Below are 131,344 nucleotides of genomic sequence, written 5' to 3' on the forward strand. Positions count from 1 at the left end.
GCTGCTCCGGACAGAGCCAAGAAGAGGTTTTGATCTTAAAAAGCATGTTAAGGTTTTCTGTATGGGCCAATATATGGTCTATCTTGGTGATTATTCTGTGTGCAGTTGAAAAGAATATGTATCTGCTGTTGATGAGTAGAGAATTCTATAAAAAAAATTACAGCAGGTCAAGCAGGCTAATGAGAGTGCTCGGATGTTCCAAGTTCATGCTACGCTGCCCCTCCTGGCAGTCTCCCTCTGTGACTGCAGAAGTGCTGCTTTCTCCCGTCACCTCTGCGGTCTCTGCACTGTCGTTAGGTATGTGCATATTCAGCATTGTTATGTCTTCCTGGAGGACTCATCCCGTTATCATTATGTAGCATCACCGTTTACCCCTGATAATATTTCTTATTCTAAAATCTACTTTTTCAGATATTAGCACGATATAGCTACTGCAGCTTTCTTAGTGTTTGCAGGGTATTTATTTTTATACTTTTACTCATGATGTATCTGTGTTTTTATATGAAGAGTGATACAATGGCACATGGTCTAATACATAGGCAATTGGAATACCAAAAGGAGAAAGGAGAGAGAATAGGTCAAAAAACATATATATTGGAAGAACTATTGGCTGAGAATTTTCCAAAATTCATGACAAGCACCAAACCACAAATCTAAGAAGCTCCGAAACATCAAGCTGAAAACAAATAAAACATCACACCTAAGTATACCATTTTCAAGCTGCTGAAAATAAAAGATGAAAGGGAAATCTTGAAGGGAAATCCTGAAGCCAGAGAAAAAAGGCATATTACATTCCCTGGGGAAGGCAGGAGACTCTCAAAGAATAGTCAGAAACGTTACTTTAGTGCCCCTTGAGAAGGTCATTTATCCAATTTAAAAAAAAACAACATAGAATTGACTTCACCAAACTTACAACCTTTTTTGCAGAAATCTTGAAACTTTCACTAACATGCCCTTCGGCCACCAGGGATCCCAGAGCACAGAGTGTTTCCTTATTCAGAGTAACCCGGGAGCCACACCCAAGTACTCCTCTGTCACTCTCCGCCTTCCTCATCCACCTGCCTGCCCTGCTCACGCCCCTGCTGGGGACTCCTGCGCTGTTTCTCCACAGGCCCTGCAGAAGGGGCTGTGGACGAGCAGTTCACCCATAGGCACATTCCGCTTGGGGAAGAAGAAGACTTATGTTGCCCACCCAAACATCCTGAAACAGGTTGAAGGTGATGGGAATGGGACTGTCCTGGAAACAGGTTGAAGGTGACGGGACCTTACCACACCCCACTCTCAGGAGAGCTAGAGAGACCACAGATGAGATGGGCAGGTATGGCACCAGGGCTGCTGGTGATGTCCTGTTGGCCAACTTTGGCACCTGCACCAGAGTTTCCCTACCCCTGAGAGAGGGAGAAAAAACAAACACACACACACACACAAAGCCACAGGGTGGGGACAGGGCAGGGAGGCGGTGCAAACCAAGTAGGGAAAACTATTGAGTTGGCCAAAAAGTCCGTTCAGTTTTTGTCATAAAATAAAAAACATATTTTTTGTCTTTAACAATAACCTTATTGATTTGGATATTTTGAGTATGTTGGCTATCTCCCACTTGATATAATGTTGATTGTTCTCAGTGTCTCGATTTGATCGCTCTCAACTTCAACTGGTCTATCCAAACGTGGAGCATCGTCCAGGGAGGAATCTCCAGCACCAAATCTCCACAAGCAACTTCTGACACATTTGATCCATCACAGCATCTCTTCCATACACTGCACAAATTTTTTTTGGTGTTTCAGTTGCATTTTTACCTCTCTTGATATAATAAAGTATACTATGCCAAAAAGTTGCATATTTTCCTCTATCTTCAATATTAAAATGTCTACACAAAAATTCACCAATTTTGATTAGCTTTTAAAAAATGCATGCTGAAATGACAGCTGTCATAATACAATCTAACAAAATTGTTTTGAATGAAGTTAAAGACAACTAAGTGTTACTAGAGCCAGCTTTTGGAAAAAAACAAACAAACTTTTTGGCCAACCCAGTATTAAGGACACAGTATCAGAATGAGATGAGTGTTTACTAAGCTAGATATACAATGGTAGAGAGAGGAAAATGAAAAAATAAAATGTAAATTGTGACGCAGAACAGTTAAGTGATGGAAAGCATGAATGTTTCTGCTGTAAAGAGGAGGAAGAAAACGAAGAGACTGACAGAAAGGAAGCTCAAGTTCCGAGGGTGAGTGGGTCTTCTGGAGCAGGGCTGACTCACAAAAGCATAAGACATTCCATATTTTGCCGCATGTAAAACACACCCACATTTTTGGCCCCAATTTTCAGGAAAAAATCTTTCATTCAAAATTTTAATCCAATTATTTATTTATTTATTTAATTATAGAAACAAAATCGATTCGCATATTTCAAGGTGTTATTTTGCATTCTGATATCATTATTGCTTTCTTTTAAAACATAAGCATAAATAAAAGAATTTAAAACATTTACATAGATATGGAATTAGTACTACCCATGTATAATGCACATCCTTATTTTCCCTCAAAATAATGTGCAAAAGAGTGTGCATTATACACATCAAAATACAGTATATACAGAAAGAGGGCCCCAAGGAGGCAAGGCACCCGTGTACACAAGTGATTAAAGAATTCTCTACTGCAATCTCTTTTTATCTTAAATATTGAGATAAAATTATTAATGTGCTCACAATGTATCAAGAAGCTGTTGATTAAAATGATGTGGGGGGGCTCTGCTCACAGAGCCCTCACCCACCCCCCACCTCTGTCCACCATGGATGAGAATAAGTCTACCAAGGCATGATCTGCTTGGGGAGGAAAGGTAGCCAGTCTCTCAGAGGAGAAAGGCCAGGAGCCTGATCCTCAGTGGGCTTTTATTGGGTTCAATTTGTACAGGAATACAGGTAAAGCTCATCAGTCATTGTCAGGCAGTAATGATCAAACAATAGGTAACATTCAAAGAACTGTGAGGGCTTATTCTGAGTCAGGGTCAGTTAGGTAAAGGGCCATACAACTTTGGGAAACAAACTTGTTTCATGCTTGGACCCTTATCAGAAAACTGAGGACATTCTTAGCAAAGCAGGTTTCACAGGATTTTATGTATTCTTTGGAAAAAAACAAACAAACTTTTTGGCCAACTCAATATTAAGGACACAGTATCAGAATGAAATGAGCGTTTACTAAGCTAGATATATGAAATGAGTGTTTACTAAGCTTAGGCCTGATCACCCCAGGGAACCTGCCCTTTCCCACACAGGGCTGCACTGTCATTGTTTCAGGGTTAAGTCAGGCAGGGGAAGTAAGGCAGCCAAGAGATTAGGAGACTTATCACAGACAGAATGAGGACTCAGGCTATGACAAAGCTGAGGAGTGAGGGTCCATCACCCCTTTTTCTATAGCCCCTGAAGTCCTTCCTTGTGTGCTCGTTCAAGACTATGCCCGTCTTAAGTTGTCCCTCCGTTGAGGAATCTTACCCATCATTGGCTAACCAGTCATCTGCCTGGGGTCAAGCAGGGTGAAGTAAAGGGGGTAGAGACAGCGCTCCTGCCAGGAAGATAAGCTTTGTCTCCTTTGTGGCTTATGGCCCCAAGGTTTCTCACTCAGCCTTAGCCATGGTGGAGGTGTGGGGGGTGTTACAGCTTCTGAAACCAAGCAGGACGGTTCCCAACAAATGTGCTCACAGTGTATCAAGAAGCTGTTGACTAAAATGATTTGCAGGTTCTAGTTAGCAGCCAGAAGCCTCAAGTGTCCTTAAAGGTGTGCAGAAGGGTGTCATGCCCCAGCTGCTCCTGCGGCTCTCTGCCAGATCAAGGCTTCCTCACCTACCAAATAGCTTTACTTTTTAAGAACCGAATCCAATTCCTTTTCCAAACTACTACCTCCAAAGCCCCCATTGCACTGGCAGTGACAGCAGGAGGACTCCCTCCCTGCAGTCAGTTCTCCATCCCATTCACTCACGTGCCAGATTTTGCACCCCTCCAACACACTACAAATTCCAGGGAGACTAAACAATCGTATCCCCAACATACTGATGAGATCCAAAAGGATCTTGCTTTGGTAAAAAGGACCATCTGAAATCAGGCTTGGGAGTCCAGAAAAAGTGTGCTAATGCTGCAGGACATGATGGCCCTGACCACCAAGTTGGCGTTGCTGCAGCCTCGGAATCTCCCAGGGGGACCAGCAGTGGCCACATGCTGTTAGCTTGTTTTCAAACTGGACTGGGCAGCTGCTGGAAAGGAGGTGGTTCTCTCGTAATTACAGAGTGACTGGCTGGATTCTTTTTTTTCCATGAACCACCAGAAGAACTGGGACTTTCTCACTTGCTTGCACGATTTCCTGTTACTAATTAGTTTATATCTTTTGAGGATGATAAGGTGACTAAAATCAGAGGTTGAAACTCCTCAGTGACTATGCTCCCTTAGAAAGAAATATGCAAGGTATTATTTTTGTCACCAAACAGCAAGTGGGGTCCTGCTGCCCGCCACCACCCTCCAGGCAAAATTCCGGAGGCAGAGGTTTGGTGATAAAGGAAAAGAGTCTTTATTCAAAAGCAACAAAACTTTGGAATAACAGCTCTCCTCACGAATTAGTCACTTTAGCCTATCAGTGAAGGCTAAACTCTTTAACTGTTCAGTTTACAGCTTTAATCACTTAAGCCTATCAGTTATGGCTAACCTCTTTAACACCCGAATTCTCCTATCATTCCCCGTTAATTATCTTTCTATGGGGTTAGTTTTCAAACTAAAACAACATAAAATAACAAAAGTTACACAATTTTGGAAGAATGGCAGGCTTCTGCCTTAGAGGACTTCCTTCTACTGCACTCAAAGAAGAAGAACCCTGCAACCCTCTGCCAGGCCAGCCCAATCCTAGGCTTCCCCTGGAGCTCCTTCCCATCCACAACACCATCTGTTGAGAAATATGGGCAGCTGCAGCACGACCATCCAGGCCTCCTCGAGGAAGAAGAGCGCCAGTGAGTGAGCCTTGGGAGCCATCAAGCCAGTGCCCCTCTGAGAGCCCAGGAGTGCTTCTTTTATTTAAATCTTCTCTCCCATAATTCCATGTGCTCTGGAGGCCTTCAGCTTCTCAGCCAATCCCATCCTTGGCCGTTTACTGTCACCTCTTCCTACAGCCCTTCCCTACTCCCTTCAGAGATCTGATCAGATCTCTGTATCATTTTGAATCCCCAGGTTTCAACTGTGTGTGACAGAATGTGGAGTTGCATTAGAGTGTTATCACCTGAGTAAAGGAAGACTGTGTGGAGGCACTTTTGTTTTGTTTTGTTTTGTTTTGTTTTATTTTGAGAGTGCATTTGTTAAAGCTGGGGACAGTGAAATAAGGAAGGGTTTAGGGTAGAATAAACAACAGGACAGAGCCTAGGTGGAGCTGTTTTGGCTCACTGAGGAGTCAGAGAGAAGGAGGCCTTGGACACAGGTTCAGGGGGTCAGCCTGGGACAAGCTGCCTCTGCCCACTGCTCCCCTAGTTGCAAGTCTCGTGGGGTCCCTTAGACTTTAGGAGATGCACGCCTGAGAGGGAAGAGGGGGAGGGGAAAGGCATTGGTGTGCTCCTGGGAGAGAGGGCACACGCTGGGTCCTTTGTATGGAGGGTTTTAACAGCTGGGGGTTTAGGGGAGGACCTCAGTAGAACATTCATTAGCTTTATGCTGATGCTCCAAAAATGAGATTTATTCCCTTAACTTATGAGTCCTTGGGTGCGGTGTACACAAATGGTACGAACTGAATTTCTGCTATCTCCAGGAGTAGGATGATTTAAGCTATTTACCTTCTGGGTGGGGAGGAGTAGTGTAAACTTTTTATTCTGAAGTGTCCTTGATTAGGGAAGATAGGATTTGGCAAGTTAGTAGATGGCCATTTTACTGTCTGTCTCAGTTTCCCTCTTACACCTGTTCTGGCTTACTAGCCTGTCTCATCTCCCCCTCAGAGACTGCCATCCCTGAAATCTTTTGGGGGTGATGCCGGAGAACGGTGTGTCTTCAGTGGCTGCTTCCTGCTGACAAGGGCTGTGGTCCCAAGGCAGGGTCTTATGAGATCCAAATTACTATGAACATTTATTACACACATGATTGATTTTTTTTTACCTCAAATCCTTCTAATGCCTGCCCTTGTTTTTCTTTCCTGGACTTGTTCTCAGCTCACCACTGAACTCGGTGCCACCCTCGTTGGCCAGAATGTGGAGGATGCTCTGCTCAAGGTCATGCTCCCACCTGTGGTGTGAGAAGACATGGCACCCTGCCTGGGGACAGGGAAGGACCCCTGCCTGAGGGGAGGCGAAAGGCTTGCTTTCCCGAGGAAAGGAAAGCGCCACTCCTGCCGGGGCCTCAGCTGGCCTGTCTGACCAGGTGCAGCTGTCCAGCAGGAACAGCGCATCCTCCCTCGCAGCCAGCACCTCCTGGCAGCCAGGGCCTGTGTGCTGAGGTGCTGGTGGGACCCCTCAAAGAGTCGTCTTTCAGGGACCAGTGAACTGCACCTTCACTATCAGGGTTTTCTTGGTGATATGCGTTAAACTGTACCCCCTCTCCTGCCATAGATATGTCAAACTCCTCACCCCCAGTACCTCAGAACAGGACTTTATTTGAGATAGGGTCTTTATAGAGGTAATCAGGGTAAAGTGAGGTCATTAGGGGAAGCTCCAATCCAACGTCACTGGTGTTCTTATAAAAAGGGGGAATTTGGACACAGAGGCAGGCATGCATAGAGGAAAGACGATGTAAAGAGACACAGGGAGAGGACAGCCATCTGCAAGCCAAGGAGAGATTCGTGGAACAGACCCTCCCTCACAGCCTTCAGGGGGACCAACCCTGCTGACACTTTGGTTTCAGGCATCTAGACGCCAGAACTGTGGGCCAGTACATATCTGTTGTTTAAACCACCCAGCTTGTGGTACTTTGTTACAGCAGCCCTAGGAAACCAATACACTTGGCTTTCTCCCCTCCAAGGCCAAGCAGGTCTGGACTAGGGGTAAGATGCAGATCTGAGCCAGCCTGATTCTGGATGAGATTCCACAGTGGAATGAGGGAAACAAACTCAGCAAGTGCTAACCAGTGTTATTAGGGTTATAAAGGACTTGTTCCCTTACAGAGAACCGAGTCAAAGTCTAAATGGAATGGACACGCAGTATGTATGCGTGTGTGTCCCATAGGATACATGCAGGGTGTGGAGTGGTTACCCAGAAGTGAGGTCCCCAGGAGGTACCTACAAGGCCTCGTTCAAGGTGGTGCACAGGCGGTGCCACAATTTCTGTATTTCTGCCCCACAGAACAGTCCCTACTTAGCCTGGACCCCAATCAGAAAATAAACCTCTCTGCCAAAGCATCAAAATGCTGATCTGCCCATAAAAATAAATTAATATAAAAATATTCCCCCCTTTACTTTCAGATGCATAAAAGAAGCTGTAAAACTGTTATTCTCAGGAACATTTGAGATGTTGCTCCGTGGCATATGTTGTAAGTTTGGCTCAAATAAACTCACAAAAATTCAAAAAAACCTCCACAAAAGGAAAGGTTCCACAGACATAAAGGACACTCGCTTTAGCTGAATGCCACGATTAAGATGACCCATTGCTTCTTTTTAAAATCTATTAAGAAAACTGATGGCTTGGTAGGGGAAGTCACAGACAAGGTTGTACTTGAGCTTAACTGAAACAAAACCAAGAGGTTAGAGTTTTTGTTAACTAGCTAGGTGTTTATAAGTGGAATTTGAAATACTACATAGATAGGAAGACATTCAAAAGGCCCAACAGAAATGACCCTCTTGTGGTGAGAGCTCTGGGATTCTTTCCTCTCCCCACAAACTTCCCCTCCTCCCTCCACATATAGTCATTTCTGTCTAGAGTTGCCAGAAAATACAGAACACTAAGTAAAATTTGAATTTCAGATAAGCAAGGAATATATATGTAATATAAGTGTTTCCCAAATATATAATATAAAATATATATTTAATATAAATATTGCATAGGTCACACCAGTACTAAAAAATAATGTTGTCTATCTGAAATTCAAATTTACCTGGGCATCCTTGTTTGTGTGTGCTAAATCTGGCAGCCCTGTTCCTGGCCCCAAAGCCAGTCCCTAGACAGCTCAGGTGGGATGTGTGATGGCCTGTCTTAATGAGGATCGAATTTACTGTGGGGGTAGTAGCCGTAGTCGCCCTGCTCTGGAGAGAAATGGAGAGCTCACTCCGTAACCCCTCTGCAGCGGTGGACTGGCTCCTGCCCCGGGGTGAGGCAGGGGGTGAAGAGGCTGGTGCCTGGGACAGTCGGGGAGCCTTCTCAGGGGGCAGGGCGCCAGCTCCATCCATCGGGGAAACCACAAATGGAAATGGCAACGCCTCCCTTTTGCGTCTAGGGGTCTAGGCAGAAGGAGCTCGGTCCTGGGAGTGGGGGCCTGGTGAGGACTCGGCACTGGTGAAGTGGCGGTGCTCGGACCGCCCTGACTCCGAGTGTCTGGGTCCCGGCGACCTTCAGGGCTCTGGCGGAGGCGGGCGACAGCCACCGAGCTCCGGCCACACCACTGCAGGTCTCAGAGGTCCCAGTTCCCCGCCGCCCGCCGGCGTGGGCCGGGCCCTCCTCGGCCACCTCCCGCCCCCTGGCGGCCACAACTGGAGACGCCGCTCACTCATTCTGTTCCGGCTTGAATCCGGACACCTGGGATTCAGCTCCAGGACCGGGGATGACAGTCCTGGGAGAGTTAGTGCTTCCTGGGGCAGAGAAGAGAGCGACTGTTTCCACCTAAGACACCTCATTCAGTGTCTTCACGGACAATGGAATCACAGCTGTGCGTCCCGCAAAGCACTTACCTGGTCACCCAGTTCTGGTGGCAGAACTGAGCCCCATGGACGACCCCCACTGCCTCTCCAGAGCATCTTTGCCGGTCTCTCCTGCAGGTACTAGGTAGCCAGCTAATGTTTTGCCCGCCCCCAGTTAGACCACCTTGAACACTGTGATAAGGGAGTCCCATCTTTTCAAATATGAGGCTTGACAAACTGTAAGAAAAAACGAGTGGACGTAGTCCTCACTCAGAATTAATAATAGTCTTAGGCTCTTGCTGCTAACTCAAAATGAAACGATCAAGGTCTTGGGTTTGTTCTACATTCTTCACACAATAATTCCGTCCCCTCTCCTCTCCCCACAGTGATGCGGGAACATTCTCTAGGCAGACAGAAGAATCTAAAGGCAGATGATCTAAGTGAAAACCAAGGGCAAGAGATATGCTAACTTTCAATTCGCTTTTTGCCCTCCTTCTCTGCCCCAGGCAAGTTATCAGACTGGCAAAGTCTTCAGTTCACGATGGTTAGTTTTATGTGTCGATTTGGCTGGGCCAAGACACTGATATTTGGTCAAACACTGGTTGGGATGTTGCTGTATTTTTCAGGTGAGATTAGCATTTAAATCAGTAAACTTTGAGTAAAGCAGATCACCCTCCATAACGGGGGTGGGTCTCATCAATCAGCTGAATGCCTCAGGAGGAGAAAGACTGACTTCCCCCAAGGAAGAGGAAGTTCTGCCTCATGACTCAAGAATGCCTCAACTTTTCCTCGAGTCTCCAAGCCTGCCCGTGCACCCTGGAGACTTTGAACCTGCCAGCCTCCACTATTATGTCAGCCAATTCCTTAGAATAAACCAGGATCTATCTATCTCCCTCGATAGGTAGACAGACAGAAGCTTAATAATAGGATGTGTAACTGTAGAACAACCTGTTGGTTCTGCTTCTCTGCAGAGCCCCAGTTTGGTGTCCGCAGGGCCGGGTACCCAGCCCAGCCCAGACGCAACCCCCGCCCCTACTCCAGGACTTGGCTCCAGCAACACAACTGCTTGTCAGCTTTTCTTCTCCAATAGATGATTTTCTTCCACATGAAACATAGTGTTGTTTCACCTCATCTGAAAAAAAATCTTGATTTCAGTTCTCATCCAGCTCCTGCTGCCTCCTGATCCTCTCTGCAGCAACATTCTTCCAAAGAGTTATCAGTGCTTCCTGTCTCCACGTTCTTCCCTCCCGTTCTTTATGTGCCTTTTTATGTGAAATATAACATATTTACCAAAAAGGGAGGGGGTAAAAACAGAAGCAGACAGCGCCATGATTTGCCCCAAACACCCTTGCTACCAGCAGCCAGGTCTGGAACCTGCACATCAGCAGGAGCACAGAAGCCCCCTCCGGGCTGGCCCGGACTTCGCTAGGCCTCTGCGAAGTACAGCGCCTTCCCCTGCCCAAGCCTGCTTCCCCGCCCCTTTGGTTTAGAACAAACATCTAGCACTACAAACTCCTTCTCAGGGTCTGCTTCTGAAGAACCCAGTCTGACACAGAGTCTTTTTAAGCCTACTGCTCCTTTTCCTATTGAGTTGTCTTATTTTTCTTTCTTGCCAGTTTGTAGGAGGCTTTGTTCAGTGTGGTTTAAGGTCCTTTGTTAATTATACGTGTGACATGCACCTTCTCCCATTCTGGGGCATGACTTTTCCATTCTTTGTTGTGTCTTCGAAAAACAGAAGTCTTTCATTTGAATGTAATTCAATTTCTCATGGTTTTTTCCCCCTTTTTAGATGTGCTCTTTGTACCCGCCTTCAGGCCATGAATAGATTCTCCTACGTTATAGTCTAACAGTTACTGTTGTTTTGCATTTCAGATTTAGACTCACGAGCCCCCCGGAATCAATGCTGTAGAAGGCATGAGGTGGGGGCTGTGCCCATCGCCCCAGCACCACATTTTGAAGATGCCATCCTTCCCCACTGTTCTGCATGCAGCACCTCCCTGCCACACGGACCAGGCGCATGAGTCTGTCCACATGGCCGGGTCTGCTTCTGCTCTTGTCCCAACACCACTCTGTCACAATCCCCAAGTCCTCTCCAGCCCCCATGGGCTGCAGTTTTCGCCTCCACTGAAAATTGCTCCCATGCAGGTTCGCAACAACACCGCCTGGGGGCGAACCCCCATGGTCAGTTCTGCTCTCGGCGCCCTTGCCTTCTCAGCAGCAGCTGACACCCGTGCCACCCCCTTCCCATGGACAGTGCCTTCCGGAGCACCACGGTCTGGGGTTTCCCCTGTGGGTGCAACTGTGAGCACAGTGTACTCCACATCGGAGCTGCAGAGGGGGCCTCCCGAGAGTTCTCCACACTCGCGTGCATGCTGTCCTCGGATCCCACGGTGAGCCTGCCCCTCGCCCCTGAGGGCAGCTCCCAGACCGAGGCTGGAACCGGTTTCTGTCCCCACACTCCAGCTCTGCTTACATTAGGCTGTGGAGGGGGTGGGAGCCAGGCACTTGCTTCAATCGGATTACAAGCACTTTACTACCAAATGCAAGAAAACCTTCACAAATCCTGCTGAGAGGGAAGAAAGCTTTCTTTTCTCAAGATTTTTTTTCCACTCTGAAAATGACTCCTTTTAACACACTGAAACATTCACAATTCTACTCAAAATTCAGTTGTAGTATTACCAAACCTAAACCCCCGTGTGAAACGCAGGGCCCCTGAGACGTCGCGCCTGGCACTGTGTGAGCCACCCTGTCATTAAGTCAGGCACGTGAAAGACGTGGGGGTCTCAGTGTACAAAGACACAGCGCTGCGAATCATAACACCACAGTTTCACTGCCAGTTCTCAAAAGCACTTTGCTGAAAATCACATCAATCCTTATAATTTCCATAATAGGCCCAGATCGGTGCGTGTGTGTGTTTCAGTTACGCTTTATTGATTATGCTATTCTGGTTGTCCTGGTTTTTCCCCCTTTGTCTCCCTCCACATACCCGCACTCCCTCAGGCAGTCCCCCCACCACTGTTCATGTCCACAGGGCACGCATGTAAGTTCTTCGGCTCCTCCACTTCCTACACTGTACTTTACACCCAGATCAGTGTGCTTTGAACAGGGCTGGGGTAGATGGGGTAGGGTCTCCTAGGGACCCTGAGAAGAAGAGTAAGTGCCGTGCTCTGAACCAGGAGTTGGTCGGGGGAGCGCTGTAACTCCAAGACACTCGGAAGGGTACCTGGCCTCCTTTTAGCCTGGGGCCCGTCCTGCTGCCCCCTCTTCTCCCTCTTTCCTCTGTTGTGTCAGGAAGAGGAACTGTAGGCTCTGGGAGAAACTGGGAAAGTGATGTTACAGCACAGCCAGTGACTGGAGTCCCAAGAATATGGCAGAAAATAAAAAACCAGGTTGGAGAAACTTAGGATGTGATTATAAAGGAACTAGACTAATTTTATAAAGATGCAAATAGAGGCTAAAGTAGAAATGAGGGAGGGTATAGTTATTCCAGAAATATTATTGGAATTGGATATTGCCTTAGAAATCAATAACATGGTTTAAAGATGACAATTTTTAAAAAAGTCTCATTGAATTTTAGTCACAGGCCTCATTGTTTAAATCAAAATATCAGCAAATTTTATTGCCCTCTCTATTCATCTGCATCATCTCTAAATAAATTTTCAGTCAAAAACAGCCCTGGCCAAGTATCTCAATGGATTGGAGTGTCCTCCTGTACACCAAAAGGTTGTGGGTTCGATTCCCAGTCAGGGCACACATCTAGGTTGCGGGTTCGATCCCTGGTCAGGGCGGGTTCCATTCGCAGTCAGGGGGCATGCGGGAGGCCACTGGTCAATGTCTGTCTCTCACAGGGATGTTTCTCTCTCTCCCCCCTCTTCCTCTCTCTCTAAAGTTCATTAAAATATCCTCAGGTGAAGAATAAAAAAAAATTCCCTCAAAGGATGATCAGGTGCCAGCACAGCTGTCCAGAAGAATATTTCATACTTTCCCCAATTATTTCAACCAACAGAGCCTCCCAACGCGCCCCCGGCTTGGGCGGCACCTCAGGGAGAGGGGCCTCACTGCGGGAACGGCGACTCTGCTCCAAGGACCCAGACTCATTTGGAGGCAAACAGTTTGTTGTGAAGAGTGTGGAGGGTTTTTGTTGTCATTATTCTTGGGGGGCAGGACAGGTTTTGGGTTGCAGTTTTGGGGTGGGATGCAGAGAGCAATAATCAAAATCTGTTACCGTCACAATGAACAATAGGTATACTGTTCATTTTTTAGACACCCCTTTTTCCTTGTCATGCTGGACCAGATTCAACTTGGAAAATTCTGGATATTTTTTAGTTGGGGGACCATCTTCATTTGTACGAGTAACATAAAACTGTACTTGACAATAAGATGAAACATTTGCAAGAGGTTTAAATGCACATTATTCTCTAGGAAGGTTACCTCGCTGGTCCTAATTTTTACTAAACAGAACTCATTCCCTTTGAAAATAGGTACTCTGCATCTCTTTGTACATAGAGGTACTATAATTTTGAATACCAGCTTTTGAGCATTTTTCCATGGGTACCTCACGTTTCTGCACACAGCCTTTTTTCCAGACTACCCTTTTATGGCTGCATGAGGAACAGCCTTGGAAGAGAGAGTATCTCCTTCTTGCACAGCTTTGCTTGAAGACCTTTTAAAAGACTCGGTTTCCTGAGCTCAAAATTTTTCCACTGTGACAAACACATTGCACGTGCAGCATCCGCCTGGCCTACTCCACATCATGGAACCTGGGGGACAAGAGGAGCAGGCGGGGAACAGGACGCTCACGCAACCTGAGGCACCTGTGACCTGGAGTCCCATCTTCTGCCCGTGCACACGACCCTGTGATGGGTTAACCTGTTAGCTTGCATATCGAGTACAAATCTCAGACTCTTCACAGCTCTTGATGACAAACATTCAAAAAAATTGAAAGGATTTCTCTGTCCTACCTGACTTCTCTCAAGCAAGCAGTCTAATAGTGTACGGTTCTGACTTAACGAATATGGATTGTCTTCTGTCGTTTGTTGCAAAGGGACTTAATGTTTCTAGCCAGAAAATCAAGAAGTAAATTGAATGTATAAAAACACACACACACACGTAGGAAAGAAAATGGTTAGATAGGAATAACAAAAATAAAGGGAAAGGAAGTAATCCTAGAATGTGGAAATATAAATTAATTACAAAGCATGTCTTTAGATCTTGGTTCTTAGTCCCCACAAGTCAAACCAGTCTATGCTTCGGAAAATGATAGCCTCACCGCCCTCTACTGGAACCGGACTGAAAACTACAGGGTAATACAGCCTCAAGTTGCTCTTCGTGCAATCTGCACTCCTATGTGGTACCCATTGCTGCCATGATCTAGATTTTGACCTCATCTATCCAGATTCCTGAACCTCAGATGTTCAGAAAGGTAAAAGGAATACAGCTCCCTTTGCATACTCAGCCTGACAGGTTCCTGCCGAATCACCTAGTGCTGTAAAGAGTGTGGAGAGTCCTTACCACATTCACCTGTGCTTTGGAGCAGCCGCTGATTGCAGGGACAAGAAACAGAGCCGTAGCCTTTGCTGGAAGAAAGCCCAGCCCTTCTGCCCCAACCTGCCCCACTTCCATTCCATGGACAGCAGCTGCTCAGACCTCTCCCCTCATCTATGACCCCCATCAGCAAACCCACTCAGCTTCATCTCCAAAAGTATCACTTTGCTTCTGGGGGCTGCTGTGGGGCAGGACTCAGTGAATGCCAACCCTCGACTCCAACAGAGTAACTTCCACTTGTGACCTCAAGTGGTGAGTGCCACAGGTCCAAACCTTAATTTTAGCTTATATGTCACCCTACCGGCACTTCAAAAACAGTGTATCCAAATGTTTTTATCATGCATTGAAATCAGAAGGAATATATAGTGCACCAATAAATGTATTTATTTATAAATTATAGAAGTGTACAATTGTACAATACGTTATGTACATTATAAAACACACAAAAATAGAAATTTAAAAGGATGAGGTTAAATACAAATAACCATTCTGACATTTTTCCAGTGGACGGATCGCCTGCACACTGCCGGAGGGAAACACCCCCGGGAGGGACACACCCCGCCTGATGCCACAGCCCTAAAGCAGGCCAGTGATGGCTGTATTTGGATTGTTAGCTCAGGTTACAAGAACATGTACAAGATCACAGCTTTTTTTTTTAAGTTTTGCAAAATAGCCCTAGCATCAAGTTTATATATGTGAAGCTGCTTGATGCTAACTTCTTAAGACATATTTGGACTAATCACTACACAACTGGTGAAATGTCACATCGTGGTTCACTGATAAGCAGTTTCACTCTAAGGCAGGCGATAATGGGATTTCATGGAGCTGAGTAAGAATATTTTGGGAGAAAAATGCTTTAAAGAAACACAAAAATAAAAGATGAGGGTTTGCCTACTTTTTAAAAAGGCCAACAAATAACTAGCACCTAAAAAATCCCTCTGCCTAGTGTAGACTTAAAAAAGGTGGGGGGAGGGGGAGATTCCAAATAATGGCAGCTAGCCAATGCAAAATGATTAAAATAGATTGCCCCGTACCTGCCTGCCCTAATACCGGTGAGTCCTTAAGAACATGAATTCTTTTTATAGCTTCAGTATCCAAGCGCAGACACAGGCATAGGCATAAAGAAACTCAGTAGATATGTAATGAATGATGAAAAACCCCTCAAAATATGTGAAGTGATGGATTACATTTGAAATAAGAACTGTTGCTCAAGAACACTCCTGTCTGGTTTTCACTGGCTGAAACAAGTAGCTGGACAAGGATCGTGGCTGAGAATAATATGCTCAGGGAACTTCACTGCAGTTGACACACGCCCTCCCCTCTCCACCCTCCGCCCTCTCTGCTTCCACCCAGGGCCTGAGCTTCCCCCTGCGCCATAGGGCAGTATAGACGGATGGGCTAGTCCTCCTCCAGGCCCAGTGCAAGCTGGGAGAAAGACAACAGAGTATTTGCCCTATACAACCTTATTCAATGTGCTCCTTACCTTCTAAAAACTGATGAACAATTTTAAAGGACATGAGTATCTGACTTTGAGATTGAAACACGCACAGAGGAGACGAGGTGGGGCTGCAATCAAGTGTCATATCACTAAAACTGACCACTGCTAGACGTCCGTCCACCTGTGGCTTCCTCTTGGGAGAGTTCTCTTTTAATAGGTACTTTGCCAATGCACAGATAAAAAATATTACACGACTTAAGTAACTTAATTTCATAATGTTTCACTTTGTATATACACACTGTGGTTCTCATCTGTTTACGTTCACCTATTCTGTTGAAAAAATGTCTGTTTCTTGATGGGAATAAAACAGCTACACTCAATAAGGGTTTCCATTAGATTTATGCAAACTAGGGTTAAGTTTAAGTTACTTCTTAAATCTCAATCAAAAGAAAAAAAATGGAATGTAGAGTCTCCAGACTTACTGGAGAGATGAGAACCATAAACTGAAGGCTCAGTTCGCTCACTGCTGCGGTGTGGAGAGTTTGCCTAAAGTGGTCGTGAGAGGAAAGTGTACTTTTATCTGGAAGTACAGACAGAGTGGGGCAAACGTAGGCTTGCAGTTGTGAGTACGTGAAACATGGAGTTTATTACTGTATTATTTTCCACACGAACAACTGTAAACCTACTTCTGTCCCACCCTGTATGCCACACAAAGGAGAAAGGAGAACAGACTTGGTGGGTAGAGATGACATTTTTTAAGTGCTATGGTGAGTTACTGGGTTGTGAAATCGTCCCTGCCCGAGTCAAACAGAAAGCCAGTTATTCTAATGAACTTTCAAAGCCTCTTTAAGATAAAATAGCCACCAGAGTAGAAATACCTTTCTGGAAAAGTGTTGGTCAAGAAAACCAGGTCACATGCGTGCTATGCAGTGCTTTGTTGGCTCCCTGCCTTGCCTGGCGCCACAGGTTTCTCTGACCTCCCCCCTCACCTGAGGTGACGGCTGGCTCGCTCCCTTCCACCCCTGAGTGAGCAGTGGCTGCCGTGTCTGACACTGGAGCTTCCCAGTAAAACCAGACTCAAAAAATAAACCTACTCCCTACTTGTAAAATGAAACATACCCTCGGTCCACACCTTTAAAAAGAAAAACAGGTGATGGAAATTCCAATGAAAAAACTACTTTAACCATATGCTAGGAAATACTACATCCTCAATTTAGAACAACAAAAAAAACCCATTCATGTTCCTGGTAATTTTCAAATTTTATTTCCAACTACTGTAGTAACAAAATACCAGTGGTAATTCTGCAGGGAAAGTGGCAACCTTTTAAATAAACAAGGTCACAAATTAGTATTCCAATAGTATTTTGGCCTATGAGGATTTTGATAGGAGAGGATTATTAGTCAGTCCTATATTACAGGCTACGTTTCCTCCACACCTAGTCACAAATACTCATCTTACCTCAATGATTCATCACGTATCGTTTCTACTCTTTCTAACACTCTCCTTCTGGGATGCACTTGATGAGGGGAAATTCCTCCCACTCATGGGATTTTCTTTAGTATACAGAAATAGCAGTCACTTCAGCAGTAATGTACAATATTAAATTTGTAGTTGAAAAATAAAAGAATTATATCTTTCCTCTGGGAGTAAAAAGACACACACCACTACAAACATAAAACGAGTCAAACTTCTATTTTATTGACAGGAGTCCAAAATGAATACAAAAAATGCCTCCTTCGCATGTATATATTTTTTTACCTTAAAAGGCTTTTGATAGAGTCAGGTAGGTTAAAAGCTAAGGATGTGTTTCAGCTTTTATAGTGAACCTTTTAAAAAAGGTTTAATAACAAGTCACCAACATCAGAGAACATATGGTCCCACAATCATTTAGATCTATAGCTTATAAAACGAATTAGATCCTGCATTGATCTGCTCAAATAGAGGCTTAAAAATGTTTTACACCATTAAAAGCCATTTTTATAATCTGTCCGATTAACTCTGGGAAATTAAGGAAAATCCCAAAATGTAGCCCTCTATATTATGTGGAATGTGAGAGAATGCCAACTTACGACCATGGTAGGTAAAAATAAAAGGTTTAAAGCAATAAATGGAGCTACTATAAATAATCTTGTATCACTGTAAAATGTCAATAAATGAATGATGGAGCTTATCAAGATTAAAACGAGCAGATGTTACTCAAAACAGACCTGTGATATTTATCATACTTCAACGGTTGCTAAAACTAAAGCTGAACAAATAAGTTGCTCATTTATAGATCATTTTTCATGTACTTTTTCTTTTACTGGGACCATAAATTGATCAGATAATACATAGCCCACACTTCTGGACAGTTATACAAGGGTTTATTATCATTTGCAGATGATAAATGCGCCGTTGATACTTGGAAGGCTTCAACAAGCCTTACACATTTTTCAGACTGTACCGCAGCACCAGCACTGCCTAAGTTATATTATGCACCCACTTCTAGGAAAGAACTAACACCTCCCTCAACATCAGTTCTGCACGGTTTCTGGTTTATTATACACTTCCAAAACAGAAACATTTTGCAAATATGTGCAAATATTATGGTCCATTTGCAGTCCTGCTTAGTCATCATCTTCCTCTTCCTCTTCCTCTTCCTCAAAGCTATCTTCGAAGCCCTCGCTGTCCTCCTGGTCTTCATCCCCCTCTATCGCTGTATCCCACTGTGGGTGATTTTCTGGCATGGGCTTAGCCTCATGAACTTCCAACTATAAAGAAGAATTAAATGTAGATATCAGAAATTTCGGGATATATATTGGAAGAAGTACCTGAGAAGGTTTTCTTTGACCAAAGCAATGATAAAGAAACAGATTTCGTAGTTGTAAATTTAAATTTGAAACATTCATTTAGAATAGACATTCACCCCAGGAATAAGAAATAAGAAGGGAAATCTACTAATATGTAAATATAGTTAAATTTCTAACTGATATTTTGATTTTATAGGACCTGTACTATTTATTCTGTACCATGAAAGATTAACAATTGTGATTCTTGAGCAAGAAAAATGTGGTGTTTTAATAAGTCTTCTGCTGAGGGAAGAAAACCTCAGCTGTGACTTTCTAAGAGGTATTTTGTGGCTTCCAACCTCATGAAGTACAGTTCTACAGCCAAGGGAGAGAAGTACGGTACCCTTGTGGGAAAAGAGGCATGCCTTTACTGGCTCCCTTTACTCTGGGACTCTACTACACAGCAAAATAATACTGCAGCACAATCCTCCTAAGCCGACAGAATACCTTTTTATAAAAACCTGAAGTGAAATAGTAAACACTAATGGAGTGTGGTTCAAATGACACTTACAAAAAGTATATACTCTAAAATTCTAAAGAATAAATTAGTTTTAAAAATTAATAAACTATTTTTATATACTAACAATAAAGTATCAGAAAGGGAAATGAAGAAAACAATTCTATTTCTAATTGTATCAGAAAAATATACATAGGAATACATTTCAGCAAGGATGTAAAAGACCTATACTAGGAAAATTATAAGATACTTAAAGAAACTGAAAATGTGCTCAAGGATAGGAAGACCTAACATTATTAAATGTCCATACTGCCCAAAGCAATCTACAGATTCGATGCAATTCCTATCAAGATACCAATAACGTGTTTCACAGAACTAGAGCAAATATTACAAAAATTTATATGGAACCACAAAAGACCCCAAATAGTCACAGCAATCTTGAGAAAGGAGAACAAAGTTGAAGGAATCATGCTACATGATATCAAACTGTATTAGAATGCCACAGTAATCAAAACAGCACAGTACTAGCATAAAAACAGGCACATAGATCAATTGATCAGAATAGGGAGCACAGATATAAACCCATGCCTTTATGGTTAATTAATATTCAACAGAGGAGGTAAGGACAGACAATGGGGTAGATTGTTTATTCAATAAAGGGTGCTGGGAAAATTGAACAGATACATGCCAAAAAAAATGAAACTAGACCACCAACTTATACCATACACAAGAATAAATTCACAATAGATTAAAGACTTAAATGTTAGCGGAAACCATAAAAATCCTAGAAGAAAATGTAGGCAATAAAATCTCAGACATTTCTCCTAGCAATATTTTTGCTAATATATCTCCTTGGGCAAGGGAAACAAAAGAAAAGATACACAAAAGGGACTACATTAAACTAAAAAGTTTTTGCACAGTAAAGGAAACCATCAATGAAAAGAAAAGACAACCCACTGGGTGGGAGAACATATTCACCAATGATACCACTGATAAGGGGTTAATATCCAAAATTTATTTAAAAAGAAAAAAACTTTAAAAATCCAACACCAGAAAAACCAAACAAGCCAGTTTAAAAATGGGCAAAGGAACTGAACAGATACTTCTCCAAAGAGGACAGATGGCCAACAGACATATGAGATGGTCAACACCGCTAATCATCAGAGAAATGCAAATTAAAACCACAAGAATTATCACTTCAGAATCAACACGTGCTGATGAGAAAAGGGAACCCTCAAGCACTGTTGGTGGGAATGCAGACTGGTTCAGCCACTGTGGAAAGCAGTCTGGAGTGACCTCAAAAAATTGAAGGAGGAGGAAGTGATTCTACTTCTGGGAACGTATCTAAAGAAACCCGAAACACTAACTGGAAAGAACATAAACACCCCTATGTTCACTGCAGCATTATGTACAATAGCCAAGATTTGGAAGCAGCCCAAGTGCTCATCAGCAGATGAGTGAGTAAAAAAGCTATGGTACATTTACACAATGGAATACTACTTAGCTGTTAAAAAAAAAAAAAGGAAATCTTACTCTTTTGCAACAGCATGGATGGACCTGGAAGGCATTATGCTACGTGTAACAAGCCAATCAGAGAAAGACAAGTACCATATGATTTCACTAATGTGCAATCTAATGAAAATAAACTAATAAAACAGAAGCAGACTCACAGATGGAGAACAGACTGACAGCTGTCAAAGGGGAGGGAGCTTGTGGGCTGGGTGGAAAAGGTGAAGTGACTAAGCAAAACAAAACAAAACAAAACACCTCATAGACACAGACAAGAGAATGGTAATTACCAGAGGGAAAGGAGGGTAGGAGGAGGTGGGGGGTAATAAATGGTGATAGAAGGAGACTTGACTTGAGGTGGTGAACACATAATACAATGTACAGATGATGTGTTATAGAACTGTACACGTGAAATCTATATAATTTTATTAACCAATGTCACCCCAACAGATAAAAAAAAAAATAAAAGAGGGAAAACAGACAATTATTATCCTAGTATGGCATTCGATTTACTGACACACAGGCTCTTGGCCATGAATTCATTTAATTGATGTATTTACGGCACCGCTGTGTGAGTCACACTGTGCAGTGTGCTGAATGGGGACAGGTCTGCAAGTTACCAGAAGCCTGGCAGGCAGCCTAAAGTGGGAAGCGACCAGGGACCTCAGGCACTGTTGGGAACAGGTATCGATAAGGAAACTCCCAGTGATGGGGTCCTTTAAAGTGTAGCTTTTACTCTTCTGTTTATTCTAAACAAAACTGTCACTTAGAAGTGCCTACTATGAGCTCTTATTCTCTGTGCTGATTGCTTTATATACTTCATTCTGACAATGGTGATTTCTGAGCAGCACCAGCTGAGAAATTTCCCCACACTTTCGTGTTCCGGGAAATGGCTGAGTGTAAAGGATGACCTGCCCTCTCCAATGCCAAGGCAGGACCTGTCTCCACCTTTCCTTGTGATTCCCAGAAAGCTTGAGGATAACACCTGTTTATTCGGACGCCCTTCCTTTCGATAAAATGAAACTTCTCCCGATAACAATCATCTAAATAAAATCGTCTCCTTAAAACAATTAATAAACACTTCAACAGAATCTGAGAGAAAACACATGTCCCTTTGTAAAGAAAACAGATCCCCTGAAAAGCTACAGTATATTACAGCACATTAAAAGGTATCACTCAAGTAATGTATAGCCAAGGTTCTAAATCATTATAGTAATTTATATTTAAGGTCCTAAATAGTTACACTCCTTTAACACAACAACTTGTTTATTATTGAAACACTAATAAATATAGTGTTTCAAATATATATCACATACAAACTTTTTCCCTCTATTACTCTACATTTTAAAACTAGAAATGCTTCCTTAATGTATCAAGCACTTATCAAATAGACAACCATATTTAATGAACAGTCACTATTCTTACCTTCAAAGGCTTTATCTGATCCAAACCCATATACGAGTCTGATCTCAAAAACACTGTATACTGATAATTTCCAGGCTTGCCTGGTGCAGGAAACTTCAGTTCTACCTAGAAGATAAAATCAGCACTGAAAATCTGTATCTTGAGTGGGAAAAAGAGCTCATTGATAAAATTCCTACATCAGAGTGTTTAATAGCTAGGTGTTTACTTAGATGACACAAGACATCCTAACAAATGTAACGAAAGTTCTAAGAACAACAAATATATACATATGGCATTTATGTTAAATATTACACACACACATGGAAAACAACTAGGCAGAACTGAGAGGGTTAATTTTATCTCCACAATTTAAGAAGCATATTTAAAGTGACTAAGTGCTATGCGGACCATCACCTGGACAACTTTAAGAAATAAAGTTAGGGTGTAAGAGTAAAATAATGTAATAGTGGAATTAATAAAATGTACTTTGCCAGAAAGGTAATGATTCTTGCCAAACTTCCCTATTTTTAAGATAAATGCTGTGAGATCACAGAAAATACTGTATCTATCAGTCTCTGCTCCTGGTTCCCGGCACAGAGCTCCTCAAACACCTCTAACTTCCTAAGTGGTGAGCACCCAGCTCTTTGACCCAGGTTCTTAAATGTCTCGGAACTTCCTAGGTGATAGGAGTGTTCTGTTCTAACGAGGTGACTCCCAGTGGACTCCTAGATAAGAACTGGTAACCGGCGAGACCAAGCCATGGTTAGAGAAGCTTGAAACTTTGGGTCCCACCCTCCATTCTCCAGGGAGGAGCTGGAAATTCAGTTAATCACTAATCACAACTACATGATGAAGCCTCCATAAAAAATTCCCAAAGCAAGGGGTTCTGGGGGGCTTCTGAGGTGGTCAATATAAGATAGTGCTGGGAGAGTGGTAAGCTCAGAAAGAGCATGAAAGCTCTGTGCCCCTTCTGGCATACCTTGCCCTATGGATGTTCATTTATATTCTTTATCATATTTTTTATAATAAACTGGTTCATGTGTTTCCCTGAGTTCTGTGAGCCATTCTGGCAAATTACTGAATCCAAGGACAGGGTCATGGGAACCCTGATTTTAAACTGTTTGGTCAGAAGTACAGGAGACAAGCTGGGACTTGCATTTGGCATCTGAAGTCAGGGAGTGGAGGACAAACAGCCTTGTGAGACTGAGCCCTTAACCTGTGAGATCTGACACTATCCAGGCAGACAGTGTCCACATTTAATTAATGCTAACTGTGGGACACTTAGCTGGTATAACAGAGAATTGCTTGGTGTGGGGAGAAAACCCACACATCGATGTCATAAATGTCATGAAGTTGCAAAAACACAGAAGTTGTTTTACCTTTACACATGCCCCATGCCTTAAAAGGTCAAGAAGGTATTTTATTCCCTATCAAATCATAAACTTCAAATACAGAATTATAAAATCTTAGAAGTTTTAATTCTACTTAAACAAAGTAAGGCTACATTTTTAAGATGACATTTGGAATTTCTGGTGACCTGTCTACAATCTCCAAAATCCAGATTTTGTAGGCAAGATTATAAGAGGTCTGTCCAGAAAGTATCCGGTCATGTAATATGAAAAAGATAAGACATGTACTGAAGAAGATACAAGATACAAAAAATATTGTACATAGGACAATGACGCCTCAGTCCCCTTCGAAGTAGGCACCTTGGGACCTCAGAGTTATCCCAGAGTCTCTTTCACCATTCAAAACACTCTTACAAAATCCTTGGCTGGAATAGCCATCAGCTGTCCCATTGTATTTTCCTGAATCTCATCAATGGTCTGAAATATCTTCCTTTTCAAAGGTGATTTTAGTTTTGGGAAAAGCTAAAAGTCATAAAGTACCAAATCTGGGCTGCAGGGGGACTGAGTCACTTGGGTGACTTGATGTTTCACAAAAAAACTCAGCACGAGCATGAGCCATGAATCGTGAGTGGGTGTGTTGTTCTGATGAAGCTGCCAATCACCAGCTGCCCACACCTACAGCCATTTTTGTCATATTACATCTCTCAACTGATGGAAACGCTGAAGTGCTACTCCTTATTAATTGTTTGGCCTGGAGGGGCATACCTGCGATGGACAACACCTTCCCAATCAAAAACCATAGTTAACATGATCTTGATATTGCTGCAACTTTGCCAAGCCTTCTTTGGGCTAAGAGGACTGGGAGACTTCCATTGGAACGACTAGGCCTTCGTTTCTGAATCACAGGCACAGACCCACAATTCATCTCCAGCTATGACCTTCTTGAGGAAATTGGGTTTATTGGTAATGATTTGAATCAAGTATTAGCAACTGCAGTACAATGTTCTTCCTTCTGCTCTGGTAGCAGAAGCTGCAGAATGAATTTTGCTATGACATGTTTCATGACAAGATCCTGTGTCAAAATCTCGGACACAGTAGATTTTGGAATCCCCAGATCAGCGTCTAGCTCCGTCAGTCACCAATTTTAGTTGATTGCAGCCCATACATGTTCAACATTCTCAGGTGTTCTGCTTGTTGCAGGTCTTCCAGAATGTGGATCACTTTCAACAGATTCTTGACCATCTTTGGAGCACCCGTGCCACACTTTTATTTGCACTGCACTCACTGCATCATCCCAGAAAGCCTTCTGAATCATCTGAATAGTTTCCGCAGAGGATGTCCAAGCTTAACGCAAAATTTGATGCAGATTAATTGTTCTACTTGCTCTTTTGAATGTGATGGCCACACAGTACACATGCTAGTACAGTGAAGTCGTGATTGTTCATGCATGCGCATGTGTATTTCAGTCCACTCTCCTTGGCTGCCAGGTTACATCCACATTGTGCAAAGTATTCTCACTATATTAACAATGGCTACACTTTTCCTGGACAGACCTCAGTATATTAAAGCATGCCATTAAAACAAACTAGAAAAAAATAATGGGAGAATCTTTTTTTTTAATTAATCTCACAGTTTGACCTTTCTAGCTATAACATAAAACCTAAAAATCAAAAAAGAAAAATTACTTAATCACTAAAAAACTCCAAATAAATAAATGGATAAACATATATTTATATATTTGTTTGGTAAAAACAACCTTAATAGTGAAACAAACTTTGGAGCAATATTTGAAATACATATAAGAAAGGGCTGATTTCATAATAATAAAAAATATTCTTAAAACCAAATCAAAGATCAATAACCCAACAAAAATAAACAATGTTCAAAAATAGATACAGAAAAAAATACAATTCAAACACACTGAAATTCAACCTTCTGTTTCACTCTTAAGAGAAATATAAATTAAAACTACACTGATACAACTAGCGTAGTAAAAGTTGATTTGGGCAAGAATCATCAATGTATGCTAAAGTGAGTGGGTAAAAGACTTGAAAGAACAGTCTATTCGCACAGGGCCCAAGTATCGTCCCACAGATTAGGAGAAGAAAAGGGTGTTTACAAGAGAGAAAAACCTTAACTGAGTGAGCAACCATAACATCACTAGTGTGGGGCAAACTAATATAACTAATATACTGTGCCCCAGATGTGATGCACTTAGAATGCTACAGTACCTGGGCAGGATTTTTGCCAAAAATATTCAAGATAAATATAATTGCAACCAATGAGACAGATTCAAATTAAGGGATATTCTACAAAATACCTTGCCCAGTCTCTTCAAAAATGTCAATGGCATGAAAACAAAACAAACAAACAAAAAAACAAAACAAGGAAATGTTTTAAAGAGGAATGATAACTAAATGCAACAAGTGATCCTTGACTGAATCCTGATTTAAAAACAAAAACTGTAACAGACTTTAGTGAAATATTTGAATACAAACTGTATATCAGACAAATGATACCATATCAATGTGAAGTTTCTTGAACACAATAATGTTATTCTACTTATGTAGGAGAAGGCCCTTAATACTGGAAGATACACTTGCAAGTATTGAGGGATATAATGTCATAATGTCTGCAAGTAACTTAAGTGGGTCAGAGGGAGGAAATACACACACATGTGTATTTCCTGTGTATGTACACATACAGAGAAATACAAAACATACATGGGAAAACGTTAACAATTGGTCAATTTAGAGAAGGGTCCATGGGGTTCATGATATTGTGTTTACAACATTTTTTTCTAAGATTTTATTTTTTTAAATTTATTTTTAGAGAGGGAGGGAGGGAGAAAGAGAGAGAGAGAGAAACATCAATGTGCGGTTGCTAGGGGCCATGGCCTGCAACCCAGGCATGTGCTCTGACTGGTAATCGAACCTGCGATGCTTTGGTTCACAGCCCGTGCTCAATCCACTGAGCTATGCCAGCCAGGGCACAACATTTTTATAGGTTTTAAAGTTTTCAAAATAAAAAAGTCAGAGAGAAATAATAACACTGAGATGTCACTTTTTACCTTTCTAATTAGCAATGGCATTCAAAATGTCTGACATACTTGAGAAGCAATGGGTACACTTAAACATTCATTCTCCCAATGGAGAAACAAATATCTAGCAGTATCTATCCAATTTAAAAATGTAGAGCCTGTGATTCATTAATTCTACCTCTATGAACTCATCCTACAGAAATGTTTGCACATGTACAAAATGACATATGAGGTTATTAACTGCAGCAAAAAACAAGAAACCGGTAAGTCCACTAACTAGCAGAGCACTAAGTAAAGAAAAATCCATACAGACAGAATATCAGATAGCTATAAAAAGAAATGAAGTACTTGAACAATGATTGAAATAAAAAAAATAATAATAATAAAAATAAAAAAAAAATAAAAAAAAATAAAAAAGAAATGAAGAAGCTTTTTCTGTATTAACAGGGAACAAATTCCAAGTTGTATCACTAAGAGAAAAAGGTAAGGCGCATAACATGGTGTGTGCTAGGTTTTGTAAAACTGGGGAAAATACACACATGTATTTGCTTATAATTTACAATGTCACACGAAGAATAAAGACGTGATAACAGTGATGGTCTCCAGGAAGGGAAATGGGTAAGTGAGAAACAGAGATGCAAGATGTTTCAATGTGTACACTTTTGGATATCTTCTGAAATACTAACTAGGTGAATGTATTATCTATTAAAACACAGGTAAAATTTACATTTTAAAAAATTGCTCAAAGAAATATCCTTAAGTGGGCTCTACTTCTAAGTGTCAAATAATCAAACTACTTCATTCATTTACATTGGCTATAAAGGGGGGGAAAAACTTTCTGGATTAAGCTCTGACTGGTGTGGCTCAGTAGATTGAGTGCTGGCCTGTGAAACAAAGGGTCATCGGTTCAACTCCCAGCCAAGGCACATGCCTGGGTTGAGGGCTGGGTCCTCAGGGGGTGGGGGGACCTCGTGAGAGGCAGCCCACAATGTTTCTCTCACACATCAATGTTTCTCTCCCTTTCTCCCTTCCTTCCTCTCTCTCTAAAAATAAAGTCTTTAATACAAAAAAAAAAATCAGTATAAAACAATTATCTCAAAATTCAAAAACCTTGCTCTTGCAAGCAATTTATCCAAGTAGACAGAACAGAACCTTTTCCTAGAAAAGTAACCTAAAAAACCAAGAAGAAAAACAAAAAAACAGGAAAGAGTTCCTAAGGGATAAAATATGCTCATCACAATGCTATAGTAGTGGTATCATTAACAGTGGACAATGCCACATAATAAAAAAATTCCATCTTTAAATACCTAATCACCCATTCTTACATTTGTTTTTAAGAAGAAAGGTATGTACCTTAGCACTAATCCAGTGAGAATAAAAGTCATACTTTTTTGTACAATATAATTAAATTCGAGGAAGAAGGAGAGGCATACATTCTTAGACACTAACAACAAACACTTCCAAAAATAAGTTGTGGACAAGTTTTTAAAAGACTGATCAAGTTGTCCACCTTTAGCAATTCAAACTTTATAAATCTGAAATGAGCTTCCCCCAGAGACATCAGAGAACAAAATGTCTTAAAATGAAATACGCCAAGTGTGATGAACTGTTTTCTAAAAAACAGTTTGTGAAGCAGCACGATGATGAGGTGCTGCACATGGGTGCAGACTGAAGCACTGTCACTGGACAATTACCTCCTCTGTGTCTTTTAGTGTGCACACATGGTACGGCATAGATATTAAGGTCTGCTCCTTCCTGTCTGCGATGTACAGCCACCACCATTCTTGTTTTTCCTGTACAAGAAAACAATATAAATAATCAGAAAGAACTAGAGAAACAGCTTTACCTTGTTTCATTTAAGAGGTATTGTACTTGTTTTATTCACTGCTATACTGTACAAAACAGATGTATAATAAATATTAACTGAACAAATACATTTTTCTTGCCCATTTGTAGATTTGTTCTCCAAAAGAATTTTCTATGTAAGTTTGGGGTTTCAAATGGTCCCTTAAAGCCCTGTTGATGGGTATCTTCATTAAAAACCCGGTTAACCTTAAATGACAAAAAGTTTTCTAAAAAAAAAAAAGAAAACAGTATAAACTATTACAATATCATCTAGCTAATAATCTTAGTAATCTTTGACAGTAATAAGCACAAGCCAGAATGTAGGAGTGGTAGAGACTTGGGCAACCAAATGAGAACGGAATACATTAAAGCACATTACTCATAAGAGACCATCTTGAAGTCTAAGAGCCTATTTATACCTTTCACTGCACATGATTTTACTTACTATTAAATTCAGCATTTTTAGTTGTACTTCATAAAAGGTTAGTTACAGGACTGGGTTAAAAAAAAATTGCACCAGAATGCAGAGCAGGGACAAGAGCGAGAACCGACAGGAGACAGAAAATTTAAAACAAAAAAAACTGGAAGACCAAGGATTCTGGAAACACCAAACTTCAGTCTGCTTGGTTGGTGATCATCACTATATTACAGCACATCAGTAACTGCTTAGTCAGGTGCATAGCAAAGATATATTTCTAAAATGGCTTTAAAAATGTTTTGGAGGACTTCCTGCCAAGGAAGATAAACACACTGTGCCTCCTCGCACAACCAAAAGAAGGACAACAACAATTTAAAAACAAAGAACAACCAGAACTGACAGAAAATCAAACTGTATGGAAGTCCAAGAACCAAGGAGTTAAAGAAGAAACATTCATCCAGACTGGTAGGAGGGGCAAAGACAGGCAGCTGGGTGGAGAGGACTCGGGACTTGAAACAAGGCGGCAGCTGGTGGACCTGGCGAGGCAGTGGCTGGTGGAGTGGGTGGTCCCACATTTATGTGCAGATAAACCTGGAGGAACAACTGGGGAGAGAGACAGACCCTGCAACCCAGGGCCTCTGCGCCAAGAAACAGAGCCTCAAAGCTTCTGACTGAAAACACCTGTGGGGATTAAGGCAGCAGCAGGAGAAACTCTCAGCCTCACAGGAGAGTTTGTTGGAGAGACCCACAGGGTCCTAGAACATACACAAATCCACCCACCCAGGAATCAGCACCAGAAGGGCCCAATTCACTTGTGGGAAGTGGGGGAAGTGACTGAAAACCGGCAGAGAGCAGAGCAAGCAGCACTGCTCCCTCTCAGACCCTCCCCTACATACAGTGTCACAACGCAGCCACGTAGGTTGCCCCACCCTGGTGAACACCCAAGGCTCCACCCCTCACTATATAACAGGCCCACTGAAACCAAAAAAAAAAAAAAAAAAAAAAAAAAAAAAAAAAAAAAAAAAAAAGGGCCAAATAAAAGAACAGATCAAAGCTCCATAAAAAATACAATAAAGAGCCCTGGCTGGCATAGCTCAGTGGATTGAGCACGGGCTGCGAACCAGGCATCACAGGTTCGATTCCCAGTCAGGGCACATACCTAGGTTGCAGGCCATGGCCCCCAGCAACCACACACTGATGTCTCTGTCTCTCTCTCTCTCTCTCTCTCTCTCTCTCTCTCTCCCCCTTTCCTCTCTAAAAATAAATAATAAATAATTTTTAAAAAAATGCAATAAAGAGATAGCCAACCTATCAGATGCACAGTTCAAAACGCTGGTAATCAAGATTGGTTGAATAAGGTCTCATATTAGATGAAAAAATGAAGGCTATGCTCAGTGAAATAAAGGAAAATGTACAGGGACCCAAAAGTGATGAGAAGGAAACTGGGACTCAAATCGATGGTGTGGACCAGAATGAAGAAAGAAACATTCAACCAGAATAGACTGAAGAAACAAAAATTCAAAAAAATGAGGAGAGGCTTAGGAACCTCCAGGACATCTTTAAATGTTCCAACATCTGAATCATAGGGGTACCAGAAGGAAAAGAGGAAGAGCAACAAATCGAAAATTTATTTGAACAAATAATGAAGGAGAACTTCCCCAATGTGGTAAAGGAATAGACTTCCAGGAAGTCCAAGAAGCTCAGAGAGTCCCAAAAACATTGGACCCAAAGAAAAACACACCAAGGCACATCATAGTTACATTACCCAAGATTAAAGATAAGGAGAGAATCTTAAAAGCAGCAAGAGAAAAGGAGACAGTTACCTACAAAGGAGTTCCCATAAGACTGTCAGCTGATTTCTCAAAAGAGACCTTACAGGCAAGAAGGGGCTGGAAAGAACCAAGTCATGGAAGGCAAGGACCTACATCCAAGATTGCCCTACCCAGCAAAGCTTTCATTTAGAATGGAAGGGCAGATAAAGTGCTTCTCAGATAAGGTCAAGTTAAAGGCATTCATCATCACCAAGCCCTTATTATATGAAATGTTAAAGGAATTTATCTAAGAAAAAGAAAATTAAAAATATGAACAGTCAAATGAAGCAAACTCACAGTTATTAACAACCATACCTAAAACAAAAACAAAAGCAAAAACAAACTAAGCAAACAACTAGAACAGGAAGAGAATCACAGAAATGGAGATCACAGGGAGGGTTTTCAGCGGGGGAGTAGAAGGGAGAGAGAGGGGGGAAAAGGTACAGAGAATAAGTAGCATAGATGGTAGGTAGAAAACAGACAGGGGGAAGTTAAGAATAGTATAGGAAATGTAGAAGCCAAAGAACAACTTGCATGTATGACCCATGGACATGAACTAAAGTGGGGGAATGTGGGTGGGAGGGGATGTGTAGGGTGGAGGGGAATAAAGGGGGGAAAATGGGACAACTATAATCGTATAATCAATAAAATATATTTTTAAAAAAATGTTTTGGAGCCAAAAATGACACAAAGATATTCTAAATACTAACTTAACCCAAATACCACCAGACTATTCCAAATTGTCAATTACCCAAAAGAAGGTTTTAAAAAAATAACTGTCTACTGAAAAGTTTCAGAGAAAATGTTGTGTTTGTAAGCTAAAATCTTTCTGGCACTTTCTACTTTTATCTTTCCAATAATGCTACACTAAAGGTTCTTTTGTTTAAATGACTTATATAACAAAGCAATGCACTATTAATAAGCAGAATAACTAAGTCACAAGTGCATCATTAACCCAACTTCAGCCTAACCTAAGGGTTAGGACTACCACAACAGGTGTATGTGTAGAAGTCTGTGTGTGTTGCACACACAAAATGGGTAAAAACATAGGAGACTCAAAGTGGAGTATTAATACCTGGGCTTTGTGGGCCATTGAGTCTGTTGCAACTACAACTCTACCATGGTAGCGTGAAAAGAATGAGTGTGGCTGCGTTCCAAGAAAACTTCATTCATAAGTACAGGCAGGGAAGCAGGTTTGTCTGCAGGCTGCAGTTTGCCAATGATGTTTTTAAACCACACAGACCTGGGTTATTTCACTTCTCTAATTGCTACTTTTCTTCTCTGTTAAATGATGAGAGCCTACCTCAGGCTGTGTAGTAAAGACGAACTGAGATAGTACAAGTCAAATATGTTAGAATGTCTAGCATATAGACTGCAATAAAGTTATGATTATTAATGAAATGAGGTAAATGCCTCTGTTATTTAAGTAGTTCTGACATTTCATTGTCAGAAATACCACCATTAAGAACATGCATGTTACATTAGAAGCACAGAGATACGTTCAAGAACATACATTTCTCCTTGACCTCTGCACTTGGAAAGTGCCTCTCCCTCCCCTCTCCGAGGCCACTTGATTAAAATGAGGCTCATTCAAGAATACTTATTAAGAAACATGTGAATATCAATCTATGGCATGGCACCTGTACCTAGACTCCTTAATGCACACGGTCAAAGTGGGAAAGGTGCTTTACCATTGAGTTATTTGCACTAAAAATAAAACTGTGTTTTGGTTGTGTGTGATTCCCAACCATTCCTTACATATTAAATGTAATGAATTCCAATAACATGTAAGGCAATTATTAACATAAATCTTTAAGTGGGTAGTGTGGTAGCTAGGGTAGTTGGGGAAATACATTGGAAGGTAGACAGGTAGGTGTTAGGAAAGCCCTACATAAATTTTATCCGGTAAGTGGTACTTTAAGATGCTTAATGTGCAGATGCAGATTAAACTGAAAAGGGGTACTTTTACTGCTAAAATGTTCCAAGAAAGTGAATGAGTATTTTGCCTATTAACTAAGCATGGCCTAAAACGAAACTATTACAAAGATAAAAATTATGCAGCTTATAGAATCCCATGGCACTTTAAAAAACCCATCACTGAGTGGAATTTATTCACTTGATTTCAGGAGCCCTGGTGTTGGCAGACTACCAGTGCAATGGGCAAAATGCCCCTAACAGATGGGCTAATGCTCAGGACACGCCAGAAGATCAGCAGGTGCTTTAAGATGGAATCCTGGGCTGATGTCTCTCCAAGTCAAAACAACAGTCTGTGCAGAGCCGCTCATTTATTATTAGGAAAGCCAAATTACTTAGGATTTGCTTTCAGCAGCCCCCAGCAACTCCGGGTTGACATTCTAGAGCACAAGCAGATGTGTACATGGAATCACCTGCCAAACATGAGTGGTAAACAGAAGGTTCTGTGGCAAAGCTGTGAGGCAGTCTGTGGAACTGCTTTGCTGAACTGAGGCAACAGTTCTTGACCTCTAGCCACAGACAGAGTCAGCCATGAAAGTGAAATGTCAAGCCAATCCCAAATTCATTTGAAAGACAAACACAGCCTATCAAGGAGATCAAAAGTTGAGCAGGCCACAATCACCAAGTAAACAAGGACAAGGGAACAAACAGCACTGTGATGATCTGTCCTGAGCTAGGGGCTCAGCCAGGCTCAGCTCTTACTGAACTTAGCTGGTCCCACGATCCCCATGGCTGGGGCAGTTACTGGGCCCAGGACATGTCTAGTGGCTCCAGGTGGCCAGTAAAGGACCCTCAGAGAAAGCTCATGGGACAAATTTAAGAACTTGTCATCCTATTTAAAACTTGATAGAAGTGAGAGATTCACAACAGCCACATAGAGCCAAAATATACATTTATATGATTAGCTGCCTGAACTGCTAATGAAAAAAATCATCACAAAGCACAACCCTTAGTAACCTGGCACACAAAAAATAAAGCACAGAAAACCACAAAAATTATTTAAAAGTTAACAATCCACTTTTTAAACACATTTGCTAAACACAATTCATATCAAAATATATTCTTCAAAAATGTGTCCTTTGAGCCAGTACCCACCACAGAGAGAGAAATGGCAACCGAGAAAGGCCTGAGAGAAAGTAAACAGAATAAGGGAAAGAGTGGGCCCTGTATAACTCACCTCGGGGAAGTACAAACTATAAACAGGATGCGTGATCTTTGATTTGGTTTCCAGTAGAGCTCTCTCCTTTCGTTGTATACTTTGTTGTAATTCTTGCCACTCCTAGTAAAATAAAAATTAAATATTTGAAATCAAGTATGTTTTTGATCATTTGAGGAGTTTCTATCTTTTTCTAGCTATCGTTCCAATAATGCTAACTACTGCTAGGTTTAGCTGCACACTCTAATCATTTCCCTGCTCAAAACTTACAGCACTTCTTTTTATAAATCAAATCTAACCCAGTTAGATGACTACACAGCCCTTCATGATCTGGTCTCCTGTCGCTGCCTTCCACCTAGCACTCTTCAGTCTAGTCATCTCACACTTCCTAGACTTCGCTGAACTCACAAAGCTACTGCACTCCTGCTAAACCCTTTTTGATTTTTGTTTTCCCCTTTCTCTACCAATTGAATAATGGCAAATTCCTACTCATTATTCTTTCAGGAGCATCTAATGCCTAAAGTATGAGCTCCTGAGTTCCACAAATCCCCCTCCCTTTGTGCTATCACTGCACCTTACATTAAATGAGCATGATTTCTTTTGTACTGTAACGTTTATTTATCTGCCTTGCCCACTACCCTACCATCATTCAAGGGAAAAACTATTTCATATTTGTCATCTAATGCAATGCTTGCAATGTGACAGATAATAATTATATTACTTGTATAATTTGTTGTCAATTGAATGTAGTTTTGGTTATCTAAAGCAACTAGTCTGTTAAAACCCTGAGAGTCACCTCTACCAACCCTAATTGGCTCAAAAAGGAATACGTCAACTCCTTCACAAAGCAAGGAGGCTGGGGATAATTTCTTTGCTAGGTTTTAATTTTTTGGCTATAACTTAATTCCCAAAATACAAAAACAGTGAAAAGCCAGTAGCTGTAAAAACAGCCATCCTTATTTTTTCACCAATGGCAGGTACTTTATTTCCTTTACTTTTATTCTCTGCCCTTTACTTTTTACTTTTTTCTGGCCTCTGCTTTTGTCTCAGAGATTATTCAGGGATCTCTTTTTCTCTCCTAAACCACAAGGGTCATTTTGGATCGATGTCCCAGTCAAAAAGAACACCACAAACATAAAGGGACCAGCTGATCAGTTCAGAAGTTCATTTGCAGGGAACTTCATTATTTGTCCACCAAATATTCTTTCTAGTGTCCTACCACAAATCATATGCACCTTATTGCCATGACATGAGATTCTGTTTTCTATTCTCTACTCTCACAATTTTAAGTGCTTAAAGATTCCTTCCTCTTCCATGTCTTATATACCTCTTGAAACAAGGTGGCATTCTAAAAATGTTAGCTTTTCCCTTTAACCAACCTCTTGACATTACAGTTCACAGTAATGTTTCTTTACCCTAAACATTACATTGAACTTTTGAGAAACTCTTCCAAGTGAAATGCTACCTATTTCATAACCCATTTTTCCTTACTCATGCTTCCAGAGGCATCTCCAGCACTAGAAATTGCTTTGAAAGACCAAACTGACTATATCTCAACCTAGGTGTTAATCCACTTAGCAATTTCAGCTTTAAGAAAATTAGGATTTCCAATCCTTGTTAGAAACTATTTTTCTTTACAATTCTGACCACTATTCCTCAAAAAGAGTCTTACAAAGCAATACAGGATTATAAAATATACTGGAGGCAAACTGACAAGCAACAAGCAAGCAAGCAAATAAACAATAACAAAAACCAAAACTATCATCAGAGGTATAATTCTAATTATTTAAATCTGTAAGTCTTTATTTTTTTTAAAAGATTTTTAAAAGATTTTATTTATTTGTTTTCAGAGAAAGGGAAGGAGAATGAGAAGGAAACATCAATGTGTATTTGCCTCACAAACTGCCAGTGACCACAGGGGAGGGGGAAGGGATAGCAGGAGAAAGGAAAAGGGTCATCAAGGAACATGTATAAAGGACAAATGGACAAAGCCAAAGGGGGTAAGACTGAGTGTGGGAGGTGGGGAGGTGGGGAGGGGGGACAGGGGGGAGTTGTGGGGGAAAAATGAAGACAACTGTACTTGAACAATAAAAAAAATAAAATAAAATTACATAAAAAAATTTTTAAAAAGTAAGTCTTACTGCTTCATCATCTTTGTTTTGCTTTTCATCTTGTTCTCTATCAGAGTCTTTGTCACTACCATCCTCTTTTTCACTCTGGGAGTCTCTATTGGTTTCTTCTTCTTCAGAATCACTGCCTTTATCAGAAACTTCTTCTTCATCTTCCTTTACTGCAGCTTCCTAAAAGGAAAAAGCAACCAAAAAAATTCTGAGTATCTCAACGACTGTATCACTCTGAGTCCCCGATGGTAACTTAACTAGTTCAAATTATAATTTCACTATTCATAGAGAATTTTAGAGAATTATAAACATTCTTATTTATAAATATGTAAAAGCCAGACTGAAAGCTTTTAACATTTGGCTTATCTATCTGTTGTTACCTATTTTACTCATTCTTCATAGACGGTAAAATAAAGATATTTTATTCCCATTTGCAATGTATACTGCCGCAATGACTAAGGTTGTTCAAGGAAAATAGGAAGTTTATAGAAAAGTACTATTATGGGAGTTTAATATTATCTTCTATGACTCAGAGTACAATGCAGTAAGGAAAGCCAATATCCCAGACAAAATACTTACTAGTCCATTTCAAAAAGCAAGAAAAAAACCCCCATCAAATTAAATGCAAAGAAAGTAGAAATAAAATAGAGCGGAAATCAAAGAGAAAGCAGATACACAAAAGGGGAACCCAAACAAAACCAAAAGTTGGTTCTTTGAAAAGATTAATAAAATTGATAAATGTTATTAGACAAAAATAACTCACCAGAGGAAAAAAAGATACAGAACACAAATTTCCCATATTAGGAATAAAAGAGGTGTAACTACAGATCCAAAAGATATTAAAAATAAAGGAGATTATAAACAGCTTTATGTCAATAAAGTTGATAACTCAAGAAGAAATGGACAAATTACTTGAAAAACACAATTATGAAAACTGATATAAGAAAAAAAGTAGGATATGTTGAAGACAAAAACTCTGTAACTAAATCCTTTTTAAAAACTCTAAGCCCAGATGGCTTCTCTACATAATTCTTCCAAATAAGAAGGAAACAAATCCAATCTTACACATATTCTTCCAGGAAAAAGAGAGACCACTTCCTAACTTGTTTCACGAGGCCAGCATAAATCCAATACAAAAGAAGAATGATAAACTAATATTTTCTCATAAAAAGATTTAGGAATCATAAAAAAAATTATCAAGTCCAGATATCTATAAAAAAGGATACTACATTATGACAAATGAGATTTGTTCCAGTAACACAATGGTTGTTTAAAATTTTTTAACGCATTAATATAATTTGCCATATTAGCAGAAAGGAGAATTATTATACAATCATCTCATCAGATGGAGATAAAGCATTTAATAAATTTGGTATCTGTTCATAAAAATTCTCAGCTTGGAAACAGAGGGGAACACTTCCTTACATTGTTAAAAAAATATCTACAAAACCCCTAGAGCTAACATCATCACACTTCGTAGTAAAATGATGTTTGCGTTCTCCCTGAAGTCAGTAAGGAGACATGGGTAGTCACCATCTTCACTTCTAATCAACATTACACGGAAAGTTCTAGCCAGCATATTATGACAGAAAGGAAGAAAGAGCATATAAGATAAAAAAAAAAAAAAAAGCAAAACTGTCTTTATTCCCAGATGGCATAATTATGTATGCAGACAATCTTTTTAAAAATATCTACAAGTGGTTAGAATTATTAATTCATCAAGCCATCTTGATACAAAATCAATGTTTAAAAAGCAACTTTATTTTTCTACATCAGCAATTAAAATTGCAGAATGATTTTTCTAAATGTTAATTGAAGCAACAGCACTAGAAAGCATCAAATACCTAGGAGTATATCTAATGAAAGATGAACCACAGCTCTGCCACTGGAAATTACCAAAAACTGCCGAGAAAAATTAAAGGCCCAAATTAATAAAGATAAACCATGATTATGAATTAAAAAACTCAGTACTGTTAACATGTGAATTCTTCCAATACTGAAACATAGAGCCAGTGCAATACCAGTCTAAATCGCAGCAGATTTTTTTAATGGAAATTGTCAAGCTTATTCAAAAATTTAGCTTGAAATGCAAAGGACCTAAATAGTCAAGACAATTTGAAGTAGTGAATAAGAGTTTGATGACTTACACTAACATATTTCAAGACTTAATATAAGGCTATCATAATTAAGACAGCATGATATTGGCACAAGAATAGACAAATAACCAGTGAAATGGAGTAGAGAGTCCATAAACACACCTGCACATACACTATTATAGTAACTTGTTTTACAGCAAATCACCATTGCAATTCAGACAGGAACGTATGATATTCTCAGCAAATGGTGCTAGAATGAAGTGGTCCATAAACCCTATCTCACACTACCCATAAAAATTAATTGAAGATATATCATAGTGCTAAATACAACAAGTAAAACAATACTTGTAAAAGAAAACAGAAAAATATCTCTATGTCCTTGAGAGGCAGAAATGTCAAACAGGACACAAAAGAACCATAAAAGACTGATGAAATAGACTTCATTAAAATTAAGAACCACCAAAATCTACCATGAAGAGTGAAAAAGGACTCATATCCAGAATATAGAAAGGAATCTTAAAAATCCATAAGACAAACAGCCCAACAGAAAAAAAAAGAAGATCCAAATGACCAGTAAGCATATGAATAGGCGCTAACCATCATTAGTAATCAGGTAAATACAAGTAAAAATCACACACGAAGAGAGACTACAACAGATCTATCACAGTGGCTAAAATAAAAAAGACTGGTAAAACCAAACATTGGTGAGGATGTGGAACAACTGGATTCATTATTTGCTGGCAGGAGTATGAAATGGTACAACTTGCAAAAATGGGCTCTTTCACAAGCTAAACATACACCCAGTTTTATGACCAGCAATCTACTGCTAGCTACATACCCAAGAAAAATGTCCACAAAATGAAATGCACAAGAATAAGCATAGCACCTTTACCACAGAACAGATAGATAAATTGTGGTATATTCATACAACGGAATACCACACACCAACACACACACACTCACGGAAATGAACTGCTGCTACACTCAAGACAAATGAATATCACAAACATGATGTTGAATCAAGGCAGCCAAACTTAATTCCATTTACATGAAGTTTAAGAGCAGGCAAAGCTAATCTATGGTAATAACAGAATACGGGGGAGGGTAAGAAGGTGGATGGAAGGGTCACTGATTGAAAATGGCACGAGAGAGCTTTCTAGGGTACTGGTAAGGATTTATGTCTGATCTGGGTATCATGAGTACATACATCTGTAAAACTTCAGGAGCTTAACAATAAGGTTGAAATATTTTAGTTTATGGTATACCGCAAAAAAGATAATTACATAATAACAATAATAAACTTACAGTCCCAATGACTCCATTTGCTTGCTTTTGTTTCTGCTGCTTTGATTGTGATAAGGGCACAGGTATAGGTTTTTTTTTTACAATTTTCTTTTTTTTTGATTTAGTGGTTTTCTTGGGTCCTTTACTCTTCTGTTGCCATCCTCCTTTTGTCCTGTTCTTATTAGGATCAACTTGCTGTAAATCATAACACACAAAAACACACACTCAGAAATCATAGCAATTGTTTCATTTGGGAGTCCTGCTAACTTTTAGATGAAAATGGCTAAACTAAATATTTTCTTAAACTGAATGATTATACTGCAGCAATATAAATCAGTCAGAGAACGAAACAAAGTATTTCTGTCACCAAGAAAGATAGGTAAGAAGACTCAAGTTTTTACCACTTCTTCTGCTGGCTGTTCCTCTGCGGCACAGATGGACTGCTCCTTTTCAAATACTTCCTACAAGTAATGAGAAGAAAACTATAAAGTCTGTCAACCTGTATTTATCTTTCAGATAAGCAAAACAATCTTCCAAAATATATTACCAGTAAGTTTTTAAATTGGAGAAAATGGGTTAGGAGGACAGGACGCTGAAGCAATCACTAAATGATAAACATGTGCAAATTTAGCAATTACTAAATGAAAATTCAGACATTACCTCTGAAATATCTCACATCTGTCCTGAATATTTTTGAAAAGTACACTCTACTGAAATGTACAGATACAATAACTTAAGATATGTCAACTCATTATAAACTCAAAAATATTTTATAATTTAAATTTTTACTTTTATTCTAATAACCAGACATGACTATTTTAATGTTATAAAAATGCGAATGTTACATTATTTTCATTATAACATGAAAACATGTGACCAATATTAGTTCATTCATTATTGTCAGTGATATTGCTCTTTGGGTCTGTAACTAAGAAGTGGAACACCAAGACAATCCACATACCATCCACCATATAATCCATTTAAAATCAGTACACTTAACATTAAATTCCAGTAAGAATCTATACAAGAAAATGATGAGTGATGTGGGTTGTGTTCAATAAACTTCCTGGAATTATTAAAGCTAACAAGTAAAAATAGTTAACAACTGTTAGGCTCTAAACTGTCAGCCTAATCCAGGAGTCAGCAAGCTGTGTTCCACTCCCTGCTTTTTAAACAAAGTTGTATAACACAATCATGCCAATTTGTGAGTTCAGTAGTTGCTACAGAGATGATGTGGCCTAGAACACCTAAACCATTTACCACCTGGACCTTTATAGAAAAACTTGCCACTCCTAGTCTAATTCTATCATCTCTGCCTCATTTCTTCATTTATTACTGGGTTGTAATGGTTAATTCCTCTGAGATACAGTTCATACAAGAATTGAACAATGAATACTTGATTCTTTCCCTTCAGCCAGAGCAGTTTTGTCTTTTCTTCTGCCAGTTATTCCAGAGTATCAACAGCCCAAGACTGATTTTTTTGTTCATTTCTCAAGCTGGAAATTCCCAAGCATGTAGGCAATACAAATTTAGATTCTAAACCCAATCCTGACCCCTGGCATAGTTTCCTCTTCTCCCAGGAGGTACCTCTCATCCAGAACCCATGACACGAATGCTCCCTTACCACTTGATACCATAAAATTCAACAGCTTTTGACTTGATATACCCTACTACAAAAGATGCTTTTCCTACCACAGGTTTTAGATGTGGGGTTTAAATGCAGTAGACATTTTCCATAGATGCTCACAGACCCCAGAGCAGAACAGGCTAAAATCTACTACTAGTTGAATAAACTAACTTAAAATACTATTTTAAGTTAGTTTAAGTTATGTCTATTTTAATAGACATAAGTCTATTAAAAACAAGTTATAACTAGAGTTACAACTCGGGAAGTAATATAAATAGGTAATAAAAACAGAAAAACAAGATGCAGATAACACATACATGACTGGATTTAATCAAAGAGAATGAGGAAAATACCATACACACACACACACCCCTCCATGGAGAAACATATGAAAGGATATACATGAGACTGAATTCTAGTCACTGGGGGCTGACAAGGGGTTTCCTGAGGGATGGGAGTGAGGAACGGATTCGTGATAAAAACATCACGTAACCATGGATATTCATGCATTAGGATATCTAAAGGCATGAGTTTCAGAACTGATCATCTCAGAATGATAGGATTTTAGGTGATGTTAATTTCTTCCTATACTTTTCTGCACTGCCTGAATTTTTTCCTCAGGGTGAACTTCTCACATTAGAAAAAAGTTAATTTCATTATAATTTTTAATTTTATAAATAAAAAAATAAAAGGGAGTAAATTCTCTAAAGAATTGACTAAAAAGGAGTAGGTGGTAAAATTCTCAATAATAATCAACAATGACTTCTGTATACCACTTTCAAGTTTAAGAACTATACCTATATCACTGTTATTGTAATATTTTATAAAGAATTAAATCACCACATGAAGAAATAATCTATTTTGCAAGTTTTTTTGTGTGGGTGATAACTAATGTGAAAAACTATGAGAGTTCATTTAAAATTTCAAAACAACTAAAAAAACTTGCAAAATTCAATTCTGCTACTCAATAGTTTTGATTTGGGAATGTATAACTTAAAATGAGAAATTAAATATAAAAGCCTTAAAACATAACTTTTTTCTTTTTACTACATTTATTGGAACTTCTGGTCAAGACGGAGGCGTAGATAAACACACTTAACCTCCCCACACAACTACAGAAAAAATTAAAACTAGACTACAAAACAAATATCACCCAGAACCATCAGAAAATTAAACCATCAGGATTTAAAGAAGCCACATTCATCCAGGCGGGTAAGAGGGGCAGAGACATGGAGAGAGGTGAAGAGGCACAGAAAGGCAGTGAATGACTAGCCCCACATTCACATATGGTGAATAAAAATCAGGAGGGATACCTCAGGAGCCAGGGATCCTGACACCAATCAGACCCCCCCAGCAGCCCAGGGTTCCAGCACCAGGAAGATAAATCCCCATAATTTCCGAAGGTAAGAACCAGTGGGGGTTGGGGCAGTGGAAGAAACTGCCAGATTCTTGGGGGACTCCTCTTAAAGGGCCCGCATCGACTTAGGATTTACACAGACCCACCCCTTCTGGGATTCAGCACCAGAGCAATAGCTGGAATGGCACAGGAGTCATACAGAGAGAAAGTGAAGTGACTAGAAACAGGGCGAGTGCTAGGAGACAGCTTCCTCCCAGGCAAACTACTGGAAGCCAGGCAGCAGCACTGTCCCCTCTCCAAGGCCTGCCCCCACACAGAGCCCCAGACTGGTGAAACAGGTTACCTCGCCCTGGTGACCTAAGGCTCCACACCACACAATTTATAGGTCTGCTCTTCTACAACAAGCCATACTACTAAGATAAGGAATCAAAGCACCTATACCTAATACATAGAAACAAACACAGGGAGGCTGCCAAATTGAGGAATCGAAGAAATATGACCCAAATGAAAGAACAGAACAAAACTCCAGAAAAAGAATTAAACAAAATGGGGATAACCAACCTATCAGATGCAGAGTTCAAAATACTATTTATAAGGATGCTAAAAGAACTCATTGAGTATAGCAACAGCATAAAAAAGACCCAGGCAGAAATGAAGGTTACATTTAGTGAAGTAAAGAAAAATCTACAGGGAACCAACAGTGGAGGGGATGAAGCCCAAAATTAAATCAACAATTTGAAACATAAGGAAGAAAAAAGCATTCAATAGAAACAGCCAGAAGAAAGAAGCATTAGAAAAGACAAGGACTGTCGAAGAAGCTTCCGGGACATCTCCAAATGTACCAACATTCAAATCATAAGGGTGCCAGAAGGAGAAGAGGAAGAAGAGCATGAAATTGAAAACTTATTTGAAAAAATAATGAAAAAAAAACTTCCCTAATAGTGAAGGAAATAGATATCCAAGTCCAGGAAGCACAGAGTCCCAAACAAGATGGCTCCAAGGAGGACCACACCAAAGCACATCATAATTAATGTGACAAAGGTTAAAGATAAGGAGAGAGTCTTAAAAACAGCAAGAGAAAAGCAGAGTGTTACCTACAATGGAGTTCCCATAAGACTATCAGTGGATTTTTCAAAGAAAACTTTGCAGGTTAAAAGGGACTGGCAAGAAGTATTCAAAGTGAGGAAAAGCAAGGACCTACAACCTAGAGTACTCTATCTAGCAAAGCTATCATGCAGAATCGAAGGGCAGATAAAGTGCTTCCCAAACAAGGAAAAGTTAAAGGAGTTCATTATCACTAAGCCATTAATTACATGAAATGTTAAAGGGGCTTATTTAAGAAAAAGAAGATCAAAACTATGAACATTAAAATGGCAACAAACTCACAATTATCAACAACTGAATCTTAAAAAACTAAGCAAATAACCAGAACAGGGAGAGAATCATAGATATGGAGATCACTTGGAGGGTTATCAGCTGGAAGGGGGAAGACCGAGAATTGGGAAAGAAAAAGTGCAGGAATTAAGTAAGAAGCATAAATTGGAAGGTACAAAATAGGCAGGGGGATGTTAAGAACAGGATTAGGAAATAGAGAGGCCAAAGAACTTTATGCACGACTCATGGACATGAACTGGGGTAGTCAGTGGGGAGAATGCTGGAGGGACTGGAGGTACCAGGCTGAGGGGAGTAAAGGGGGGAACACTGGGACAACTGTAGTAGCATAATCCATAAAATATATTTAAGTAAATGAATGAATGAATGTATTGTGGTGACACAGATTAAATAATACACAACTTAAAGCATAAAAATACAGATTACTTACTGCCATTGTTTGCCTTGTCAATTTAACCAAAACTGTAACTAGAGATCCTACTGTGATGTTGTTGCTGTCTTCATCATCCAATACTGTAAGATGAAAGGAAAACTGAGTAAAAAATCCAAATTAAACCCTATGTCAACACAAACAAAATTTAACTTACCAAAATGAATTTGGTACTTCAGCATGTCATATATACTGTGTTTCAAACTTATTCAATAAAAAATAATTTAGCAACTGTCTACTCTGCATAAGGTTCTCCAGTAGATGCCTTTGGCAATGTATTCATTTAAATCCTTAAACAGGCTTTATGATAGATTATTACTTCTACTTTAAAGAATAAACTGAGATTCAGAGATAAAGTAAAATGCCTACAGTGACAGAATGGCTAAACTAGCAATGCCAAGTTTCAAATCCAGGTTTTTAAAAACAAAGTACAATGTGAGGACTACAACACCATAGTTTTCTCTCATAGTGATATTGGAAATAGGATTGTGTCACTCTATTAAACTGTGCAAACCTTACATACCCAATATTTTACCTGTATGATCAGTGCCTATCAGAAAAAAATAATCAAAGCTAGCTTTTCAAGCCACATCAAAAGGATTTATTTTTAAGGGAAGAACTTCAAAATATTGTTTATATTTTTAAAAATATTTTTGCAATGTTTTTGCAATTATGTCTTGCTATACATATGTTTGCCATACAGCCCCAAAGTCTAATAATAAATTTAATATTAAAATCACATTAAAATAAACATTAAATAACTTAACAAACATTATCTTCCATCAAATGTAGATATAACTAATTTTTCCTCCAGATTTTATCTATAAATGTTTTCTTCAGTATGCATTTCTGCCTACAGGTTTTTCTAAGTTTGCTGTGTTTATTTTACGTAGATTTGGACGAGCCTACTCTGTTCTGGCCTGCAGCGACACAAGCAGTTGGAGAAGAATGTCCTCCAACAACTCTAACTGCCATCTCCCATATTGGCTATGAGGTGCAACAGCTGGGCATCAAAAAAGGCTGCAATACCCTTTCTTGGAAAGGAGACCTGGAAGCCTCCTTTACCCCAAATAAAATCTGAACTACATATTTATCCACACAGCAAAGTTGTATGTGCGTGAGCACTGCACATGAATTAACAGCTCTAACAATGTCTACCTGCCTTTTGATGCATAAAAGTGAAGAAGAGCCTACAAGAAATTCTACGTATCCTCTAGAAATGTGGGAAAAGGGATCCACCATCTCCAGCACTGGATCAAGCAGATACCCCTTTTTCCTGCTTCTGTCATTCTTCTACTCTCCCTCCATTAATGACCGTACTCATATTACACATTTGGACAGCACTGTAAAAATATAAAATAAATTGTCTATACGAAATACTATGGAATGAAACACATCCTAATGATCTGCACTGAGACTGAGTAATCTCACTTTACTTACACATGTAATAAAAAATATCTCAAACAGTTTTTTAAGCAGCATGTATTTTTATAACCCTTGATATATCAAAGACTATCTCTTCAGTCCCAAACTAGATTTTTGAGTGGCTTCTGATTAAATTATTATGGTCCTGAATAAACTTTTATGTTTGCAATGTTTGAAAACTCATGGACCCACAAGGAAATTACTAACTCCCCATCAAAGAAGCCCCAGTGTTCACTACATGTATCCCACATGCCAGATAAAGTGAAGCCAGAATGCTATTTACCTTGCCTTCTTGAACACCCAATCTTTGGGAGCCATTAATTTCCTCAATTCCAATTAGAATGCAAACTCAATAAGGCAGAGGCTTTGTCTTAACCACTGCTCCCCAGCACCCTGAAGGAGAGTCACTCAATATTTGCTGAGTGAGTAAGTGCACAGTGTTTGTGTCATTCACTTAAGACTTAGCCTATGACTCCTTGCTTTAATCCTATGTTTATGGCCTATTTCTCCAATGAGACTATCAGCCGTTTAAAGGCAGCAACCATTCCTAACGCATCTTTTATTCCTGACCCCACAAGAACATTACCAAAACAGTAACCTAGTACAACACGTCAAAGCTCGGAACAATGCCACAATGAAGAAATGGAGCAGATAATCTCTAATTCTGTCATTCTATGATATCATTCAGATACTAAAGTGGGAACAAACAGGGCAATTACGTAGGTAAAAAAAAAAAATCTCTACTTTTTTCACTCCAAGCAAAAATAAAGATAGCAGTGAAGTCAAGAAAAACACATGTAATATAGCAGAGAACATGGTAATTTTAAAGGCTTATTTAACATAAATAAGTTGGGTCTTTAAAATTAATTTTAGAACTAAGCACCTGTGTTTTTCACACTAACAACAGATGTGTTTTTCACACTAACAACAGATATACTTTAAGTATCTTTCATTATATCTGGAACTCTCATTCTTTGAAAAGTTAAGATATTCCTGAAAGTTGAACTACAGCAGAGCCCTCAAACTTAATCCTATTATAAGAATAATAAAAGTAGGACTCTATTAGTGTTCTCAAAACTGTTAGTATATATCATTTTCCATCACAGTAAATCTGACAGGTAACTGCAGTTCTGCAAAGTTTTAATTATAAAAGTTGTATTATTACATGAAGTGTTTTGAGAACCCTGAGTCAAATAAACAAGAGCCATTCTATCAAAAGGGAAGCAGTGTTCCACAGAGGAACCTCCCACTTACCCTGTGACTTTATGTCCATAGTCACATAAGGAAAACTCCCAAGAACAGCCATAACCTCTTCATATTTTTCATCTTCAAGGAAATGTAGTAGACTACGACGATCTGCTTCTTTTAAACTCACCAAATCCTGGATAGTCTTAATTTTATACTGAATTGAAAAAGAGAGAAAGAAAATAAATCTTCAAGTCATAAAACTTTCCATAAAGAAAAATTATTAGTATGTTTACTTAAGACAAAATCCAAAAATGTAGAGAAAAATGTTAAAATTTTATATATATTTCAAAGCAGCAAATAAAACTTTATACCATTTCATGACCCTTTTCTCCAAAGAAATTTAAATTTAGGATTTTTTAATTACAAAGTTAATACAGGGTTTTTTTTAATTAGAAAAAATAGGGGGGAGAGGGGTATAAGGGGACTAAGTGGTAACAGAAAAAATACAATAAAAATTAAATAAAAGTTTTTTAATTAAAAAAAATAAATATCCAAAAAAAAGAAATAGAAAAAAACAATATTCATTTAGAATCTTGACCCAAGCAACAACTGTTGTTATTTGATGTGCTCAGTTCATTCACCTTTATTTTCAATTTTAATGATAAAAACCTTTAAGAGTATGAATTTATCTCCAAGTACAACTGTACCCTAAAGGTTCTACTACAGAATACTCTCATTTTTGTTACTTTCTACATACAGTGTCCATTATTACAGTAATATCCACCTTGGCTAAATGGATACTTAGGAGGGTAATCTTAATTTTCAATTGTTTGGTGCTAGTTATTAATTTTACTTTCACAGGCACAGATTAGATCATGAGGCATATGAAATGCCTGCTTTTGAATTCTGATACTTTCATTTATGACTTAAAATCTGATCAAATTTATAAGCATAACAGTTACTTGAAAACAGAAGTCTGATGCAGATTTCTTAAATACATTTACTACTTCTACCTTAATATACTATCAAATCTAATGTCCATCTTCTGCCTATTTTGTCTAGCACATTCAAAGTAATGTTAAAATCTCCTACAAAATTACAATTTCATTCAGTGTTTTCTCATATTTTCTTGTTTTTCATTTTTCATGTTTTTACTATAAACTATATTTTCTAAATAAGAATTATCTTTAATTATTTTTTTAGTTAGTTTTTTTTTTTAATTTAGAGAGAGAGGAAAGGGGAAGGAGAGGGGAGAGCTGTTCCACCTAGTTATGTTTGCATTCATTGGTTGCTCCTCGTGTGTGCCCTGACTGGGGACCAAACCCACAACCTTGGCGTGTTGGCACAATGCTCTAACCAAATGAGCTAACTGGCCAGGGCTGATTGACTTATTTTTGAAAACGTATTCTATTCATATTAAATCCAAAAACCATCACCCAACATTTAAGCCGCATATAAAATCACTGGAAAGTATACAGTGCATTTTTTACTTGGTACATGTATTTTTAGTAACATAATATAAAGAACAAAGTGTTAACTGCTATAAAGGCACTGACCGCATAGTAAAATCACTTGTAGTTGTAAGATATTAAACAGTTACCTAGTCAAGAAAATGTTAACAGAACCACTTGAGGGATAGATGTAGAACATTTAAGATATTCTAAAGCTAAGAAATTCATAATAACCATTCCTAATAGAAGACTTTCACTCATGCTATCTTTAAGTGACAAGACAAACTGCTTCAAACGAATTCTGAAGTACAAAGAATTACCTTTTTATGATTAGAAACCCTTCTAAGATTGTCCTCTTCAATGTGAGGGAGCTGCAGAAGGGGAGACTTAAACTGCTGGAGGCCTTGCACAGCCATCTGAGAAAGCTTCATGCAGTTTTCTAGGGATGCCAAAGTTGGAGCACGAAACTCCCTTTCTTAGAAAGAATAGGAGGAAAAGAAAAAACAGGGCTGGACTTTTTATATGTTCAGGAAGATACAATTCATGACAAAAATAAGATTTATGTGAACATCCTTAACCCTCCAAATTTTAAAATCACAGTGTTGATTTTCCTTTAAAAGTTACTGGATAAAATACAAAATATATACATACAAACTTCGCCAAATGAACATTAGCCAGCAACCATTGATTTAACATAAAAATTATTTATATGACCTCCAAAAACAGTAAATTATCAGATATTATCAGTATCAAGAACATACTGGCACCATGCCAAGAACTGACACCATCCATAATAACAAACCACAACCGCTGCCTCCTTTTTTATGAGCCCCTCTCCCTTTCCATTGCTGACCACAAACTCCCTGAGCCCTCTTGCCCTTCATGCAAAATACATGTCAGATGAATCATCATTACATAACTTAAGGAATTATTTTAAACTCAATGTTAAAATACAGAATAACCTGACTCTAAAAATAATCAGAGGAAGGTAAAGGATATTTTAAATCTTTGCAAACAATAAATAACAATAAAGAATAAAATACAAAAAAAATAAATTTAAAATATAAGTTGTGATAAACATTTACATAATGGGAAATATAAGAAATAAGAAAAACCCATAAATAAAACTAGGAAAGCTGATTCAACCTAGAGACAGAATTATAGTTAAGTACCCACAAAGTCTTATAACTATGAGATATAACCTGCATATGCTTGCAAAAAAAAGTACAACGTAATTAATTATATCTTCTCCTCACCTTCACGACTCCGAGCCATTATTATTAGTTGGCAGATTACATTAACCACTTCTTGAAGTAGGGAAGGGCATTTTTTCAGCATAAATTGCTGATCTGCAAAACAACAGAAAACCTGGCAAATCATTCTACCTTTATAGCCCAAAAACTAATACCAAATTTAAGGTATCCTACAAACATCTCATATGACCTCAGAATTTTACAGGTTGAATGCATGAGTGTCTAATAGGTAGAAATATGCCACAAATCAGTCAGAAAACCCTAACTCTGAGTAGTGTTTTGAATGCAAATTTTTAATATTATGGTGGTGGGCTTTATTAATTAACCCCTTACCTTTTTTTTGTTTTGGAAACAGACTAATTTTTAACTTAATCTTACTATATTTAAGAACTTTAGTAATTTTCTTCTTGTGCACATAACTTTCTAAGAGTATAATTATGGATAAATTCAAAGGCTAAGATTGAGAAAAATGTCAACTAAAGGCACAGAAAGGAAGGCAGGAAGAAGAGAAGGATGAGGAGGAGTGGGGGTAAGACTCAGCATTTATTCTGCATATAATAGTTAACCATTAAGATCATCCATTTTTAGGTTAATACTCAACCTAAAAAATTTTGTTACCTATTTCTTAGATAATTGGCTAAAATGCAGGCTTCATATCTGCACAAAGCATTAGGAATAAAGTTATTCATTAACTTGCAACTCTAATAACAATGCTTAAACAGTGCTCCTTCATTCCATCTTAAGCATCCTACCTATCCTATCACCAATCACTGAGCATCAACTGGCCTTTGTTTCAGAGGCATTTGATTACATTATTGGTTTAAAAGGTGGAGGAGGGTTAATTCAGAAAGAACATTTATTCCCTAAGAATACTTTCTTTTAAAACTTCAACTGAAATAATGCAAATGAAGAAGAGATGACACTGTTTCATGACATCCCTCAAAACACCGCTATCTTAGTCTACTGCTCTTCTCTTAATTAGAACAGATGGCTTCAAGTACTTAAGCAGCTTTAAATAAAGATTAAAGAGTGGTGGTGGTGGTGGTGGTGGAGTAATGGAGTTGATCCAGGTATTTGTTGTTGTGAAATCCATTTTTTTCCTCCTCCGCAAAAAATTACAAAATCCTTTCTTAAACTCATTAGGACTTGTTGCATAATCTGAAATTGACTAAATATTTCTCCTATAGAATATTCCCTCACTGTGAAATACTAAATTTTAACATTTGCTGTAACATCTTAGATCTTCAAAGTACTTGTGTGAAGCAATTATGTAGCATACAGATTTCTTTTTAAAATGCCCTTGAACAATTATTTGAGAAAAAAATAACTGATGAAAACACTGCACCATGAGGGCTAATTAAATCCACTGCTTTCATATCACTAAAACCCTGCAGAAAGTAGAATCACAAATACCTTCTTCAAGGGTCTCAGGAATTTTCATTCTAGCAAGATGAGACAGTAAAAGAACTCTGGCCTTCAGGCTATATGGACAGGTAAGTGGAGGTTCATTCTTCTTTAAATTAATGCTGCCAATTTCTCTGATTAGCTAGAGTAAATAAAATAATTATTCAAAAATACACATTTAAGAAAGCATTGACTTTAATAACTAAATGCTTATTAAGGAATTTCGGAGATGGCCTAACCTGAGGTATTAGAATATTATCTGTTGGTCTGCTTGTGGCATCTTTATTATATTGAGGATCAAATTCAGAGGCTCCAGCCAAAACCATGATAAGACCTAAGAAAACAAAAGAAATATGAAGGTAAGTAAATATATTTGCTTACCTATTAATTTCCCCTCCTATCATACTTCATTAATCCTAGAGTGAGGCAGTTTTCCAGTCACACACAATGATTAAAACTATCAGAACTCCACTACTAACAAGTATGAATTTCTCCTATAAAAAAGTCTCACTTTTTAAAATGTCCACAATACTACTTTTCACAAGCAAATAGGCATATACATCAAATTAACAGCCCCAAAGCAACTGGAAGCATTAAAATCACTTCAAATAACATCTGTTTCTAGACCCAAGTATGTGTTCCATAGAAACTTTCTACAGAGCATTAAGTACTCCACGTGATATTAATAAATGTTATGTGAAAAAAGGGGGCTCTGTGGTTAAATATGGCTGAGAAATAATGAGTTCAAAAGAGTTTTAGGTTTCTTCACTTTACAACTTCTCAGAGCCTTCTGTCATTCACAGAAACTTTTATTATAGAACTCTTGAAATACACGATTCACAGCCACATAGGGAGCAGAGAAAAGTAGGTTTACAGTTCAGTACGTGTTTATTCTTGTATTATTATTTATTAATTATTATATTTTCCATATGAACAACTGTAAACCTCCTTTAGCCTAACCCGTATATTAGCATTAGTCTTCTTAGCTTATACAAGCTCTTCAATGACTGGCATTATAGCTAACACAGAAAATACATGCAATGTCTTCACAAAAAGCAGGACAGCATAGAGCTTAAGTGCATAAGCCCTGGAGTTCTCACATCCTAGCTACATGACCTAGACAATAGATGTCACCTCTCTATAGACCTTAGTTTCTTCATGTAAGCCTGCTGCACAGTAAGCACAGTAATGTGAGTTATTACTATGACTACCTTCAAATGTTTTCATGAAAACTGTTCCTAAGGTGCCTATATAAATGGTGCCAATGCTAAAACAACCAAGGATATATAATCAAACCCAACATTGCCCTCACAAATGAAATACAAATCAAGAACACTGATGCAAAAACCACATTAAAATATATTATAAACATTAAATATTTTCATAAGAAAATAAGTTCTATATTAATGTTTCAATCCAGCATAAGGAGGAGTGATATGCGTGCATAGTGCAGAGCAACATTCACTCCTTGGAAATCAAAGATCAGCTCATTCCTCAGAAATATAAGCACACAGTCATATGATCCCAAGAACTCTCTTTCTGGTTATCAAGAGAGATAGTAAAATTGGCAAATCCAAAATACAGAAAACTCCATTTAGGTTTTGGAACAAAAAAATTCATTTTCTGGTGAGGCACAATTTAAAACTTGTATCTTCTTTTTTCTTTTGAAGGAGGACAAGAAGGGTGTCTATGATTTCTGCATAGCAGTGATTCTAAAAGAAAATGCTATATATTCCAGAGATAAAATTTACATTAGCTTTATGGGATCAAAGCAAGTATTTAGGATGGTACTTTTTTAATATAAGAGATGTCAAAGTAAGACTCTGGGAATAAAATATCCTGGCAGTTTTCTTTCAACACACACAAACACTCCACTTACGTTATTGCAATTAATAGAGTATAATGTACTGGCTTATGGCTCAGGAACCAAACTGCTTGGGTTCAATCCCAGCTATGTCACTTACTGTGTATCCTTAGGTTCAGTTTTCTCACCTATATCATGTGCTTAAAAAAACACCTACTTATGGAAGCATGGCAAAGATTAAATGAGTTAATACATGTGTAGTGCCTAGTAATATCTGGCACATAACAAATACTCAAGAAACATTAGCTGGTGTTATTACAAAATCAGCCCACATGAAGCTTTAACATAGAACTTCAGGAAAAAAATAATACACAGATAGCTGAGTAAATGAGAATAACAGAAATATATCAATAAATGTAATAAAGCCCTGGCAAGTGTGGCTCAGTTGCGTGGAATGTCATCCCGTAGACCCAAGGGTCACAGTTTCAATTCCCAGTCAGGGCACATACCCAGGTTGCAGGTTTGAGCCCCGGTCATGGTGAGTACAAGAAGGCAACCGATCATTGTTTCTCACATCCATGACTTTCTCTCTCTTTTTCCACCCCCCTTCCCCTTCTTCCCTCTCTGAAAGCAATGAAAAACATGTCCTTGGGTGAGGATGATTAAAAAGAAAAAGAAGAAAGAAAGAAATGCAATAAAGGGTGTTAGCATTTTCCTCCAGCTTTAGTTACATCAACTGAGTATCTATAAAACCATAAAATGGGATTTCTCCAGTTGAATGTATATCATCTCCACATAAATGACTCAGAAAATAATCTAATGTCACAGTTACTTAAATTTACTTACGTTTCATGTCCATATTTCGCGTTTTATAAACAAAATATGTATAAATCTGTGTTGTGCGTATTAGAATCTGGTCTCCACTATAGCGTATTGAGCGATACCACCAAGACCCCTAAATACAAATAAAATTAAACAAGAAACAAAGCATGAAAGCTACAATAAATGTTAAGTTCATACAAAATACATTTATGGTCAAATTTTATAAATGTTCATAAACCAACAAAAATACCTCAGCTTTAGAACAAATGCCTTCATTATATATTTCAAATGATTTATTTAGCAAATATTCATATTGCCTGATGCATTTATACTGCCTGAACCTACCTCACTACATGTATGTATCATTAAAGCATTAAGATTTAGCTAGAAATTGTTTGAAGACAAAACAGAAACGAAACAACCCATTACTATAAGCAACAAGCTGGCTCCTGACACAGCGTATCTCAATACTTATTTAATAAATAAATGTAGGAACAATGCAACAGCTGATAGACTACTTCCATGCACATCACTCCACACAACTGGATGCTCACACAAAGATCCTATGGTGAAGGCACAACAGGTCACTACTAGCCTCACTACAGGAGTCAGAAACTGTAAAATCGAGAAGACCACCACCAGTCATAAAGGTAATAAACAATAAGATCATAACTTTATGGTATCTCTGTCTTGAGGTACTATGCAGCTGTTTTTAAAAATGAGGTTGCTCTATACGTTGTGCCCCTAATATCTGACGCAAAAAAGTCACAGAACAATACCTATAATCATACACATATTTTAAAATATGTGTATGTATACATAATGCATAGAAAAGTATAGGTTTACAGTTGTTCATATGGAAAAATACAGTAATTAATAAATAATAATAGAATAAACTGTGTTTTGTGTATCCACAATTGCAAACTTATTTTCCCCCACCTTGTATTTAAAAGGGAAAACACCAAACTTAAGCAGTAGATTATCTCTGACAGAGAAATGGAGTGGAGGGAGGTGGTGAAGGAAGACTAAACTACCAGTTGTGTGTAACTTTTGAATTGGGAGGTAACATACTTTAACATATCAAGTGATATTACCTTTAAAAGACCTTTAAATAGCTGAACATAAGAGTCTTAAAATCCAAGGGTCAATAAATTATTCTAAAACAAATTACAATCTTATAGTAAGACTCCAAAACATGCCATCAATTCCCTTTCCACAAACACATGAATAAAAAGAGCTAGAACGTACCACAACTACTGGAAGGATAACCATGAATGCCAATCCATATACAAGTAAAACCTAGAAGAGAAAAAAATTATGGCCTTCATCAGGCAAATTATAACATCCATAAACACTTATTTTGAGGCTTACATGGGGAAGGCACTATTAAAAGCATTCCTCATGTATTACTTCATTTAATTCTTATTTTCAAACCCTCTGAGAAAGGTACCATTATGATCTTCTTTTTGCAGAGAGTGGACCTATGGCATGTATAGGTTACATGGCTTGTCCTAGGTCACACTGCTAGTAGGTTAGAGCTGGGCCCGGCATTCCAGATATAGAACCTATGTTCTTTTCCACTATGATAAATTGCCTTTTCGTTCACGCCATAAGTAACACCAGCAAAACAGCTTTGTAAATTATATTTCCCTTCCAGTCAAGTACTTACATATTCATATCTTTGTAAGTGGTCAGTGCCTTGGAAATAAATAATAGAATCCTGCCTGGTTCCTTTGAACATCAAGGAGTAACTTTATAATGTTCTGTTTGAAGTCTATTGGTCTCAGATTTTTCTCCTACTGCTTGATCCCAAGTCTGGTAGCTATCTCTCTCTTCTCTAGTATTCCCAGAGTAACTCTAAGCATGATAAACACAATTACATACAGCAACTACACACCCTTTAAGATAACAAATGCTAATCTGCCATAAAATAACATTAAATAGCCACTTCAAAATAAATCACAGACTATATGGATTTTGGTTTTTATTATTTCAAAGACAACTCCTAGATCATTATTTTCAAGAAAGTAGGTAGTCATCTATTCCTGAACAGAAATTCCTGATATTTTAGAGTTCAGCATCCATAACTTGATATTCTACTGCCTCATGAAGTACCACACAGAATATATACCATTAATTTACAATATATTAAAATTAAGTTAGCCTGGGTAAATGTGAAATAAAGGATAATTTAAATTTTGAGCACAACTTAAGATAAATATAGATACCACAAAAAACAGTAGTTCCCCAAACTGAGGGTAAGACCCAATCTGAAACTGCCCCCCAAAGAAAATCACAACTTTAAGGTTTTAAAACTACTTTTAGAATACAATGCCCTAAACCAGCAACCTAATAATGAGAACCAATTCTTTTTTCCATTATGTAAAAACCTTCACAATACAGTTAAATTAAAAACTGCATACCAGTATTTTCACTGTAGTAGCTCTCTTTATATTACTAAGATATGTCAAACACGTTATAATTTATTTCATTTAAATTTAAGCACTCACCAAAATTGAATTTTTCTGGTCAACTATCCAAGCTGGCAGGGCAATTCCAAAGCTGGTGGCTAAAATAAGAAGAATATTTCTGTACTTCCAGTTTTATTTATATCCCAAAATTCTGCTTTCTACCCCTCACAAAAAAAAACTGAGAAAGATCATTTTATTATGTGTGTTCCCATTACACAAGTGAAAGGATATAGTTTATATCTGAAATTAAATTCTTCCACCACAGGAGAAAAATTCAATTTAAGTACATGAATTCTTTCTTTCTAAAAAAAAATCTAAATTCTTTTATATTTCCAGAGTTTATGTGAACACTATGAATATGTGAGAAAATGTCTAAAGTCGGCAAAGAAAACCTTTTATTCCATCCAGTTTTTTTGAACTACTAACTGGAAATGATGGATGACAGTGACTATTCTTCTCATCAAATCAATCTAAGTTCTATCTTCCAAACTGGTCTCTAGAAAGGAAAATAAAGTTAAAAATTAATTAAAGGGCCCTGGGTGGTGTGGCTCAGTAGACAAGCGCCCACCTACAAACCAAAGAATCAACTGGTTCAATTCCCAGTCACCAACTCAAGTTACATGTCTGTTTAACTCCCTCTGGTTGTAATTTTCCTACTGATAAACTAAGAAAATCAAAATATTTTCAATCTAATTAACATTCTAAAACTATATACCATATCCCAAGTATTTTTTAATTATTATTTAACATACCTTGAGGTCCATCTGGATTTCCAAATTCTTCCCAATTTTTCCGGGACTCTTCATCAGTTAAACTAGCACCAAAGAACAAAGTTTAATAGTTAGAAAGCCCCATCTGAAAAACAAGTACTCACACATACAAACTCTTACTAGCCAACTAACTCATTTCTTAAAGACATTAATTTCAGAAAATCAAGAAAACCCTCTCTGACATTGGGCGGGGGGGAGGAAATAGAGGAGCAAGGAATTCTGGACCAAAAATACCAACTATTGAGACTTGAAACAAATTCCCGGTTGCCTCATGGGTCTTCAAGTTAAGCCACTTCGAGCCAGGAAATGAAACTTTAAAGTCTGATACATTTTTCTCAGAAGGCGGGGAGAATTACAGTTGCCCATTTTTCTTACATGCTTACACATTTTCCAAAATTTCTTCAATGAACATGTTTGCACTTCAATAATGATACATATCTATTTTCTAAATATAAAATTAATTCATAATTAATAATCCCTCCAAAACTGGCACTCTATTTTCAAAAAAGGAAAAGAAAAACATCTATAAACTCCATTGCAATGGGAAAGGTCATTTACCTTGTACTGAGACCACACTTTCCCCAAAGCCAACTGCCCATAGAATTAGAAAAATAGTCTGCTAACAAGAACAGGCTGGCAAAATTTATTCAAAGTGATGAAAAGCAAGGACCTACAACCAAGATTACTCTGTTCAGCAAAGCTACCATTTAGAATGGAAGGGCAAATAAAGTGCTTCCCAGACGAGGTAAAGCTAAAGAAGTTCATCATCACCAAGCCCTTATTACATGAAATATTAAAGGGACGTATTTAGGAAAAGATCAAAATTATGAACATTAAAATGACAACAAACTCGCAACTATCAACAACTGAATCTAAAAAACAAAAAGAAAAAGAAACTAAGCAACCACTAGAACAGGAATAGAATCATAGATATGGAGATTATCTGGAGGGTTATTGGCTGCGAGGAGAGAAGGGGAAGAAGGGGGAAAAGGCATAGGGATTTAGAAGCATAACTGGGTAGGCACAGAATAGACAGGGGGATGTTAAGAACAGTGTAGACAATGAAGAAGCCAAAGAATTCACACACATAACCCACGGACATGAACTAAGGTTGGTGGGGTGGGGCAGAGACTGCTGGAGGGAAGAGAAATCAAGCAAAGGGGGGAAATTAGGAAACTGTAATAGAATAATCAATAAAATATACTTTAAAAAATGTTTAAAGAAGAAAGTAAAATAGCTGCTAAAGCAGCAGCTTCCTAACATAGGCAATATGAAAGTGACAGAGTGATTTTTTTTTAACACCTGAATATAAATGTAACCTCTGACTTAGGCAATAGCTAAAGGTACAAAGTAAGAGTGGTTTTATTCCAGCTCTCATACAGATGTTAAGAAAACACTAAAAGAAAATTTTATTTCCTTCAAATACTTTACAATGTTGTTAAGGAGATAAGGCAGAAGCACACACATACACACACACACAACAATAAAATAAGGAAGGCATTTCTGGAGACCAAAAGATTATGTTTATGTTCAAATCTAATTTTGGCCATATATCTTTTTTCCCAGAATATACACACTTAATATACCATGTAGATTCTACTCAACCAAGTTTTAGATTGAGAGAGAGAGAAAGAGAATGCAGAAGTACCTTCATAAAACAGCAAAAATTTTCAATAATTTGAAAATATTTTTAAACTTACTGATTTGGCCATTCATAAAAAATAAGTACCTCAACATCTTTAGTCCTTATTTAACTGTGCCTCTACTTAAACTATTTAAACTCAGACCACAGTCAAATACAGGAGCTAATGGGATACATTAACAGAGAGATTTCAAGTTAATAAGGAGTGGTGCTAAGATTCTTTTCTGTTGAGGGATGTTTCTCAAAAAATTTTGCCCCAGTTTACCTGTACAATTGTATACCCAAAGCTTCAGCTATTCTTTCTCTCAGTATTCTGTCTTCTAATCAGATTCTTTTTCCCAAAATAATTATCTCTGTCCCCTCTGCCTTTCTGCTGATGACAGCACAAAAATAGGCTGCTCTATTCTCTATACCAGGGGTGTCAAACTCATTCTCACCAGGGGTCACATCAGCCTCACTGTTGCCTTCCAAGGGCCAAATGTAATTTTAGGACTATATAAATGTAACTACTCCTTAACCAGCAAGAGCTCGGTGCTGCTGCCAGGTAGAAACAATGTGCCTAGCCGGATTAAGTGAGGTAGAGGGCTGGATTCGCCCATGGGCCTTGTGTTTGCCACCTGTGCGCTATACAATACCCTCAGATTTTGCAAAAGAAAGCACAGCTCACACCATAAAAGCACTTGATATGTAACCCATACATGTACCTGATTACAATTCCATTAACTCTTGCATTAAACCAACTTGTACAACTGCAGTGTGACAGGCACCATGCTAGATACATCAACTCAAAAGTTGATGAAAAGATTCATCAGCTTTTTAAAGCCAATGATTTCTTTGACACGTACTAATGCCTTATCATAATTCCATTCCTAAGACTAACATATTTAAAAGCTGGGTGATTTGTTAATTCATATATAACAAGCTTAAACTAACCCAATGATGCTAACATAACTTTTTAATAAAATTCAATGAGTATAAAGTTTCCTAAACATGATTACATCCCTTAATTTTGGAGGTACAAGGCTATATCATAGATACAAATATAAATCTAATGGAATCTGTGCCCTCTGCTCTGGAATATATACACATTTACAAATATACATAAATTCTATATACAATTTTGGGATCCCAGATTATAAATCCTGATCTAGAGAATGCTTTCATTAAACTATGTATCAGACTCAGTTGGCTACTTAGAGCTAAGTTACATATTTATGTGTACAAACACATGAAAACATGTTTTTAAAAATTGAAATACTTTAAAGTAACATCTCTGCTGCTCACTTACTATAAAGTAGCTTGAAGACAGGTTTTTACACCTGAAAGCTAAATCCCAACTGTATCCAGAAGAATGAACCAGAAAATTAAATAGTTGATCTAACTCCTCAAAAATAACTGGACTTCCTCTCCTTTAAGTTAAAATCTGGTATGAAAAAATAGGAGTGACCTAGCTGGTTTATTATAATGGGCAAATAAAGGAAAAGACAATATCCTGAATAACCAAAACAAATTCTAAAAAGTTTATATCAAAGCCTATAACTTTTACATTCCAGAAGGCGCTTGAGTTATACTTATGCTCCTAGAGTTATACATAAGATGGTACCTTCAATTCAATCAGTTAGAACTTTTATTTACTAAAATGTACAGCCTTATCTAATTTAGTTATACTTGTATAAGTTACAAGATCTCAAAGTCTGGGTCTCATAATCATTTACTTCTTCATTTGTGTGATATGGACCATCAACTAAAGCATCTTACATACAAAATATTCTAATATCTCGATCATGTAACTAAGTTAAAACTAAAGGCCACACTTTAGTCTGTTCTTTTTAGAATAGTAATTATACATAATAAAGAGATTTCCAGTAACATGAGAACAAACTCATGAACTTGAAAATGGTATAGTACCTGAAGATAGGGTGGAACGAAATAGCTGCACTAAAATTAAAACTGCTAATTAAGTCATCTTGTCTAACTGACTTCCTCTGGAAATCTTCAATTCTTCTTAAACAACCAAAACCAGCAACTAAGGCACTGAAATATTTGTGCAATGAGAGTATGTGCTTGAAGGAGACACAATTTAAAAAGAGGAAAAGGAGACACCAACAAAAAGATGTTAATTTGGAGGACATCTGCTCTGCAGAAAAGAAAATGGATAGTACATACATACTTCAGGAGTTCCTGAATTACAGAATTACATTCATATAGATACGCAATCCACAGAAAGGGGAGAAGAGAGGAGAGACAGCATACTTTTATCAAAAACAAAAGTAAGACAATTACCCAACTTTTATCATTCACATGCCACTTTTGGTTTGCTATTATATCTGAGTATCCTCTTATTTACTTATATTTGTAAAATTAGCTCACAAAATTATTACATATCACTGAGTCCTCAAAACACAGACATCTTGTATTTTACCCTTTAATTCAACAAAGAGCTCTGTAGAGATATACCTATCATGAGCCCTAAAAAATCCAGCTAACCTTTATCTCTTGTAACAGTAACGCTCAAGGAATAACTACTTCCAATTTTATATACTTTATCCTGTTTCCCAAAGATAAAAATGGTCTTTACAGAGTTTAAAGAGACAAGCCACACTGCCTAAATAAGAGAAACAGATCTAGTCTAATAAAAAGCCCAGAAATGAAAAAGGCTCAATTCACATCTCACTACTTAATTTAGCCAACTTCGTATCACATATGCACCACTCTAAGTTACTTAAAGTTAAGGTTTAGATTACAATTTTAGGGTTGCTAGGCAGTTCCATAAATGACAGACTCAGCATATGAGGTCAGCATTTAATAAAAGGGTGTGACAACTATTTTATTCAAATAGAAAATTATCTTTACCACTCTTAAAAATATGTAATGAGCCCCATGACACTTACGCTGCATAAGCTTTTGCTATCCTCATGAACATAACTTCATCACCTCCTTTATCTGGATGATATTTAAGTGACAGCAAACGATATTGTTTCTTAATTTCTGCTACTGTTGCCCCCTAAAAGGAAAAGATTTTTTTAGTAAAAATTACCATAATGCAGTAAACACAAAATCCCATTCTGAACCTAAAAAGATGAACTACAATTCATATCCTATATATTTGTCCCATAAACTTCATCTCATGTACTTTTTAAATAAAAATATAATTATTAGCCCTGGCCAGATGGCTCAATTGGTTGGCGCATCATCTTGTGCAGCAAAAGTTTGCAGGTTCAATTCCAGGTCAGGACAAATACCTAGGCTGCAGGTTCAGTCCTGGTTGGGGCATGTATAGAAGGCAACCAATTCATGTTTCTTTCTCTTTCTGTCACTGCCCCCCCACCACACACACACAAATCAATAAACACATCCTTATATAAGGAACTTCTTAATAAAAATTTAAATATATATACTTATTTTGTCCAATACATTTTATTGAGCACCTACTATGTCCATGCAGCACACTAGGCACTAATGACATGAGAATGAACCTATGAACAATAAAGGTTTGAAACCACAGGTGTACTTATGTGAATTTTGGGGGTATTCATGGGTTTCATATCACAGATTCAATTAACTGCAAATCAGAAACAGTAGTTTTGCATTCTCAACCAGTTTCCCTACTGTAAATTGAATATACTGTTTTCCCTCCGATCCAGTGATACAAAGTTATACTCTAACTTTTTAAAAAATATTTTATTGATTCTGCTGTTACAGCTGTCCCTCCTTTGACCCCCTCTTCCCCTCAGACAATCCCCCCACCATTGTTCATGTCTATGGGTTATGTGTGTAAGTTCTTTGGCTACTTTATTTCCTATGCTGTACTTTACATCCCCATGGCTATTCTGTGACTACTTCTTAATCCTCTCACCTCTTCACCAATTGCCCCACATCCCACACCCATCTGGTAACCATCAAAACACTCTTCATATCCGTAATTCTGTATCTGTTCTTCCTGCTTGGTTTGTTTTTTAGATTCAATTGTTGATAAGTATGCATTCACTGCCATTTTATTATTCATAGTTTTGATCATCTTTTTCTTAAATAAGTCCCTTTAACATTTCATGTAATAATGGTTTGGTGGTGATGAACTCCTTTAGTTTTCTCTTGTCTAGGGAGCTCTTTATCTGTCCTTCTAAACGGTAGCTTTGTTGGGTAGACCAACCCTGGCTGTAGGTCTCTGCTTTTCATGATTTTGAATATTTTTTGCCAATCCCTTATAGCCTGCAAAGTTTCTTTTGAGAAATCAGCTGACAGCCTTATGGGAACTCCTGTGTAGGGAACTAACTGCGTTTCTCTTGCTGCTTAGTAGATTTTCTATTTTAACCTTCAGCATTTTCATTATGATGTGTCTTGGTGTGCATCTGTTTACATTAATCTTGTTTGGTATTCTCTGTGCTTCCTGGACTTGCATTCTACTTCCTTCACCAAATTAGTGAATTTTTCCTGCATTATTTTTCTAATAGATTCCCAATTTCTTGCTTTCTTTTCTCCTTCCCGCACCCCTATGAGGTGAATGTTGGTTTGCTTGAAATTGTCCCAGAGGCTTCTTACACTCTCCTGGATTTTTTGGATTACTTTTTCCTCTTGTTGCTTTGCTTGGTTGTTTTCTGTGTCCTTATGTTCCAAATCATTGGTTTGATTCTCAGCTTCATCCACTCTACTGTTGATTCCTGTAAACTGTTCATTTCCATTAGCATATCCTTCATTTCTTCCCAGGTCTTTTTTATGCTGTTGAAGTATTCACTGAGTTCCTTAAGCATCCTTAAAGCCAGTGTTTTGAATTCTGCATCTAATAGATTGCTCATCTCCATTTTGTGTAGTTCTTTTTCTGGAGTTTTCTTCTGTTTTTTCATTTGGGCCAGGTTTGTCTCCTCACTTTGGCAGCCTCCCTGTTTGTTTCTGCATATTAGGTAGAGCCACTATGACTCCCTGTCTTGGTAGCATGGCCTGTAGGCTCCACTGGCACAGCCTTCCCTATCATCCAAAGCTGTGTACTTGAGGTGGACCCTTTTTGTGGGCTGAGTACACCCTTCTCTTGTAGCTGAGCCTTGTTTGCTGTTGGCAGGTCTATGGGAGGGATTTATCCAGGCCATAAGCTGCAAGGACTGTCTGTGAACACTGACCACCAACGTCCACCCTCCATGGAGGATCAGCTGTGCCAGAGTAGGGTGGTGGTGCTCTGATGTGGTCTGTAGCTGTCCTGGGTACAGAGGCTCTGGGGTTTCCCAGCTGGTGCACGTCAGGATCAGTCACCACCTGCGTTCTACCCAGGGACCACCTAGCATGAGCTACAAAGCAATCTGCTGATGGCTGCTAATTGTGCTGGGCTTGGAGGTTCCCAGGCGGGGCCAAACTGTAATCCCAAACTAACTGCTGCTAGTGCCCAGCCTGGGGCTGCTAGCTGGAGGTATGGGGCTAGAGGTGGGTCCATAAGTTGGGTGGGGAGAAGCCTTGGATAATAGCCAGAGTGGGGCAAACAGTGTAAGCCAGATTGATGGAGTCTCAGATATAACTCCCACCTGCCAGTTCTGTGGCTCCGCGTGGGGAGGGCTCAAAAAAGGCACAATGGCCTCTACCCACCTGTCTGTCTGGCAGAGAGCTGCCCCCAGCTCTTGCTCTGATGCTAAACACTTCAGTTCCTCCCCATATGCCACTGGTGCCTTTCAAGCTGCTACTATGGTGGTGCTGGGGCTCAGAGGAAGTACGTCTGAGTAAATTCAGCACGGGCCCTTTAAGATAAACTGCCTGGGAGTCCAGTAGTTTTTCTCACCAACTCTAATCCCACTACTTCTTGCAGCCAGAAGTTATGGGGGCTTCTCTTCCTGGCACTGGAACCCTGGGCCAGGGGGCCTGGGACCCCTCGCTCCCAAGATATCCCTAATTTTTTTCCACCACATGTGGGTATGGGACCCACTCACTCCATGTCTCCATGTCTCCCACCCTTCTAGATTGATGTGGTTTCTTTAGTTCTGTAGTTGTTGGATTTCCATTCAACTCAATTTCTGACAGTTCCGAGTGATCTTTGGTTTGTGGTTTAGTTGTAATTTTGAAGTGGTTGTACGAGGAGGCAAGCCGTGTTTACCTACTCCTCCATCTTCCACACTCAATTTTTTGACGAGGCAGGACTGACATTCCATCCACCACACTGTCAAGGGTCATATGTAACGGCATATTTAAATGAAATAAAAGGATAGTGACATTTAAATATCAAGAATGATAATGGTAAATTAAGTCTGGCTGGAAAAAGCCTCCAATCAAAGGTTAATTTCCTTTCTAAGAAATAATCTGAAGAGTCTCTGCTGAAGAATATTTGGTTTCATCGTCTTGTCAATATTTTAATATTAAGCAAGTACTTAATAAGTTTACCTTAGTTGTTTTCTAATTAGACTCATTTTCTAATCATAAGTTTTTGACATTGAATTTTCATAGCATCAAACTGCCCCCAAACCTTTTAATCTTTAAAATCTCTCAATGACCATGATCATCACAACACGAAAAGACAAATGATAGGTATACTTTTCTTCTATAAAGCAGAAAGCCAGAAGATAAACACACTCCTTATTTGTGTTACATGTATCTCGAGGTCAAGCCATCTACTGGGCAGTGACTAGAATTAAAAGAAGTAGCTTGGAGAAAAAATGGAAAGAGCATTATATTTAGCTTGGCTAGGACCCCAGACAAGATACACATTTTCCAGGCCTCATTTTCACCATCAGAAAAAAAGGCTAGCCCTGACCAGTGTGGCTCAGTTGGTTGGGCACTGTCCCACAAAACAACAGGTTGCCGGTCAATTCCCAGTCACACCAGGACACCTACCTAGTTTATGGGTTCAGTCCCCAGGCAGGAAATATATAAGAGATGTGTCTTTCTGACATCTGTTTCTCTCCCTCTCTTTCTCCCTCCCTTCCCCTCTAAAAAATAAATACACAAATAAGTAAATTAAATGATACTACAAACAATAAAAAAGAAAAAAAGGCTAGATAACCTCCATCATTCATATTGTTACAGGGTGCAGCCAAGAGGGGGACCCCAAATGGGCATTTTAAAATGGGGTCCAGAACTCAAGGTGTCTAGGAGATTTTGGGATGTCTCCATCCCCCCCTCCCCCCCCAGGGTGTGGGTTGTGGGAAGGGACAAATGGAGCAGGGTCATTGAGAGCTGTTTTGCATAGCAACAGCCTTGCAGCTAACCTCTAGGTTGGTCATTTAACATATCTATAGCCTTTGGCTGGTTGTATAGATAGGTTAAGTAGCTGTGATCAGCTCTAAGCCAGGGGAATGGAAGTAACTTCCCCACCCAGAAGTAACTTCCCCACCTAGGTGTAACTGGGGGGGCAGGTCCCCTGCGTTACAGCGCCTGCGTGGGAGCTCAGAGAAGATTGGTTCCAGGACATGGGGCCACGCCTGCCCAGACTCAGGATGGCAGCCCAGTAAAGCTGAAAGGATATGAGTTCCGGCATGTGAAGCCGAGTGTGGGAGGAGTCGGAAATGAGGCTGCAGAGGAAGGTTGGCCGCGGGGATTTAAAAACCCAGATTTGGCGGCCATTGGAGAGGAGAACCACGTGTCTTTAGCAGAGGAGGGGGAATCATGCTGCTTTAGGGGGAGAAGCATGCTGCTTTAGGAAGAAGAGCCATGTGCAGCCATTGGGAGAGAGCCATGCGCAGCCCTGAGGAAGAGAGCCATGCACAGCCCTGAGAGAGAGGATCACGGCCATTAGAGAGAGAACCATGCTGCTTTAGGAGGAGAAGCACGCGGACTTGAGGGAGTGGAAACTCCTGCAGCCCTGAGAAGAGAACCACGCGGCCTGGCAGAGTGGGGCCCCCGCAGCTTTAGAAGGGGGAACCGCCACCTGGTTTGAGCAGAGATCCCGGCGACTCAGCTGAGGGTGCCGGGAATCCAGGGAGGTCTCCCAGTCGAGTTGGAGTTCTAACTGGGAGGAACCAGAAGACTACCTAAGCCATGGACTTCTATTTCCTTTCCTGAGACACGGTACTCTGGACTGGGCAAAGGGGGAAGGAAGGAAGGACTATGTCTGTTTGTGGGTGTTTTAAGGGACTTTAGGATTTTTTGATAGACATTAGGTCACTACTTTAAGTTAGTATAGCATTAAATAAACATTTCCTTTCCTTTTCACAAATCTCTGGTATTGAGAGACGTCTTTCCTCTGGTGGCGGACATAACGGACCCGGGGCCTTCTTTCAATAATAGTATATCATCCCAGGCCCCCCTTGTTGTGTGTTCTGTAACAATATCAGTTCTAACTTTCTACTGATATACCTAACAGACTAATTCTCTGTTGGGACCAATCAATCAAGTTCAATCAAAAGATCACCCAAAGGATACAGGCAAGGTTAATCTGAATTTCTATGACAATGAAACCAGTTCTTATAAGACATAGAGTTAACACTCTACCTTAGAGTCAACTAACACAGAGTCAAAAGACTTTAATCATTCAACTAACATATATAAGCCTCCTGGTTTTAACTTTGCATTAAACCCACCTTACACATGTCCTTTAAAACTATACTCACTAACCTCTTGTCTTCAAATATTCTGACATTTTAGCAATTACCAATAAATCCTCAATAGGACAGCAATCAACATTTATAGCTTAAAAACCATGTACATTAGAATAAATAATAAATTAGATACTTATCTTATTTTAATAAAAAACTTAACTGACCAAAGTCTTATTTCTTAGTCACAGTTCAATTTCTTTTAGGATGTGGACTTACAGGACGTTCATGGGATCATTAAACTAATGTGCATTATATAAAAATACTACTTACAGGATCCAAATTTAATACTTCATAAGGATTGTATTCTTGATATTCTCGGTCTGTTTTGGAAACTTTGTATGCAAGGAATAAGAATAACGCCCATCCTGCAAGCAGAACTACTTTCCTGTTTAGAAAAAAGATAAATGAAATATAAATAAATACATCTATATGGTTTTCCTTTAAGAGACATAATGGCAAGATCAAGGCATAAAACAAACTAAAGTAGTCTCATATTACTATGCTTATTGACTCAAATTCTAAACTCCTGTGATATAGCAAGAAAACAATGTATTTTTCACCTTGGAAGTCTCCGGAGTCTTGTAGAGTGCCTGGCATTTAATATTCTCTCAGTTACTACTTGCAGAATTTTAAGTGCTAAAGTAAATCCAGCTTATTAACTTATTGGATTACTACATTTGATCAAAATATATTAATACCAAGTATTTAGTAAACGATTTAATGTAAAAAAAAAAAAAAAAAAAGAATTGTTCTTGACCTTCCAATAATACTTTTAGAAAGATAAACTACAAAAATAATGGGTCAATTGTGCAAAGGTGAATAAACAGACTTGTTTATAATAGTGAAACTTTGGATACAACCTAAATGTCCATTTATAGGGAACTAATTAAATTAATGAAGATAGAGCCACACAATGAAACATATTTTAGTCTACAGCCATACCATCCTCAATGCACCCAGTCTCATCTGATCTTGGAACATTTTTTAGCCAAAGATATAGAAAGATGTACATAATAGGTTAAAAAATGATATAGAAGAGCACTTAATTTGGGGGAAAAATAATTTCTTCTCTCTGATATGTTCTGTTTAGTGAAAACATTTAAAAGACTGGTATCAGCACTGGAGAGATTAAAGAAAAGGAACGCTCATATACATTACACTCTGAAGGAAAATCTGACAGTAAGGTATCAAAAAAATCTAAAGAAGTACATGCCCTTTTAACTATCCATCTACTTTACTTCAACAAACTTAGAAGGAAATAAACTAGAATTAACTAAAGAAAAGTGTAAAAGGGTGGTTACAAATATAAGTAACGGCCCAAAAAAGCATGCACATAAGTGCCTCTTAATAGAGTACTAGACAAATAAACAGTATATCCACACAGTGAAATACTATCTAGCCATTAAAAATACTTGTGGTGGAAAATTATCTACCCTTGTACTAGTATTATGAAATTTTTAAAAAACAAGTTTCAAAGCTGTATGTACATGTAGTATAATATTTTTAAATAACTTTATTATAAATAAAAATATAGAACGGTAAATCATCTTAACAGTGGCTATCTTCAAGTGATGAAACTGAATTAATTATTTGTTTTTTTATACCCTTTGTATCAAAATTTGTTACACTAAACAGGAACTGTTAAACAAAGACAAAATGGATCATAGGAAGCCTAAACAAACAATATCAGAGTGAACTGTTTTCAAAGACAGAAAGAAAATATTCCTCGTGTTCAAGCTCTCGTTAGGAACCTAGCTTTGGAATGAGACTCTAGAATCCAGTTCCAACTCACCTGCTTACCTTTATCACCCTGACTTTTCAAACAAAATAAATCCCCATCTTCCAAAGTTCCCTAAGCCTGTCCCACTATCATGCTTTTGCTCTTTGGTCTTTCTACCTAAAATTCCCATTTCTCACCTCTCCCTACCCAAACTCTATTCACCCTTCGAGACTCAACTCAGAGTGTTCACCCCCTAAGAAGCAATCCTTAATCTTCATCAATGGGGAGACTGTGGTTACAGTCACAAAGAAGCACAAGCTGTGTCGTGTCTTTCTTCCTCAGACTCACTGTAAGCTCCTTGAGCACCTGGATAGGACCTTAATTAACTTTTGACTAACTTCAGAGTAGCTTAAACACAGTTAGCACTGAGATGCAAATTTTTTTCCATCTGGCCAAAATAATTCTCTAAGCCTCACCAAGGGCATAATAAATTCTGCAAGCTGCTTTCCACATATCTACATGCCAGAAGAAGAAAAGGGAGCCCGTGCTGAGCACTCCCATTTTCCCCTGGCTATCTAGGGAGAGGCAGTTACAAACAGGGGCACTGGAACAAAATTACCTGAGGCCAAACCCCAGCTTCATTGCTCCTAATGGAGAGGTCTTAGCAAGCTGCTTTTAGTCTTTTAAAACTCAGTTCCCAACTTTTGGGGTAGGTGTGAGAATCAACAGAGATTAGGTATCTAGAGCACCTACAAAGTGTCTCAGAAACAGTAAATAATCAACTCATTAGTTACTGACTGTTACTAGTAACTCCACTCAAATCTCAGCTTCCGACCTCATTACTCAGGGAAGCTTCTCTGTCTCCAGCCAGAGTTAAGAGTTGTTCCTTCAGTCTTTCATGGCATCCCCCTCACAACCCTTGCTAAACTCTATTAGCATTATTTGTTTACTTGCCAGTAGCTCCCAAGACTATAAGTAGTTGAAACATATATAGTTGTTAATCACAGCATACCGGCACCTAGTATAACAGCTGACACATAGTGTACATAGCAGGTGCACAGTAACTGCTTATTGAATAATAAAAATAATTTAAAATAGTAATTTTTAACTCAAACCCAAAGCTTACTAATACTCCCAATATGCTAAAAAATACATGGAAATATACTTTATTCCCACACAAATTAATAACTCCACATTTTCTTTTACCAACCTTCCCAACTGGCTAACAAAGCTCAGAAAAACAAAGATAAAGGTGAAATTGAAAACCACTAAAGCAAGATTTAAAGGCAAACAAAGGTAGAAAGAAAGAGGAACAAAAAACCTAGGAATATGTTACACCCCTTGTTAGATGTCTTACTTGTAACATCTGGTTCTCTGAGCCAAAGAATCAAGGGAGGAGAGCACAGACTCAAGACAGAACCACCACGCAGATGAAAAAATTCCCACAACCAATAAAACTGTGCTCTAATTTTCCAAGGGCCAAAGCAAAAGTAGAAAGATACCAGACTGCATCATCCTCTGTGACTAATTTTCTTAACCATGGGGAGGCTGCAGTCAAAAAAATTACAGTGTAGGTCACGTGTATTCAGGAGACACATTCATTACTAGTATGTGCTGAAATGCGAAAAAAAATTTAAAAACACCACAAACACGCAGCTAGTCATGTCCTTGAACATATGCGCCTGATATATGTAACAATACTTAGAAAGCATTTTCGGTTCCTCTAAAAAGATAAGCATTTTTACTACAAACAGCTTCAGTAATTAACTCATGAAGTCTTGATTTTTTTTTTACTAAGCACATTTTAAAAATTACTTTAGACGCAACTTCCAGAAGTTAAGAGTACTACACAATGACTGCTCAATTTTGCTTCAGGGTTAAATAGCAAAAGATGTTTGATGGTTTCTGACCTTATCCAAATTGTTACTAGAATCTGTGTAACTCTTCCTTACTTAAACATCCTTTTAATTTCTATCTCCAATTAAGTAAATCAGTTTATTAATCACTAGAGAACTTCATAGAGTTGGGGGTTTTTTCTTGAAAAGTGAGGTTCAAATACCTACAGTGTTGACCAAAGCCCAGAAAAGAGGGGACTGGGAGGCCAAAAATATTTGTCTTGCTGCTTCATAGAGCTTAATTTAAAATAAGGAGCAACAGCAAAAAATAAACAGTGAACATAAAACTTCTCTTATAAACACTTATTTATTGTGACTTTTAGTTTCCAATCACTGAAGAACGCAATACCAAATGCAAGATTTCCCTCCCTCTCCAAAGGGACTAAATCAGGTAAAAAGTCAAGCCTTACAAAGAAAAACTATTTAAACTCCCTGAAGTTGCTAACTTCCTGTTAGGTCTTCCCCTCCTACCTACTGGATAGGTAAATGTAGTTAATTCACAAGCCACAGTCCTCCAATAATGGCAAGTCTTTCCCCTGTTATCAGTTCCATCTATTCCCTCTAAACTGAGACTTAGGGTAAAGATCTGAAGCCTAAACTCTAAACCAGCACAACCCTTCGCCTCACAAAATCAAACAGGCCTGTTTAAGCAGATGGGCCTGCTGAAATAAAGGGTGCTAGGTCCACAGTCCACCCCTTCTGGCTGTACAACTTTGGTCAAGTTACCTCATTTTCTCAGTCACAGTTTCCCCATCTGAGAAAAAGCAAAAACATCTGCCCTGAAGTTAATCTAAAACTAATGAGATAACACATAAAGCCCTAGCACAGAACCTGGCATACAGTATATGCTCAATAAACTTCATCACCATGAAATGCAAACCTGATCATGTCACCTCCCAGCTTTGGATCATCTTTAAAAGATTCCCCTACAGTCTTTACGACTAAAATTCCAATTCTGACCCAAGATGTACAAGGCCTTTCCTTCAGGTTTAACGCCTCTCTCTCCTGCTCCCGAGTCAGAAGCACCGTATTTTTGGACTATAAGACGCACCCCCCAAACCCCACAAATTTGGGAGGAATAATGGTTGTTAATGCTGCTGTTGAGTTCTGTTTACATTTATATTAGTGAAATATTATGTTATTTATGCTATTAAATATTTTACCACATTTTTTGCTTCAAAAAAATTTTTCCCATTTTCCTACTCTAAAACCTAGGTGCATCTTATGGTCCGGAAACACAGTACACTCTCTCTCCTTTGAATTTATAAACCACTCTGTTCAGACAGCCCTCAAATTTACTATTCACATCTTACCCTTACTAAGGCCACAATTTCTTTACAGATACATATTTTATTCATTATTATACCCCCACTTTAGATGATATTTAACAAAAAGTAAACATTAAGATTTTTTTTATTGCAACCAATTACTTACTTTACTGTAGGAATAATATTTGGCTGGGGGTTTAATAACCGTAAACGATACCACATACATCTTCCATACACATTTCTGATATTCTTTAATCGAATTTGCTCTGTCAAAAAAAAAAAGGGTGATAAGTTAAATCATTTTTCAGTGAAAGCAAAACTAGACTTAACCCTGTATTAATCTTCATCACCATGCTAATATTTCCCTGAAATATGAAAGTACTGCCTACTTTAAATGACCTTTAAGAAAAATCCACAAGATAGAACAAATAATCTATCTGGCAAATTTTATTCAACTCTTGAATATTCAACTTTCAAGGAAGGTACCAAGGAACCATTTTTCATGTGAGACTTCAATAACTGCCAACTGAAAAATGTAATAGCTGACTTGCACCCAAAATATTTAGTCACATAATCAGTAATTTCTGAGACATTTTCTCCTCCTCTCCCTTCTGCTAAAGAAGGAATAAAAAATATGAAACAGTTGAAACCTGTGGTTTATTAAGGAAGCTAAGCAGAAATGATAGTTTTCAAACATGAAAATTATATTAAATTAGAAAAGTCACCCAAACCCATAAAAAGTTAAAATAGATTCATATAAGAGTTATGACAAAAAGCATTATTTTAATCTCCAGGAAAAACCTGCAATTCAATAAAAAAGAAATTAAACCAAAACCAAAATATCACATAGACTTTTACTATAAAAAAACTACAATCACTTGGTTTGATTAATGCTCCCAAGATTTTTTTTAAATACCCATTCACAAAGACAGCATGCAGAAAGCAAAGAAGAAGCACCTGCCCCTCACAAAGTCAAAGCCAAAACAAAGGTTCAGAAGGCCCAGAAGGCAATGCTATAGAGCATCCACAGCCATGCACAAAAAAGGAAGTTCCACATTTTATTCACCTTCGCCCAAGATACCGCAAAGACAGCCAAAAACCTCAAAAGAGCAACAAGCTTGACAACTGTGCCATCATCAGGTTCCCCATTAACACTGATGTCAGCCATGAAGATAGAAAACAAAAGCACACTTGTGTTCACTGTAGTGGTCAAGGCCAAAAAGCACCAGATTAAACAGGCTGTGAAGAAGTCCTATGACAATGACACGGTCAAGGTCATATGCTGCTCAGGCCTGATGGAGAGAAGAGGGGATATGTTCAAATGCTCCTAACTATACATGATGCTTTGGATGTTGCCAACAAAACTGAGATCTAAATTGAGTCCAGCTGGCTAATACGAAATATAAAATTTTTCATGGTATTAAAAAAACTACAAAACCACAGTCCTTAAATGAGATGTCAGATAAGTAAAAGAACTTTACATATAATAGAATGGTCTCCGAAGCCACCATGTAAGAAGTCCAACTATCCTGTTATCACCACGCTCTTAGGAAAGCATCCACATGGGAGAGAATATGGCAGGAGGCATCAGAACCAGGTATGGTGCAGAAGGATCCATGTAGGGGTAGGGTGGTGGCAGAAAAAGTAATAAGCAGGGGAACTGATCACATAACTAACTACAGGGGAAGGCAAAAGTAGGTTTACAGTTGTGAGTATATGAAACAGAGTTTCCTCTTGCTTTTATTATTTAGTATTGTACTATTTATTATTGTTGTTAACCTGCTTTTGCCCATCCTTGTATATTAGGATAACTGGAATCAGTTTTTCACTGTCATATGTACAAGAGAAGGGTCTGATATATACATTAAAAAATAGAAAACAAGAATGAACTCATGGCATTAAATTGGAATAGACTAATACGGATGTAGCTCCATACACACACATACATATTTCCTAGCTCTATCTGACAAGAGAAATTAAAATAGTGAGATCTCAATAGTAGTGAGCACACCTACCACCCAGATCTTGACTTCTAAATATCATTCTCCACTAACAAGAACCAGAGATCAAAGTATCTTCCCACAAAAAAAAAAAAAAAAAAAAAAAAAAAAACATTACAAAAGAGAAAAGAATGATTTCACAATGGGGAAGTATGGTAAGCTGAATCCTCACCCTCACCCTCTCCAAAATGTCTTCATCCTAAGACCCAGAATCAGTGAATATACTAACTTACATGACAAATAGGACTCTACAGATGTGACTGAATTGAAGATTTTGAGATGAGGAGATTACCCTAGATTACCTGGTGGGTCCAATATAACCACAGGCGTTCTTATAAGGAGGCAGGAGGATCAAAGACAGGTGATATAACAATGGGAGCAGAGGCTAGAGAGATGTCCTTTGAAGATGCAGAGAGGGGCCACAAGCCAAGGAAACAGATTCTACTCTAGGGCCACCAGAAAGAACCAGCCCTGCCAATACTGTAAGTAGTCTGAGAAAACAAATTTTGGACTTCTGGCATCCAGAACTATAAGAAAATAAATCTGTGTTGTGTTGTATTAAGCCACTAAAATTGTGGTAATTCATTATAATGGCAACATGAAACTAATACAGAATACCTGGCAGTCACCACCTTCATCAGGTTATCAGTGAACATCACCAGCAATGGGGCAAAAAAACCATACGATCTGACAGAAGGCAATGAGAAGAACACAGAATCAATTTTGTGAAATTTCTGCCTGAATGTAATCGTTAAAAAAATATATACATCAAATTCAGGTTCATTCTATAAAATATTTGGCCAGTAACCTTTAAAGTCAAGATAAAAAACTGAAGAACTGTTTCAGACTTAAGGAACATGTCAACTAAATGTGATGTGTGACTATGAATGGGATCATCCACTATAAAGGACATCATTGAGACAAGTGACAAAACTTGAATGGGATCTGAGAATGAAATGATAGTAATGATAATTTTCTGATTTGCATTGTTAAAATATGGACACTTCTGAAAATATCACTGGAGATTTTTTCATCTGTATTTCATTACATTAAGCCTTCACAGTCTCTCATTTTCAGGTTTGAAACCAAGGAAACCGCTGATAAAGTCATAATAACAAAGCTGAAGTCTATTAGACAGACAGCTTGATCTATTCAAAGAAATGACATTCTCCCAATGTCATTTCTTTGACAAAGACAAGACAAAGTACACATGGTTTTCAGCCCCCACAGTCTTGTACAATATGTACACTATACCTCACTCTTCCAGTCCAAAACTTAAATCTTACCCTTTCAGAAGAAGGTTTAAGTCAGACAATAAGTACTACAGGGTATGGTTTATACCAAAGCACAATGGCATTGAGATTTCGACAACTAAATGTTCATAGTACACATTCCAAATCCCTATATGAATAACCTCTGTCAAAGTATCACAAGTCTCTCCAGACAATTTTTATATGACACTTAGAAAAATAAAAAGAAGTTCACTTATAAACTTCTAGTTTATAGAATTACTAGTTCCATGGCCAGTAAAAATTATGTTAGTGATATTATTAACATATGTTATGTTAGTAATATATGTTACAGTTTCTTAAGAAATTATCCACATTTATAGAAAAGGGAAATTACAAGGTCATAAAAACAGTTCTGTAGTTTAAAAACAACGTAACATATTATGTTTGCTCTCAGCAGCTGAACATAAAGTTTACATGTCTGTGGGAGTAGTCCAGGTTTGGGGGGGAGGTTATTATGGTTATGCTTCATAAGCTGCACAGTGCCTTTGCTAAAACAGTCACATCCATCTGTCCATGCCAGGATAATCTGCCAGGCTGCAGCATAACTGAGTGAACTCATAGCATCACATTCCTAGAACCCAAAGAGTTAAAAGAGTATTAGCCAGGTCTGAAGTCTTCAAACCTCTGAACCCGCTTACCACAACAAAAATATTTTTAATCATGTACCTTCTTGTAGATTTCTAATTTGGCATCTAAAATTTTTCATCATAAGCCCTGGCCAGTGTGGCTCAGTTGATTGGAGTGTCATCCCATATACCAAAAGGCTGGGGGTTCGATTCCCAGTCAGGGCACATACCTAGGTTGAGGGTTAAACTTAGGCCACAAATGGGGGGCAATTAATAGATATTTATGTACTTATTTATTTCTCTCTCCCTCTCTCTCATCAATAAACATATTTTTAAAGCACAAAAATTTTCATAAGTTCAAACAGTTGCAATAAGATGCCATCTCTGACATAAAGTTGATATTTTAAAGTAAAATAGTTCCATTGCTTTTAAATGCACTGATATCTAAAAAACATACCCACCATCATCCATTTATAAAAATTCATGAACAAGCCCTTCATTCTACTTCCCCCATATAATTTTATCCTAATTTACTTTTACCCTGGTAAGAAATTTGTTGTAATACTGACACATACTTCTTAAAATTAATTTTTTCTATCACTATGACTATTACATTTTCCCAACTTTATATTTCAAAAATTTTCAAGCCTTCAGCAGAGTTCAAAGAATATTAAAGTGAAAAATACCTTTAACCTAAATTAACCAATTGTTAACATTTTGCAACTGTGGCTCTATCTCTAGCTTCCTCTTTCCTCCCCCCTCCTTTTATTCTCAATTATTTTACAGCAAGTTGCAAACATCAAGACATTTCACCCCTAAATGCTTTGGCACACACCAAAGATTTATTACATATCATAAGTTTACCATACGTAAGTTTCACATCTATAAGGTTTCACATGTTAAAATTTCTGACACTACAGTTTTTGATGTTATCCAGGCAACAGAAATATTACAAATTGATACATTATTAAAATAAGAGTAAAATATGTTATGCTTTCACTTATAAGAAACTTGTAAACATCTTATATGTAAAAAAAAGTTAAAAGTCTAAATAATATAACTTATTTTAAAAAAATAAAAAGTACACTTCTGCCCATGTGGCAAAATATAAATATAAAAGATAAAATAGCTTTATTTTCTACTTTAACTATATCTTGCCAAAATTTGAAGTTGCAAATTACCTTGGATCCATCAATTTACAGAAAATATATGCTGTGTAACCTAACTGGCAAAGGCAGTCCTCACTGTTAAACCAATGAAATGAAAATTAAGCAAACACAAATTGGTCAGAAAAGTCTGATTTCAGTTTTTAGTTCAGATAAATATATCTAAAAATTTTGATATTTTGAGGACTATAAAAATCACTTGCAAATAAACATTAGAACATGTTTTTTTAATGTAGATTAAAATTAAAGTCAAATGATATACAAATAATTTATTTAAAAGAAAAAGATGTGCCACACTTCTCTTTTCAAAATTCAAATACTCCTAAAACTATTCCTAAATCCTAAAGTATCCAAGAAAATGGTTCCAAGAATCAAAAGGTTACATTCACCATTCTAAAAAGTCTAAAAATTATTATATAACAGTTTCTTCCACCTATCCAAAGCCAATGATAACGAGTTGAGCACGTTATCATTGTTGGGACAATCAAGCTGTGGAACTTGACTGCTTTATTCTGAAAGACTGAAAGAGCTAAGGAACAAAAACAGCCTGGGAAAGATAGCTTCACCCAGCCACCCACCAAATCTCAATTAATAGTAATTCGGTGCACTCAGAGGTCATTCATTGTGAGGCAAATCTCACAATCTCAAGTGTTATCACTAAATAACCTTTGTGAAGACTACTTTAAAAATACAGCAAGTGGCTACATTATGGAGATTAAAAATATGTACCTGCAGGATGATCAAAATACCAAATGTTACATAATGACACACCTGTGGCTTGGAATAAAATTTCCAGTGACGGTTATCACCTTCAGAACCTAAAAGTGCCACATCCTGAACAAATGTAAACAAAACATACATATTCTGAAGAACTGTTAGGTGAGTCAAAAAATAGCTCTGGTGATCACAAAGACACTGAGGTTGAATACATGAAGAACTTGAAAATTATTTCCTGAAATATTAAGGGATAAAACTTTTTTTAATCTTCACCGTAGGATACGTTTATTGATTTTAGAGCAAGAAAGGAAGGGGGAGAGTGAGAAACATCAATGTGAAAGAGAAACATCAATCAACTGATGAACTTGCCCCAGCCTGCAACCTAGACATGTGCCTGACTCATGATCGAACCTGAAACCTTTTGGTGTACAGAACAGCACTCCAACAAACTGAGCTACCTGGCCAAGGCAGGGTTAAAACTATTTTTAAAGTACTATATTTCATAGTATGTGATTTTTAAATATGCAACTAAAATTTATAAATTAAACATTTTAAGTAGATATGACTTCATCCTTAAAAGGACATATATTCAAACTGACCAAAAACACTTGTTTTCATTTCATTGAGAAATAGAACTATATATCAGATGTTGTCACTTCCCTGCTTATAAACTTTCAATAGTTTCCCACTGCATGTAAAATAAAATCCCAGCCTCTTACCCCAACTTACAGATATGATGCATCACAGCTCCCGCTCTGATTTTACCCCAGATTATTCTCATCTGCCACACTCCTGCCACTCTGGTCTTCTCTGTTCCTGGAATATGCCCAACTCTCTTGCTTTAAAAGCTTTTGTACACAACTCTTCCTCCAGCCTGAAAAAGGCTTTTCCTACCCAATTCAGCTCTTTGAATGGCTGACTCTCTTTTGTCATTCAGCTTGAAGAAATGTTCTCAGGAAGATTCTCTGAATACTCTGCTTCTCTACAAAGTATTTATCATTATCTGATATTTTTTATTGCTCATATGTGGTATGTCAATTGCCTCTCCATACTAGGATGCAAGCTTCAAGAGAACAAGGATTTCATCTATATTGTTCACCCTGATATCCCAGTGCCTAACACACAATATCTGACAAATAGCAGGTGCTTAACAAATTTGCTGAATGTATTTAGGAGATAGGAATGTATTTAGGGGGTTGTCATTTATGGGGTATCCCAAATGACAACCCCCTCATCACTCTGGGGTTATGAATGTGCCTACACACAATGTCTGGTAAACAGTGGGTGCTTAATAAATTTGTTGAAAGTATTTAGGAGATAGGAATGTATTTAGGGGGTGTCATTTAGGAGGTGTCCTAAATGACATCGCCCATCACTGTGGGGTTATGAATGTATTATTCCACTTAAAAAAAAATGAGGCTCAGGGAGGTTAAATAACTTGCCCAAAGTTACAGATGGTACCAAAGGAATACCAAGTAATCACTAAAGAAAAGAGATAGGACTTGTGCCCAGGTTTAAATTCATAGGTCTCTATAATTAATCGCCTTATTTTAACTACCTTCCCCAAATAAAATAACTAGATTGCTTAAAATATACTGTGTTCCTCTTCTCATTAATTCAATCACAACTATCCCAACCAGATCTCCAAAGCAGTAAATATAATATGCAAGAAATCCAGGTCAAAAAAATTTAAGAACAAGGGGAAGCTAACAACAACTGATTAGATACCTCTAACAAAAACTCTGGTGAAACAGAAGTGTACAAAAAAAAGTGCTATAAGTAAAACGGCTGCAAGGATTTCAGTATTAAAGTGCGTGGGGCAAGGAATACAGCATATAAATTTCAGGGGGGAGGGAGGTGGATAGCAAACCAGGTCTTTTTCATTTCTTTTAGCTCAATTTGCTATAGAAATGTCAAGGTCCAAAAGAAAAGCAAACATCCAGTTTGTTATAAAAAGGACGTATCCTTAGAAGAATCCCAGAAGTGGAATTATTAGGTTTAAGTTTTTTAACATCATTATAGCTTTCTAAAAATGTAGGACTAGACATTCTGTTGTGCTCTCAATCTAGTAATTCATGTACTTGTCTAATTAGCATCCTTCCACTCCACCCAGGTTTACACACTATCAGAACAGGACTAGATTACATTCATCTTTGTATCATCTGCTGCTCCTAGTTTGTTCAATCAATAACTACTGAAATGTTCAATCAACAACTACTAGATTTAACTAAACAGGCAAAAATCTAAAGCCAACAAGATCTGGAGTCTAAATAAGAAAACTCCTCCATCCATAACTGACACAAACACAATTCCAAAATGAAAGGAACATCTTCTTAAGATAATGAACAACACCACTTTTCAAAGAAGCAATGTGATGGTGAGATTGCAAAAATATTTCTTATCAAAAGTCTGTTAATAGGAAACATTTTTAAAAAGAAAGTCCAAGTACAATATGGATATATTTGTTATCACCTTATTTATAGGGAACCTATCCATGTGGCATGGAGAATGTAGCCCAGCCCCTGATTCGGAAAACTGGCAAGGAGCAAGCCAGCACACGGGAACCAAGCCCACAAATAGGTTTTCCTGTGGAGAATCAGGCCTGCATTGTACCTAGGCTGCCTGGAGGCTTGCTTTTGCTAACACTCCCTCACCCTGAATTGAAGCAACAAATGTTTACTGCATACCTTTAAAGTAACTTCCTAAAATTTATGCTAAACCTCCCAAATATGGAGTGTAACCAGGTCAACCACCTTTCCCCCTGCATTTGTAAATATCCTTTTTCTTTGAAGTAATTAGCAACATTCTTTCCTTTGTTATCTGTAAAAGGTAACCACCTAAAGTGAAACTGTGCATAGTAAAATACATACCATCCTGGATGTAATGTGCCCAGAAAAGCAATAAAAGCCTGTCCAGGCAGGGGTCCGGGCCCTCTCTCACTCAGAGTGGCCATGCTGTCTCTTTTTCTCCACAGGACTTCTGCAGTCTGTGTGAATTTGTTCACCACAGCCACAACATACGGACCCCATTGGCCAGAGTCCGCATCACTTATTCATGTCTGCATAAAAACTATGATTAAGGAAACAAGCATCTGACAAAATAAAAATAAGCTTATTTTTGTTTTTCAGGTTCCCTGAGATCAGGCAAGTATGAAATATGACCTTTAAATAAAAACAACTTTACAGAACACATTTATTAATCCAATGTGTGCACCACATCTATAAAGCCTAAATGTTGTACTGTAATTCACACTGGCAAGTTCCCAGCTGGTTTCCTTTACTGTGTAGGACTTAAGTGTATCTACGCTACATGTCTGATACCCCTTTCCATCAGAATAAAGCACAGTCGGAATGACTTTATTTTAAGACAACTCAAACTTCTCAGATTTCTAATATCCCTTCTGCTCTAAATTACATATGCACATTCATAAAATATACTCCTTTGAACACAAAGCTGACACTAGTCACTTTTTATTTAAAAACACACATAAATAAATTCACTCAAGAATGAAATAATCAACTCTACTATAATTAGAAATCATCTATATAAATTAAATCGATAAGACCAACATTTCAGTTTTTTATTTTTATTTTTTTATCCTCACCCAAGGACAGTTTTTCATTGCTTTTAGAGAGAGAGACAGACAGACAGACAGATACGAAGGGAGAGACACCAGACTGCCTCGAGTACCAAACACAGGATTATACGCACCAGACAGGTGATGGAACCTGTGACCTACGCATGTGCCCTGACCAGGAATCAAACCCACAACCTTTTGATGCTCCAACCAACTGAGCCATCCAGACCAAGATTTTATTTTAAATAAAAATGTTCATCCTTCTCCCTACACTCAATCCTCAAAACTGATAAACATTAATAGGTTATTATTGAGCCAATCACCAAACAGCTTTTAAGAAAAAGAGAAATAAGTAAAGACGGGGATGAGTGAAAATTCAAAATCTGTACTCCACTCTCTCATTCTCCCCATGGTACTTACAGTCCATGAACAGCCTGGACTATTTTAGAATTTCTCTCTTTCTAATCTGCCCATTCCCCTACACCCCGACATCTCAGTGTACTAATAAACCTGTGATAAAGATTCCTTCTCCATCTACTTCTTCTCCATCTAGCCACCACCACCCTCCACCCCCTTCTACCAAACCATTCTTCACACAAGGCTCCATAGAAGCAAAACTGAGCATGTTGTAACCCTACTTTAAAATCTCCATTGTTTACCCAATAATTTACAAAGTATTAACTTTCTACAATGGTTGATTTGCTCCTAAGTGTCAATCACATTAAATTTTCACTATTTCTGAACATCTCGTTTTTGCATATGCTTTCCCCTACATCTACAACGCTCTTATCCCATTTACCCTTTAAGATATATTGTAAATCACCTCTCCTCTGCATGAAACACCTAAATCCTAAAACAGAATTATTCACTCCTTCCTCTGTACTCCCAGAGCGCTTTCCACTTGCCATTTTAATACTTATTATAACACGTTATATTAATTACAGGAAGCAGTATAGTGTAGTGGCTAATAAGAGAATCTCTGGCATAAGACAGATTTAGGTCCAACACCCAATCTTCTACCTAGTAGCTATATGGCTTTAGGCAATTCAGTTACCTAGAGAGCTAGGTCTCCATTTTTTTCATTAATAAAACTGGGATAACACATTAATCTAGCTCAAAGTGCTACTGTGAGTGCATTTGGTACTATTACCTTGAGGCTAGTAAACATGCAATGAACACCAGGAGAGCTAAAATAAGGAAGATCACAATTATCCCTCTCAGACTGGAGGGGAATATGGGGTCTTCCTGCACAAGAGGAGAAATTATGTCTGAAGTCATCCCCATAGGGGTAGCATACACCAAAATATTTAATTACACTTGGGTGATGGAATTACAAGCAATTTTGGTTCTGTTTCTTTGTGCTCTTCTGCACTGGATATGTGCCACTTGCTAAGAAAAAAAAAAATCCTATGCACTTAAAAATCTGACCCGTCACCTAGAAGCTGTATCTAGTACAAAGTTAATACTCTATAAATATTTGCTAAATAAAGCAATTTCTATAGTACATTTAATTTTGGAGGCCTGTTTATAAGCATTCATTTCTTTGCTTCTCATAATCACTTCTTGGGTAGGCAGGGCAAGTTATTATTACAACCCCTAAAAATGAGGCTGAAAGTTCAGAAATAACTAAAAGGGACTAGGCTGAAACTTAAAACCAAATCTTCTAACTTTTCAGAGTTTTCTTATTCTACTACTAAGCAATGAAAGTAGACTCCTACTCGCATTCCTAGGTCAGAGAACCAGAGCTCTTGACACCACTAGAGAGGGAGCAAGCAAAGAAAAATAAATGTAACTTTTTAAAGAAGTTTCACTAATCCTTTCAAACAATAAAAAAAAAACCTGAGTACATAAATTCCCAATGAAACTGTTCCACAAAGACCATGTAACCAGCAAAAACAGTAGTAGCTAATAGCCCCACTATGCTGCTCTAACACTTTCCATGTATCTGTGTAATCCTCACTTTAATTCTATGAAACAGATAACTATCATCACTATTTTACAGATGAGTGAACTGAAACACATAGAAGTTAAATAACATGCCTAAGATCACACAGTGAGTACTGAAAATGATCAAGGAGTAAGGTCAATCAGTAAGTTTTCAGCAATTCCATTTCTGCATTATTTATCTGAAGAAATCCAAAAAACTAATTAGAAAAGATATATGCACTCCTACATTCATCACAGCATTATTTACAAGAGCCAAGACAGAGAAGCAACCTAAGTGCCTATAGACTGATGAATGGATAAAGAAGATGTAGTATGTGCATACAATGGAATACGGCTCAACCATAAAAAAAAAAAAAAAAAAAAAAGAATGGAATCTTGCCTTTGCGACAACATGGTGGACCCAGAGGGTATTGTGCTAAGTGAAATAAGAAAAAGATAAATACTGGACTTCCGGCAAGATGGAGGAATAGGTGGACGCACCGTACCTCCTCGCACAACCAAGATTAGAACAACAATAATTTACAACAATAATTTACAGACAGAATAACGCCCAGATCCGGCAGAGGATTTATCTGAATGGAAGTCGGGCAGCCAACAAGTTGAAGTAGATGCGTTCATCCAGACTGGTAGGAGAAGACGAGCCGGGCAGGCGCGGGGCTGGCACGGGTTGGCGGCGCGGGGGTCGGGGAAAGTTTGGCACGAAATCAGCGCGACAGCCATCCGGGGCACAAGAACGCAGTGGTGATCCCTGAGTACGCAAGCTGCAGCTGCCAGACCCAGAGGGGTAGCGATTGTGGACCAGGGCAGAACTCGCAGCCCGGGAGCCCAGAGAAGGGTCTGAGCCCAGGAGAACGGAACTATCGCCATTGTTTTCTCCCACCCCCGCTCCTGCTCCCGCCCCCACATATAACGTCACAATCTAGCGACTGGGGTGCCCAGCCCCGGTGAACACCTAAGGCTCCGCCCCCACCGCAACAAGAGCAACCAGACCAGAGGGGGGGGGGGGGGGAAAGGAGAGACAGGGGAAAAATATGTTTTCAACAGAGCAGATCAGTCCCCCAGGACTCATCCTTTTGAGCGACTAAGAAATAGCCGATCTATCAGATGCACAATTCAAAACACTGGTGATCAGAAAGCTTACGGAATTGGTTGATTTTGGGCGCAATTTGGGTGAAAGGATGCAGGTTACCATAAAAGAGATGCAGGAAGATACGCGGAGGAGAGCCAATAGTGAAAGGAAGGAATCCGAGTCTCCAAACAATACAGTGGACCAGAAGGAAGATAGAATCAACCAAGCAGGAAAGCATGATGAAATAAGAATTCAAAAAGTCGAGGAAAAGCTTAAGAGCATCCAAGACACCTTTAAACGTTCCAATATCCAAATTATAGGGGTACCAGAATCGGAAGGGGAAAAGCAACAAATTGAGAACGTATTTGAACAAATAATAAAGGAGAACTTCCCCAATCTGGCAAAGGGAACAGTCTTCCAAGAAATCCAAGAAGCTCAGAGAGCCCCAAAGAAGTTGGACCCAAGAAGAAACACACCAAGGCACATCATAATTACATTAGCCAAGGTAAAAACGAAGGAGAGAATCCTAGAAGCAGCAAGAGATAAGGGGACAGTCACCTACAAAGGAGTTCCCATCAGACTGTCAGCTGATTTCTCCAAAGAGACCTTACAGGCAAGAAGGGGCTGGAAAGAAATATTCCAAGTCATGAAAGACAAGGACCTACATCCCAGATTGCTCTATCCAGCAAAGCTCTCATTTAGAATGGAAGGGCAGATAAAGTGCTTCTCAGATAAGGTCAAGTTAAAGGAGTTCATCATCACCAAGCCCTTATTTTATGAAATGCTAAAGGGACTTATCTAAGAAAAGAAGATAAAGAAAAGACATGTATAGTAAAAGGACAGCAAACTCACAATTATAAACAACCACACCTAAAGCAAAACCAAAAGAAACTAAGTAAACAACTAGAACAGGAACAGAACCACAGAAATGGAGGGCACATGGAGGGTTAGCAGCAGGGGGGTGGGAGGAGGGGAGAGGGGGAAAAGGTATAGAGAATTAGCAGCATAGAATGTAGGTTGAAAATAGACAGGGGGAGGGCAAGAATAGTACGGGAAACGTAGAAGCTAAAGAACTCATAAGCATGACATATGGACATGAACTAAAGGGGGGGAATGTGGGTGGGAAGGGGGTACAGGGGGGAGGGGAGAGAAGAGGGGAAATGGGACAACTGTAATAGCACAATCAATAAAATATATTTAAAAAAAAGATAAATACTGTATGATTTCACTTATATGTGGAATCTAAAAAACAATATAGACAAACATAAGAGAAACAAATTAATAGACACCGAAAACAAACTGGTGGCCCCAGATGGAAACAGCATTAGGCAGGATGGAGGAAAAAGTTGAAGGAATTAAGGAGTATGAACTGCTAGTTCTAAAAAATAGTCATAGGGATGTAAAATACAACATAGGGAATATAGTCAATAATAACTATGTATGTTGCCAAATGGATACTAGATTTATTGGGCTGATCACTTCATAAGATATATAAATGTCTAATCACTATGTGGTATACCTGAAACTAATATAACATTGTGTATCAACTATAATTTAAAAATAAATTTAAAAAATAAAACAAAAACTTGAGGGACTTCTGGTCAAAATGGCAACATAGGCAGACATGGCTCGCCTCTTCACACAACCACACCAAAATTACAACTAAAATATATAACCACCATCACTCAGAACCATCAGAAATCAAGTTGATTAGAAGTGTGACAACTACAGAATTAAAGAAACCACATCCATCCAGACTGGTAGGAGGGGCACAGACACAGAACAGGCTGGTCCCATACCCACATACGGTAGATAAAAATTCATAAGGGATATTTTGGGAGCAAGGAGTCCCAGCCCAACACCAGGTCCCCCAGTCCAGGGTTCCAGTGCCAGGAAGATAAGTCCCCACAACTTCTGGCTGCAAAAACCAGCAGGGATTGATTCGGTGGAAGAAACTTCTGAAGCCCCACGCAGTTCCTCTTCAAGAAGACACACACAGACTCACCTACTCAGACTCACTCCCTCTGAGCTCTGGTACTGGGGTAGTGGTTTTAAAGGCACCAGTGGCATATTGGGAGAAACTGGGGTGTCTGGCATCAAGGCAAGCAGAAGCCATTGTCCCTTTTCTGAGCCCTCCCCCCACAGAGCCACTGAGCCAGCAAGCTGGTGCCGTATCTGGGACTCCATATCTGAGACTCCATTAACCTGTCTAACACTGACCAGCCTCGGAGATCCCCAGAGACTCTGCCCCACCCAATTTACTGGGGCGCCCAAGCTGCTTTTCTATATGAATGGCTGGTCTTAGCTCATGCTTCACAACTTCCCAAATCCTCTCAAACAAGCAACAGCTGGCCTCAGTGAGCCTCAGGCCCAGCACTAGCAGCAGCCAGCCCAGATTCATACCTTGGCTTCCCCTGGGAATCTCCAAGCCCAGCACCAGTAGTAGCCATCTCACATTGTAGCTCAGGCAGCATGGCCCCAGGCAAAACACAGGTGAGAGCTGGCCTTGGCCTGTATCACCTGGAAAGCCACAGGACCAGTGCACCCAGCGGACAGCTACAGACCAAGTCAGAGCACCACCACCCTACCCCCACACAGATGATCCCTCACACAGAGTGGAGGTTGTTGGTAAACAAGCGAACCCTTGCAGCTGATTCATCTGCCAACAGCAACCAAGGCTCAATAGGAGCATGTACTCAGCCCACACAAAGGGCTTACCTCTAGTACCCAGCCTGGGTAATAGGGGCAGCTGTGCCAACAGACCCTACAGGACACCTACTACATTACACCACACTACCAAAACATGAAGTCAAAGCAGCTCTACCTAATATATGGAAACAAACACAGGGAGGCTGCCAAAACGAGGAGACAAAGAAACATGGCCCAAATGAAAGAACAGATTAAAACTCCAGAAAAAGAGCTAAATGAAAGAGAGAAGCAATCTATCAGATGCAGAGTTCAAAACACTAGTTGTAAGAATGCTCAAGGAACTTAGTGAAGACCTAAGCAGCATAAAAAAGACCCAGTCAGAAATGAAGGATGCACTAGCTGAAGTAAATAATTTACAGGGAAACAACAGTCGGGGGGGATGAAGTTGAGAATCAAATCAATGATTTGGAACATAAGGAAACAAAAAAAACATCAATCAGAACAATAAGAAAAAAGAATTAAAAAAATGAGTGTAGTATAAGCAGCCTCTGGGAAAATTTCAAGAGGTCTAACATTTGTATCATAGGGTTGCCAGAAGAGAAAAAACAATTGGGAATCTATTTGAAAAAACAGTGAAAGAAAACCTCCCTAATTTGGTGAAGGAAATAGACATGCAAGTCCAGGAAGCACAGAAAGTCCCAAACAAGGTGGATATAAAGAGCCCCACCCCAAGACACATCATAATGAAAATGTGAAAGGTTAAAGATAAAGAGAGAATCTTAAATGCAGCAAGGGAAAAGTAGTTATCTACAGGGGAGTTCCCATAAGACTTGTCAGCTGATTTCTCGAAAGGAACTGCAGGTTAGAAAGAATTGGCAAGGAATATTCAGTCATGAAAAGCAGGGACCTATAGCCAAGATTGCTCTATACAGCAAAGCTATCATTTAGAATCAAAGAGCAGATAAAGAACTTCCTGGACAAGGGAAAACAAAAGAAGTTCATTCTCTCCAAACCATCATTATATAAAATGTTAAAGAGACTTATTTAAGGAAAGATCCAAACTAAAAACAGTAAAATGGCAAAAATACATATCTATCAATAATTGAGTCTAAAAAACTAGGCAAAGAAAAAACAGAGACAGATTCGTGGATAAGGAGAACATTTTCATGCTTGCCAGATGGGAGAGAGGTGTGGGGGAATGGGTGAGGAGGTGAGCGGATTAAGAACTACAAATAGGTAGTTACAGAATAGCCATGGGGATGTAAAGTACAGTTTAGGAAATGGAGTAGCCAAAAAACTTATACACATGACCCATGTTCATGGACAAGAACAATGGCATGGGGACTGCCTGAGGAAGAGGGGTACTGGGTGGACGAGGGCTAAGGCAGAAAAAATCAGGACAACTATAATAGCATAAATAATAAAATAAATTTTTAAAAAAACATGAAAAAGTAATGATTTGTTTTATCTCAATTCAAAGGCTCTATAATCCTTAACCTATGAAAGAATAAAACCACACTCTTATTTGAAATTCTAAAAATTACAAGCAGTTATTTTCTCTTGTCACATGTCACTATAAGCCTGTACTGTTAGTTTTTTGTAACAAAAATATTTGGCTTCAACTACAAACTTTACAGCATTATTCTACCATAAGTGCTTCTCAGCTTTCTAAAACAAAAAAAAAGTTAAAATATTAGCCCTGGCTGGTGTGGCTCAGTGGACTGAGCTCTGGCCTGCAAACCAAAGAGTCACTGGTTCAATTCCCAGTCAGGGCACATGCCTGGGTTGTGGGCCCAGTCCCCAGTAGGGTGTATGCAAGAGGCAACCACACATTGATGTTTCTCTCCCTCTCTTTCTCCCTTCCACTCTCTAAAAATAAATAAAATATTTTTTAAAAAAGGTTAAAACATTAGAGGGCTTGGGTATTTTTTTTAAAGCAAAGAGCATATAGCAAAAGCAATACACTAACCTCCCAAAAATGACAATGCCATCAAAAGACCAGTTCTCCTCTTAAACCAGTTCTTCCTCAAAAGGAAGTTCTCCTCTTAGCAGCACTTTTCAAGCTAGCTACAGTTTATAATCACACATGGGCCTTTTAAAAAAGACACAGTATTGTGAGAATGGGTATAAGTGTTTTTAAACAAGTAATTCTAATGTGTAGCCAGGATTGAAAACTATTGCTCTAAAGAAATTCACACCCTCCATGTTATTATTTCACATAGAGCTTTTGTCCATGTGGTCTGGAAAAGTATTCAGTCATCTTATTCAGCCAATTTGCAAACAACTAAGAGAGTACAATAAATAGGACCCTTCAACTAATAAAAGAGGTATTAATTATAAGAACACTTAGCCGAAAAAGAACAAACAGCAAAGTAAAAGGATTTTACTGGTAATGTTTTGGATAGCAGAGTAACTTCAATTAACATGTCAAATATGCCAATGACCAAGCTATTTCTATTTTTCAAACCCTAGATTTTACAATCTGTTAAATGGTGCCATGTTTCTTGAGAGCCCAATAATTCCAAACAAACTACACTGAAACAACTATCAACCATGAAACTTGAGAGCCCCGAAAGTGTCATCTTTAAAAAAAAATACCCTAAAGATTACTTAAACTGAACTTTAAGGTTGTGTAATTACTGGCAAAGAAAATCTTTTCATGCCTTCATACAGAGGATATCACTGAAAAGTCAAGATTGGCAATAAAAACTCTGAAATTCAAAATCATATGCCTACACTTTTGTATTGCTTCTTAGTTTCACAGGATGACTAAAATAAGCTTCAAAATCAAATACTAAAATATCCTATTATTGAAAAACACTATTACAGGTCCATATCCCGTATTCAAAATCTTTGAGGACAGATATACTTCAGAACTTCTCAGATTTTAGAAAGACAGTATGTTTCCACCATAACAAAGCCCCAGAGGGTCTAAAGCACCCCCAATGAACAAATAAATATTACAACAGCAAAATATGACAATTTTTAAGTGAGAAGTATAAAGATTATAAGTAGTCTCCTGTTGGTACAAGTTACTAAATTATTTTGTGGCAAACATATGAAAAAAATTTTTTTTCAGAGCTTTGGGTAAATCTGTAATTCAAGATTTCTCAGTGATACGGTGCTTACCAGAAGGAAAGAGGGGTGGGGGGACAGTACAGCGGGATAAATGGTGATGGAAGGAGACTCGGGACAGTGAATACACGATACAACATACAGATGATGTATTACAGAACTGTATACCTGAAACCTATACAATTTTATTAGTCAATGTCTCCCCCCAAAAATAAATAAATAAAGTAAGAGCCTTAGAAAAAGATTTCTCTGTGATATTCAAGACACTGCAACTGGATTTTGGGTAAAAAGTCACTATGACAAAACATCCCTTTAATACCACTGTAATTTGAAAGAAACAACTCTATTTTGTTAGAAACAAAAAAATTCAAGTAGTGTCCACCAATTTTCATGATAATTAGAATAGCATTTAAATCCACCTTAATTTTTATAATGCAATTTGGGACAAGACCAAACAAATACATCAACATGTGCACATCTACTGACTAATTCAAGTCACAAGCAGAGAGCCAGATGTGAAGAAGGGACAGATAAACACCTAACTTTTTATCTAGCATTATGGGAGCAACAGAGGGCTTGGAAGCTGAGCAAACCTGGCTCCACCACACAGGAAAGTTACTTAAGCTCTCTGATCCAGTTTCTTCATGTAAGAATGAAGGTGATAATAATAGTACCTATATCCTTGTATTTTTAGGAGGGTTAAATAAACTAACATTTTAAGGGGTTTAACATTTTATGAGGGTTAAATAAACTAACATTTAACATTTGAAATCTATATTAACTAACTTACAGTCAATATTAACCCCCTACCACTTTTCCAAAGACCAATTATATGCTAAAGGGGCACAGTATGACCTGCCTATGATATGTCAGCAATTTCCAACCTTTTTCATCTCATGGCACTCATAAACTAATTATTAAAATTCTGTGGCGCACCAAAAAATGATTTAGTAATATCTTTTGCCGATCTGACTAAAAAATAGGTATACTTTTGATTTATTCATACCGGACAGCTATTGTTGTATTGGTTGTTGTCATTTCATTTTCTTACTTGATAATCTGAGGGAAAAGAGGTCAGTGCTCCTGACTAAATAGTCAGGCAATGCATGTTTTAAAAATTCTTGTGGCACACCAGTTGAAAATTGCTGATATGTTACCAGGCAAATTTTATAATACAAAACCCACCATGAAAATATAACATTAAAATGACTAATTTCTGAAATCAGGGCAGCTTTTTGCAATATTCAGACCAAACCTACCTACGCTGCCAATACCCTTTTGTCTTCCACACAACCAACCGTAAATATAAGTAGGTGATAAGTGATAAACTACTGCACTGAAAAATGCACTCTTTTTACTTGAAATAAAATTACCAGAATGCTGCCCTGGCTGGCAAGATTCACTGGGTTGAGCACCAGCCTGCGGACAGAAAGGTCATGAGTTCGATTCCCAGTCAGGGTACATGCCTGAGTTGTAGGCCAGGTTACCAGTTGGGGGCATGCAAGTGGTAACTGATTCCTCACACGTTTCCCTCTATCTTTTTCCCCCTCTCTTCCCCTCTCTCTAAATAAATAAAGCCTTTAAAAAAAAACTACCAGAATGGCCTAGGTTTTCAAGATAAAGGGAAACCATTATGGTGTTAAGACTTCATCATTTATACACAACTACTGTCCAATGAACCCAGAGAATTTAAGTAAACTTAGGGAAAAAAAGGTGCAGCAGACCAAAATCCATTTTCCATAAACTGTCCACTGAATGAGAAAACAGGTAACTTTGATTCGAATTCTGCACCTAATGGATACTTAAATTGTGGTTAAATGTACAAAAGGATGGAATCCTTTATTATTTATCCTACATTCAATTTTAATTTAGTTCCATTATATAACTCAAGAAAGTTGCAAAGCAATGAATCAGTCTTAAAAGCACAAGTTCTGAGCTGATTCAGTGCTTCAGTGTTAACTATTTTCCCAAAGTACAGTACAACCTAGACCTCCATCACACCCAAGTTGAGGGAAGATATTTAATCAAGTTAACATAGCTCTTGGGAAGTAGAAGCTCTCCCTAAATGTTGTCAATACTCAAAACCTATTAGTTATTGTTAACACTTCCATAAGTAACCTACTAGGGCCTTACAGTTCCATCAGCTTTAAGAGTATCACCTGCCATGTGTCCTAGTAGAGTGAAACAAATGGAATTCAAGTACTACCCAAACAAAATGCCTTGACAAAAATCTACATTATTTTGTGTTCTAATCCGATGTTATTTAATGTGAAAAGACTTGTAACTAAAAGCAAAAGAACCAGCTGCCTCATAACTACCTACAGGAGGAACTACCTACAAGACTTAAACTTCGTACTTGCACTTTTTGCATTATAAACGGCAAACGCCAAAGAAAAGGAAAATAGAGAAAACCCGAATTTCGCTAAGGGGAATAACCACAAGTGTGAGTTAACAAATGAGAAAGCAACAGGGAAAGGGCCAGGGGGAGGGGCGGCTGGTGAGCTCAGTCGGAATCCTAAACATGCCACCCAGCTCAGACGGCACCCAGAACATCTGTAACGACAGCTGCGACAGGGAAAACGGGGGTGTGGGAGGAAGAGGACCGTGGTTTGGGGGCTCAGAGTTGTGCCTGCACCTTCGGGTTCCTCCTTTGCTAACTCTTCTCTCACTCGCAATTCCCAATCTCTCATCCCATCCTGCTTCCCCCATAAAGAAAAATACATAATAAAAACCAGAGGCAGAAAAGACAAAGAGACGGGAGGAGGCTGGAAAGAGTGTCCAGAACAATGGGGGAAGAGAGTGCAAAGCGAAACTCCCGAAGAGGACAATGCAGGGTGGTGGAGAGGAGCCCGGGGAGCCGAAGGGAAGCGCCGCCCGCGCGGCCCGCTCTCGCGTCCAGGCGTCCCTCGCGGCGGGGCCCGGGCTCGGCGGCGCTATCAAGCCGACGCGGTGAGATGGACTGGGCCGGAGCGGGCCAGAGCCGCGCAGCCCGGAGGAGCCGGAGGGGCCTGAGAAGGTCCGCGGGCAGCTGCAAGAGGAACTCACCGGCATTCTGGTCTCGGGGCCAGAGGTAGTATGTGGCCGGGATCACGATAAGCCCCACGAAGGAGGTGAGGAAGTAGAAGAAGGTGTTCCCGCTGTCATCGTACTGAAACTGCTGCCCCGCCATGGCACACCCACCTCTGCCTCCCTCGTCTCACCACCGCCCCCACGACCCCACTCAGCGCTCCGACACCGAGCGCCCCGGCCCCGTGTGGCGTAGCTTGGACGCCGACGCCGCCTCTCCTCCCCACCCCCACGCTACTCTCACGGACACACCGCCGCTACCGCCGCTACCGTCGCCAGCTCTCGCGAGAGAAAACAGTTCCCGCCCCTCTCGGCTTGTCCCATCCCTGCCTCTCCTTCACAAGCTAGCTAAGGGAGACGTGGCGCGCGCAGCCGTGGAACTCCACGAGGTCCCGCCCTTGGCCCCGCCCCCGAAGCAACAGCCCCGCCCCTCAAGCTTCTCTAGGTTCTACCCTTGGACCCTTTCTAACCCTGGAGTCCTTTAACCTTTTTTTGCTTCTTTTCCCAGTGACCCACCCTGGGTCCAGGGGATCGGTCTGTAGAATCCTTGCAAAGGACTTCTGCGCCAAGTAGTGGGTGCGGGCGGTTCACCTGGCTGGGACTGGGGTCGCAGCTATTCTGAGTAGAACTTTCTTGCTTCCCCCTCTCTCCTATCTCTGCCTCACGCTGTCCTGCCTTCTAGCTTTTTATTTTACCTGGTTGACAATGATGTGTCTTAGGTTACGGATCCACTCCTCCAGCCCAAAAATTCTGGAAACAAGGGTCATGCAGAATAGGGCGGCACAGAAGAGACTGGTGAGGGTTTTGTTTGCAAAGTAATGCTTGTTATTAGAAGACTGAGGTATACTGAGCCCATTTTGCAAATGGATATTCCCCAAGCCATTATTAGAGACGATGATCTCCATCCCAGAGTTAATATTTATAGCCTCCCAACAGTGTTTCTTCAACCCAGGCAGTAGGCTAAGACCTTGATTGCTTTATGTCATTTAATTGTCCGTAAAACCCTTGGAAAAAATCAGAGCACGCCCGCTATCCAAATGAGGAAATTAAGATTTAGATTGCCTAAAAGTACGCAGTTTGGGGACTCAAACCCAGGTCACTCTGGCGCCACAAAGCCAGTGCCCTTGACCACCACCTTGTCGTGGACCTTAAGATTTCTCTGAGAGCGGCCGGCCCTCCCCACAGGATGTGGGCCGGAATATGCGCTTTAAGGAAGGAACCGCTGGAGGAGCAGTTGCTCTAAGGAGCCTTTCTTTTGTTGGCTGTGAGATCCCAGAGACAGGTGTCAGCTGGGCTGGGAGTGGAGAGAGCTCGTGCCCTTGATCTAGCAATGACCCTGCAATCCCGTGCAGCCCAGAGTCTCCATCTCCCTGCTGTGGATGAAAAGGAAAGGCTCACATGACCCATACCTCAAAGAGTGGTTGTAAAGATTAAAGGGAATTACAGTGAAAATGCTTTTCAAGGCAAAAACTATGTAATAAGCATATGCCACATATTACACTGTATTTCAAAAAGTCATTTTAAGACTTTGTATTCTATTTCCTAAGTTTCTTTTAATATACCTTCCATTGTTGGAAGAGAAATTTGGTCATATACCATCTTTTATATCGTGTCCTCAAAACTAGTGTTTCTCATTATCAGTAATGCTTTCCTTGATAATAGACTGTTCACATGGATTCTCTCTTCCCTTTGAAATGTTCTACCTACCCATTTGAAAGGAAATTTCAGAAAATAATTTTCTCTGCATTTCCCTTCTCACTTTTTTCTGTATAAAGTTTTATGACTATTTAGAGGGGGAAAAATAAAATATAGAAATGAGACAAAGTGGTGTGGACTATGAAGTCAGCACTGTATTGTGATCACCCAGTGCTGAGGTTCCCAGAACAATTTGCCTTCCTTCAGAAACAAATTACTCATAAAATTGGCCCAGCTGATGTGGTAGGATCTTAAAGTTTATTTTGTTTACAATGAATTTGTAAAGTCTTCCCAGGTTTTAATAATTCCGAACAGCACTTCCGCCCAAAATGGAGGCATATGTAGACACACTGTGCCTCTTCGCACAACCAAAACAAGGACAAAAACAAATTTAAAAACAAAAAAAAAACAACCAGAACTGACAGAAAATTGAACTGTATGGAAGTCTGATAACCAAGGAGTTAAAGAAGAAACACTTACCCAGCCCAGTAGGAGGGGCAGCGATGGGCAGCCAGGCGGAGAGAGGACTGGAGGCAAGGTGTCAGCTGGCAGACTAGGGGAGGCAGTGGCTTGTGGACCAGGTGGTCCCACATTTGCATACAGATAAATGGGGAGGAACAACTGGGGAGAGAGAGAGACCCTGCAACCTAGGGCTTCAGTGCTGTGAAATAGAGCCTCAAACCTCTAACAAAACACCCAGGGGGGTTGAGGCAGCAGGAGAAACTCCCAGTCTCACAGGAGAGTTCATTGGCGAGATCCAATGTACACAGGGTCCTAGAATGTACACAAACCCACCCACCCAGGAATCAGCACCAGAAGGGCCCAATTTGATTGTGGATGGCAGGGGAAGTGACTGAAAACTGGCAGAGAGCAGAGCAAGCGGCACTGTTCTCTCTTGGATGCCTACCCACATACAGCATCACAACACAGCCATGTGGGATACCCCCATCCTGGTGAACACCTAAGGCTCTGCCCCTTACTACTAACAAGCACACCGACACACACACACACCAAGTCCCAATTGAAAGAACAGATCAAAGCTCCAGAAATAATACAACTAAGCAACAAAGAGATAGCCAACCTATCAGATGCATGGTTCAAAACACTGGTAATCAGAATGCTCACTGAATTGGCTGAATATGGCCACAAATTAGATGAAAAAGTGAAGGCTATGTTAAATGAAATAAAGGAAAATGTACAGGAACCCAGCAATGATGGGAAGGAAACTGGGACTCAAATCAGTGGTGTGGATCAGAAGGAAGAAAGAAACATTCAATCAGAACAGAATGAAGAAACAAAAATTCAAAAAAATGAGGAGAGGCTTAGGAACCTCCAGGACATCGTTAAACATTCCAACATCCAAATCATAAGGGTACCAGAAGGAAAAGAGGAAGAGCGAGAATTAAAACCTTATTTGAACAAATAATGAAGGAGAACTTCCCCCAATGTGTGAAGGAAATAGACTTCCAGGAAGTCCAGGAAGCTCAGGGAGTCCCAAAGAAGTTGGACCCAAGGAAGCACACACCAAGGCACATCATAATTACATTACCCAAGGTGAAAGATAAAGAGAGAATCTTAAAAGCAGCAAGAGATAAGGCGACAGTTACCTACAAAGGAGTTCCCATAAGACTGTCAGCTGATTTCTCAAAAGAGACCTTGCAGGCAAGAAGGGGCTGGAAAGAAGTATTCTAAGTCATGAAAAGCAAGGGCCTGCCTCCAAGATTGCTCTATCCAGCAAAGCTATTGTTTAGAATGGAAGGGCAGATAAAGTGCTTCTCAGATAAGGCCAAGTTAAAGGCGTTCATCATCACCAAGCCCTTATTATGTGAAATGTTAAAGGGATTTATCTAAGAAGAAGAAGAAGATAAAAAATACGAGCAGTAAAATGATAGCAAACTCACAACTATCAACAAATGAACTTAAAACAATCAGAAATGAACTAAGCAAACATCTAAAACAGGAACAGAATGAAGATCACATGGAGGGTTATCAGTGAGGAAGGGGGGTGGAGAATAGGAAATAAGAGGCATAAATGGTAGGTAGAAAATAGGCAGGGGGAGGTTAAGAATAGGATAGGAAATGTGGAAGCCAAAGAACTTATATGCATGACCCATGGACATGAAGTAAAAGTGGGGGGGGGGATGTGGGTGGGAGGGGATGTGCAGGGCGGTATAGGAAACCTATCCATGTGGCATGGCGAATTTAGCCCAGCCCCTGATTCAGAAAACTGGTGGGGAGTAAGTCAGCACACAGGAACCAAGCCCACAGATAGGTTTTCCTGTGGGGAATCAGGCCTGCATTGTACCTAGGCTGCCTGGAGGCTTGCTTTTTGCTGACACTCCCTTACCCTGAATTGAAGTAGCAAATGTTTACTGCATACCTTTAAAGTAACTTCCTAAAATCTATGCTAAACCTCCCAAGTATGGAGTGTAACCAGGTCAACCACCTTTCCCCCTGCATTTGCAAATATCCTTTTTCTTTGAAGTAATTAGCAACATTCTTTCCTTTGTTATCTGTAAAAGGTAACCACCTAAAGTGAAACTGTGCATAGTAAAATACAGACCATCCTGGATGTAATGTGCCCAGAAAAGCAATAAAAGCCTGCCCAGGCAGGAGTCCGGACCCTCTCTCACTCAGAGAGTGGCCATGCTGTCCCTATTTCTCCACAGGACTTTTGCAGTCCGTGTGAATTTGTTCGCCACAGCCACAACACATGGACCCCAATGGCTGGAGTCCTCATCAGAGTGGAGGGGATTAAAGGGGGAAAATGGGACAACTGTAATAGCATAATCAATAAAATATATTAAAATTTTTAAAAACAAAGAAATGCTGAACAGATTGTTTTTTATTACTCCAATTACATGTTTTATTCAGTATTTGTGTAAACATAATCAGTTTTGTAATTGTGTGGCAATATAAATTATTGATGATATATAGTTCACTTCTGACTTTTTTTCTGCAATAATCATCTTTTCATTGAAGCTCTGGGGTCATGAATAAACATGGCCTGAACAGAACTGAACCATGAAACAACATTTTGAACAAACTGCATTTATGTGCTAACCTCAAGGCCAATCTAAAATATGACTGTTTTTATATTTTATTTATTTATTTTTAGAGAGGGAAGGGAGGGAGAAAGAGAGAGAGAGAAACATCAATGTGCTGTTGCTGGGGACCATGGCCTGCATCCCAGGCATGTGCCCTGATTGGGAATCGAACCTGCCATGCTTTGGTTCGCAACCCGCTCTCAATCCACTGAGCTACACCAGCAAGGGCCTAAAATATGACTTCTTTTTTTTTTACCAAAGCAGATTAAAGAGTTGAAAATGTATTTTCTATTTTCAAAGGTATAAACACATTTCACCTACAACTTAACATTATTGAACAAAGATAAACTCAGATCACCCAAATATTCTCCAAGCAAATATGAATTATACCTTTAATTAATCACAATTTCTGATTCATTGTGATGTTTTTAAGCGAACACAATTGTTTCTTTCGAGAGATCATCTTAATGAAATACATGCATTTAAAAGTAAGTGCATATGGTAGAACCAGAGCTACAACCATGTCTTATTCTAATAGCACATGTTAAAAGACATTTTTGCATTGTCTCCATAAAATCGATACTTTAATCAATTTCATTTTAATTGCTAGGTAGATATTTCCTCTCAAGTATAGAAAACCTGACTATTTTTAGGTTCCTCTTACTAATTTGCTTTTTCCTCAAAGTGAATCTTTCCTTCATTGCAAGTCATCCTTGTACCACTGGTGTTGATTTACATTTATAGATACCAAAACACATTTGTGTGGCCATAGTCAACATTAATTCTCTGCTTAATGGAATTAGCCTCAAAGAGGCAAAAGATTGAATTATTAAGTAGATATATATAAGTTTTCCAGTCTTTTCCCCTTCCCCTCGCCTTACAATAACCTTCATTGCCAAAGCCTAGGAAAGTCATTTTTAATGTTAAACCCCTAATTACTTTGTTTCAGAGTCAGGATTTCCTTCATTAAGAGTTAAAGCTCTTCTGAGATAAATTAACCGATTTTTTTTGTCTTTAATAAAGATGAAACATAATCCCCATCATAATGGCAACAGTAACATCAAGTAACATTTCTGCAACATTTGCGATTGACAAAAATCTTCCACAACATTATTGCAGTTGCAGTTTCAAATCATAGCCTACATGTGTTGAGTAGATGAAAGGTACTAAATAATTGCAATTCTTTCATTCCCTAGACCCCGAGGCCCCCAGGGCCCAATGAAACCCCAGTCTCACACCTGCAGAGAATGGGGAGGGAGGTGTGGGCTAGAAAGACATTAGGAGGACTTGTTTGTGTTCAACTCTGAAATCCTGATAACAGCTTTAAGAGGAGCTGAGCTCTGTGGCTTTCACTTAGTATTGAGAGCACGTTTGTATTTTGGCTCCTCACTTTCTGTGAGTGTGTTGGACCTGTCAATACCTACTGTTCTTCTATCCCTCCTTTTATGATTACAAAGCTGCAAATATATTGTACTGAAGCAAGCTGTCAATGATGTGTCAACAAATTCAGGTCATTTCTTTATGAATTAATTTTATGCATCACTGACACATCTGAATTACTTAGTGAAAAAAATGACTGACATTGTAAAGTAAGCCACAAAATAGCACTTAATGAAATTTCTCACCCAGATTGAACTATAACCTGAAAGAGTAGCCATAAATAAACAGAAGAGTTCACTCAAGGCAATTTCAAAGGTATAGATATTTGAGTAAGAAGGAAAAAAGTCCTCGGTAGGATTAGAACTTCAGGAAAAACTAAGCCGTCTTGTTGAAAAGCCAGTATTTCTGGGTCCTGAAACTTATAAAATTGATGGCCCCTAATTAAGAAAAAGAATATAAAATTAGGTACAAAAGTTAATATTTACTATGGGCTGTGGGTGATAATGACGCGTCAACATAGGTTCTTCGGTTGTAATGCGTGTACCTCTCTGGTGGGGACATTGACAATGGGGGGTCTAGGCATGAGTGGGAGGGGAGTACAGGAGAAATCTCTGTACCTTCCACTTCATTTTTCTGTGAACCGAAATCTGCTCTAAAAAATAAAGTCTACTAAAAAAAGTTAATATAATCATTGTAAACTGCTACAAATTTATGTTTTATAGACAGAAGAATTCTGATAAACTCTATTTTGGATGATTTTCATCCAATATTTTTTTAAGTATGATACATTTGTAATTGTATACCCTGCATATTGAGTATATTCCTACTGAAAGAGATTTTCCTTTTTGACAAGGCTTAGTGAGAACCAAACCTTCTGCTTAGAATTTTAACATCTAATGAATAGAAGAATTTTCTATTTCTGAGTCCATGCATTTCAAACAACATTTCTTCTCCACTCCCTACATACTTCAGGTGCCAAGCCTAGTGAGACGTATTCATGCAGTGAATCAGGATGCGTCACTCCTTCATGTTTCAATGTAGGCTGAGTTTGCCACAGAGGGAGGAGGTAGAAGGCATACTCTTGCAAGTGGTAATAACTATATATGAAATAACTATAAACCACATAAGAATATCACCAACTCCAGAATGAATGTAACTCCCAACCTCCAAACATACAGATTATTATAGAGAAGAAATCCAGTCCTTCAACATTAAACATTCACTGAGCTCACACACACTATTAATCAGTGTCGGGAATACAAGAACATTTAAGACAGTCTTTGACTTCCAGAAACTCTCCTACAATCTAATGAGGAGAATAAATGATTTCAATAAGTGACAAAATCCAAAGAAGGGGTTGATAAATGTTATAAGAGATATAAAAATATAAAATTATTTGCAAGTTTATAGGAAAGGGTCATTTCCTTTGGCTGAGAGAATCAGAAGGCCTCAAGAAAGAGATGGCAATTGAGTTAAGGTGTTGAAACTTAAATAGAAATAAAAAAAAAATTCAGGTGGGATCATCTAGAGCACATGTGGAAAACAGCGTGAAGTCCAGTCTGGCTGTGACTGGGAATAACAAGTGGGAAAATACTTTTAAGTGCAGCTTCCAGGTTATAAGCAATTAACAATGTTTTATTGTTAACAAACAATACATTAACAATAATGCATTGTTGCTATGCTAATAATAGCAACCATACATTAACAATAATGTATCCAGGATACATTAACAATATTTTCTTGAAAGTGAGCTTTATTAAAGGAGTACATGATGGGAGACATTGTAATCTTCTTTGAATGCCTAAAAAGAGGGGGTGGGAATGGTTTTAACCAAACCTTCTTAACATCTAATACAAAACATATGTGCCCAGAAAGACACACCTACCTCATTTGGCTGGCTCCTGCACTTCACATCCTGCCCCACTCCCTCCTCCAGTCCTTTCTTCCCACCTCTGTCGTGCCTCACATCTGTTCCTGTCTCCTCCTCTTCCCCCTTTTAACATTCTATTTTGACATAGTTACAGATTGATAAGAAGTTGCAAAAATAGTATAAAGGTGATCCATGTACCCTTCCCTTGGTCTCCTCCAATGGTAATATATATTATTACCGTTAATAGATATTTTAAAAATTTAATTGATTGATTTTAAAGAGAAAGAGAGAGAAGAAGAGAAGAAGAAAATCATTGATTTGTTTTATTTATTTATTTGTTTTTAAGAAAAAATCAAATGGAGGTTTGAAGTCTCCCTTCTTAGAAAAAAAGAGTTATTGTCTTTATTGCCTCCCCCACTCTTCCTTTTTTATTTTTTAGATTGAACTTAATGGTGGTAACATTGGTTAATAAAATTATTTATGCATCCATTGGGTTGATTCTGGTATGTGCCCTGACTGGGGATCGAACATTAACCTTGGCACATTGGGATAATGCACTAACCAACTGAGCTACCCAGCCAGGGCCTCTATTTTTTTCAATTACAGTTTACATTCAACATTATTTTGTTTTAGTTTCAGGTGTACAGCATAGTGGTTAGACAATCATATACTTTACAAAGTGATACCAATATTTCAAGTAACTGCACCAGCAGCACACATAGTTATTTCAATATTATTAACTATATTTCCTATGCTGTAGTTTATGTCCCACCAATGGTAATGCCTATGTAACTATAGTACAATCTCAAAATCAGAAAATTGACCCAAATACAATCCATAGACCTTATTCAGAGTTTGTGTGTGTGTGCGTGTGTGTGTTGCTTCTAAAGCCCAGGAGAGCCCTGGCTGGGTATCCCAGTTGGTTAGAGCATCCTCCTGATATGTATGCCAAAGTTGACAGTTTGATCTCCAGTCAGGACACATACAGGAGTCAACCAAGGAATGCATAAATAAGTAGGAAAACAAATCAATGCTTCTCTCTCTCCTTCTCAAATCAATAAATTTTAAAAAATGAATAAAGCTAGATTATGTAACTTTGCTCAAAACTCTCCAGTCTTTGTATCTCACTCAGAGCAAAAGCCAAGGGATTGGATCTAAAAGGTCTTAGGTCATCTTCCTACCCCTACCTCTCTGAGTCCATTGCTACCACCTCCCCTCATTATATCACTCTGGCCACACTGGCCTCCTTATTGTTCTTGGGGCCTTTGCACACAGTGAGTCCCTCTGCCTAGAATGTCCTTCCCTCAGCTCTTCGTCTCTTCCTCCAGGTCTCTTCTCAAATGTAACTTCTTTGGAGAGGCCTTTCCTGGTCTCTGTGTAATGTAGCACCCTCCCTCATTTTTCTATCTCCTTATCTGCTCTTATTTTTCTTCAGAGCATTTGTCACCAGGTGATATATTCTATGTTAATTTGTTCATTTATTGAGTTTCTTCCCTCATTACAATGAAACTCCACAAAATTAGAGTCTTGTTTTGTTTATGGTGGTGCCCTGGTACCTGGGATAGTGCCTGGCACAAAGGAATACATTAAACTGTTTGTTGTATGAGTGAATATTCAACTATACTGTCACACTGAATTCTGTGATGTGCCATTTTATAATTGTTTTAAACCTTGTCACATTTTCTATGTTCTGTTCCCTTACCATAGGTGCTAGGTGAATTTGCATTATTATGATCTCAGAAACTGGATTTTCTGCTTTAACTTGAGCAAAACCCTTGTCAGGATCATCCATTTAAAACAAGTTTCAGTGACTCTTTTACCCTTTTCCCCTTTCCCTTGTTTCTCCTCATTTTTGCTGGTTCACACTATGAAACATCGGAAGATATAGATAATGGGAAAGAGACCGTGTCATGGGATTTTTTTGCATTTGCATAGAGAAGTTTAAGGCATGTATTGGTGTGTCCAGGTGGTGGAGCCTGGGTCACAGCCATGGCCTGCTTGCCGACAGGCTGCCTCAAAAGGTGGGAAGTTCCCAAACTTTGGAAGGGATGCAGATGCCACTAGGAATGTTCATGGTTCACTGCAACGGGGAAGATAAGTGGTGAGACCCCCTAGTCATTACTTCATGGGCTGCAGTTGGCATCTGGCTGAGACTCTTCATTGAAAAAATAGAATATTAGAAGTTTGACCTCTCTTTTTTGCTGAAGTTGTAGCAATCCCACCCCCAGCAAAGACTAGAGCTGAGCAACTTCAGAAACAAGGAAGAGCATCCATGGCCACCTGGGCCAGGGCAAGCACCTGGGGTGGGGGCCTGCTTTGTTGCTGGGTTGCGGAAGTGTGAATGACTATGGTTACAGTAGGGGCCCCAGCTCTCATGGCTCACTCAGATTGGCCAGACTCAGAGCTGCCACCCTCTGGCTGACCAATAGCCAGCCAAGATGTTGCAGCACCAGCCGACATTTCCAGTCCACTGAGGGCACATTGATGTGGGCCCTTCAGGCCAACACTGAGTTGTCAGATGCAGGGAGGGGAAAGAAATGCACAACAAAACTCTCTTTGTTCAGGTCTCTATGCAAATGTCACCTCCTAAAGGCCTTCCCACGCCTCTCGGTCTGATATAGTACCTCCCTCTACCACCCCTTTCTAGGCCCTGTCCTTCTTATTTTCCTGAGTAACTGCACTATGTGATATATTAACTAATTCACTTACTGCTTATCTCCCTCATTAGAACAGAATCTCCAAGAAGACAGAGATTTTGTCTGTATTGTTTCTCTCCATCCCCGGCATCCAGACCATAGTGGGAACTCAACGAATATCTGCGAAGTGAACGAAGTTAGACATTAGAATTGTTACTGCGATCGTCACCTGAGGTCCCGCCCTTGCTTTGCCTGTTCTGATACAGCTGCATGCCTAGGACACCGCTGCCTCAGGAATGACTCCCACCTTTCTTTCTTTTTTTTTCTTAACAACAGGTATATTGAGATATAATCCAAGTCCTGTAAAATTCATCCTATTAAAGTGTACAACTCTACAGGTTTTAGTATATTCACAGAGTTGTGCAACCATCACCATTATCTAATCTCAGAACATTTCATCACCCCCAAAACCCAATACCCAGTACCAGTCACTCCTCCCTCTCCCTCATCTCCCTCTACCTGTGGCAGCCACTAACCCACTTTCCTTTTTTTCCCCTCAGTTCAAATTTAATAGAAATTAAAAAACATAAAAGGTGGTGCCCCACTACTATATACCTGAGCTGGCCTGCTCCATAAGTTCAGGCCATTTCCTCAAAAAAAAAAAAAAATGCTCACCTCCCTAAACCCTGCAGAAAAGGCCTGCCCCAGACCATGTCTGGCCTAAATCTGAGATCTTGTGTTTTAAGCATAATGATAGTAAAAGAGAGGTTTTGTTCTCATGGCTCTACACTGCTGCCATGACCCTATAATGGCCCAGTGCTCGCTTAGAGAAACATTCTTTGCTCTTGTGGGCATCAGGCTTCACGGTATCACTGCCAGCTGTCCAGCCAGCTGGGCACACTTCCCCATGTTTGTCGGTGAACTGGAAAGCCTGAACTACTCTCAGAGTCTCATGCACCGAGCGGATGACAGTAAGGTTGTTTATGGTGATCTGGTGGAAGATACCTTTTTCATCAATGACAAAGAGGCCCATGAATGAGACGCTTTCAACCGTTAGGCCCCCATAGTCCTGAGCAATAGTGCGCGAGGGGTCTGATGCCAAGGGAATGTTCATGGGTCCCAGTCCTCCTTCTTTCCTGAGTGTGTTGATCCATGCCCCGTGACAGAAGTGAGAACCCACAGAAGCACCAATCACTTGGCAGTTGAGTTTCTTAAAATTTTCCACCCTATCACTGAAAGCAATGATTTCTGTGGGGCAAACAAAGGTAACTTCAAGAGGGTGAAAGAACACCAAGTATTTTCCTCTGTGGTCAGAGAGACTGATACCTTTGAACTGACCATCTGGCACAACAGCTGGAGCTTTGAAGCTGGGGGCAGGGTGCCCAGTGTCAGCATTTCCTGAAGATTTCTTGCTATCAATGGCTCTGAAACACAAATACCAAGACCGGCAGGTCAGGAAGAAGACTCACAAAGCCCATTAACCTATTTTCTGTCTGTATAGATTTGCTTTTGATAGATATGTCATAAACATAAAATCATATAACATGTGGCCTTTTGTGACTAGCTGCTTTCAATTCAAGGTTCACACAGGTTGCAACATGTATCAGTACTTCATTCCTGTTTCTGACTCAGTGATATTCCAGGATATGGACATTGCACATTGTGTTCGCCCAGTCATCAGCTGACGGACATATGGGTTGTTTCTACCATTTCACTGAACGCTCCTGTGGCACTCATGGACAGGTTTTTGTGTGGGTGTGTGTTTTCAGTTCTCTTGGATATAGACCCAGGAGTAGAATCGCTAGGTCATATAAATACTCTTTAATATTTTGAGAAATTGCCAAACTGTTTTCTCAAAGTGGCTGTACCATTTACAATCCTTTCAGCAATGTATGAGGGTCACAATGTCGTCACATCTTCATCAACATTTGTTAATTGTCTGTCTTTTTTATTTAGCCATCCTAGTGGGCATGAGCTGGTAACTAATTATGGTTCTGATTGTCATGTCCCTAATGACTAATGATTTGATCATCTTGTTCCATGCATATCAGTCACCAAACATCCTCTTTAGAGACATATCTATCCAACTCCTTTGCCCTTTATATAATTGGGTTGTTTTTTTTATTGTTGACTTGTAAATGTCCTTTATATAAATTTGGTAAAAGTCCCATATTAGATACCTGTATGTGACTTACAAGCATTTCCTCTCATTCTATGAGTTGACTTTGATAAAGTTCAGTTTATTTATTTTGAATCCACTTTTGAAATTTCTTCTTTTTTAAATCCTCACCTGAGAAGATATGTTCATCAATTTTTTTCAGAGAGAGAGGAAGGGAGGGAGAGAGAGAATGAAAGAGAGAGAGACAGCGATGTCAACATGAGAGAGATACATCAATCAGTTGCCTCTTGTACACCCCCAACTAGGGATCAGACCTGCTATGTTCCCTGACCAGGAATCGAACCTGCAACCTTTTGGTGTACAGGGCAATGCTCCAACTGGCCAGGGCTGAAATTTCTTCTTTATAAGACCAGAGATAATAGGTCTTTGTCCTATTGCCCCAAGAGCTGGCAAGGATTCATTCCTCATGAGCGTCATAGACCAGCTCGGAACTTTGAATCGGCCCCTTTCTCATCTCCTGTGCCACAGCCTGTGCTGATTCCTTCCTTGGAATTCCATCTCTGCCCCATCCTGTCTGCCTAACCAGGTCTTTTTTTTTTTTTTTTTTGAATGGTGAACATGACTTTTATTGGGCAAAGTGCTCCAGATATCAGAAAGAAAATCCAGCATTTATTTTTTTATTTTAATCATTGTTCAAATACAGTTTTCTCCTTTTTACTCCCAATCCAGTCCCCCCTCCCACCCTCCCCACTTCCCTCCCATTACCACCCTCCCCTTAGTTTATGACCATGTGTCCTTTAAGTTTGTTCCTGTGAACCCTTCCCACTGTCCCCTTAAATTCCCTCTTCTCTCCCTCCGGTCACTGTCAGCCTGTCCTCTATTTCAGTGTCTTTGGTTATATTTTGCTTGTTTCTTTGTTTTGTTATTTAGGTTCCTGTTAAAGGTGAGATCATATGGTATTTGTCTTTCACTGCCTGGCTTGTTTCGCTAAGCATAATGTTTTCCAGCTCCATCCACACTGTTGCAAAGGGCAGGAGCTCCTTCTTTCTTTCTGCTGCATAGAATTCCATTGTGTAAATGTACCATAGTTTTTTGATCCATTCATTTACTGATGGGCATCTTGGTTGCTTCCAGCATCTAGCTATTGTAAATTGTGCTGCTATGAACATTGGGATGCATAGGTTCTTTTGAATTGGTGTTTTAGTATTCTTAGGAGAGAGTCCCAGCAGTGGAATTGCTGGGTCAAAAGGCAGATCCATTTTTAGTTTTCTGAGGAAGTTCCATACTGCTTTCCATAGTGGTTGTACCAGTCTGCAGTCCCACCAGCAGTGCACTAGGGTCCCCTTTTCTCCACAACCTCTCCAACACTTGTTGTTTGTTGCTTTGTTTATGATGGCCATTCTGTCTGGTGTGAAGTGGTATCTCATTGTGGTTTTAATTTGCATCTCTCTGATAGCTAGCGATATTGAACATCGTTTCATGTGTCTTTGGATTTTCTGTATGTCCTCCTTGGAGAAGTGTCTGTTCAAGTCCTTTGCCCACTTTTTAATTGGATTCCTTGTCTTCTTAGAGTGCAGTCGGGTAAGTTCTTTATATATTTTGGAGATTAAACCCTTGTCTGAGGTATCATTGGCAAATATGTTTTCCCATACAGTTGGTTCTCTTTTAATTTTGATACTGTTTTCTTTAGCTGTGCAGAAGCTTTTAATTTTGATGAGGTCCCATTTGTTTATTCTTTCCTTTATGTCCCTTGCTCTAGGGGACACGTCAGTAAAAAAGTTTCTTCGTGAAATATCTGAGATTTTCCTACCTACGTTCTCCTCTAGGACTTTAATGGTGTCACATTTTATATTTAAGTCTTTTATCCACCTTGAATTTATTTTTGTATATGGTGTAAGTTGGTGCTCAAGTTTCATTTTTTTGCACGTGGCTATCCAGTTCTCCCAACACCATTTGTTGAAGAGGCTATTTTTATTCCATTTAACGTTGCTGTCTCCTTTGTCAAATATTAATTGACCATAGAGACTTGGGGTTATTTCTGGGCTCTCTGTTCTGTTCCATTGGTCTATGTGCCTGTTTTATGCCAGTACCAGGCTGTTTTGATTACAGTGGCCTTGTAGTATAGTTCAGTGTCGGGTATTGTGATCCCTCCTACTTTACTTTTCTTTCTCAAAATTGCAGCAGCTATTCGGGGTCATTTATAATTCCATATAAATTTTTGAAGTGTTTGTTCTATGTCTGTGAAATAAGCCATTGGTACTTGAATAGGTATTGCACTGAATGTGTAAATTGCTTTACCAGGTCTTTATTGTCCTTCAAGACTTAGCTCAGACATTTTCTCCTCCTCTTGTGGGGGCCCCTAGGTTTCCGCAGAGAGGGAGCTGGGGCCCCATTTCTTGCCACAGGTAGGAACACCACTCTGTCTTTCTTCACAGAAGCCATCAAAGAAAGGAATTTTGTGTGATTGTCTTTCTTCTTGGGGAGTGGATTCTAAACAGCTCTGCATTTGGATTTCAGTCCCATGATTAGCGTACGAGCATAGACAATGTAATATTCCTGATCCTGGGTCATTCATTGGAAATAACATCTAAACACAGGGCTATTGAAAGATGAGAGATATAGTAATAAAGCTAAACTAGTTAGCTTGGTGGTTCCTCAAAAATGTTTTTAGCATTATGTGTGTTTTTTTTTAAATGTGGGAGCTGTCTAAGCACGAGGCACCTGTTAAGTTCTCAATGAATGCATGTTAGTTTTCTTATTTTCTAATTCCAATTCCAATAATGGATGCCCTGTGGTAAGGGGAACCACATCTCCTGTGTGGGCACCCCAACTATATTCCTTTTAAAGTTTCTTTAAGCATCTGATGAAAATGATGGACTATCCCCCAGGAAATGGGCTTTACCCAACAGTTTGTGTAAGATTTGGGTGGGACTCCTGAGCACCTGAAGCTCATCACGGACACAAGGACTAAGGTTAACTGTCCACACTCTCATTGTGGACATTCACAGCAGTGCTGTCCACTTGGTCCGCTTATGCATGAGCAATTCTTACCAGACCATTCAACAATTCTACTCCTTGATATTTACCTGAGTAAGTTGAAAACTTTTTTCACACAAAAACTTGCACATGGATGTTTATAGCAGCTTATTCATAAATTGTCAAAACTTGGAAGCAACCAAGATGTCTTTCAGTAGGTGAATGGATGAATTGTGTTGCATCCAGACAATGAATTATTATTCAGTGCTAAAAAGAAATGAGTTATAGCCCTCGCTGGTGTGGTTCAGTGGATTGAGTGCCAGCCTGTGAACCCAAGGGTCACTGGTTTGATTCCCAGTCAGGGCACATGCCTGGTTTGGGGGCCAGGTCCCCAACGAGAGGCACAGGAGAGGCAATTACACATTGATGTTTCTCTCCCTCTCTTTCTCCCTCCCTTCCTCTGGAAGAAGGAGGAGGAGGAGGAGGAGGAGAAGAAGGAGAAGAAGAAGGAGAAGAAGAAGGAAAAGAAGAAGAAGAAAAGGTGGAAGAAGAAGGAGGAGGGGGAGGATGGAGAGGAGGAAAAGGAGAAAAAGAAGGAGTAGGAGAATGAGGAGAAGAAATGAGCTATCAATTCATGAAAAGACATGGAGGAAACCTACATGCATATTACTGAGTGAAGGCTTCATATTACTGAACTGAAAAGGCTACATAAAAGGCAAGACTATGGAGACAGTAAAAAGATCAGTGGCTGCCAGGGGTTAGGGAGGAATGAACAGATAGTGCACAGAGGATTTTTAGGGCAGTGAAACTATTCTCCATGACACTATAATGTTGAATACACATCATTGTCCATTTATCCAAACCCACAGAGTGCACAGCATCAAGAGCAAACTCAATGTAAACTATGGATTTTGGGCAAGTACGATGTGATGTGTCCATGTAGGTTCATCAGTTGTAACAAATGTTTCACTCTGGTACCAGATGTTGATACTGGGGGAGCCTGTGCATGTGAGGAGGCAGGGGGTGTATAGGAACTCTCTGCACTCTCCACTCAATGTTGCTGTGAACCTAAAACTGCTCTAAAGTCTACTTTAAAAAAAAACATCAACTGGCCCTAGAGTGATGCTCAGTAACTGTGCAATCATCTTCCCAGAAAACAACTGCACAGGTATGCTCCTGAGAGGCATGCTACCTGGAACTTTGGCATGACTCTGTGGTGTATCATCATGGGCATTAAAAATATCGCTCTTTCTGGGGTTGCAACAAGTACTTAAAATCAAGCAATAGCCAGGTTCTTGCAATCGTCCTGGGAATTTTTATTTTCTAGTATGGAGAACCACCAGCAGATGGCAATCAAAGAATACACAACTTGTGTTTGTACTACTCACAGATTTTGATGAACATTTAATGACAAGGTGACAAATCTAAGGTAGGCAGACTTCTTGAATACTGGTTCTTCACAGAGCCACCGTTTCTTACGCTCAAAATGAGCATTTTTTTCACTAGTGACTGAAATGTCTAATCTCAAAAAGTCACTGGGGACAAATTCTTAGAGTCTTGAATCAAACGAGAAATTTGGTTACTCCATGTGAAAATGAATTAGAAGAGTTTGTTGTTTTTATTTAGGCATTGTATTTCTTTTAGATTTTCTGCTGACATCATAAATGTCCTTTGGTGTGTAAAAATGAACAGTCATGTTAATGATTTTCCAATGATGGAAAACATGAAGCTGTAGTGCAATAGGGCTGCAAAACCACCAGAGGGAAGGGGTTTGCTCAGAGCAGTCCAGTGTGTGTGCATGGGGGAAGGGGAGGGGAGTCAGCGAGCGGGGTTCCTACCAAACATAGAATTTTACAACTGGTTTTATTTACAAAAATAGAAATTCCTTCTTTTCTCCTTCTAAGATTCTCAATTAAATCAAACATTCTCAGTAATGTGACTATTGAGTATGAAAGACTTTGTCCTTGTTAGTAAATTCTGGTATTTATGCTCTCCATTTGCTAAAATCCCTCTGAGTCCATGGGGAGAGCTAGAGTGTGGTAGAGCCTTTGTTAAGACAAGGAACTTACAGTTCAGGCATATTTGATGGCATAGCAAACCCCTTTACACGTGGCTGATGGATCATTGTAGCAAACGATGAGTCTGTTTTGTTTAATGATAATATTTTTTAAGAGAAAAGCTTCATGAAGCATTTTTTAAAAACAGCATTGGACCTGAAAAGTTTTAGGAATGCTCAGTGTTTCAGGAGATCTGGGAATGGCAAATAATATTTTTTGGACTCCTACTATGTATTAGGCAATATTATCTCAAGTCGTGTAAATTATTGAGCCCTATACTTACAAATCAAAGCACTCAGGTTCAGAGGGATTCCTGATTTGCCAAGGTTACATAACCAGAAGCTGAGCTGGGATTGGAGCCCAGGCCTGCTTGGGGAACCATAAATGCTACGCTGTCTGTGATGGTTGATGTGATCTTATTCTAACAGGTGATGTGAAGCGAGTGAAACCTCCTAGATGATTCAGAAATCTAACCCCGTCACCTGGGAAGGTTGTTAAAGATTCAGAGTCCCAGGTCATAGTCCTAGAGATTCTGATTCGGAAGACTGGGGGTGAGGCCCCCACATCTGAGTGTTTAACCAGCCCCCCCCCCACTGCCACCCCACCCAGTGGTTCTGCTGCAGGTCTTGTCCCACCTGAAACACTTGAAGAAAACAGGCCCAAGCCAGTGGACTTGAACCTCAAATGAGCAAAGAAGCCTTTGAGAATCTGATGAAAGCTCTGGACCTTTTGTCCAGAAAAATGCATATTTAACACCCCAAACTTTGCATACAACTTCAGGAGCTTCACAGACACTCTGAAGCCTTGGACACTTGGTCTCCTGCGTGTCCCAGTTAAAAGTGGCCTAATTAGAAGCCCCTTCCTTTTCTCCACCGAGAGGTGTCACTCTTCAGCTTCAAACAGCTTCCCAAAAGACCGGTAGTTACAAAAGGAAGAGTTTTCCCAGGAAAATGAGTTCGTGTTTGAAAAGGAGCTTCCCTTTGCAAATAGAGCAGACTCTGGCATGGTGCTTCAAAAACTTCCGCTGAAGCAGAATCAGAGTGTAGAAGGACCTGCAATCATGGTGAGAGTCGTCTGGAAATAAAAAGGTGCGATTCAAACCAACAGCAGGAACCACGGATTAATAGGGGCACAACCAGAACCAAGGAGCCCGCGATTTCCTTTCCCGGAAGCCCCTTCCCTAACTTCTTTTTCCAGTCCCTGGGTCTTCTGTTGGGTGTCCATTTTAAGCTAGTACTTGCACTGTTAAATAACAAACCCCATGCAGGGTTTCAAACGTACATAAATAACATTGACGCGGAATCCTCCAATACGTGCCTTTAAAGGGTTCTGGATTGGGCCCAACAGGAAAGGCAGCAAAGAACACGTGGTCCTCCCTGCAGACCCCAGGGTTGCAGAGACCGATGGTGTCAGGCGAGGGGAGAGAGCCTGAGCACGCTGATACTACATGTAACTGCCCTGCCTTCGTGTATTTTTGTTCCTGGGGAAAGAGCCCATGGCTTTCATCAAATTCTTAAAGGAATCTTTGACTACAATTTAAAAAGTGACTGTTTATAGAAAGAGTCCTGTCTCACAAGGACTGGATGAGCAGAGCCCTGCGGGGCAGGCGGGCTGGGGCGTGTTCCTCAGACGTGGGGGTGAAGACGACGGGCAGGGGTCACGTGCACACGACACCATCGGAGTGTGGTTCAGACTGGGGCGCTGCGCCGCAGGTCCATTCCTGGGACCTGCCTTCGCCGGGTCAGAAATCGAGTGAAGAAAGATCACTGGGTGATACATCCCAGACAGGAAGCTCCAAGATGAAGGAGCTGGGGAAGCCATGAGGGAAAGAGAAGAATGGTTTCTGGAGAGGCTCAGGGGAGCAAGCTGGGAGGGACCAGGTCCAGAAGAGCCTGGAGTCTGCAAGATGGACCGTGGATGTGTCCTACAGGCAGTGGAAGGCCAGAGAGAGGCATGGCTTGTTTTTCTTTTTAGAAGAATCTCTCTGGCTGCCTTGTGGGAGAAAAAGGTCTGGTGGGGTGCTTGTTAGGAAGGGAGACTTGCCCTAGGCTGGGGGAGGGATTATTGGGAAGCAGAGACGGAGACTTGCAGATACTTCGGATGTACAACTCACGGGGTGAGAAAGAGACTGAGAGGAAGGGAGTATCGGAAGGGATGTCATCAGCCCAGAGAAGGGAGGGACATCCTCCAGGGGGACGCAGCCAGCCTGTGGAAGCGCCAGCACTGGGAGCCCAGTCTCTGGTTCTTTTTAAATAAGTATCTTCCACATCTGTTCTCGTCGTGCTCATGTTCTCATCTACAGCCTCACGTATACTCACACGACTTACACTAGATGTTCTAAATGCTTTCTCTGTCAATTCCATTACCTCTTTCACTTCTGGACCTGTTGATATTGGTTGGTTTTTTCTCCTGGGTGCGGGTCATCTTTTCCTGCTTGGTGGTTTTTACTAGGTACCGAACATTGTGAATTTTACATTGTTGGACACCAGATTTCGTTGTATTCTTAAAGAGTTCTGCACTTTGTTCCGAAATGCAGCTAACTTACTTGAGTCTGATCTTTTTAGGCCTTTTCAGGGCAGATCTTCTGCTCTCAGCCATGATGGAGTAGCAGGGGCTGGATCTACCCTCCCACCTGAAGCAACAAATCAGATGAAATGTGTGGCCCAATGGTCATCAGCAGACAAATGAGGGGAGTCCTCTGGTTGCCACAACTATCTGTCTGGAGAGGTTTCCGGGCTGTAGAACTCCAGTGGATCCTTTTGGACACCCTGAACTGAGGGACGGAGCTGCAAGTCCGGAAGCCCGAGCAGACAGAGTCCACAGCGCAGAGTGCCAGGGAGGAGAGAGCGGCACACAGAGAGAACCTAGAGTCTGCAGAGAACCACCTGCAGATATTCAATAGAGGATTTATCAGTACAGATACATGGGGGAAAGGATGTATGGTGGGAAGGAGAGCTATCTAAGTGGGTCAGAGAGAGCAGTGCCTGGTTCTTGCACAGCTCTGAGAACAGTGTCCGTTCCCAGCAGCCAGACTGGAAGACCTCAGCTCACTGGGAGAGCCCGCAGAAGGGTCTGGCTTCAATAATGAGAAGTGATTATTAGCCCTGGACTAAGCACTGCTCTGATTCACTCTGAAATATCTGAAACACAAGGCCCAAAAGGGATCAGGTGATTCTTAAGTAAAAACTTCACTTCAGAACATTATTGAAGAACATTTATAAAACTTCAAAAATACCTATTACCCAACAAGGTAAAATTTACAATGTCTGCCATCCAACCAGTTGTTCAAAGAAGATATCAAATCAGACATATGAAGGAGCAAGAAAACTATGGTGGGATACATACGAGGGAGTGTGTGTGCGTGTGTGTGTGTGGTTTCAGAAGTCTTGAAGGAGGAATAGAGGTCACCTGGTGGACAAATGGCCATACTTTGGCAACCCAGTAGGAGGGATTATTATGAGCAAAGACTTGGACATGAGAAAGAAAGTGCGTGTGGAACATGGAGGAGCTGGGTGTGAATAGAGCCTAGAACATAGAAAAGGAGAGGCAGGTGACCACACTGGAACGTGGGCCAAATACAATCCTAGGACAAGCCATTCCTTCAGGTGCTTAAAATAAATAATATTTTAAAACTTACAGTCCCTCTCTCCCTCCTTCTCTCCCTCCTTACACCATTCCATTCCATTCCAGATCATGCTGGCTCTGCCTTGAAAAACACATGGAATCCAGCCACTTCTCTCTGCCTGCAGAATCCACCTTTGTCCAGGTGACTGTCATCATTCCGTTGGATTGCTGTGATAGCCTCTGAACAGGTGCTATCCCCCTCAGTCCCTGCTCCAAGTCACCTTCGCCCAGAAGCCTTTCCTGACCAGCCCAGGATAGCGCTGACCTTCCCTTTCTTCACTCCAGACCCCCCACCCTCGCTTCTTTTCTCTTTCCCGAGGCACTGACACCCTGCCTTGTTTATGGAGTGTTTGTCTCCCACACTAGAATACCAGCTCCGCAAGTGCAGGGTTTCGGAGTTTGCTGCTGAAGTCCCAGCTCTCAGCATAGTACATGGCACACCACGTGTGCTCTGTAAATATTTGAGGCATGAATGAATAAATGAATGAAGAACTGTGGAGCCCCATGATCAGTTTTATGTCTTCAAAATATTCCTCCAAGGGAGGTTGAGGCTGAAACAGGAAGGTGGACAAGAGGTATCAAAAGTCTTGCCACAGAGAAGGGCTAGATTCTAGAGATATACAAAGAACAGAGATCAAAAGACTGTTTGCAGACTGACTGGCTAAGAGTAGAGCTAGCTGTAAAGGGTAAATCCAGTCTGACCTAGCAAGTACTTAGTACGTGCTACAAGCAAGGGACCACAGGAGGGAGGACGAGATATAGGCAGGACAGGTTGTGCCCCAAGGTGAGTCGAGGGCACAAGAGAAGTTTGCTGCAAGTGAGAGAGGAAGGTGCTTGCTTTCCATCAGTGGGAGAAATTAGAGAAGATTCATGGAGAAGGGAATAGTTAAGCTGGGCCTTGAAAACTGGGTAGAGTTTCAAAGGCAAAGACTGGAAAAGGCAGCTATGTCATAGATTTTGAATTTCACTGTCTCTGCCATCACAAAACTTTTGATGGAGTTGCTAACAACCTGAGAAATCGTTCTTTCTATAACCTATAATATTAAAAATAATTAAAGAGGTGAGGGACACCAAAAAGCAGAAAAAAAAAGAGTCAGGACAGTTCACTACCTGGATAATTTGGTCCAGAACAAGTGAACCATACCAATAAGATCTGAAGAAAACAGGGACAAAAAACCCACTTCCTTATTCAGATGTATCACCAAGGGAACAACAACAAAAAATCATCCAAGCGAGTGACTCTGCTGACTCCTGGACTTTGACCTGGGAGGACAATTTCCTACCAGTGGGACATCGTTTTCCAGGCAATGTTAAGATCCATAGTGAGCAGGATTCCTGCAAAAGGCTGACAAGCATGCTGGCTTGCAAAGCTTGCCTACACTTTTAATAAAACTGTCAGATTAAGCAGTGCCTGGCTGCAGTATATTATTAATACAAATTCTTAACTGTCGATTAGTTAACTGGCTATTAAAAAGAACCTGGTTTATAACACAGCCACTAATGAATATAATGCTTTGTTCTCCAGAAAAACACCTGCTTTGGATACATAATTAGAAAAAGGGCCCCCTTCCTCCCTCCCCACAGGGAGAACATGGGCTGCTGGAAAGAGGAGCTTATTATACCTGTGAGGGGTCAAAGTCTGTGGATGCATGGCTTATGGTGTTATGACAGATTACAAATCACTCCATTATGTTCGTCAATCTGTTTCCAGGCCCCTAGCAGAGAGCTAGCTGGGCACCAGCCACTCTGAAACAAGATTCCCATTGGCTTTCTTTCAGGTTTTGGGACAGGTCAGATATTGTTGACATCACCCCACAGCTCCTGCGTCAGAACCTTTCTGCCTGGCTTCTGCCTCTACTGCTGCTGAGCTTTCCTGAGAGGCAGCCTGTGCCTCAGGCCACCCCGGCTCCCAAGAAGAGCTTGAGCAGATTGCCAATCCCTGGGAAGCCCCATCCCTGTGCTAATGAAAGGGAAGCAGAGGCAGAACACTTGAACCTCACTCGCCCTTGGTTTCCGATGCTTCCTCTCTCCTATCCTCCCATGAACTCCCCTCTCTTTCTCGTCCACTAGTTCCCTAGTTCTCACCCCACTGCTTCCCCCAGGGGCATGTGCCTTCTTATAAATTGAAGTTAGAGATGAGAGCAGCTAGTTAAGAGACTCATCTCTTCCAAAAGCCTTTATTTTGAAGGCCGTTGTCACCTGTACCTACAAAACCATTTCAAACTCCAGAGGTTAAAAGAAATTTGCCTGATACTCCAAAGGAGTGGTTTTAAGGGAATTCTGTTTTATTCCCTCAGCAGAGTAATAATGACACCTAAAAGTTTTCCTCCCTCATACTTCCACTTTCCCAGTGGTGCCCTGCCATTGGCTGGGTGGTACGTGTGGGAGGGGAGAGCTGGTGGCCTGCATTCCTGCCAACCCCTGCCTCCCTGCCCAGCTTCTGCCCAGTTCTCGGGAACTCGCAAGCAGCTCGGAGTTTATGAAGGGGACTCCAAGCAGCTCGGAGTTTATGAAGGGGAGATTCACTGGGGGGTCGGGCGGGGGGGGTTACATGCCAAATCATAATATTTATAAGCTGTAATGAACAAGTATAAAACCACAATTTTCCAAGTAGTAATATCTGAAAGAAAAAAATATGAAAGCCATACCCATAGAGGCTGGGAGGAACCGCTTCCCCAAGGTAGGAAAGAGTTTGGCGCCAGTGGGAGACCAGCACTCCCTGTGTCCCATTCATTGGGGAAGTCACACTCCTTGGCAGACACCTCTGCTTTCCACCAGTGTATACTTTTTAGGTGACTGTGAGGGACTGAAAACACCTATGCTGAGGCAAGAGGTAATAGGAACCTGGACAGACCCAGGGCATGAATGGTGTCAGCCAGGAGGGCTCTACAGTCACAGAAGGGGAGGCAGAAGCTGAGCGCATTAGGGTCTTCTGTCAGTCACACCGGTAAGTGACTGTTCAGTGTTGTTTTTGCCCTGTGGATTCTAGGCATCCCTGGAGCTCCTACAACCTTAGTTAATGGTCCCATCAGAGCGATGTGCCCCTGGACTGCACCTTCTCTGTGAAGAAGCCTGCCGGTGCCTACAAGGTTTGCACCCGGTGTGTACGAGATGTTCTCTGATGTGAGCAGAGAAGGGAAGGTGGGAAGAGATCCATTGCAGGTGAAAAATGTGGGAACTGGGCCCTGAAACATTTGAAACAAGTGCGTGTGGTGTGGTGCAAGGAACGAGGGATCTGGCGTTAGAAACACTTGAGTGTTTCATGGCTTTCATTAATCATGTGTCCTCGAACAAGTTACTGGGTTTTCTCAACCTTCAGTGTCATCATATGAAAATATATTCAGAGCAATTTTGGGAGAAAAAATGTAAAAAAAAATGCCCAGGGCAGGGTCTACCTAGCACATAACAGAAGCTCAGTAATGGGTAGCTTTTCAAAAATGCACCATTACTGGTGCTGAAACACTGAACACTTAGTGGAGTACAAAGTATCCTAGGGTTCCAAAGGCAGAAATCCAGGAACCATGGTAACATCTAATGCTGTAGGACACCACCACTGAGACTGCTCCATGTGCCAGTGACGGTCCTGAGGGCTGGGCGATTCACCCCCATGAGACTGTAAGATCCTGTGGGAGCGGAGTGGAGACTCTCTCATCGCTGTGTCCCCAGAACCCTACATTAACAGGCACAGCACAACTCCTAATACTGCTCGGGCATTCATTCTCTCATTGAGGAATCTGGACTGACATGTGGTGGGAAACATCGCAAGGGACTGTCAGAGTGCACTCCAGGTTTAGGAAAAGTTCCAGTGAGACACAATCTCCTTGGGTTGATGAGTCTGTGTGGCTTACTGCCCATAATGATATTTTCGGAGGCTTCACACCTGGTAGGCAATTCTGAACATGGTTGATGTTGTAACTGCACAGTGCATTGCTCCTTGAACAATAATGCACAATCCTCCAGCTTGTTTTATTTCTTAATTCATATACTCAACAAATATTTATCAAACATCTACAACATGCCAGGTGCTATCTGAGATCCTGAGGATATATACTCTGAACAAAATAGGCAAATTCTTATCTTCTTGGGGGAGGAGAGAGGCACAGACAACAAGCAGTAGGCAATAAACAGTAGATCACAGTCGGTGCTATATGGGAAACAAATAAGGTAAAGGGCTGGAGACGGAGTGGATAGAGGCGGGGCCTCCTTCAGCTAAAGTGTCTCAGAAAGGCTATCCTTGGGATGAGGAGCCAGCTCTGAGAAGGGAGATCATTCCAGATCAAGGGAACAAGTAAGGGCAGGGGCAGGGAATGGCAGGTGGAATTTGGAGAACAGAAGGAAAAGCAGCCGGGCTGGAGCGTGGTAAACAAGGGGAGAGCGGCCAGCAACGAGCCTGGGAGAAGCAGGTGGGGTTGGATCAGGAGGACTATGAGGGCCATGTGGTTTGCAGGGTTCTCTCGTCAAATACTTGGTGGATGCTTTCCACTGTGTACACTCTGGTGCTTCTGCAGGGCACCAGCAGGGTGAGCCAGATCTCTGCAAACTCTATTATGCTGCGATCAGTTTAGTCACTCTTCAGTCAATCTTTGTCTACCCCATGAGCCCCAGGTCCCGTGTTCTCAAATGGCACTTCAAGACAGAGCCACCAGTAGCCCCTCCACAGGAACATGTCATCAAGTGCAGCATATTTAATATTTCTTTTTTGTTTCAAATTCATATTTATTCACCTAAGTAAAAGGACATTGGAATGGGTACCTTCCAAACACCTGAAAATTTAGAAGAAAGGTAGTCAACCAAATCCATGAAAAGAAAGTGAAGGAACAGGTGAGGCACACCAGGGAGTTCTATGCCTCCTGAATTCATCCTGGGCTGAGGGTCTCCACTGATCAACAGAGTGTGATGTTAAGGACGTTATCAAAGCTTTGCACTTAAACACTGGGCAGCTGCCTGGTTGTTAACTGGAGAAACAAATTGTAAATCTACTGATACACTTACACTCAAAGTATTTTTATTTTAAAATTTATTTAGGATTTCTGTTATATGGGTTTAGCTCTTTAATGCAGGCAGCTAATATTTTGAAAGCACAAATGCATGTGTGATGTTATTTTTTTGCCAAGTAGAAGATAAATTTTTTCCTGCAAGCACTGGAGTCTTCTTTCTCCTCACTATTCTCCTAGAGAAGCAAGGAGCATCCATGGTAGAAAGAATTTGGGATCATGCATCAAAGATGGTTTCCGACTGCTCTGGGTAAATCATTTCAACTCGAGGAGTTTCAGTTGTCCCCTCAGAAGACATTACACTAGATACTGGGGAGTCTCTTGAGTTCTTTCTAGCTCTAAGAGTCGGTGGTTTTAGAAAGCATGAAGATGTTTCTGAGGAAGGTGAAGGAAATATAGTGGAAGATGACAGGTATAAGAGTAAGGCTTGAAGAACAAGCGTCCTGGATATTGTACTGTAAAGTCACATGCTCCCAGTTAAACTTCAGAAATGCTAAATTAACTTCTCTGAGTTTTCATCTCTTCTCTCGTCCCTCGCATCTGCTGAGAGAAGCGCAAATGAACACCACACTGGAGAAAGGCAGGGAGCTGGAGGAGCAAGGACAAGGCATGAGAGGATTCAGACACAGCATAGCTAGCCATCCAGATGGCCAAAGAAACAATAACCATTCTATTAAAAAGTATATGCAATTTTTAATTTTAAATAAAATATAGTTGCCTACATACAATTAAGTTCCATTCTCCTGGATCTTTAATAGTTAATAATCCATGGTTCTCTCATCCAGGACCTTCCGGATTCCTGGCCAGGCCATTAAACCACCTCATGCTCAGTGTCATTAGATCGAAAGCTCTGTGAAGTCAGGAGCCCCAGTGCCTGGAATCCTGCCTGCCTCTCCTCTCAGGGGACCAGAAATATTTCTTCAGTGAATGAATAAGTAGACACAATCCAGCACCAGGGCTTTACGATAAACTGATCCTGGTTGAACTATTTCTGGAGTGGCTGAAGTAATAATGTAGAATCCACCTTACTGTGTAACCGTGAATCAAAGCAGAGAAAGGGAGCCTACACCAGAGAACAATCAAATGTGCTTTGTTTAGGATTTTTACCCTGAGTGATTTTTATGAAGCCAAAAAATAAGAGATAAGGGGAAAGTTCAGGCAGAGGATGTCAGGAACTTCTCAGGAACTCAGAGTATGAACAGGTCAAGTGAAAGATGCACTTAGCCCTGACTGGATTGGGTCAGTGGGTTGAGCATCATCCTGCAAACTGAAAGGTCATTGGTTCGATCCCCCATCAGGGCACATGCCTGGGTTGAGGGCCAGGTCTCCAACTGAGGGCATGTGAGAGGCAATCAATTGTCATTTCTCTCACACATTGATGTTTCTTTCCCTCTGTTTCTCCCTCCCTTCCCTCCCTAAAAATAAATAAATAAAATCTTTTAAAAAGATTCATATGTTCAGAACAAAAGAAGGGTCCTAGATGTCCTCTTGCTGGTGCCGGTCACGCGTCATATAGGCAAGTCCTCCATCTTAAAATGTAGACATGGTCCCCATAGGACCTTTCTTGAAATCAGACCCTGCCTGGGATGGCTCGAAAATTTCAAAACAGTCTGACAACAAAAACCTTTACAATGAGTTGTACTATAGTTAGATTAGAGGAACTTCATTCAGCTCAAGGCTACATTCTCCAAATTATATTTTTATTTTTTCTTAATAACTTATATAGGGATTAATAGGAGTTTGTGGGGGGAAATTAGGGTGAGTAAAACAACTGTTAAGTAGACTTCTTTCTTGTAGTCAGATATAGGGAACTGGTCCTCCTGGCGGTGGTGAATGTAGCCTAGCCTGATTTGGAAAACTGGAGGGGAGCAAGTCGGTACACAGGAACCAAGCCCACAGATAGGTTTTCCCATGGGGAATCAGGCCTGCATTGTACCTAGGCTGCCTGGAGGCTTGCTTTTTGCTAACATTCCCTCACACTGAATTGAAGCAGCAAATGTTTACTGCATACCTTTAAAGTAACTTCCTAAAATCTGTGCTAAACCTCCCAAATATGGAGTGTAACCAGGTCAACCACCTTTCCCCCTGCATTTGCAAATATCCTTTTTCTTTTAAGTAATTAGCAACATTCTTTCCTTTGTTATCTGTAAAAGGTAATCACCTAGAGTGAAACTGTGCATAGTAAATGCAGACCATCCTGGATGTAATGTGCCCAGAAAAGCAATAAAGGCCTGTCCAGGCAGGGGTTGGGGCCCTCTCTCTCACTCAGACAGCAGACAGTGGCCATGCTGTCCCTTTTTCTCCACAGGACTTCTGCAGTCCATGTGAATTTGTTCGTCACAGCTACAACACACGGATCCCACTGGTGGAAGTTGACATCAGTCAGAGCATGTAATATCTTAGTGTACATTATGAATGCCCAAGAAAATGTGTGTGTCTGTAGCATCTCTTAAGACTAGAATTCTGCAGAGCACTTAAAAAAAGATTTTATTTATTTGTTTTTAGAGAAAAGGGAAGGAAGGGAGAAAGAAAGGAAAAGAAACATCCATGTACAAGGGATATACTGATAGGATGCCTCTCACACACCCCCAACCGGGGACCTAGCCCACAAACCAGACACATGTGCCCTGACCAGGAATTAAACCAGTGACCTTTCAGTTCACAGGCCAGCACTCAATCCACTGAGCCACACCAGCCAGGGCTGTAGAACATGTTTTGATACTAGCAATAATTCCACCTTCCTCTTACGACTCTTTTGCTAAGAGAAATTTCCCCATAAATAGCAACCCTTTTCAAAAGTCTTTATTTTCTGTGGTAGGGCAAAAGCCAAAATGAAGGTTTAAAGACCTAAAATATATCTTTTCAATAAGAGCTAAATGTGTTTTTCTTCTAAATTTTGAGTTGTTGCCTATTGAAACCAGAACTGGTATTATTCCCCCTTTTTTAATACTTAAAATAATCCTTTAGAGACAATTACAAACAGAAAAACATAAGAAATCTACTTTGTGAAAGAACATGAAGTTAAAAAAACAATTTACCAAAATATAAATAAAAAATACTTTTAAATAAAATTTAACCACAAAACAGAGACATAATGTGATTTCAGTACTATGTTTGAAAAGCAAAATACCTCATTTTCATAATTCCTAAGAGTTCCATTTAATAATTTTTCCAAGAATTTTATTTTTAGTGTCCCCAGAGGTGGCAATAACTGCTTATAAAAGCTTAATTTGGACTGTGTAGGCTGCTGAAGTTTTTTCCAGATGTTTTCTCATTAAAACAAAATTGCACGCGAGGTCAGCAGTGTCACTTAATTGCCTGTGCTTACATGATCAGAATTTACTTTTTCTTTTTCTTTGCAATAACAAAGTTGTTCAGAGTTAATGAGTGTAAAATATTCTCTGAGAGGCTACAAATTTTAGAATTTTTCCTTCTTAAGAAGTCACGAGACTATCAATTCATTTATCCTTCATTTCACCCAAAATATTTTCCCACAAATTCCCTGCATCCAACTTACTTCCTTTTAATGGAAAACTTGTGATAATATGAAATGTACACAACTGATAGTGGTACAAGCCTTGGTCCATTATCACTTGTCCTTTAAGAGGTGTCTACTGCAATTAGAAATAAACTTTTGGTTCCTACTGATACAATATTCATGGATTAAAAAAAAAATAGATAACTACAGTAGGCCCGAGTAAGAAATGTGTCTTTAATCGCTGAGTCAGCTTTCCCTCTGACCACCACTCCTCCCTTCTGCAGGCTGACAGCGGCTTCCCCTCCCTGTGGCACACGGGAATTCCACCGTGAGGGTGGAGCCTGGCCTGAAGGATGGCTGAGGAGGTGACGTGGAGGAAAAGAGGATGCTGGGACTGCAGGACAGAACCACTTCACTGTCCCGCAGATTCTGCTCAGCAGGGTTATTCTCAGAGAGCAGAGACAGAAAGTGACTGGGCCCTGAGCTCCCAGAGCAACCCATTTTTCAGAAAAGTCTGCATGATGGCTGCTGGATTACAGAGCTGCCACAGCTCAGCAGTGAGCTGGGTGGTTGTGATTCCTTTGCTTGCCTTCCAGACCCATTTTCCATCTTTGCCAGCCCTGCTCTGTACCCAAGGACACTGACACCTTCAGATGGGAGGGTGGGAGGGGAGAGGGGTCAGGCTTTATTCCCCTTGCCCTCCCTGCCTAGGTAGCTGCGATGTTCCACATCTGCGTCTCCCTCAAGCTGGCCCCTCTCCCATGCTCCAGCTCTCACCAGATGGCAATGCCAAATCTGAGAAGGCGGTCCTGAGTTGGTAGGAGCCTCTGTGGTTTCAAGAACTCAGCCTCTTGCTCAGCTGTGCGTGGCCTTTGTTATCTCCTTCAAGATGGAGCTCCAGCCCTCAAAGCCACACACACTCCAAGCAGCAGGATGGAGGAAGGGGAGAAAGAGAGAGGGCCTTGTGAAATCATAGAAAAAATCCATATTGGTCTCTGCCTCCCAGCTCCTGGCCCAGAACTGCCTGAACCCTTGTAATTTCCTAAGTGTAAGAGCATCTTTTGTTCTCATATTTGGTCTTTGACATACATCTCCTAAATGCCTTGGAATTTTCTGGGTGATAGGAGTGTCTTTTGTTCAAAAAAGGCAACTCTTGGTGGGCTCCTGAATATGCTTCATGATGGGGATTATTACCAATAAGACCAAACTATGATTAGAAGCTAGAAACTTTCAGTCTTACCCTCTATCCTCTGGGAAGGTTTAGAAAGGGGCTAGAGATTCAGTGAATAATTTTTCATACTCATGTGATGAAGCCTTCATAAAAACCCCCAATGTACAGGCGGCTCAGAGAGTTTCCAGGTTGGTGAACACATCCATATGTGGGGAGGGTGACTCACCCCAAACCTGCAGGGGCAGAAGCCCCTGTTCTCAGGACACTTCTGGCCCTCTCCCGTGTGTGTGTGTGTGTGTGTGTGTGTGTGTGTGTGTGTGTTGACAGAAGCAGCCAGACACAGAACTTTACTCCCAGTCACAGTACCTCATTCTCTTAGGCACAACGATTGGTCCAGGGATGAGCAAGTGTCTCAGTTTAGGCCAATTAAACTCTTTCCGGAGATCTTTCAACATGAAACTTGAAAAAAAGGGGTCTTGCTTTTAGCAAGGGTGTGAACAGTGACTGCCAGCAGCCATATTTTTTTCACTACATGGAGAACACCTGTCTGCAGCAGGAAAGAATGAAGACATGTGGGTCAAGGTGCACATGGCAAACTTCTTTGAGTTCCTGAGTCCAGTCAAACAACATTCAGACTCAAACCTGTTCCGGACCAGAAGCTAGATCAATTCCTGAACTTTCCACTTATGTAATCCAATAAATCTCCTTTTATGCTTAAGCTAGTTTTGAGTGGGATTTCTGTCACATGTAATCAAAACAAGTTTGAACTGAGAAAAAAGTTAAAGAACATGCTCTTGCTATTAGAAACAGACAGTAGACGTCTAGGAGTCTACAGTAAATTGATGAAATGAATGCTTAAAGATTGCTATCTAAGAAATATTTTTTAGCAAACTGTGGACAAAGTAAAGGTGTTTAGGAGAATGTTGAGGAAACCAGTTTTGCCCATTTTAATTTCCTTCTTAAGCTATTACCTTTTTTGCTTTTGAAGTTGTAAGAGGGCCCTGACTGGTGTGGCTCAGTGGGTTGGGTGTTGTCCTGCAAACTCAAAGGTCACCTGTTCAATTCCCAGTCAGGGCACGTGCCTGGGCTGCAGCCAGGTCCTCTCTTGCCTCATGCAAAAGGCAACTGGTCAATGTTTCTCTAGCACATCCATGTTACTCTCCCTCTCTTTTCCCTCCCTTCCTTTCTCCCTAAAATAAGTAAAATCTCTTAAAAAATTATAAGAGGAATAAAAACATTAAGATGAGTCTTAAGAAGCATAAGGAGATACTGAGAGGGCAGTAAAAGGAAGCACAGGAACCGAGTGATGGAAAGAGAAGGGTGGGAGAGAACGCAACGTATCAAAGAGCTCCAGCCTGGGAGTCAGAGGACCTGCGTCACAGCCCTGGCTCTGCCACGATCGCTCTGTCTGGTTGGATACACCACCTTCACTCACTGTATTCTCTATATCTGAGAAGTACGGAGGCCCGGAATAAAGGATGATTAAGGTGCCTCTTGGTTCTAACAGTCTATCATTCTAACATATCCCCTACTCCTAGCAGGAAAATGAAGGAAGCAAGGAAGTAGGGTGCATCACTCTTGGACTCACAGCTGTCAAGAGAGTGACCTCAGATTTCCCGAGAGGTCCAGCTCAGACAGCAGCTGCTCCAACACCCCCAAACCAGCCTCAGGCCATCCCATGGGCAACTGAGGCTCTGACTTTTCCCTGGAGGAGTCAGTGATTATTGTGCTAGGGATAAGGGCAGACCCAAGACAGGGCTCCTCATTTATAAGTCATTAAATAATTGTTCTCATTCCCCAGGCAGAGAGAGCAGAACCAACTTAATCTTCCTCTTCCCTCCCCACCTTTCCCTGGCCTCTGAGGAATCGTGACCCACACTAAATCCTATGCAGAGGCTCATACGTGGAACCCATCCAACCTAGCAAGTGTAATCTGCCCAGCAGAGGCCTGAGCAAACCTGTTTCACACAGGAAAATTCAATAGCCTACTATTGTCACAGCCTGGGAGACCGGGGAGGGGCAGTTCCATCTGTCACAGCGATTTAAGCAGGAGAGGTGAGAATGGGGGAAAGTAGTGACTAAACACACAAGAAAAGGAAGCTCTACCAAAGCACGCTCAAAAATGCTTGGGGTTGGAGGTAGTGTGTGAGAAGAAAAAAATTTTCTTCTAGCTCTCTTAATTTGTTTTCCCCAATCCTGCCAAAATGGTCAGCAAGAAGTTTCTCAGTTTTTAGAGCTCTGAGAAATGAGACGTGGCACACAGTCGATGCTTAATATTTATTGAATGAATAAATCAATGAATGGGTGGGCAAATCTGTTGGTCGTGTTAACTTCCTTTCACAAACCACAAAAATGGAATATGGCCCATAGAAAAAAAGGCTTAATAAGGTTTAGGAGCTCCCTGCAGGCCCAGCTGAGGCTGCCTGTCCCCACTCCGGACTATCAAGGCAGAGTCATAATGGGCCAAATCACACTGAGGTCATGGTGCAATCACTGGGCCCTTCTTATGGGCCCAGGACCATGTAGATGGCAGTCCCCAACTTCTGAGAGCTTACAGTCGAACTGAAGAGACAGCATTAGCATATATGGAACAATGACATGACTCATCTAAGTCAATAAATAAACAAACTTAAGTAACATGGGGATAACTATAATTGCAATTACAGTTCAAAAAGAGAGAGACCTGCCCTGGCTGGCGTAGCTCAGTGGATTGAGCGTGGGCTGCGAACCAAAGTGTCGCAGGTTCAATTCCCAGTCAGGGCACATGCCTGGGTTACAGGCCATGACCCCCAGCAACCGCACATTGATGTTTCTCTCTCTCTCTCTTTCTCCTCCCTTCCCTCTCTAAAAATAAATAAAATAAAATCTTAAAAAAAAAAGAGAGAGAGAGAGAGACCAATTAGTAGGGCTGGAACAGTCTAGAAAGTTTCACCGAAGTGAGATTTGATCTTGACACAGAGAATAGGCAAATATTCATTCATTTGGGGGGAACTTGAGTTAACTTTCTGAACTCTGATCCCACCTGGGTCATCCCAGGGCTGATTTCCACATGCACAGCCAAGCCCCCTTCTAATTTTCCTTGCATAGTCTGCAGGGCAGGTGAGATTCCCATCATCATTAGAGCAGAGGGGGCTTCACAAAGAGCAGTACAATCCGAGTGCTGATGAGGCCAACAGGTTTGATTCTGAATGTTGTTATTACTGCCAGGCTGTGACCTAGACGTAGAAATTTGCTGCTTCAAATGTTCCATCAGGAGAATCGGCTGGGGCACTCTAATCCTAAGTGAAACCATCTTGATTACAAAGGAAGAAATGACAGCACTGTATTGTTTAACTGCTGAACCTTACAACAAAGCACAAAGCAGCATTAAAGTTCTCTGCTTGTAATGTCACAGTTTAAGCAGTTAATCTTATTTTAGCTGAATGGCATGTTCATTACAGCAAATAAATGGGTAATGTGTAGGATTACTGAAAGAGAAGATAGATTAAACCAGTTACGGGCATCATGTTGATTTTTTTAACTATTTGATTTAACTGGGTATTTCTCAAGTCAGATCTAACACATGCTCATTTAGCAGCGATTAAGCAGATGGGATCCTTGCCCAGAAAAGGTATTATATATGACTCGAGATAGCTTTAACAGCAGTAATCCATGATACTCTGCACTGGCTCCACTTGGAACTGGAATCATCAGTGCCTAAACTAGTGTTCCTGAATGGTAAGACAGCACTTCCCTCTTTCCATTAGTGATGTTTTCACCATGTATGGTTTTCATGGGCAGCTGAAGGACCTTACTTCAAGGTCTTATACATTCTGCTGCAATGACATGCTACAAAGACACCTTCTAACACAATGTGTGATTCGGGAATGTATTTTATCTCTTTTACACATATTTTTTCCAAACAAGTATTACTCTGGCCTCCAAAAACCACTCATTGAACTAGGGATACAAGAGGAAAAGGAGATAGAGTCCCTGACCTGGAGAAGATTACAATCAAGACAGAAGGGATAATAATCACAAACATAGGAACCTAGGAGACAATGTGAGAGGGTGTGCAATCAAGTGCCAAAGTGCGCAGTGCAGTCCATAAGGAAAAAGACTAGTACTTACTGAGCAGTATGGGGTTCTAGATATTAGCCATTACAATGCAGGCTCTTTGCATACTTAATCTCATTTAACTTGCACAAAAGTCATGTAAAGCCAGTAGTATTACTTCCCATTTCACAGGTGTTAAACGTAAAAGCTCAAAGAAGTAAATTCCTTGTCCAAGAAAAGGGAAAAACAGGAGTTTAAACCCAAATCTGACTTGAAAGCCCTTGCTTTGTCCTTTATAGTAAGCTGCTTCCTTAAGAAATAAAGAGTCAAAAGCAGAAGAAAGTCATAAAACAAATGTCATGAAAGAAGTGGAAATGGATCTGAGTGAGAATGTATCTTCAATCCAATTTAAAAATAACAAAATTCAAAACCTACAGCCAACATCATACTCAATAGGCAAAAACTAAAAACATTTCCCTTAAAATCAGGAACAAGACAGGGATGTCCACCACTCATACAACATGGTACTGAAAGTCTTAGCCATAGCAATCAGACAAGAAGAAATAGCCCTGGCTGGTATGACTCAGTGGATTAAGTGCTGGCCTATGAACCTAAGGGTCTCTGGTTTGATTCCCAGTCAGGGCACATGCCTGGGTTGCAGGCCAGGACCCCAGTAAGGGGGCATGTGAGAGGCAACCGATCATGTACCCCTTGCACACTGATGTTTCTCTCCCTTCCTCCCTCAGTTCCCCTCTATCTAAAGATAACTAAATTTTTAAAAAAGAAACAGAAGTCATCCAAATTGTAAAGGAGGAAGTAAAACTATCACATGCAGATGGCATGACACTGTACATTGAAAGCCCTAAAGACTCCACCAAAAAACTAACAGGATATGCAAAAAAGTAGCAGGATACAAAATTAATATCCAGAAATTGTTGGCATTTTTATATACCAATAATCTCAGAAAGAGAAACTAAGAAAACAATCCTATTTGTTATTACAACAACACAAAATAAGGTACATAGGAATACCAAGGTCCTTGGTTAAGTTTATTCCTATGTACCTTGTACTCAGAAAAAGACCCTGTACTCAGAAAACTATAGGACATCAAAGAAGAAAAGAGAGGAAGATAACAAGTGGAAGCACATACCATATTCATGGATTGGAAGAATTATGGTAACATCATTAAAATGTCCATACTACCCAAGGCAATCTACAGACTCAACACAATTCCTATTAAAATACCAATGGCATATTTCACAGATCTAGAACAAATTTTCCAAAAAAATTATATGGAATAAAATAAAAGACCCCAAATAGCCTCAGCAATCTTGAGACAGAAGAACAAAGTGGGAGGAATCACACTACCTGGTATCAAACTATACTATAAAGCCAGTGTAATCAGAACAGCCTGGTACCGGTACAAAAAAAGGCATGTAGATCAGTGGAACAAAACAGGAAGCCCAGAAATAAACATGTGCCTTTATGGTCAATTAATATTTAATAAAGGAAGCAGGACTATACAATGAAGTAAAAACAGTTTCTTCAATAAATTGTGTTGGGAAAATTGGACAGGTACATGCAAAAATATGCAACTAGACCACCAACTCACACCATACGCAAGAATTAACTCAAAATGAATAAAAGACTTACGTGTAGGTCATGAAGCCATAAAAATTCTAGGAGCAAACACAGGTAGTAAAATCTTAAATATCTCTTAGAACAATATTTTTGCTGATATGTCCCCTAGGGTCAGGGAAGCACAGGAAAAAATAAACAAATGGGACTACATCAAACAAAAAAACTTCTGCATAGCTAAACAAACCATCATCAAAATAAAAAGGTACATCACTGTATAAAAGAAGTTATTTGCCAGTGATATATCTGATAAGGGTTTTATCTCCAAAATATATAAAAAACTTATAAACTCAACACCAGGAAGACAACCCAATTAAGAACTGGGCAAAGGACCTGAATAGACACTTCTCCAAAGAGAACATATGAAAATACTCAATAGACATATGAAAAAATACTCAAATCATCAGATGCAAATTAAAACTACAATAAGGTATCAACCCACACCTGCCAGAATGGCTACTATCAATAAATCAACAAACAACAAGCACTGGCAAGGATGTGGAGAAAAGGGAACCCTACCGCACTGTTGGTGAGAATGCAGACTGGTGCAGCCACTGTGGAAAACAGTATGGAGCTTTCTCAAAACATGAGAAAAATGAAACTGCCTTCTGACCCAGTGATCCCATTTCTAGGTACAATCCTAAGAACCCCCAAATACCAATCAGAAAGAATATATGCACTGCTATGTTCACTGCCGTGTTATTTACAACAGCCAAGATCCAGAAACAGCCCAAGAGCCCATCTTGTAGATAAATGGATAAAAAAGCTCTGGTACATTTACATAATGACTGTACAAAAGAAGGAACTCTTACTCTTTGTGAGAGCATGACACTAAATCTGGAAATTATCATGTTAAGCAAAATAAGCCAGTCAGAAAAGACAAATACCATGTGACTTCACTAATATGTGGAATCTAGTAAACAAAATAATCAACAAAATAGAACCAGAGGCACGGATACATGGAACAGAATGACAAATGTCGGAGGAGAAGGGGTAGGGAATTGGCTAAAAGAAGGCAAAGGGATTAGCTAAAGAACATATATGCGGACTTCCGGCAAGATGGAGGAATAGGTGGACGCACTGTGCCTCCTCGCACAACCAAGATTAGAAAACCAATAATTTACAACAATAATTTACTATCAGAATAACACCCAGATCCGGCAGAGGATTTATCTGAATGGAAGTCGGGCAGCCAAGAAGTTGAAGTAGACGCGTTCATCCGGACTGGTAGGAGAAGACGAGCCGGCGGGCGCGGGGCTGGCTCGGGTCGGTGGCACGCGGAGGTCGGGGGAAGGTTTGGTGAGAAATCGGCGCAAAAGCCATCCAGCGCGCAAGAAGGCAGTGGTGATCCCTGAGTACGCAAGCTGCGGCTGGCAGACCCAGAGGGGTAGCGATTGTGGACCAGGGCAGAACTGGCGGCCCAGAAACCCAGACAAGGGTCTGAGTCCAGGGGAACGGAACTACCGCCATTGTTTTCTCCCGCCCCGCCCCCACATATAACGTCACAATCTAGCGACTGTGGTGCCCAGCCCCGGTGAGCACCTAAGGCTCTGCCCCCCACCGTAACAAGAGCAACCAGACCGGAAAAAAAAAAGAGAGACAGGGGAAAAAAACAAAAAACAAAAAACTTTGTTTTCAACAGAGCAGATCAGTCCCCCAGGACTCATCCTTTTGAGCGACCAAGAACTAGCCAATCTATCAGATGCGCAGTTCAAAACACTGGTGATCAGAAAGCTCACGGAACTGGTTGATTTTGGACGAAATTTAGATGAAAGAATGCAGATTACCATAAAACAGATGCAGGAAGACACGCGGAGGAGAGCCAATAGCGAAAGGAAGGAATATGAGTCTCAAAACAATACAGTGGACCAGAAGGAAGATAGAATCAACCAAGCAGGAAAGCATGATGAAATAAGAATTCAAAAAATTGAGGAAAAGATTAAGAGCATCCAAGACACCTTTAAACGTTCCAATATCCGAATTATAGGGGTACCAGAATCGGAAGGGGAAAAGCAACAGAT

General features: G+C 39.9%; 2 protein-coding genes across 2 annotated transcripts; both read right to left on the reverse strand.

Moving 5' to 3' along the window:
* Window positions 1-17,435: 17,435 nt before the first annotated feature.
* Window positions 17,436-92,937, reverse strand: SEC63 (SEC63 homolog, protein translocation regulator). The gene is made up of 21 exons (XM_028508516.2): window positions 92,583-92,937; window positions 71,646-71,745; window positions 66,867-66,981; window positions 60,981-61,093; window positions 56,430-56,491; window positions 55,717-55,775; window positions 54,455-54,505; window positions 53,231-53,339; window positions 50,820-50,914; window positions 50,590-50,722; window positions 49,180-49,272; window positions 48,244-48,398; window positions 46,539-46,686; window positions 43,860-43,942; window positions 39,455-39,514; window positions 39,075-39,248; window positions 35,695-35,853; window positions 33,575-33,676; window positions 28,044-28,142; window positions 21,982-22,086; window positions 17,436-18,512 (listed from the first exon to the last, which is right to left on the reverse strand). The coding sequence occupies exons 1-21, from the start codon at window positions 92,704-92,706 to the stop codon at window positions 18,369-18,371; spliced, it is 2,283 nt and encodes a 760-aa protein (XP_028364317.1). The 5' UTR covers window positions 92,707-92,937; the 3' UTR covers window positions 17,436-18,368.
* Window positions 92,938-103,965: 11,028 nt separating this feature from the next.
* On the reverse strand, window positions 103,966-112,981 carry LOC114495067 (peroxiredoxin-1-like). Its single transcript, XM_036022600.1, has 2 exons — window positions 112,929-112,981; window positions 103,966-104,655 (listed from the first exon to the last, which is right to left on the reverse strand). Exons 1-2 carry the CDS (start codon window positions 112,979-112,981, stop codon window positions 104,016-104,018), a joined length of 693 nt encoding a protein of 230 aa, XP_035878493.1. The 3' UTR covers window positions 103,966-104,015.
* Between the last annotated feature and the right edge of the window lie 18,363 nt (window positions 112,982-131,344).

Source organism: Phyllostomus discolor, chromosome 4, assembly GCF_004126475.2.
Source record: "Phyllostomus discolor isolate MPI-MPIP mPhyDis1 chromosome 4, mPhyDis1.pri.v3, whole genome shotgun sequence".
Lineage (NCBI taxonomy): Eukaryota > Metazoa > Chordata > Mammalia > Chiroptera > Phyllostomidae > Phyllostomus > Phyllostomus discolor.

Bases quoted from the DNA above. Each gene is read 5' to 3' on its own strand.
- SEC63 (XM_028508516.2), bottom strand. From the start codon at position 92,706: ATGGCGGGGCAGCAGTTTCAGTACGATGACAGCGGGAACACCTTCTTC. The intron at 54,506-55,716 runs GTGAGTGCTTAA...TTTCTCTTCTAG, and splicing joins ACCAGAAAAATTCAATTTTG to GTTTTACTTGTATATGGATT. The intron at 49,273-50,589 runs GTATTTGTGATT...GTTGTTTTGCAG, and splicing joins TCCTGAGACCCTTGAAGAAG to ATCAGCAATTTATGCTGAAA.
- LOC114495067 (XM_036022600.1), bottom strand. From the start codon at position 112,981: ATGGCTGAGAGCAGAAGATCTGCCCTGAAAAGGCCTAAAAAGATCAGA. The intron at 104,656-112,928 runs GTAAGTTAGCTG...TTTGTGTTTCAG, and splicing joins CCTAAAAAGATCAGACTCAA to AGCCATTGATAGCAAGAAAT.